The sequence below is a fragment of the Corapipo altera genome, unplaced genomic scaffold (assembly GCF_003945725.1).
Source record: "Corapipo altera isolate COAL_440 unplaced genomic scaffold, ASM394572v1 158, whole genome shotgun sequence".
Lineage (NCBI taxonomy): Eukaryota > Metazoa > Chordata > Aves > Passeriformes > Pipridae > Corapipo > Corapipo altera.
The window spans coordinates 240,466-384,644 of record NW_020884977.1 but is presented as its reverse complement, the minus strand read 5'-3'; the positions used below and the strand labels follow the sequence as shown (position 1 = coordinate 384,644).

The 144,179-nt window shown below is 39.7% G+C and overlaps 3 protein-coding genes across 4 annotated transcripts in view; all 3 read left to right on the top strand.

Annotated features, from left to right (window-relative positions):
- The window catches only part of ZC3H15 (zinc finger CCCH-type containing 15), an 11,662-nt gene extending 782 nt beyond the window's left edge, over positions 1-10,880 (top strand). Inside the window, exons 2-11 of one of the 2 annotated variants that reach the window (XM_027665528.1) lie at positions 1,331-1,432; positions 3,555-3,666; positions 5,277-5,429; positions 5,830-5,921; positions 6,627-6,809; positions 7,504-7,650; positions 7,843-7,947; positions 8,181-8,307; positions 8,614-8,709; positions 8,995-10,880. In XM_027665528.1, the coding sequence (XP_027521329.1) occupies positions 1,331-1,432; positions 3,555-3,666; positions 5,277-5,429; positions 5,830-5,921; positions 6,627-6,809; positions 7,504-7,650; positions 7,843-7,947; positions 8,181-8,307; positions 8,614-8,709; positions 8,995-9,188 (1,311 nt within the window). In that variant the 3' untranslated portion in view covers positions 9,189-10,880. The remainder of the gene's footprint in view (positions 1-1,330; positions 1,433-3,554; positions 3,667-5,276; positions 5,430-5,829; positions 5,922-6,626; positions 6,810-7,503; positions 7,651-7,842; positions 7,948-8,180; positions 8,308-8,613; positions 8,710-8,994) is intronic. The other variant, XM_027665529.1, reaches the window with a different exon arrangement.
- Positions 10,881-22,681: 11,801 nt separating this feature from the next.
- Positions 22,682-67,639, top strand: ITGAV (integrin subunit alpha V). The gene is made up of 30 exons (XM_027665526.1): positions 22,682-22,906; positions 26,354-26,481; positions 38,380-38,471; positions 38,957-39,071; positions 40,295-40,356; positions 41,896-41,941; positions 43,464-43,589; positions 44,275-44,319; positions 44,475-44,518; positions 44,606-44,662; positions 45,068-45,120; positions 45,328-45,530; positions 47,635-47,826; positions 47,948-47,993; positions 48,576-48,677; positions 48,927-48,985; positions 49,937-50,091; positions 51,388-51,525; positions 52,244-52,311; positions 53,447-53,594; positions 54,290-54,382; positions 55,403-55,482; positions 56,588-56,668; positions 57,024-57,129; positions 57,972-58,130; positions 59,050-59,163; positions 60,407-60,520; positions 60,614-60,721; positions 61,726-61,848; positions 62,172-67,639. The coding sequence occupies exons 1-30, from the start codon at positions 22,722-22,724 to the stop codon at positions 62,265-62,267; spliced, it is 3,138 nt and encodes a 1,045-aa protein (XP_027521327.1). The 5' UTR covers positions 22,682-22,721; the 3' UTR covers positions 62,268-67,639.
- A 2,952-nt stretch (positions 67,640-70,591) lies between these two features.
- Positions 70,592-105,374, top strand: FAM171B (family with sequence similarity 171 member B). Its single transcript, XM_027665527.1, has 8 exons — positions 70,592-70,804; positions 90,814-91,047; positions 91,757-91,849; positions 92,144-92,302; positions 94,060-94,227; positions 97,916-98,032; positions 98,572-98,695; positions 98,965-105,374. The coding sequence occupies exons 1-8, from the start codon at positions 70,636-70,638 to the stop codon at positions 100,298-100,300; spliced, it is 2,400 nt and encodes a 799-aa protein (XP_027521328.1). The 5' UTR covers positions 70,592-70,635; the 3' UTR covers positions 100,301-105,374.
- The last annotated feature ends 38,805 nt before the right edge of the window (positions 105,375-144,179 follow it).

Below are 144,179 nucleotides of genomic sequence, written 5' to 3'. Positions count from 1 at the left end.
AGGACAGTAGCTGCTCAGCTGCTGAGGCAGAACATCCGTGTGATGTGAGTGTTCTTTGGCATCTGAGGCTGCAGGATGTTGTTTCTGTGCTCTTTGGAAATATGAGGTTAGAGCAGTTGGTCCTGTGTTCTCCTGGCTTTGGACTTTCTGAGGTTCTTGCTGAATCCAGCTGCACAGGAAAAGTCTGCTTATTGCAAAGACATGCAGCTGAAAGGGGAAAAGCTTGCCTTGATTGTTAACTTACTATATAATTCAAATACAGAGGGATTATATCTTCCATGTGGTGTTTGCAGTGGAAATCAAGCGTGTGAATGATAGATTTTCTTTCCCAAATGATTATTTCAACCTCTCAGATTAGCACAAAGTAACAGAAGACCAGCTGGTGTTGATATGAGGATATGTTGTAAGTGAATCGGAGCTGTTTATTCTGTAATTATTTTATCACAGATTTTTGGATTGTTAGGGCTTCCAAAATTATGTTTGACCTGAAGTGTTACCACTGGATGAACATCTGTTACTTTTTTCTGGAAGGAAAAGAATGTTGTTATCAAATCAAAGGCACAGGTGTTTTTTAATGCAGGTATTTCAGTAACTGCTGCCTCAGGTGCTTGTGTGAAAGTGAGATGTATGGGGGTTTTTTTTGTAAGTTGTTTTTGCTAGGTTTGGTATGGAAACATCTCCTTATCAATAAAATTGAAGATCTAGAGGAAGAATTGGTTCAGGCAGTAAACAGAAACTTCTGGCAGTGGGGTTCAGGAAGTAGAAACACCTGTCAGGACTTCATGTAGGGCAAAGACTTAACTAGAAATTAGTACAGTTAGAAAATGAAAAGCTTAAAAGACTTGAAATTAAGAAGTGGTATGTTACATGTGGTAACAGGCATCTGCATAACATGCATCACATTTATATGTGAATACTTGAAGATAGAAGTAATAAGTGATTTCAGGTAGATAGAAGGAAAAAAGGCAGCATTTATGGCTAATCAGTCTTCATATTTTCCTCACATGTTACTTGGGTAGTGTCCAAAAATATCTTGTCCTGTTGCCTTGAGAATGCTGTGTGTGCACACTGACACTGGGACACAGGAGAGCTGGTCATAAAAACAAGAGCTCACACAAGGCAGCATTTAGGAGGTTCTGTCACAGGTTTATTCTCAAGATATTTTGAGGAATCCACATTTTGTCCATGCTGTTTCTTGGATTGCTTGTGTGGAAATGATCTCTGTTTCACTGAACACTTGAAAGGAGTGGGAAGGGTGGGATTGTTTTGTTTTGGTTTTGTTTGGGTTTGTTTTTTAATTCACTGTGGCTATGTTCATCTCTTGATTTAGGACAAAACATTTGGCCTAAAGAATAAAAAAGGTGCAAAGCAGCAGAAGTTTATCAAGGCTGTGACTCACCAGGTGAAGTTTGGTCAGCAAAATCCCCGTCAGGTAAGCATTTATTGTCCAGTGTTTATTGTAATTTCAAGTGCAAACAAGTCTGAATCTATTTGGTGAACTCTTTGGTCCAAGAAACTGAAATTCTGAGCCACTGCCTGCTACTTTGCTCTTCTGTGTGATGAAATAAAAGGAGATACAATGGGTAGATTATACTTAATCAAAAAATGTGGATTTAATGGAAATATTATAAAGGAAATGATGCAGGTCTCTTATTCTCTCAGTGCTGGGGAGGCTGGTTGTTAATTATTTACAGAGCTTTCTGTTCTATGAATAAGCCTGTAGAATAATTACATTTTGTCAGCTAAATTCATGAGGTCACGTTGCATTCCTTGAGTAACATAAGGATGAACTAACAGATGTCAGGTACAATTTGAAAAGTAAAGCTGATATTCAGGTCATTAGATGTAGGAATTTCTTGTAGTGGAAAAGATTCCTTGATGTCACTTGAAAAACACTGGTGGTGTTCAGACAGTTCCTCTGAAACTTGTCCATGAAATCCCTGGATCTGTGGCATGTATAGGAATACCAGTGTGTAAATGAGCCAGCCTAAAGTCATTTATTTCTTAAATCCTGGTAGCTATTGACTGATGGATGGCAGAAGCAAATTTTTAAACCTGTTTATACCTTTCTTATCTTTTAAAATAGCTGTCAGTTAGGGCTGTCCCTGAGAAAGAAAGCATTTTAAAGCAATTTTCCTCGTGTCCTGAAATGAAAATGAAAATGCTGACAGAGTTTTGGCCTTGGTGTGTTGGTTTTTTTTTTTTGTTGGTTTGTATTTTTAGTTTCTTTGGCTTTTGGGGGTTTTTGTTTGGTTTTGTTGTTTCATTTCCTTTCAAGACAAGCTTCACCTTCATGCCTTTAGAACCCTAGGGTGAAACAAAAGCATTCTGAAGTATTACTTTCTGTAGTTGACATACATGGGTCTGCATGTTATACAGAATAGCATTTGTTAACCTTCAGTATGAAAACTCACCAAGCTGCTAATTCCCTTCTAAAATTTTTTTTGAGAAATTCACAGAAATTCTAAGAACAAAGATCCTTTTTTAACATTACACTGTGTTTCAGAAAAAAGTACCCCACATACTCATACAGTGGTGTCAGTCTCACCAGCTTCCATAAGGATAAGAGTCAAATAATCACAGAATCATTGAGAAGACCTCTGAGACTGAGTGCAGACGTTACCCAGCACTTGTGTTCATCACTAAACCTCATTCCCAAGTGCCATATCCACACATTTTTGAACACTTTCAGAGGTCATGACTCCACCACTTCCCTGGGCAGCCTGTTCCAATGCTTGACCACCCTTTCAGTGAAGGAATTTTTCCCAGTAACCAAGCTAAACATTCTCTGGTGCAACTTGAGCCCGTTTCCTCTTATCCTGTCATTTGTTACTGCCCCCCACCTTGCTACAACCTCTTTTCATATCTAATATAACAATGTTTCTCCCATATCCTCTTCCATCTGGTTTCAACCCACTGTGGCAGGGATACAGGCATTCTCTGGCTTATCCAAAAAGGGTGAGGCAGAGTCAGGTTTTTTTCCTTATACATAAACTTTTTCTTTCTTAGGTGAGCTTGTTTTCCAGTCCTTGGCCCCTGGGGCCTATAGAATGTGCTGCATTATAAACCACTTGAGGCTGTGGAATTGATGTAAATTGCAATGGTGCTTTAAAAGCAGTTCCTAAATTCTGTGGAGAGCTTTCCTGGGACTGCTGCTGGTATACAGGAAGAGAAAGTGCAAAGCAGCGTGGAGGGGGCTAAAAGGAAAAGGCTTTTTGCACAGATCTGGAAGGAGCTGCCTTGAGTAGAGCAGAAGAGCAATGAATCTCTGTCTCTCAGTGACTTCCCCACCTTAAAGGTGGAGTAGAGGTCACTGGGGCACTAAAGGTATCTACCAGCATCCCACTGCTCTGACAGATTTGCAATCCCTCCTGTGTGACAGGTCACTGCCCACAAGGGCAGCAATTCTGAGCCTTCCAGGCATCACAGGTTCTTTCCTTTCTCCCCTCAAAAACTAATTTAGAATGATTGGCTGTTTTAACGTGCAGTTCTTGTGAAGCCAGTCCTGGCACTCTAATTCTACGTTTGTAACTTTGAATTTGGGGTTGTTATAGGCTGCTCAAACAGAAAGTGAGAAGAAATTAAAAAAAGAAGACAAGAAGAAGGAATTACAAGAATTAAATGAGCTCTTCAAGCCTGTGGTTGCTGCACAGAAAATTAGCAAAGGTATGACTGACTGATTTCTCTGCATTTATATTCTCTTATTCATGTAGCTACTTGAGGTAGAATAACCCTTCAGAAACACCAGCTGATATTTTAATGAAGTAAATGTGACTGCTTCCTTCCCCATCTAGTGTACCAAGGAGTTTGTCAGTAATGATTTGACTTTTTTTTGGAAGTTATCTGGGGTCATTAAATCATTAGGATATCAAAAGCTACACTGATATTGACTGGGAAACTGAAGATACTTTGATGTTTCTGGTTCATCAATTGGATGTTTCTGGATGTGTAGCATGATTTTTGTGTGTGTGATGGTATTTAAAGCAGCCTGTCTCCTCAGGGAAGTGTGAACACCCAGGTATTGCAAGGAATATAAGATGGTAACTGTTGTTTTCACAGAAAAGTGCTACTCAAATCAGAACAGTAAAAAATCTCCAGTTCTTTCTGTCTGACCTCACAATTAGCAGTGGTGCTTGGTTTTGGAAGTGTGGTTTGTCTTGAGCTTGGTTATTGAACAAACTTAGTTTTGTGATGAAATCTTAAGTTTTTGTTATAACAGTTCTGTGTTTGACACTTGGAGGAAACTCTACAATTGGCTGCCATGTGTGAGGAAAAAACATAATACCTGTTGGAGTGAACTAAATGTTTTCAACTCTGTTCGTTTTCTGGAACACATGAAATCATGTGCAGTAATTTTTGACAAAAGAAGTGTGATTTCCATGCATGTTTTTAAGGCAAACCTGATATTTGCTCCTTGTGATCAGCAACAGGAGGCAGTTTCCTCTTTGTGATCTGCAGTGATCAGCTTTCTCTAAATAAAGTAGCTTTTGACTTCAAGGGGTATCAGAAGACTAATGTTGCCCAGATTTTTAGATTACATTTTAAACAGGTGTTGCTGTACCTGCTTTTGTCACTGGTGAGTCTCACCAAGAGTGAAAGCAGCAGGGGAAAAACTAAAGCTTAAAATCTTATATGTGTATTTACTGAACATTACAAGTCAAGTATTTCTCATTTGATCATGTCTCATAAATACATTTCTCCCTGCTTTCATTGCTTTTCCTAATGACCTCCTAATGGTCAAATAATTCTTTAGTGCCATGGCTTTTACTTAACCTGTAGTTAGATTGACTGAATTGTTTGTTCTGTTATAAAAGTTGTTTACTTTGGGGACTATGAACCCATCTTATTTCTATTACTGAAGAAAGTGGTCTGAATGGGCACAGGTTAAATTGTTATAATTTTTTCTAGTGATTTCTTGTTCTGTTGGGAAAAGGGTAACATTCAGAAGATGCTTTACTGTGTATTAGAGACAAGAATAGGGAAGAAGTTGCACAGTGATCTCTTATGTCTCATATAAATATATAAATTATATAAATTTGCTCAGGCACACTGCTGTCCATATTGCTTTAAATAGTCAAGTGCCAGCTTTGATACTTAATGCAAATATCATGCAATAAAAGCAAGTATGACATGTTATTTTAAGAAAGCATATATATTAACGTTATTTAAAAAAGGCATTTTCATTCTCTATAAATCCTGGATATTTTTCTCAGAATTTCTAATGTATAGATTTTGCTGAAAAATAATGTTGAAATATAAAAACTTTCTTCACTCAGGTGCTGACCCCAAATCTGTAGTCTGTGCTTTCTTCAAGCAAGGACAGTGCACTAAAGGAGACAAGTGCAAGTTTTCTCATGATTTGTCTTTGGAAAGGAAGTGTGAAAAACGGAGTGTCTACATTGATGCAAGAGATGAAGACCTTGAAAAAGGTAAAATACTTTTGGAAAGTTTGATCCTCAAGTTACATGATCTGACCTTCTGGATGTCACCCTCCAACCTTACCTTTTTTCAGTTGTCATATTTTTATTTTTTTTAATTTCTTTTCCCTTGTTCTTGCTTGAGTACTGTACAGATGGAATGACACATTATTTAGTCTTTGACTGAAACACATTCTATGCATTTCAAAACTCAGGCTTTTCAGGAAATTGTCTTGTGAGTGGCACTGGGGAGTTTGAAAACTTTAAGAGCCTGCATTTATTTTCCATTGTATAAGCTAGCTAAAATAGAAGAATTGCATACTTTATAAAACTGTTACTAGGCAGCAAAGCAACTTGACAGCAGTGTTCAGTACTTGGAATTTTTGTGCGACCATCTGTTTTCTTTTTCCAGATACAATGGACAACTGGGATGAGAAGAAGCTGGAAGAAGTGGTGAACAAGAAGCATGGTGAGGCGGAAAAGAAAAAACCCAAAACCCAAATAGTAGGTGGTCTGTCTTTCTTTTCTTTTTTTTTTTTTTTTTGTTTTTTGTTTTTTGTAATTGAGCTGTAATAGAGGGAATTAAGTGCAAACTGGTATTAGATATGTTAATCTAAAGATTTTGACTGGAATCTCATAACCATGTTATGAGGGCTGGGCTGATAGTTTTTCTAATAATATATGTTTTTAAAAAGGCAAAAAGCCCACAACCCCAAGGCTCTTTTCAGTCATTGTGTGTTCTCATGTAAGTTACAAATGGATAGTAGGTAAAGTGCTTTCAAAATAGAAATGCTAAAGGACTCAGTAATAATCTAAGGCAACCTACTTGGTTAGAAGATTCACATGTTGTAATTAATTAAGTCTATCATCTCATTGCAGTGACTGCCATATATATTGGCTTATTTTTGTGCTGGGTGACATACAAGCATTAGAAGTTTTAAAATTTTCTCCTTTGTGTTGGAATTTGCTGAGTGAGTCATTTGTAATTCCTGGGCTCTAAGTTCAACAGTATTCTTCAGTTTTGCATTAAATGACATAATGTGTTAATCCTTTTCTCGTTCTTCTTTGTTTAGTTTTTAATAGCAATGCATGTCACACGTTCCTTCTGTTTTGAGCACAGCTGACTTTTTGAATTACTCAACTTCTGGGGTCTAAAATGCTGGGGATGAAAAGAGAAAACACAGGTCTAACCACCATTGTTTTATCCAGGTCTGCAAATATTTCCTTGATGCTATTGAAAACAACAAATACGGGTGGTTTTGGGTCTGTCCAGGAGGAGGAGACAACTGTATGTATCGCCATGCTCTGCCTCCAGGCTTTGTATTAAAGAAAGACAAAAAGAAGGAGGAAAAGCAAGATGAAATTTCCTTAGAAGACCTAATAGAAAAAGAGGTAAGGTTGTCAGACAGGTACCTTTTGGTGGTAGTTGTCTTTACTGTCGTTCTGCTCTGAAGAGACAGATGTAAAGAACCTGCTGATTTCTAATTAAAAACTGTAAGATGTTGTTACAGCTGTAAGAGCCAGGGGGAAGATGTGTACTATTGATTCATGGCTTTGTTTAGGAAGCATTACCTAGTGAAGAGAACTAACTATAGCAGCATATGCAGCTGTTGCTTATGCTTTTTTAGGAGCCTTCTATTTCTTACTGCTATTTCTCATTTATCTATTACAACAAAGGCTTCTGGGCCCTTTCTCATCCCCAGCTCAGTCCCCTTAGTTCTGCCATAACTCTCTAATGAGGAAGCAACACCAAGAGGACAAGGCCTTCTGAAGGTGTTGCTGCTCTGCTTCTTTCTGTCCCCATTGCTTGGCAGTGTCATTGTGACAAGAACTGAGCTGTTATTGTTACTTTCTTTCCCCCTTCACTTTCCCCATTAACTTTCAGGTCAACTCATCTCACTAACTGGAAAATCACATGTTGAGTCAAACAGTAAGATGATGGTACAGGTTTGACAGTGCTAAGAGTCAAGAAAGAATTGGAAAAAAATGCTTGCTATTGGTTCCTGGAAAAGTGTAATTAAATTTTAATTTGTTAGAGCCTTTGGAAAGAGTTTCTAGCATTAATCAGCCTCTTTCCTTGTGACAGCGTGCTGCCTTAGGACCAAATGTTACCAAAATTACTCTAGAGTGTTTTATTGCATGGAAGAGAAGAAAAAGACAAGAAAAAATTGATAAGGCTGAGCAAGATATGGAGAGGAGGAAAGCAGATTTTAAAGCTGGCAAAGCATTGGTGGTAAGTTCTACAGTCCATGTCTTAATACAAGAAGAGGGAGTAAATACAGTTTCCTAATAAGGTAGCTGGCCTGGAATTGCTTGGCTTTTTTTGGTGTCCTTTTATTTTCCTTCCTTTTTTGTGGTTTGGGGTATTTTTAAGCAGTATAAATTCCTTGAAGTAATAACTGAAGGTTTCTTCTCCTGTGAACAGATTAGTGGACGTGAAGTATTCGAGTTCCGGCCAGAGCTGGTTGATGCAGACGATGAAGAAGCAGATGACACCCATTATGTCCAAGGAGCAGGAGATGAAGATGAGGTAAAGAACAGGATTAAATCAAGTAACGTTTCAGTGGCGTTCAAATTTGAAAGATTTTGATTTGAGAACTCTTACAGTGCAGTTAATAAGCTTGGTTCTTAATTTAATACTGCCACGGAGTAGATTTGATCAGAACGTTCGTGTCGAAGGTGGGAAAGGTGGTTGCAATTGTGCAGACGTGAGGGCTTTTGTGGAAAAGCAGTTCCTGCAGAGCACCCTGGTGTATTTTTCAGATGGAAGACCCTGTGTGCATAAATGATGTGGATTTGAACCTGTATGTCCCCAAGGCAGTGGAGGAGACTGGTATTACAGTGGCTAGTCCTGAGCGATTCAGCACGTACACTTCAGTAGAAAAAGATGGTAAGTTCTTCACTGAGGTGTCACTAACAGAGCATTGTTAGTTAGGAGATTGCCAAAGGTAACGGCAATTTGACTCCCCCTCCCTTTTTAAACCAATAATTCAGTTCTCTTAGTGGTACATGTAGTTACTAAAGCAAAGGCTTATAGTAAATGCTATGTACTTACTTTATGGCCACTTCTAGTACCTCTCTAAGGGGCTTGTTTTAAGTTCACCTTTTTTTTTTTTTTGATTTTTGTAAACCATAGAATGAACAATATAAGAAAGATCCAAGCTTCTATTTGTTTTATTTTTTTCTTTCTATTTAGCTTGTAACTTCTTAGAGCAAAGTCCTGGTCTTGGTGCACTTGTGGAATGCATGCCCCAATCTTTAAGAGCAAGTGTCTTCCAAGTGCAGACATTGGGTAGGAGCAGCTCATTGTTTGATCCAGTTATGAAAATAGCAGTTTGAGGAGATGGGAGTTGGAGTTATTTGGGGGTTTTTTCCACCTGTTTTCATAATTGGTTATCCAGACCTGCATGTTAATCAGGTATATGCAATTTAACCAATATAAATCTACATGAATTTCAAATAAAGTAACTTCTACGCAGTCTCAAAACTTGAAAGAAGTTGGGTAGGATTGTGAATTCAGATTGGTGATTAGGAGACTTGTGACACTGAAATCCCTAAGAATTATGTTTATTTTCAGATAATAAATTAAGTGAAGCTTCTGGTGGTGATATAAACAGCAGCGAGCAAAATGATTTAGAGGAAGATAATGATGGAGATGGGGAACTGGAAAATGGAGTAATTGATGCTGTTCCAGTTGATGAAAATCTGTTTACTGGAGAGGACTTGGATGAACTAGAAGAAGAACTAAACACTCTTGATTTAGAAGAATGAACTAAAAAGCTCAAGTGAGGAATTAAATCTATGTGACAAAGTGAAAACTGACTACTTTTTTTCTCCTTTTTGAATAGAATTCTTAAACAAGATGTTTTTGGTTATGCAGCTGAATATGATGGGCACGTGGTATCCCAGGAATGTTTTCCTTCAATCTCATCTACTCCAGTCTTGACTATGCTCACAGTAAAACTTTCAGAGTAGGTCAGAATTACTCGACAGCTGAATTTGCAGACAGTGAGATTAGAACTGTCAACTAAAGTAAGAAGTGTAACTGCTTTGCCAGTATGCAAGTGGGCAATTTGACACCAGGTACAGTATAAAAATCCAAGTATTCATTCTTCACAGAAATTGCATTTTTATTAGTGATTGGTGTTGATTTAGAAACTGCCTGAAGTGGTTTTTAGGCAGGACACTCTAATGGAGCTGATGCAGATTACGCTTCTTTAAGTGGTGATTAGCTTTACTTGATCAGCTGGATACTGAAGATTGTCAACTGATAGATCATACAATACAACGTGGTGCCCTCTGTTTAAAACATTTTAAACTTTCTCACCACCTTTTGCCAATAAATCTGTAAATAAAAACTATCAACTTTAAAGTACCTGTGTTGATTTTTCTCTGCTGAGTTAGGATATCAAACCAAACCATTAAGAACTGAATTTTCTAATAGAGTGGTAAATGTTTTTCTCTGCAGTCTTGATACAGAAGTGATGATGTTGGCTTCAGTTAAATTTGGACTACCTGTAATTACAATTTTTTTGCCAACACTTGATGCAGTGTAAAATTCAGCAGCCAGCTTTTCTCCCTTCCTGTTCTTACTCCCTGCCCACCCTTGAACTGATGTCATACCTGCTGTGCATCACTCCCTGCCATTCCAGCCTCCTCCTTTCCCCACTGTCTTTTGCAGACTAGTGAAGACTCCAGGCTCTGCAGAGCAGGGATGTTGAGGTCCAGGCAATGCCTGGCTTGCCTTTGGAGTGCTGGAAATAGCAGGAGGTTGTGCAGGGCTGAGTTACCTGAGGGCAGAGCAGTGCTGTCAGGCTGCCATCCAGTCAGTGTGTCCTTTCCCAAAGGATTGAGGCCTTGCCATAAAGGTTTCTCAGTGGTGGTGCTTTCACAGGCTGTATCTCCTTGCCTAAATACCAGTAATACCTGCAACAATATTACTGTACTAAAGATTTGTATCAATTTTTCTAAAGCTTTTAAAGTACTACTTAAAGACCATTAGAAGTCGAGGTGTTGTTAGTGAGCTCTCCCAAACTGCTTTTGGGTGGGAATATTGGCTTTATAATGGTTATTTCTGGCACTGCTGAATTGACTCTTGTACCCTGAATGCTATTTCTAAATTAGCTGACTTAGACTTTTTTTTTGCCCTTTTTGGGATCTTTGTGGAATTCGTTTTCTCCTGTAGGAACAAGCAGCAGTACTTGGCAGAAAGAGGCCTGCAGAACTTGACTTCTAAATGTAAGTGTTTAAGGAAAAGCTACAATATCAGATGGAAATATTTATTTATGCAGATTTTTTCTCCCCATGGCCATGAATAAACAGTGTTGACAGATTGTTGTATTATACTGGCCAGCAATAAGATGCCTGGCTATCAGGACACTTAAGAATGCAATTCATTTGAATGTATGTTGCATAATTTTTCAAAGTTGTATATTTTAAATGGGAATAAAAATAATTTAATCATTATCAAGGATGAGAATGGCTTTCTATATGTTGTGACTTAAAGGCTGGTTTTTTGCATATAAATACTCATTTCTTTAGTACTGATCTGCTTGACAAGTATAAATAGCTTAAGCCTTTGCCAAAATTGTGTTTGTGTTACTTAAAATGTGCATTTTACAGTGGAGGAATGACAGGATGACTCATACTAATTTCAGCTAATAAAACACAGATGAGCAGAGAGAGAGTGTCCTTTTGGGTCTAAAGGGCTTGGTTGTGGTGCACAACTCCTTTTGTGCAGGTGTTGGTTAGGCATTAGGACAGTCACCTTGCATGGTCCTGAAATACATTGAATATCCATGAGTTAGTTGAAGAAAACCTGATTTTCCTAGGCAGAAGTTGTTGACATATGGCTTCATGTGGGCAGGAAACAATAGTTCTCTGTTCCTGTTTGTTTTTTACCCTCTTTCCTCTTAACTTATTCGGGCTGAGCTTGTTCTGGCTCCTTGGCTTGGTTGCTCTGCCTGGATTTCCACCTGTGAAAGCAGTAATTGCTTTTAGAGAGTTCTTTGTTGGTGCTCATTCAGACAGACTCCTGAAGGTGAGGTGCAATGTGTTGCTACATGTTCCTTCTGCTCACAGATAGGCTTGAATATAACCTGCTAAAGGTCCTGAATTTTCAGAGTTAAAGGAGCCCAAATTTGCAGCTGACAGGGAGTTTCAGACAATAAATGGCAATTAAAAATGAATACCAAGGCCTTGCTTGGGGTAGATGAGCTATTAATGTTTTGGAAAGGAGCACTGTGATAGAAGGGAGTTCACCTGGGTATGACATCAGTAAGTTGTTCCTGTTGATGCAAACTTCACCAAATTAGTCTGATATCGAGTGAATGAGTCACTTCTGGAAAAACGAGATATAATCTGAATCCTAAAATAATAGTGTTTTCATTTCAGTGACTGTCCGGTTATTATGGGTCAAAAATAGAGTATTTCCTTGTTGCAGGAGCAGGAAGGCTCAGCTCAGGACACACACTGGGTTCAGGTCAGGCTGTAAAGCACCATAAGCTGGGTGAGTTTGTAGCCCTTGCAACCTGGGCCCTGTTTGTGTCATCGTGGTGTTCTCCTACCTCAGGTGAGCACTCCAGGAGCAATGTGATGGGGCTGTGGTTTGAGCATCTCCTGAGGACAAGCTGGTGTAGCACTGCCTTCACAGCACCTTTGGCACTGTCCCCCTGTGGGGACAAAAAACAATTTAAAAAAATGCTGCAGTAAAGCCATGCCTTTCCTTCCTGGTGTTTGCTGTTGTGGGGGTGGAGTATTTGTTGGCTTTCAGCTTCAGTGTATGTTAAAATCCCATTTCAGTCACACACACAGACTGCTTGCCCTGCTGTAACTGGCTAGCTTTAAATTCAGTCAAGTTGGGGGGTTTTTTTGAGACCTGTATGATTGAATTTTATGCTTGTCACTGCTTTGTTATTCAGAGCTCCCTGCTTTTTTTTTTTTTTTTTATAATAAACACTGTGCACAAAGGGCTGGAAAAAATTTGGTTAAAAATTAAAGATAAAAACTGACCTTAAATATTACATTATCTATGAGTTGTTTGTAATAGAAATGTTGCTGGTTTTTTAGTGGACAATACTCCCCAGCTGCTTTTTATCAAGGGGAGCTTTCACTATTGATAAACTTTGGACCAAGCAGTGGTACTTTTCTTGGCAATCTGGTATTGTCAAAATAGATAGTGCTTGTTTGGTGTGTTGGTTACAGAAAGAATATACACATACAAACTAGTATGTTTATTCATCTTTCCTTTCATAGTTCTTTAGTCAGATGTGGAATAATAAGTGCCAAAAAACCCCTACATCTCAGACATTCTGAATGCTGAGTTCTAATTCTTTTGCTAATGCTGATGCTGCTTTTTAAAAACTACCTGAATGTAGTAAGTAATGCAGGCTTAAATATTTTGTAAGCTTATTTATCTTGCAGATAGCCTACTTGGAAGTTGTACAAACAGTGTTTGTTATTCCTGTTCCCTGTGCTGCTTTGTAATAACTTACTGAAACTGCAGAGTGATCAAACAACTAAACTAAAAGATTAAGTCTTTGTTTTCCTCACAGTGAAATTATTACAACCCTAAGCTGAGAGGAAGGAATTGCTCTCATATGCAGATATCTCCATATATATTCATTCACCTGAAGTGTCTCAGGAGAAACACCCCCTGAATAACATGAATAAGAATTGGAAATATGAGATCTGGGAAGGCCAGAGGAACTGCCCAAAAAACTTGTGATAGCAGCTGCACTGGATCAGCCCAAGAGCCTGTTTATCAAACTCCAAAAAGCAGAGCCATGGGGAGGGAGGAGGTAAGAAAAGGACAAGCCCCTGCACTGCTCAGGAGTGCTTGTCATATGGAGCTTCCAACAGTTCTTATTCTGTAAGATTGGCTCTTCTAGATGTTGCCCTGTGCTGGCTTTCTCTTGTGAGTGTATTCCCTCTTTATCCCTTGAATCCTTGTACATTTTTATTATCCTTTGGAAACTTGAGGGTTCCACAGCTCTGCTGCATTTTGTTTTGAACGTGACTCCTATTACTGTTAGATCTCAAGGGAAAAACACTTGAGAAAGTCATATCCTATGCCTTTGGCTTGATGCCAGCTAGAGAAAGTGGCTATAGAAAGAGGAGTTAATGGCTTTCAGTTGTGAAGAACACAGTCTCTTGATGTATTTCAGTGCTAGAAACAGGTTTTTTCCAAAATTAAAAGCTTTCTCTCTAAACGTGCTTCATTTTTCTGCTACTAATGGGCAAAATCTTTCATAAAGCAAATGCTTCCTGAATGAAGTATTTGAATGGAATCTTTGCTTCTGGTTGGCTACCAGGGGTGTTTTATGTAGCTGTGATCACCTAAAGTGCTTTTACAGTGATATCTGCAAATCACCCTTCTCTTTTTTTTCTCTCACACTGGTATCAGAGGTTCAGAAGAGATCTTGGCTTAGCCTGTCACACTTAGTTCTTTCCTTTCAATAGATGCTCTGTCTCTTTACAGAGAGCAGCTGTTGCTGGTGTTAGCAATAAGGCCAGGATGTTTTATTCATTTATGATGTTACAGCCCTAATATGTGACCACAATAGGCTCCTTCATAGCACATTATTGAAATGAATGCCAAAAATAATCAGTTCTTTCAATCATAAAACAGCAGCAGCATCTCATTTGTGTTTAGGGAAAGAGACCTCAGAGATAATCTCATTATCCTACATTTTTGGTTTGAAACTGCTTATGGAGTCTTGTAATACATTTGGACATAAATTTGAGCAGGGCTGAATTAATACTGAAGAGATGTTCCTGAAGTTACCCAATCAGACTTTAAAAGCACAGTGGCGTCCTAAATTAAAGGAATATTAAATGGAAAAGAAAGCATCACAGCTTTCCTTTGTTTCCTAAAGGAAAGAAGAGGAAGCAATCCTGAAGGGAAGATAGGAGAGAATGACTATAAAGCTTGCCAAGTCTAAACAATATTCTTTGGACAGTCAGCCATTAGGGAAGTGTGTTCTACAGATGCTGCATCCTTGGACCTGTGCTGGAATGAAACTGTGGGTGTAGCACATCTCTTGTAGCTGTCGAAATTCAGTTTACACCTTACATTTCTCAAGCCTCTAATGCATTTTGACAGGCTTGCTACTCTAGGGGAACTTTTGTCCTCTTCACGTCTCACCTCCATTCCTGTTTTGTTCTTGGTTTACCTTCTTGTGCGCTTAATATGGCAGATAAAGACTGGATTAAAGACATCGCAGGACTTTGGTCTCTGCACAGTAACACAAATCCATTGCAACTCTCATTCACTGTTTTCTACCAATCTTGGTGTCAAGTAGTTCAGTTGTCTGCTTTGGGAGCAGTGGACTACTTCAGAAAGAGATTAATTGACTTCCACTATAAAAACTCCACAGCTACAACTTCAGGCCTCCTTAGAATCAACCAAGTTTCTGGGCAAGAAACCGTTTTAATCTTTGCTCTCCATCACTTTCCTTTGCTGTCTTCTCCCTGTGCCAAGGATAAACACTGCAGAAGGGGGGCTCTTCTGGCTGACCTCTCTAATCCATCCCAGCTCTCCTGGCAGTGGCTGTGTAATCCAGCTGCTGCCTTCCTCCTCTGGGCTCTCTGCACAGAGCAGGGCACAGTCTCACCCAGCACTCCAGGGCTTTGGTTCTCAAAGGGAGAGAAGGAGGATTAGGGAAGTGGGACAGAATGAATAGAGCAAAGCTCTAGTTCCTCAAATGTCTGCCAGACTAAAGTCAAAATAAGAGGGGACTATGAACTGTGAGGGAGCAATAGAAGTTTGACTGCTGTTGTCTCATCTTGGTGAACTGTTTCCTTGAATAAGCTTCCAGGAGGTGTCAGAGCTGCACTTTGTGGTGGTGCCACCAGCCCTACACCACGAGCTCTTCAGTTCTTTTTCTTGTCAACACAAAAAGACTATTCTGTAAGCAGTGGTTCCAAATACTGTGTCCCACACAGTGCCTTCCACACACAAATACCGAGCTGCAGTTCTGCACACTTGTTATACAGGAATAATTGCCCATTCTTCATCTGTTTGGGGGGAGCAGGGAGAGGCAGAATGAGGAATCTTCCCCCAAGACAGCAAGAAGGAGGAAGCTTTTAAATGTACTCTTTATTCAGGGCACGGAAGTGTCTGCAGTTTCCAGTTCTGATAGCTGTTGTCAGCATTAACTGGCAGACTTCAGTCTGATAGCTGCAAAAATAGTTCTTTCACCAGCAGCACCCAACTGGGAATAGATTGGAGTGACCTGCTGGCCATTGCAGGCTGATGGCTTAGAAGCAAATGGTAAAAACTTCGGGAACAAAACAGATCCACACCAAACCCCCTCACCCCCCTGGGCAAAAACCCTCTGTTAGAATGGTTAAAGATCTGATTCTGTACTGGTCAATGTTCTTTAGCTTTATTCCTTGAGAGAAACACTTTTCATTTAACTTGGCAGACACAGTCACCAGTTCTATAGATAAGGACATACCTTGGTTTAGTATTTATGCCAGACAGGACAAAATATAATGGGTGAGTTGGGGTTCTTTGGGGAAAAAAATGGGTATTTTTGCACGGGGAAGAGGGAGGATGTTTGAACTCAGGGGCATTCTGTAAGATGGAAATGTGCCTTCTGAAGGCCAGAGGCTGGAGCTGATGGCTGAGCTGCTCTCAAGGCCTGGGGTGCCTGGGCTGGAACATTTGAAATGTTTCTTGAGAGAGAAGGGGAAGGAAATCTCTCTTTCCATGTCAGTTGGTCTTACTGCCATCTTTTAGTGCTTTTGTACTTGAGTAAAAGAATATTCAGAGTATTGGATAGAAAGGAGCCTGGCCCTAGTTTGCTCCTCCACTGCCTTTCAATCCTACTCACTCTGCATCCTGTTATTATTTTACTGTTCAACTCTTCAACATGTTTTAAGTGTGAGCTTGTTACAAAGTTACTAAGTCTGAAGAATTATTTCTTTCCCAGGGAATTCCTAAGTTTTAAACTTGGTTTTGTTCCAAATCCTTTAGCAGGAACGTGGAAACATTGCAGGAGCACTAGAGGACAGATGCTCCCAGGCAGATGTGGCTTTATGTGCCTGGAATGATAAATTAAAAAGTCAAGATGACTGCTCTGTGAGTCTGACCTTTGTTAGATTGCTTTGAAAATGCGTGATGGAAAAAAACATGGCAAAAAAAATCAGTGAAAAATTCCTCAAAAGTAGAGAGATTAAAAAGTTGTACATAAGAAGCTGTCACTTGTGCTAAATAGAAGATTATTTGCACTAAAGACAGGAGTGGCAATATCTCAGGAATATGACAGGAAGCAGTGGTCTCTGGTGTTTCTGTATAACCACAAGCAGGCAAGAATGTAAGAAAACAAATGTGTTCATTTTCATTGAGATTGTGCAGAGAATATTACAGAACTTGGTTTTTTGTTTGTTTTGGTTTGGGTTTTGGAGTCTTTTTGGTTTTTTTCTCTGATCTGTTTCTCCCTTGTTACATTATTTCCTGTCAATCCTTTATTCTCTAGAGTGAAAAATACTGTTTAAAAATATCTTTTAAAAATATTTAAGTCTTTGGGGGCGTTTACTGAGCGACATCTGGATATGTGTGTTAATCTGCTGAAGTGCTCTGTGATGCAAAAAAAATGAGTCACCCATGTGACTTATAATGACAAACTCATTCTGGATGAAGAAATATGAATCCCTGGGTATGTCAAGCAGTGCTGTCCCTGCACTGGATGCTGTGGAATCCTAGTGTAAAAAAAGGCCTGGTGAGTAAGGAGTATTCTAAAAAAGAAAAAAAGGGGGTGGTGGGCAGACGTTGACTAACACTGGAGTAATACAGATCTCAGCATTGAGCAAAGCAGAGATGAACCCTGGCACGACTCACTTCCTCTGGAACTGGGAGATTCCAGGCTCTGTGCTGGGAGTTGTTCACCAGCAAATCCAGCCATACCTTTGTTGTCCCAAGGGGAAGGTTGCCCTGTGGCCTCAGCTTTTGCTGACAGCTGAAGGAGATGGGGCTGATGTGGTGCATTGCTCATAGGAGCAATAAAGCAAATCAAGCCTGAACATCTCTGCTGGTCTTCTTGTGTTTCCCACCCAGTAATGCTTCCACAGCTTTCACATTTATTGTGGGGTCTTCTTGCCGAGGAAATGAACATTAAAGATAATATTAAACAAAACAGAAATAAAAGGCAGCCACTGAGCACAGCAGAGTGATATGTAAAGTCCATCTTTTTTGGTTAGGTTAGGCTTATTTTCTACTGCCTTGTTAGAAACTGAGTTATTTCTTGAAAGATCTCTTCAGAGCAGCTGAGCCTCCTCATAAATCCAAGCGTCTGAGAGGCAGGAGAGCAAAATATTTACTGAAACTCTCCCATCAGTGGAAGCTTTTTCTGGGAGGGTAACAGTAATATTGATGAACAAAGCAGTGGTGATCCTTCCTGTGCTCCAGATATTCATCCTGCTGGGACTGTAAAGCACTGGATCTGCAAAAAAGCTGAAGCTTATTGCTTACACACAAGACATCTTGCTGAGGCTTTTCAGGTAGGACCACTGTGGTTTGCACATGTGCAATTTTTACTGAATTGTAGCACTTTGTCCCTTTCTTGCTGTTGAGTGTAATGCCATGAGAAGGAGATATAATTGCAAAGGAAAATGTTCTGCAATACCTGATCCATGTTGCACACTCAAAATACATGCTGGACACTCAGGCAAAAAATAGGCAAAAAAATAATACCAAAAGGTGCTTTGCATCTTGCAAAGTTTTATTCAGCTGTGTTAATAACTTATTGTATGAGTTAAAAACTAACAAGATGGATTCCTTGAGTTTGAGTAAAAATTAGCAAGAGTAATAAGTTGTGACATAAACATTAGTTTCATCTGTTGAATAATGGAAAGCAGTTCTTTAGACGCCAAAGAATTCCAAAATAATTGTGTTTAACACTGAATACAGACAAAAATTTGGGTGTCTCAGGAGGAATCCCAGCCCTGCCCACTTCTTAGTGGTTGATTTTCAGCAGTGAGTGTCTTAGCCTGTCAGTCAGAAACACAGGTAACAGGAGAGTAAATATGGAAGCGTGTAATCCATGTGTTTACAGTCTGTGATATGATCTCGGTGGCTGTTGCTTGTCTGTTTGTTAGTCATGCTGAGAGCTGAAACAGCCAGGAAAGAAAAATCCCATCCTCACTAGAGGGGTGTTTCTTGCTCTATATTAACACCTAAGTCTGTTTTTTGGCTCTATCCATGATTGTGTCAGGCAGAGCAGCTCAATGCAGGCCGTGGAATCAATCTCTTGGCCTCTCCTGTAGTAGAAAATACGTTCCCTCGATTTATAGATTGGCTTTAATTGAAAGTGTATCCCAAACCTGGGATATATGGAAAAAGCCTTTTTCCCCTGTTGGGGCTGGGGGGTAAAATTTAATGCCATCCAGGGAGCTGTGGCTCCACTCTAGAGCTGTCTGGACTGCTTGGCTCTGGTTGGGCTCTGAATTAAAACTGAAGTGGTGGGAGCAGCCAGATATGCACCCAACAGCTGTCCAAAGAGGAGGCATCTGGAAGGGAGGAAATGGTGTGAAAAGAGACTTCCCAAGGGCTGAGTAACCCCTGACACTGTGTAAAGTCTGAGTTAAGGCTGAGTTACTCCTCTGGCCCGTCTCAGCAATTTGTTGGCAACAAGCAGTAGGGCTGCACAACCAGTTCCTAGGAAGCCAAAATTTTTCATATGGTTAAAAATTCTGATGCCTTAAAAAAATTCTGATGCCTTAAAAAAATTCTGGTGCCTTAAAAAAATTCTGATGCCTTAAAAAAATTCTGATGCCTCAAAAAAATTCTGATGCCTTAAAAAAATTCTGATGCCTTAAAAAAATTCTGATGCCTTAAAAAAATTCTGATGCCTTAAAAAAATTCTGATGCCTTAAAAAAATTCTGGTGCCTTAAAAAAATTCTGGTGCCTTAAAAAAAACTTCTCCTTTGCTGCTTGTGTAATGCTATGAAGTTATACAATCAAGTAGAGCAAATAAATCCTCCCTTTCCCTAAGCTACTTTCTCAAGGTACTCATAAACCTCTCTTTTCTTTTCTCTTTTATTGCCCTATTTGCTAGAGTTTGGGAACTTATTAACTGATATGCTTCGATCAGGTCTGTAGTACAAAAGCTGTGGGAAAAGTTAGTAAATAAAAGTTAATCTTTGTAATGTTTCTTTTTTTACCAATAAGGAGGCCACAAAGTTATGAAAATTAGTAACAAGTATCAAGTCTAGGTATAGGAACTCTCCCCCATTTCTTGATAATAAATTATTTTTGAGTTGGCTTCCTGAAGGAAGTACAAGTGACTGGAACATAGGATTACCCGGTGGGTTTTGGTGGCTCTGCCATGGATTTACTTGAACAAACCACTTCTCTTCTGTGTGCTGCTGTTTGCCAAGCTGTGACAGACTTTTCTGCAGACAGGGAAGCTGTGGGAGCAAATAAATGAAAATGTTTGGGAGTTCTTCCTTTATAGATCATGAGATTGCTGCTTAAAAACCTACATTTGAAATACACTTTTCTGGAAGTATAAATATATGAAAATATGTATTCATGTATGTATTAAATATGTCTAAAATATTCTTCCAGTGGACAGTGCCCCAGGGTTGTGTGAGAATGAAGGTGACTCATGTCTGTCTAGATGGGTGGAACCAGATCAGACATAAAGCATTTTTAAAGTGGAAAACCCTTAATTCACAACCTCTTTCCAATGAAATCTTCTCTCGCTTTCTATCCTTCTATTTTTCCCCTTGTATTGGTAATTTTTCTGAATGAACTTGTTAAAAATAACCCAGCAGGTGAGTAGCAGCAGGCAAGAATCCACGGTGTACAATCCAGCTTACATATTTTACATCCAGCTTTTCAAAGTTTGCCATGAATGAGTCTCTTAGTCTATTGTGTTTTCTGACAGCTTCAAGACTACTTAATTTAGCTCTCATTGCTAACATAAAATCTGACTGTAATAAAATAGAACAATTAGAGCAACCTGGTGAAAGGTGTCCCTGCCCATCTTTAAAGTCCCTCCTGACACAAACCATTTTATGCTAATATTGAAGTTTTTAAATTAAAGCTATTTTCTCTTTTTCTTTAGTGAGAAACTGAAGAGATCACCCAATATCAGTGTTCAGTGCTTGCACTTGGAACCTTTATCCATGACACATTTTTTTTCTTGTGAGCCTACCTACCATGGCTGGGTGAATGTAGGCTGTAGGTTTTTTCCCCTTTCATAAAGAGGAAAAAATGCAAGCAGACAGCAGTGACTGTAAATTTCCACTCTGAAGGAAAACAGGAACCTGCTTCTGAGATGTCCTTCTTTGTGTTTTCTTTCTGTTAAGTCCCTGGGTTCTTCAAAGGAATAATTAATGAAAAGACAATGTTAATGCACACAGTTGAAAGTTTTAATATACTGCTTTTTTCTACGCTGAATTAACCCAATTCCATCACAACTTTAAGAATACTCAATGATTACTAAATCCTGTCTCTTTGGTAGGTTAACTAGCAGTTCTATAACAAAAATCTTTCTTCTGGCTGTATTGTGGCCTTGCCATTATTCCTGATCATTTTAATTATTTTCTGCCATGATGATTGTTCTCCATTGAAAGCATTCTCAGTAAGTGGCTTCTAATTTTGCTCACTCTGAATCTCGTCGGCTCTGCCTGTGCATCTGATCTTTTTAGAACTGAGCCTGTAAAAGTCCACTTACAGCCAATTTAACAGATTTAAAAGTAAAATGATCTCTTTAGAATCTCAGTCCTAAACTTCACTAGTGGTAGCCATATCCTTATCCAAAGAGTGTGTGGGAGTTAAGTCAGTATTTTAGGAAGTCTTTCTAACTGGTGTAACTTCCATTCTTTACACAAGCCCCTTAGGATAGAGTTTTCACCTTGTTGCAGCTATTGTGCTACAATTAGTCCTCTCTATTAGAGTCCTCAGCACAGACTTTCTACAACCTGATAAGTTTTCTGAGACTTTTTCTTGTATCACTCTGTGTTTTCTTGTGCTTATTCCATAAGTGTTTTTCTTTCAGGACTCCCATAACCCTGAATCTATCCCTTGGTAAATATGTGTGGGATATTTTAAATTTTTATTTAGGGCTCGAAACATCATTATTTATTGTTACTTTTTATCATGCTGCCGTGAAAAAAAAAAAAGCAAACCTAAAAGTTAAGACTTTTTGTGGCAATAGGGGAAAGGTCATTAAACTACAATCCTGTTAGGGTATACAGATTAATATTCTGAATTAATATGAACTGTTTCCACTTTATGGGTGTTCCAGCATGTTTTTTTTACCTGAAACACTGCTGTACTGAGCACATGTTTGACTGTGTTGGCTGATGCTGGGTTTGATAGCAGCCTCCAGCTGCCTGAGCTTTGCTGATATTGCTGGAACATTATTAGTGGCAGATGATCCGAGGGCCACAAACTGGGACTGCAGAGACTGAGGCTGCACCGGATGCTGCTTCCCCAGGTGGGTGGGAACAGGAGCCAAGATCTCCATTAGGGAGGATTTACAGACTCAGCTCTTCCCAGCTCTGCACCTGCTGCTGGGCCTCCCTGTTGCTGAGGAGGAGCTGTGACCCTGGGATTTAAAATTACTTCGTTTAATAGCCTTTGTGTTTGACAATATGTTTTTGGTTTGTTTTTTTTTTCCCTCCAGGGCTGGGTCCACACTGGCCCTTCCTTCACTCTTTGCTTGTTTAACAGCTTTCCTTAAAGACCATCCCCCAGCCTTGTTCAGAAAGGCTTTACCAGACTTAGTGAGACCAGGCACGGATGTGCCCCACTCTTCTTATTTCTAGCGCTGCTTTACAGACTCATAGAATGCTCTGGGTTGGAAGGGAGGACTTTAAAGATGATTTATTTCCACCCCCCCTGCCGTGGGCAGGGACTCCTTCCACTGGGCCAGGTTGCTCAGAGCCCCATCCAACCTGGCCTTGAGCCCTGCCAGGGATGGGGCAGCCACAGCTTCTCTGGGCGGCCCGTGCCAGCGCCTCAGGGAAGAATTTCCCGGGCTTCTCCCACCCGGCAGGACGAGGCCGGGGTGCCCCATCCCGGTGCGGGCAGGGCCGTGCCCCCCCCGGCGGAAGGAGCGGCGGCCCGGGCGCGGATCGGAGCAGGGCCCGCCCCCGGCACCACATGATGCCGCCTCTCCTTCCTGCCGGCCCGTCCCGAGCCGAAAGGGGAAGTGGCTGCGCTCCCTCCCGTCCCCGCCCCGCCGCGGGAAACGCGGCCCCTCCGCCCCCTCGGCCCGGGGCCGGCGCGTCCCGTCCCGTCCCGTCCCGTCCCGGCAGAGCCGCGCCCGGAGCAGCGGGGCCGGGCCATGGCGCGGCGGGAGGCGATGCTGCTCCGGCTGGAGGCGATGCCGGTCCTGCTGGTCCTGCTGGGAGCCGCGCTGCGCCCGGCCGGTGCCTTCAACCTGGACGTGGAGCGCCCGGCCGTCTACTCGGGCCCGGCGGGCAGCTACTTCGGCTTCGCCGTGGACTTCTTCGCCCCCGACCCGTCTTCGTAAGTGCCCGTCCCGCTCCTGCCCCCGCCGAGCCGCTCCGGCGGCGCTGGAGCCTGGCGGAGGATGGGCAGGGCGATGCGGCGGCCGGAGCAGCCCCGGTGCCGCTGGTCCAGCCGGGCCGGGAGCACCGGGATGCTTTGCTCAGCACCCCCCACCCCGGGGCTCGAATGGAGCCGCGCCCGTCCCCGGCCGTGCCCAGCAGGGACCGGTCCGCATCCCTCCCTCCCCGGGGCGGCTCTGGATGCCCAGACCCCCTTCCCAGGCAGCCAGACCCAGTCCCAAGCTTCGGCGCTGCGGGATTCTCTGCGTAGCCTGGTCTCATGCAGATGGTGGTAATGGTAAATACAGTGTAGGAAGGTGAAGGTATGAGATTTTACCTCCTGAGGTGGCATTTCAGCAGTTCTGCCGTTTGACTGCGCTTTGCGGTGGTGCCGAGTTTGGGTTGTGCGGTGTCTGTGCGGGTCACTGACCTGCTGAGGAGGCAGCAAGGGGAAGGAAAAGTTCCATGTAAGCACCTTCCACATCTGCTTCCTCCGTATGTTCCCGTTTCATGTTAAAGATTAGGCAGTGTGTAGTAGCTGGTGCGTTTTAGACCTTTGAATCCTCATGTTGCCAGAATGAATCAGGCTGTGGTTCTCAAGTGCGGGGCTACGGTAACATCCAGATTTTGCCACTTTTCCCCCACACACTCCTTTCCCATCTTATGAAAGTGCTGTAAAACTGGAAAAGTTGCTGGCTCTTGTTGTACTGAGGGGATATTCTCTCTCTCCCTCTTAATCTTTAGCTCATAAACAAATCCTATAAGTATTGAGCAAGTCTTTTTGCAGTACATCATCTAGCCTTGTTTGCATTTCATTAATGCCTACATATATTAGAAGCCATCCTGTCTTAACTTGCACGTGTTGCACCATCTTTTTGTGCTATCTTAACCCTGTAAGTCTTTGTACTAAAAGAAAAAAGGTTCTATTTTTAAGGTTGTATTTTTAAGTCAACATGTGTGGCTGCAGAGTTATCAAGAGACTGCTAAATGCCCGTAATAAACTTTCTTACTTGCTTTCTGATAAGGAATTATGTGACTCAGGTCTCCATGAAATCACTATTTGGAAGCTTTCCATTATTTTTATAAGAACTATTGACCTTAAAATGCACTGCTGTAAAAGAGAACAGTGTGGTTTTCAGGCAGCGTGGCAGACTCCTGCATATTTGTAGGGGAATTTTCTCCTCAGCTTTTTTGTTGTCACTGGAAGTTTTTTTGTGCTTGCTAAGCTGAGCACTTTATTTTACATTTAAGCTCTTAGTTGAAACAAAGTAGCTATGCAACTTTTACGGGAACAGACTCCAGTGGTGTTCAATTTTGAGTTTATTCCCGTGGACACTGATATTTTGCCTTTTGAAGTAGCCAGAAATACTTGTATGCCGTGTCCTCGAGGCATATGGGTTTTGTTGAGCATCATGTGTGTCACTTGGTTGGTTCCTATGCCTTTCTTTTTGCTTCGGTGAATTTTTATCACCTTGTTCTTTACATGAGTACCAGAGATCAAGTCAGTTTAGCCAAGCTAAAGCTTGACTAAAGGATTGACTAGCCTGACAACAAAGGCATGTTATTAGTTCTTGAATGCTCAAGCTGCTGTTTCATAGTCTATTTTGACCTGCTGGATGCCAAACTAAAGCATACTTAGAAGTCCAGGATGGAAGTCCTATTCCAGGAGTGACAACATCTGCTTGTTTGGTCTATGCTGATAGAAACGCCTTTTTTTTTTTTACTTTGGGAAATGAGGTGACTAAAGCTTTGTTGTGTCCCATAATGATTCCTGTGTTTTTAATCTTATTAATAAACTTCATCACAAAGATTATCTTAAGAAAAATTTAAAATGTATTATTAGAATGGTAAAGATTTAAGTCTTTAAACACACATTTCATTTGGGGGACTTCTGAAAAGCTAGTGGTGCAAGAGTAAAGCAGGGGGCAAGCTTGGTAGCTTGTTTAATGGATTGTAATTATAGTAATTGATGTTTTTTCTTTGCTTGGCATTATGACGTTTATTTTTAAGCCCAGAAAGAACGTTTTAAGTTGATTAAAGCGTTTTAAATTCCTGTTCTTGAAATCTAGACAGTCTATGAATGGCAACTAAGGAAAACCAATGGGTTGCCAACGAGCCTGGATTTTCTATCAGGGTCCACACCAGGAAATTTTTGAATGTTCTGAAAATTCACACAGGTTGAAAACTAGTAGCTTGTGTTGGTCTTTGTATGAATTGAGCTTTGAGGTGCTACATGTTTATACCTGGTATTTACATGTTAAGAAACATAAACTCAGCTCTGTACCAAAAACAACTTGGAGCTCTTTCCATCTCCAAGCCTGGGGATGACTGTGAAACCACAGCAAGTTTGATAAGCCTGGATTTGCTTACCTGTAGAGATTTTCTCCAACCAGTCCTACAGCTTGTTCAGCTAAACTAATTTCAAAACTAAAGAACCATAGTGCCTGATAAGACTTGCTCTTGGAAGCTGGATCCTCTCTTAGGCACTCCAAGGGGAAGCAAGGAGCAGACAGATTCTGAGGAAAGGAAGCATTTGATTTTATGTCTTCTATACACTTTTTTATGCTTCAAATTGACTTCCTCAAGTAAGTGCTGATGAGTGAAGTGCATCTCAGACGTCCTGAGGTTCCTGGAAGATTTTGGAAGACACCAAGAACCTCGTTTGATCCATTTCTTGCTTTGCAACTTCTGAATTTTGCCACCTGTGCAGGCGCAGTTCCCGCTCAGGGTGCGCTGAACCCGCCTGTGCAAGCAGAGATGTAGGAAAGCACAGCAGATCCTAATAAGAAAATGATGACTGTGTAATGAATTTCGGTAACGACTCATTAACATACAAATCTGCGGCTGACGGTGGCTTGGGAACTGTTTTTACCAGAGCACTCTCTCACAGGAGGCTGACTCATCACATTCAGGACATGCTGAGCTCAGAGTGCGCTCTTGCTTTGTTTATGCATCGCTTCCATTTTTGACTGACTTCCTCGAACTACCCTTACACACAAAATTAACCAGAAATTATGTCAACTGATGACTTTGGTAAATTACAGAAGTACGTGGTTTCCTGTTCTGCTGTATACACAGGGGTTTTTTTAAAGGAAAAAAAAGAATACAAAAGGTTTTTATTTAATTTTAGATATCATTTTAAGTAGGATCTATCTTCTTTGTCTTCTTCTTCTCTATCTTCTTTGTCTCTTCTTTATGGTAAACGTTTCTGGGGGTTTTTTTGCCTGCTTAAGGACCCAAGACCTAAGATCTCCCATGAATTTCTCTGAAACTCAGAGTAGTCCTAGTCAGATTTATATTTGAGTGGGCAAGGCTTTTGCTGTATTAGCTCTTCAGATGTCATAAAGTGATAACACCTGTGCCTTAGTTGTCTAAACCTTTGTCTTTTTTCTCCTTTTTACTGCAGGACGTACCTTCTGGTGGGAGCTCCGAAGGCAAACACCACCCAGCAGAACATCGTGGAAGGAGGGCAGGTGCTCAAATGTAACTGGAACTCCAACAGGAACTGCCAGCCCATCATATTTGATGACACAGGTAACCTGGGGGTCACTGTGAGGGGAGATGGGCTGTCTTCGCTCTGCTGCTGCTGTGGGGAAGCAGAAGGGACCCAGGTTCATATGATGTTTCTTCATGATCAGTGTAAATGAGGCCATTTTTTGACTGACAACTCATCAAGGCCTGTTTGTTTGTTTTTTTTCTCTACTCTCTTTTTTAGAATTTTGTTGCCCTTGGTGTGTGCTGAAAGCCTGAGTGAGCAAACATTGTTCTTCTTGTGTTTTAATCTATTTATATTTCCCCTCTGTACTTTACAGCAATCCTAAAACATTTGGCAACCTAATTCCCAATAGACCCTGAGGGATTTTTTGCCTGTTAAGAACGTGACATGTGAGAAAAGATACTTTTCAATATCAGCAAAGGTGGTATGGGTAGAAATAGAAGTTTCATCTGAAACCAGGAGCATAAACTAGCAACTGTGGAAAAAATATGGGTTTTTTAAAATTTTTTCCCCCCAGATGTAGCATCATAATATTTGTGGCATCTGTGATAGCGGCACTCAGGTGCCTCAGGTCAGAGGCATTCCTCACCCATTTTCTGAAGCCCAGAAAAGCCAAGCAGCAACAATGTGGACATTAAAGATTTCAGTCACTCTTCATGCTCTGGTGCACCCAGTGATTCCCACAAGCTGTGGCAGGTCATGTGAGAACACACTGCGTGTGCTTTTCTGCTCCAGCCACTCAGGGTTGGATCCTGTTTTCCAGTGGAAAAACCTTCCCGTGTCATGGGAGTGGATTAGCAAGACCCATGTGGTGAAGCAGAGGAGGCACTTGTGCTGTTAAGGTCTGGTTGGTTAAAATTCCTTCTTGCCTCTGCCTTGTTTTGACTTGTCAGTTTAAAGGCTCTTAGCTTGATGCAGCCTTTGTAAATCCTGATGATGCAGAGGAGAAGCTCTTCTTCCCATTCCATTGCCAAGGTGTTCCACAAAAGGTTGTTGGTGTTCAGATTCAACTCTCTTGCAAAAAGAAAGAAAAAGAGGGTGGTATATAATGGTACAGACAAAGCCCAAGTTGTCATCAGTCTCTTTAGTTCACTCTGCAGGAACATTTCTGTCACTTTATTTAAGATCTCTCCTAAGCTGCTAAGTGTGACATTTTGTCTGATCAGTGTCAGGCAGAAAAGTTGCTTTTAATTTGTTGCTTGTTGTTTTGTTTATTTCACTTTGGGCTTATTGTTAAACAACATGTTTGTGTTCTAGGAGGTTGGGTTTTTTTTCTTGAAAGAAAGAATCTAGCTGTCCCTAATTATTAAACATCACTAATATTATAGCAAAAAAAAAAAACTTCTGGTGGGGAAAGATAAACCACTCAGGTAGGCTGTAGATGCATCTTCCAATGGGAATTGCAGTGCATTTGTCTGTTTATACTGTGAATATTTGCTTTTACATGTGCCAGGCAGAGTAGGCAGCCACAGAGGCTGTGCTGCTTTCCTGTGTGTCTGTGTTTAAGGTATTTGCTACTGGGCAAACAAACAGTGTTTTGCTCATCATTTGCCTTTAAGTACCAGGCACATTAATCACTTGAAATTTAACAGTAAAAATAACAGGTCATAACTGGCTTGAGAGGATTTATTTCGGACCTACTTTAACTCATTCCAGCTCTGAGGCAGCGGATGGGGAAATAATGCATTTGTCAATTATTCTCCCGGTGAAAAGGGACATTGTAGTTCAGCACCATAAAATAATAAAGGCCCTGAGACAAAAAAAAATGTCTTTTTTTCTGTGCATAATGACAATGGTCGATTCCCTGCGTTCTGGTTCCAGTGTCACTGCCCACACAGTGTAAACCCCCACTCCTGCCTGTCCCTGCCTCCGGAGGGAACAGGGGCTGGGGAATGCTGGGGATCCACTTTGAGGCAGCAGGAAGTGGAAGATTTGACCACTGACTTGTGGTGCTGATGCAAAGGGGATTTTGGCAGTTGACTAAATGTGACCTCTACAAGAATTCAGGTTCACCCATCACTACTTGAAATGACTGTAATATGATTTGTAACTCCAGAGGTATTGCTTAGCCCTGCAATACAAGGCAGATTTTTTTATCCCCCCTCCCCCGATTGTTTAGCTGCTTTGTTAATGGAAGAAGCTGCACAGGTCTGCATCATTACTTTTATATGTTTCTTCAGAGTTCTTTTCTGATTTTTTACAGCTAGTGGGAAACCTGACCTGTGAAAATAGGTTGTATTCATGACTTTCCCCTGTTTACTTGTTGATGTCAAACCCCATATGTGGAACTGGATGCCCCATAACTACTAGAAGTCATGCCCGTATTCCTTCTCCTGCTCCCCTCTGCCAGGCAGCACAACTGGAGATCCTGGACCAGTCCAAGGCACTGTGTGTTGCTGTCAGTGTGTGAGCACAGGGCAAGGCCGTGGTTCTGTGCTGGGAACATGGGAATGGAGGAGAGAGCAAGGCTTGTTCTGTGTGATGTTATGTTTGTCCCCTTTGTCTTGTGGTTGTATCACAAATAAATACGAGAGTAGGGTTTTAGAGCAGTCCAGCAAGCAAGTTTTTTTCTCTGCATATTGTTATTATTACTAATATTATTACTATTACCTCTTCTTAAACATTCCTTGGTTTTTACTGAAGCTTTTCTCTAGTTTTATGGGTCCTTTTCTCTTCTCCATCTCTACAAAGGCCACACTGAACTCAGCTGCACAGCAGTGACTGCACGGAATTGGGTTTTGTTTTCTAACTCTTGCTTTTGGCTTTAATGTATTTGCACAGCAGAGTGGTCATTTATGGGAGCAAATGCCAAAGCTCTTACGGAGCCCAGGAGGGAAAGTACCAGCTGCTTGATGTTAATCTTTGGAGGAGTTGTTCCAGCCCTTAAGTTGCTTGTTGCTTGCATTTGCCCTCACCCCAGCTCCCCTGGAGGAAAGGGATAAGTCATTAAGCTGATACTTCCTGTAGTATGGAATTTACTACTTTGTTTACTCCTTCCCGTGGGTGACCACTCAGCTCTGCCAGGATGGAGCTGGGCAGGAGGAGTCCATTAGTGGAACTTGTGTAGCTCTTATCCTGAAAATATATGTATTTCCCTCTTTCTCATGCTCTCCCCTCCGCCCCTGTGGTGGTTTGGGCTAGGCCTTCCTTGGTGACCAGTTTGTAACCAAGGAAGGGTCCAGATCTACCCAATATTCCCTATGATTTTTACGTAAGCCAGACTATAAGAAGAAAGGAGGAGAGGCCTTCGCCCTCTTTCCTTCCGGCGGCTTGGAGGTGCAGGTTCCCTGCTGTTGAGTCTGCCGTGTTGGGGAGCGAGGCCTGGTAAGGCCTTGTCAACCTTGGGAGGCGGAGGTTGCCGGCGATCGTCCCGGAGCGACTCTCGGTTGTCCCAAGGAGAGTGGTGGGATATTTCCTTTGCTAACTCTTTAGTTACTAGATCTCGGGCTACTGATTTGGGATATATATATATATATTTTATTTTGGTTTTGTTCCCTTCCCCTTTCCCCTTCCCCTTCCCTTGTAAAAATTGTATATATTTTAAATTGTATATATAAGTGTAAATATATTTATATATATCACTTTAACTGTCTCTCTCGTTTCGGGTTTTTTCTTAGTTGGTTGTTTTTCTCCCTCTTCTCCCTGAGGTTTGGGGGGGGGGGACTTCTGGTGGTAAGGTTTGGAGACTTGGCAGGGAGCCAGCTTCAAACCATATCAGCCCCCCACCTGTGACATAAACAAAACCCCAACATTAGAGCATATATTATAATTCTTAAACCTCTGACTAAAAAAAAAAGACTGTTTTTTCACTGTTCCTACACAGCATATTTTCTCAGTTGAAAAAGCAATATGTTTCATAGAACCATAGAATGGTTTGGGTTGGAAAGGACCATAGAGATCATCTAGTCCCAACCTCCTGCTGCCAGGGACAGGGAAAATTCTCAAAGGGGAAGGGGGATCTCCCAGCACAGCGGTTACACTCACATTAAAAAGTACACTGGAGAATACTCTGGTCTGTGTGTCTGTGTGTGCTGCTGTGCATATTATACTAATTGCTTTTGGCATTCTGGTCTCTTATGGTGGCTTTGGAAGGCAAAATGTTTGTATCACACATTAACACTTCCCAAATGTAAAGATGCTTCGCTGTGGGGCTTCTCAGCATTTGAGCACTGCCATCAGTTGGGTTTGATTTAACGTAGTCGTGATGACTGCGTGGAAATTGCACAGAGGACACGTGTGGTAGAACGTGCCCTCAAATTCAGGGGTACCTAGGGCTGTGCTGCATGTGCTCGTGTCTAGGTGGCCAGAAAGGGAGGATATTTTTTAAAAAAAGGCTTTCAAGTATCATTAGTCATCTCCTTCAGGCTACCTTTTGCTCTTAGAAGCATGTAAAGATTAAGGTTGAAAAAGGACCCAACCACCAGAACCAGCTTCCTCACACGCACACCTTCGTTGGTCCTGGTGCCAAACTGAGCTATGAGGTGGGACTGCTGTTACTGTAACAGGTTATCCTGCAAGCTGAGGTAGAATCTCATTGGCAAACTTTTTTTTTTTTAGTTTGTTTCTGTTTACCTCGTTAATTCAATAGCTGAACGTGGCTCTGTCACAGAACTGAGGTTTCTGCTCTTTGTGTTCTTGTGTATCTTGACCTCTTGCTACAGTTGTCTCAGCATTATCACAATTTCAATTGAATCATTATGTAAAATCCTTGGGATTTTTCCCCGTCTTTCTCAGTTAACTTTCAGAGTTTCAGAATGTGTAGCTGGCTGCATTTTTTCAGGACAAGCACTGAGGGGAAATTTATATATACCCAAGGTGGCATTTTCTTCATAATTGCCATAAGCAGAATCAACAGTAATAAATCCCTTTCTTTGCAAAGATTTAACATTCAAATTACCAAAAATCACAGGTTATAGCTCAAGGTGGGTAAATATTTATCTTCATGCATCCTTATCCGTTCTCCACACCAGATAAATTTGTGACAGAACATTTAGTTTATTTTTTTTGTTTGTTAGTTTTAATCCACAGAAATAGGGAAATGTTCTGAATTCTGTCAAAAAAAAAGTATCTGGGAAAGCAATTGGTGAAAAAACTGCTCTTATTGCTGGCCAAACCCTTGTACTGCTCTTTCTGCAGGGCTGACTGGAGAGGTGGCTCCACTCTTAGAAAGCTGAACAGTTGCTTCATCTGCCAGCTGCTTCACAGCTTTTTCCAGGAAAAACACACTTCTTGTGGGCAAACTGTGACGGGAATTCACTTCATATAGCAGCCCATTTTCTGTTTCTGATCAGTTCTGAGAAAAAGGTCCAAAACCATTTTTAAAGACACGTCAGTCTCGCTTCCCTTGGGTCCTTCCACAGCCTTCATGGACTGCAGGGCACAGTTTTCATAGGTACTACCAAATATTCCCAACAGGTTTTCAGTAATCTTGCTCAGGGAAGAGATTCTTCAAAATTGAAAAGGTTTCCCAGAAGCTTAATTTAATTTGTGTAGCTGTCCATTTTTTGTGTATAAAATTAAACGCGTCTTTTTACGTGCAAGAGGAGGATCAAAAGTTCACTGAGCCAGACAACAAAGCCAGTGAGCAGAGGGGTGGTCAAATGTGCTTTTTAGGAAAAAATCGACAAGTCATCTTTATGATTTTACCAATGTGCTTTACAGTTTGGCATGCAAGGAATGGCAGGGTTGGTGCACTTAGCTGATTGTCTGACATCTAGATAAATACCTCCATTATTTGGCCATGGAATTCTAGAGAGCAGAATCACCCTGAGTTTCCATTCCAACAGACAAACAAAAAAATTCTTCCCAGGCCCATGTAACCAGTTGGAGTTAATCAGGCTGTACACACGTGTAGCAAATTAATGTAAATCAAAAGAGTTTTCTATGTGCTTGTTTTCCAAAAGGAAACAATCTTCCTAATTATTCATATGACTTCACTTTTCATCTTTGGGGTCCTAGCTCTTCATCAGTCAAGAATGGGTTGGTAGAAATAGCATTTCTTAATGCTCCCGTGGCTTTTCATAAAAATATAACAAAGTTATTTTGTTACCTGCTGTTTTTTTAAAAGAAAACTTCAAGTGAGAAATGTACCTGCTGCATCACAGGATGCTTGAAAACACAGCTCTTTGTGTCAGCATCAGAAAGTGCAGTGCTGAGACTGTTTCGAGAGCTGCTGCATTCAGAATGATGAAATGCAGACAGCTCTATGAACTGTTACAGAGGAAAATATGCTCATAAAACAACTTTGAACTTCTATGCTAATGAATTGCAGATTTCTCGAGCAGATTTCGTGTTTAGCCCAGAAAGATTTGCTTGCTCAGACAATGCATTGTCTTGCTCTTCTGAGATGTTTGGTAAACCATGGATACACAGCTGGATGGTCTTCTCTTCTCCTGGGGAAAGCTTTCCCTGCTTCTTTCATTCTCCGTGGCACATCTCAAAATTCAAGACTGGGGAAACTTAACAGGAGCTGTTGAATACTAAAAACTAGGAGCACCTCAAACGTTTTCAACTCTATGCGGTGTGTTTTTACTGCTTTGGAAAAAGAATTCAGTGTGACGTGTGGCTGGAGAAAGTTTTGTCCCTGACAATTGTACTGTCCCTCCCTCATCTTGCCCCTTCCCGTGTGTTTTGACACAGCAGAGTGATTTTAGGGAAATGGCTTGTTCTTCAGTGCTTTTGGATAAAATTTTTTGGAGACTGGTTATTTTGATCTGTGCTGATGGAGGAGAAGGAGGCTTTCAAAAAGGAAAATCTTTATAAAGAACTCTCCTGATTCCTCCTTATGTTTACACATTTGACTTTTTTCTATCCCCAAGTGGGTGATTCTAAACAACAGAAGGCTTTGTTTGGAGGCCTAAACCACCAGTTTGGCATGGCTGGATCTACCTGTGACCTATTTAACTTGAAGTGGGTATTTTAACTGCCTTGGGCAGCCTTGAGCTGTAGGATTGCTCAGCCTAAGACCTGCTGATGTTGAAGTTGTGACTGCAGCGGGTGCCACGACCTTACATTTTCCTCGTGGAGATTTTGACTGTTCCTAACTCCATCATCTCCGCTTATGGAATGAGGAATAGTGGGATGGGTGAAAACAGCTTGCTTTAGCAAAGTACTTTTTATTTTTAGCTGGTAGTTTTATTGGTATCAGTGTGATTTCAATCTCAAAGGCTATCGATTTGGCCAACAACAAAGCGATAAATCTTGTGAAGCCCATTCATTCATCTGTACTGAAGTGGATTGCTTTTTATCTTGCTAAAACCTGCCATTGCCTCAGTCCCATTGAAGTTTGGTTGCTGTCCTTATCGGGAGTGCTGGATAAACGGAGTGTGCTTTGGGATTTGGGAGCTGCTCCGATTGCAAAAGAGGGCGGCAGAACGTATCAAACCTCCTCCTCTCCTTGTCAGAGCTGACAGTGGAGAAATGCTCGTGCTTTTGTGATTAGGTAGACTCCTGCATGAATACTCTTGGCTCTGTCTGTGGGTGGCTGGATCTCAATGGTATGACTAGTTGGAAAAAAAAAAAAAAGTGGCTTACTTATATTAGACTCTGTTCCAGCACCGCCCGGGGAAAAAATGCGGGATTCTTACCTCAGAAGAGGGAAGGGGAGTAGTGGGAAGGTCTGTTTTCTCCCTGAGTCATCACAAAACACTGGCTAAACCCAGGTTGCTAAACCATCAGCTGTCTCGAAGCACGGGGAGTTTCTAGTAAAGATGTATAAAAACGTGCTGGCTCCTGCTGCGTTTACTGAGATTTGGGATGGAAGGTACTTTATATACTGCATAAAGTTCTCATATTGTGAGAGCGGGGCTTTTTTTTTTTTTGACTGGCTATGTAGTTTCCTTTTACCTAGAAGTGGCGACGTCGTTCACTTTGAATTGGCAGTTACAAAGAGCTTTATTTTAACCTGAATTCTGTGAATTAGGTGACTACTTGCGTTTTACAACTTCTTAAGTGTTCTTGGTATGATGACACTGACCCAGGTTTCATCAGTTCAGTGCCTCTCGACTCGTAATTATCTCAGTTAAGTCTTGCACAAAAGATCAGGGGCAAGTGTTTTAGCTGAGTTTGCTCATTACCATAAAAACAGGCGGGCTGCAAGTTACAACTCGATCCACTTACTCAACAGAGGCATTTTGTAGTAACTCCATTGTTTCTGTAACTGATAACATTTACCTTGGGAAAAGAAGGTGCCAACTATCCAAAGCTGATAGCTAAAAGAAACCCAGCACTGAAAAAACTTTTGATCTTTTAATTATATTTAGAAGATGGGTAAGACTATTTTTTTACTTTTTTTTCCTGTAATTTCTACCCAGCATCTCCCCGCATGAATTTTCATTTATAAATTTAAACCCTGCATAGTGCAGTAAAATGAAAATGTTCCACTGGCCCATCAGCAACAACACATCTATTTTTTTGAAGGAAAAAAAAAAATCTATTCCTGCCTTGGCTACCCCATCATCCCACCTGGAAACTACTTTGTGAGACACAGCACTGTTGGCTTGACATGTCAGCCCTTTTTCCCTAATGAAAGAGTCATGTAAAATCATCATGTGATGCCTACTACCATGTGAAGGAGCAAAGGAAAAAACACAGCAGAAACTGCCTTTAAAGATAGGAAATAATACCCTGTGGTCAAATGACATAATCCTGGAATTAATGACCCATCCAGGAGAAGTCCCTGCAGTGGCTGCATTTTAGTCTTGACAAATAGCATTGTATAAAAGCTCTGGACGTTTTCCTGAGTAAATCTAGTCAGAACATAATTTGTCTTGCCTAGATCTATTTGTTTGAATGCCTTTTTAAAGACCTCTTCAAGGCCAGGCTGGATGGAGCTCTGAGCATGTGGCCTAGTGAAAGGTGTCCTACTTTATGGTGTAGCTAAACTACTTTACTTAACTGTGATTTGCTTCAGTGAGGGCTCACATTTAAGTGTTTTTATGTTTATTTTTCCCAGTCATTTCTTGTTTAAATTGGAGGGGATTTTTGACAAAGAGGTGTTTTCCGGATTCCCTCAGAAAATCAGTTTCTCTTCTGGACCTGAGGGAAAAGCTTATAATCTGTTTACACTTTTCTTCCTGGGGAGAATTTTAAATGAGTCTCAGTAAATAAAGGTTGCTTTTCTTCTTTAATGGAGAGTTAACATCAGATCTGGACTGTATTTAAAGTTTGTGAATTTTTTTATCTGAGACATCTGTCAATGTTTCCAATGTCAGTACTTTCTACCTGATCTATTTTTTATGTCCTAATGCACTTTCCGGTGTTACAGCCAATTTCAAGGCCCTCTCCCTAAGACCCCCCCTTCCCCATTTAGCTTTACAAAACCCAAAGAGGCTTTGAAAATAAGATATAGTCAATATAAGGCATCTTAACCTTGGAGCATGTGTTGGTTTGTTAGGTGCTGACATTGGACAATTTGACTGAGATGTTGGCAAAATATTTTTACGATAGTTGTGTGCTATAAATAAATAAAACCCATTTAGCCAAATTGCCCAGTGGAGCTCATTTTACCAGGGGATGTGGAGGGGCTTTGCAAGCATAAGAATTCCTAATTTGTTATTTAGGTATTCAGAAATTATGGTGCTGGCTTCTGAAGCCGTGACACTTGGAACATAAAGTGCATTTGGCACATAATCAGCTTTGTGGTCGTGTTAATTTGCTTTTTGGTTTGGAGATTTTGGGGTTTTTTACCTGCCAGCTTCTGACTGTAGCTCAAAGCCCAGAGGTTTCGAACATTATCCTCCATTTGCAGCTGAATCAGGGATCTTTCAGTGCTGTAGAAAAATATTTTTGTCCCCTAAAGGCTAAGGGAGAGACAGGTTGTTAAAGCTGCTGTCCTGGACACACATCCTTCCCTGCAGCTCAGGAATGCACAGGGAAAAGGCACAGAGGGGATGTTTTGGAAGCAGGTGCTGGTTAATCTGCTGGTTCCCCTCTTCTTCAGAGTACTCAATACAGGTTATGGGCAGGGGGACACCAGTAACAAGTACTCTTGTCTTCTTTCTTTAATTATAATTTCAATTTTTATTTTCATTTTTATTATTGCTTCGTGACGATGTGTTCAGCTCAAACTGGAAGGAACTAATTTCCTGAACATCTGTGATAAAATCACATTGCTGATAATGCCAAATGGCTGCTGCTGCAACACGACCTTTCCTTTTACTTGCTGCCTTTAAATTTAAATGGGAAGTTGGTATCCTAGACACTTTCATAGTGCCTAGGACAGTGGGATTCTGCTTTACACGTGGAACTGTTACACTAGCTTTCATTTTTGTCACAGATAAATAGTGTTGTATAAGCTGTAACAGTAGGAAAAAGTATAAAATGTCTCTCTGTAATTATTCCCAAGTTTTACTTTGTTTAAAGCTTTGTTTGGCGAGTGAAACCGAGAGATCTTTTTTGTATCCAAGAGGAGCTGGAGGAGTAGAGGGCAGAAGCCAAATGTGTCTTTTCAGGGCTATGTAACCTTGGGTGTGGTTACAAGATGAATTAACCATTTTAAAGTCCCTGATGCTGCCGAAAAGGATATGGTTCCCAGTCCCTGGTTCTCCCCAGCAGGTTAGCACTGCTTCCCTCCCCAGGCAGGGTTGGACTCTCCTCCAGTAGAATGTTTTCTTAGGAGGGTTGGAGGAAAAAAAAAAAAAAAAAAGGGTGATAAAACACCGGGATTTGGGTGTCCTGAAGACAATTCCCTTTTTGGAAAGCGTCTTGGTCTGCTTTTGGTTTCCTGTACCTTGAGAAGGTGACTTGCAAGTCTTCAAACCACGTTTTAGTCTGTGCAAGGGTGAGAGTGTAAATGTTCAAGGTGCAGAAATCTGTGCAGATGTGCTAATCCATCAGACCCTCTGTGTCTTTAATACCCGTCCAATAAGAGTGGAGGGAGAGCGACAGAAGTAAGTGGGGTTTTTAATCACCTTTGATGAAATTAGAAAAAAACCCACAATAGTTCTCTGGTTGCAACACCCTTGGCAGTGGTTTCTGCCTGGTTCTAACCTGAGAGCAAAAATAGTCCAGAGATTTGCTTGTTTTGGCTGAGTCGGTGGATTAGAATCTCTTTTGTCTTTCTCATGGGGTTTTCCTAAAGGAAGTAACGCAATCTCCGGAGACAAAACGTTCTTTACAAGGTGTAAAACAAGCAAGGAAATTTGGATTCAAGTGGTCACAGGTCTCTGATTCATAATGGGCTTGGGGCTGGGGATCCCCCTGGCAATCTGGGAGTGACTTATGGCTGTTGATCTCATCGGATCCTGTAGCTTCAGGCTCTGGAAACCAGTGATTTAGGCGACTTTCAAGATATGTTTTTCAGAGTGTTACATCCATTTTCTCATCAGGCTGGCAAAGCTGCCATCAGTTTTCCAATGAAAATACACAAGAAACACTGGATGATTGAAGTTGCTGTGCTCTGTGCACTGCAGTGACATTCAGAGTCGAGATGTTGTCACCAGAATAGGGGAAAAATCTCAGTCCCCGTTCCAGCCAAAGGCAGAGCTCACATGATTCCATGGGGGCAATATTTCTTCTAGAAGTGTTAGTCCTGACTGGGCTTTGGCACTGCTGGAGCAGTGCTGTCATCTACTTGGAAGTCAGATGTTGTCTCAAGTATGAGGTATTTACTGTGTCGCTCTCAAACATGCTTAAAACTTTCTGCTCTTGCTACAAGCCTTGCACTAGTGCTTCACATGTAAAAATGGCTGCATTTGGCCCTAGATGTAAAAAAGAATGATAAATCCTTGATAAAACCTTTTTCCATCACAGGGTGATATCCTCCAATGCTACTGCTTTCTGATTTTCACTGTATGTGTCAAAACCAATGACTTAAAGTTTGGTTGGTTTTTTTTGTTTGTTTGGTTTTGGTTTTGGGGTTTTTTGTTTTGTTTTGTTTTCTATTTTATTGTATGGTTTTCTTTGAACTTATACTCCTTTTTTAATTTTTTTTGTAGGTAACAGAGATTTCGCTCCCGATGATCCGCTGGAATTTAAGTCTCATCAGTGGTTTGGAGCCTCTGTGAGATCCCAAAATGATAAAATTCTGGTGGGTTTTCAGTGCCCTTTCAGTGCCTCAGTACGGAGACACTGTAGTGGAAAAAAAGTGGAAAAAATGTGAAAAGATAACTTAGAATTTAAACAAAATCACACATCATCATGACTTGTGTTTTTTTCAGGATTTCTTAGCTAGGCTTTGCTTAACACTTTATAAACAAAGGCTGTAGCATTTTTGTCTTGTTTTAAGGAAAGTAGTAGAGTTAGTTTGATGAAGTCAGAATGTGTTATAAATTCTCGATGAGCTCTTTACAAAATAATATTTCTGAAATTCCTGATGTAAATTATCTATTTACAAAGTACAAACTGGTGATACTGCTGCCCCAGTGCTGAAGGTGTAAATCTCCTCTAATAACACATGGTACATCTGCCAAATTTTTTTTTTTTTTGTTGCTCTTCTGTAGAAAATTGGAATTCTACACCCCACTGCATCTGGAAAAGGACTTTGTTTCCTCATTGCTTTGTGTTCTTCCCTAGGCCTGTGCCCCACTGTACCACTGGAGAACTGAAACAAAACAAGAGAGAGAGCCTGTAGGAACTTGTTACCTGCTTGCTGGGTCGAAATTTGTGGAATATGCTCCCTGCAGGTCAAGTAAGTCCAGAGCACCTGTGTCACTTTTCTGTTTGGAATTCTTCTTGTGTCGCATTTCGTGTACACTTTTAAGTTTTACAGTTATTACCCTCTTCCACGTGTAGCAACAAAACCTAAGCTAGACTCAGACACCTGAATCCTCCTTCAGTTGGTGTTCAAGGTGCTTTCTTCAAGGGGAACATCCTAAATCCAAGTGTCATTGGAATTGAGGACTTCTGGTTTCCAAGGGACCAGTTCTGTAGTGATCATTCAAGAAAAATCATGCAGCAAGTGCTTTTTCAAAGACTAACCCTAAAATTTTATGAAACTCAAGTATTATATTGTTCTTCAAGTACTTTAAAGTGCAAGCTCATTTTAGAAGACAAGGTTTTGCACAAGTAGTTTCTGAACTGTGTGTACACATACACAGATAGTGATGCATTGTTTTAATTATATTCACTGTTGAACATTTGGAGTCTTATTTTCCAAGTGCTTTGCATTCATGTCTTCTAGTTGGTTTGGTAGATTATTCAGAGGCTTAGAGCCTTTTTTTAAAATACAGAAGTCTAAAAGTTGAATGTTGAAGCTAGGATTGTCTTTTTATTTGCTGAAAGTCATTTTTTACATGCAGGAATAAAATCCAGTGTGGTCCAACATAACAAAAAGTTAAATAAGCATATATTAAACTAAATCATGGTAGTTCAGTAGTCACACTTTCAGATAAGGGGGTCTCAGCATGTCCACTCTGGAGCTGTATAATCCTAAGATTAACTCAGTCATAACAATTCTTGCTGGGATGAGTCTCAGTAGAGAGATATTTTTTTTCAGCCAGGTATGCCTTTTTTGTTTTAAACCAATTCAGATTTTTATTCCACACCAAAAGAAAAGCTTGTTCCCTGTTTTCCGTATACCTTATTTCCTGAATATAAATTGCAAATATTTTTCCCCCTAAATTTTGAAGATGAAATGGAAAAGGAATATGGAGTTGCTGTTCACTTTGACTGTGGCAGGCTGGAACACATGTTAGTGTTACAGGTAGCCAGACCTGAAGTTGTTACAGCATTTGGTTGTGAATTGTTGATAAAGACAAAATACTGATTTAGGAGTAAAGTATTCTAAGGTTCAAGTATAGGAGAGAAAGTGTACTTAGGAAGAAAAGCATTCACAGAATCATCTGATCTAGTACTGTTAATACTTATTATTTTTCTCCTTTTTCTTTTCTATCCTTTTTTTTTTTTTGTCAGCAACTATTGATGCAGATGGGCAGGGATTTTGTCAAGGTGGATTTAGTATTGACTTTACAAAGGTATGTGGTTCTTTCTCAGTTCCTGTGGGTCAGCAGACAAAACACCCCTGATGCAGAGCACTGACAAGCCCAGCTATTATGAAGCCAAATGTAAAAACCCCACAACCAAACAAAATTTGTAAATAGAACAAAAATAACTTCAAACCACTCAAACAGCTGTTCTAAACCTGTTTCTCTCTGTGTTTTCACAGCAGCATACTTTCACCTCCTGCAGGAATCACATTCCGAGCAAATAATCTGCTTTTCCGGCTTCCTTCCATGCAGCTCTGCTGGAGCTGCAGTAGTCAGGATTTTTGAGACATGTGCTTTGAAGGGATTGGTGCACAGTAGTGTTACTTCTTCAGGAATAATAACTTAGGGAAGTTAGGTAAACTGTTCTTGTGGGTCATGTTTGTTTTTCTCATCAACCACCAGAAGAGCACTTAAGTTTCTTCTCCTTTCGTGTTCTCCCTGCCTTTTAGAGTTCTTCTTTTTTATTATTCTTAAATTCATGATTACTTCTTAAATCCAAGCACAATAAAACTGTGCACAGATTTGAGAACTTATTGTAGCTTTCATGTTGTACAGTGAAATTGTTTAGCACAGTCTGGACATGCCAAGACCATGCAAGTCCTACTTGTGATGTGACTATTTTTTGGGTAATTCACATCTTATGGTTAGGTCATGTCCCTTCACTCTTTACCCACGTCCACTCTTGTTTTTCCTCCAGAGGAAACTGTAAAATGCAGGATAGGACTGTAAGTGTTTGAATTATTTTACACACACCCCTCAGGGCTACTGTGCAGACTCCAGCCCCAGTTAAAACCAACCTCGGGCTCTAACCCCAAACCCTCACTGAGTGGGCAAGCCTGGCTCTAAGGTATCTCCAAATCTCTGACCCAGATTTTTCTGAGTGGTGAATATGAGATTTTTAGGATTAAAATCTGAATAAGTGCTTTAATTATTCAGCAAAGCCTGTGGCCTAATCCAATACTTACAGAGCAAGTTCCCAACACTGGGATAGCTAATGTGGTTAAAGTTTCATAAAATGGTTTGTGGATTGCAGTTGTGCCAAGGAATATGGAATGAGGGAATTAGGTCACAGTTATTCTGAGTTAAACTTTTCTAATCATAAGTTAAGAAAAGTGGCAGAAGCAGAAGATGAAACTAGCTTTGGGTGCTGACCTAAAAACATGTTAGGATTGTCATGTAGCAGTCCTAAGTTTTCCTCCTAACTGTATTCCTGTTGCCTTAGATTTATGTAGTAAGAGGGATCTCTCATAACAAAAGCAGAATTCTGCCTAGAATTTTAAATGGATGAAAGAGAGCCACAAGTCACTGAAGGCAGATTGTTTGTTATCTTAACACTTTACAAGATGCATTTGTAATTAATCACTCCTTCAAAAAATAAAATGGGGGGGTTCAGTGAAGCTACAGCGATGTACATGTATGGGATTACTTCCCATAAACAAAGGACATGTTCTCTTGGTTTTAGATGTGCTTAATGTGTTTCTAATTTTTGTTTCTGTCTTTTTGTTTTTTCTCCCCTTCCCCTCCAAGGGAGACAGGGTGCTGCTTGGAGGACCTGGAAGTTTTTACTGGCAAGGTGAGATATATTATTTAAATCACACAGAAGCTGATCTCTGTTTTTTCTTTTTGTTCTCTTAGTCATTTTTATCCACACTCTTCCAATCACTCTCAGGGTCTTTACCAGTAAGAAAACTAACAGAAATACATTCCTTCATCCTTCAGAATATCTCCTGAATAATCAGGGCAACCACAGATTAAATCTGAACTGATAATTGTGTAGATGTCCTTTGTCTTTTAAGTAACTCCACGATAATTTTAAAGGCATTTTTCCATCAACAGGATGAGTTTCCTTTAGGATATTTTGCTTCAAAACCTACATGCTTTGTAATTTCTGGCATACACATACAAAGTGTGCATTTTCAAGGAGAAATGTCCCCTCCAAAGAGAACTGCATTTTTTTCAAGGGGAAATGTCCCCTACAAAGAGAACTGCATTTTTTTCCTCTGACAGCAGAGATGTTTTGTGTTGGTAACAGTTGGTTTGTGCCACGGGGCACGTTCTACCTCTCCCTGCACTTCTTGCACAGAGCATTACCTGTACACTTTGCAAATGTGAACTTGGTCAGTATTTGCAGGATAATTCAGCCTTTAGCTACAGCTCTCCACTCCAAAGAGGGAGCTGCTGCAATCAGGACATGGCTGCCACACTCTGCTGCCTGCTTTTAATGTAAATACCAACATTTATTAATAGACTTTCTGTATCAAGCCAGCCTACGTGTAGATGCAGCAGCACAGGAGGCTTGTTCCAGTCCTGTGCTTTTAAGTTCTGAACAGAATGGAATGACTGAAGCTAAAACTGCAGCTACAATACAATATAGATTATGGTCCTGTATTCGTTTTTGGCTGAAGTGACCCCTCATCTGCCAAAACAACCTTATTCTCTCATGCTGCTTCCAGAAAAGAACAGTCTTGGCTCTGAATAGAAGACAATACTGTAGTCCTAAAAACTAGATTTTTCATCCTAAACTTTTATTCCACGTTCTGAGGTGCTGGAGGAGTAGTTTTCCCTACCCTTCGTTATATGTTTGAATATGTATGTGAAGTAAGTGTTATTCTGAGAATTTTTTTGTGATGATTCAAGTTTTATTTTAAACTCAGAGAAAAGAACGTAATGCAGTCACCACCTAGTGGCTAAGGGAAGTGAGAATGGAGGATGTGGGAATGCACTGTGCTCTCCTCATTTGTGGTCATCTTCTCTGCCTCCTGTCTGCCAAAATAAGCTCTTGTGTTATGGGGTTTGGGAGCAATGACTCAGTTCTGTGATACCATCAACATATGATAACTGAGCATTCCCATTTAAGTCCTGCCTTACATGTAGGAGTAGCTTCTATTTTCAGTGAGAACTTTTCTTTGTCAATATGTGCATACATTTTTTTGAGGTAGGATGCAAAGTTCCTCTTATACCCCTCCTGGTGCTGCTGCAGTATTGTGAAAGAGTTGTTGCTTTAGAAGGCAGCATGCTGTAAATGAGTCCTGTAACTTTACTGGCTGAGGTCACACCTTCTGTTTGTGGTTTTAAGCTGTTTTGTCTCTCTTTAGGCCAGCTTATTTCTGATCGAGTGACGGAGATTGTGGCTAAATACGACTCCAAGGTCTACAGCACCAAGTATGATGACCAGCTGGCAACCAGACCTGCCAGTGCTGCTTTTGATGACAGCTACTTGGGTGGGTAATGGCAAACAGGAACACCCAGGTGCACCTGGAAAACTCCCTGGCACTGTTCATATTTCAGTTTAAATCGCAGCACTGTTAGCTCAGCACTGGGCAGAAAACTGAAGAGCGACATACCTGAAAATGCAGTAATTTATGTATGATGGAACCTTAGTTGTCTTGCCACAGGCTTGACTGAAAAAGCACCTGATGACAAAATAAATGGAAATATTTCCATGTTTTTTCATGCTCTGTGATTCAGGCTGAACACGGGAATGGCCAAGGTGTTATTTTCATGTGAGAAGTTAGTCACATACCTGTTTTTTTGAAAAGCAACTACTTCTAGATAATCTACCAAAACAAAATAAAAATGGAAAATAATTATGTTTGGGAAGAAAAACCATGAAGAGGGTCCCGTAGAGGAGTGGGCCATCATAATTTAGCTTCATAGATGTGTAACCAGGTTCAGAAAAAAACAAGGATAGACCAGGGCAGTTCCCAGGGTGATAATTTTAAAATTTTCATGTTCTGATCTCAAATTCCTGGAGCTGCTCGTAGTCTAAGCTGCTTTGACACAGTATTTATTCCATTGCATTTTAAGAAGAAGAAGAAGGGAGCACTGTGCACAGAGACCTATGAAAAGTATAAAGAGAGATGAAAGGTTGGATGAGGTTTTTAAAGTCTCCTCTTATCTGTTCAGGTTACTCAGTAGCTGTTGGAGACTTCAATGGTGATGGCATAGAAGGTAAGACCACTTGCTTCACTTAAAATCGTATTAATAGGCTGGGCAGATCTTTCAAATAAATGATACAATGCACAGGAAAATGCATCAGGCACTAGGAATGAACTGCTCTGTGCTTTGAGACCTGAATGTTACCTGTGTCTTGCTTTGTGTTCCAGACTTTGTATCAGGAGTCCCAAGAGCAGCGAGAACTCTGGGAATGGTAGGAAATTCGAAACATTCAACTTTAAAATAAGTGCAAAAGGTGAATATTGTTGGTGTGCTCTAATGTGTGTTCCTTCATGTGCAGGTGTCCATTTACAATGGGAAGAACATGTCTTCCATGTACAACTTCACTGGAGAGCAGGTGTGTAGCTTGACTGAGTGTAGTGGGTGACCTGGAGCCCGTTCCTATGTTGAGACAGTATTTAGGGGACTAGATAATATGATACTCTCTGTGTTATTGGCTTAATTACCAAAGCAAAATTTTATATGATCTGTAGGAATTCCAACCTTATTTTTAAATAAAAGAAATGCTGCCTATTTTGAGAGTTAGGAGAGAGGACTGGATCATGAAAGGGGAGAATGGGGAAGGGAACTGATCCGTTTGCTTTCTGAGTAAGAAACAGAAGGAAAATACAAGGAGAAAGGAAACCAAAAAAATGTTGTGGTGTATATTGTCATCTCCCTGAGGTATTTTCTATACAAATTTGTGTGAACTTGTGTTTGTATCACTGCAACTCACAAGTTTGGTTTGAATTTTGTTTTTCAGATGGCTGCCTATTTCGGGTATTCGGTGGCTGCCACAGACATCGACGGGGACGAGTAAGTGCCCTCCTCTCACCACTGCCACCCAACTTGTTTCTGGAAAGAAAGAAAAAAAGATACTTTTATTAAAAAGTCTTTCCCACAATCTAGATTTCTGACAATTAATTCGGATCTTAGTATTGACTTCAGTGCTGAGTTAATCAGATGCTTAAAAAAATGAGTTTTTATGCTGCCACTGAAGAACCTTGTCCTTCTTTGGCCCAGTTTTACAGATCTGTTTATTGGAGCCCCCCTTTTTATGGACCGAGGCTCAGATGGGAAGCTTCAGGAGGTCGGCCAAGTGTCCATTTGCCTCCAGAGATCCACTGGAGGGTTCCAGACCTCCAAGCTGAATGGCTTCGAGATCTTCGCGCGGTTCGGCAGCTCCATCGCCCCTCTGGGGGACCTGGACCAGGACGGCTTCAACGGTAGGACATCCCTGATTGCTCAGGGGATCCCCTTGGTAGGGGGCTCAGAGCCAGCACCCTGACTGTGGATTCTGCACACAAACACTCGGCATTTGTGCCATGGCTGGGTGTTGGACACTGAGGTCTAGACTCCTTTCGATGCTTTTATGCTACTCCCAGGAATGCTAACAGGAGTTCCATGGATGCATCGAGCAGAGACTATGCCATTGCAGCTACAGCATGGAGGACTTGAGCTGTTACACTGGGCAGCTCATTGCTTTCTGAGTGACAACTACAACAGAAACTTTGATGAAATACTCAACTCTCACCTTTTTGACTTGTTAGGACGTCTGCAGTAGAATTTTCCCGTTTCCGTTGCTTAAAGCTGACTTTCTGTCAGTCACAATGGTGACTGAAAGGAAGGTTTTGTTTCAGAGAGCTGGTTAAAAATGTTTTGATGAAAGAGATTTTCCTGGGACAAGTCCATTTCAAAATGGAAGGGTTTGGTGAAAATATTTCATTTCTGTCCCAAGAGTTGAGTGTCTCAACTCTGAGAGTTGAGTGTCTGAGCTGAGTGTCTCGAGCAAGTAATTGGATGAGAAGTCTGAGTCTGGCACAACTGAAGCTGAGGACTCTCAAACTCGTTACCTGTGCTTCTTGTTACTTTAGGAACTTGCTGCTTTCACTTAAAAATTCAGAGCAGTGAAACAGGCAAGAATCATGTAGTTTTGGGATGGAGACTTCCAGGAGTCCCAGGGAGAACACCTTGTTACACACATTGTACTCCAGGGTTGCCTTAAGAGTTGCAGAAATTTGTTTCACCAAAAATGCTCATTCTTTCCATTCTGCTTGCAAGATAAGTATTTTCTGAAAGATCACAAATTACAATAGGCCGATATTTCAAATTCTCACGTGGCTCTTAATTTATTTTCTATGAAATCAGAATGTTATAGGATAGTTTGAGTTGGAAGGGACCTTTTTAGTTGCTAATAATATGCAGAATCAGTGTAAAGACGTGATATCACTGCAACTATTTACAGAACACATTGGAAAGATTACAGCTGATAACCAAAACTCTAGTGCCCTGATGAAGTTATCCCAAAAATGTTTCCATCATACTTCAATCTGGAATAAACTGTAGGCTAGAAAATCATAGCAAAAGCTGCCTCTTTTTAATTACTTTGCAGTTACTTCGTCTGTTTGTTTTGTTTATTGCTCTGCCTCACTTTGGGAGTGTTAATTAAAATACATTCCATCACAGTGTGGTGCAAGATGGGAATTTTTACTGGTGTCATGATGTTTGTAAATATAAGTCAAAAATACAAAACAGTAAATTTTGAGTCCTTACTCTCTTCAACAAACTTTCTCAAATTTAAGTAAAGAGGAAGGAAAAATGAGATTATTCTGTATAGTGTTTCATGTTTGGTCTTTGACTTTTGATTGTTGAATGTACATCATATTTGCACTTCTAAAGCTGTCCTTACAGTCTAATTAACATTTTGTTTATTACTGTTTATTAGTCATGGAAAATGAGTACTCTTAAATTTATTAAGCTTTAAGAGATAGAATAATTGCACTAACTGGGAGTTCTCTATAAAACGTATTGCCAAACCATGATCAGGATAGACTGGAATTTCATATTTACCATTGGTTTAGGATGATTTAAATTTTCCAGAATTATTGAAATGTCACACCCTTTGGAGGAACATGAGCCTGTTAATGAAATGGGAAGATAGCTCCACTTAGTTTTGTGATTTGGCACCAACAATTACTCATTCTGGTTGTTTTAGTAATCTCACAAACATCTCAAATCCATAAGATTTGGCTGCAAGTCAGTCACTGAGGTGCAGAAGCACTTGCAGAACTATTTCTTCCCCTCCTTCCCCTCCCTTCAAGTCTGCGAAGGGTTTTTGTTAAACGTTTATACTTTCTAGAAAAAAACAACATCCAATTAAAAAAACAAATGAACACAGGCTGTTGATGAGGGTTTTAAAGGCTAGTTGCATTTCCTCCCTCCTGACACACCTTGAAACTGTAAAGTCAGAAAGGATTGACTGGTGTGAGCAGAAATATATTCCCCTACTCTGCGCCTGGAGACGTTGATGGTTCCTCTCTTGGTTTTCAGATATTGCAGTGGCTGCACCGTACGGTGGAGAGGACAAGAGAGGACTTGTCTACATCTACAATGGAAGAGCAAGTGGTTTGAATGCAGTGCCATCCCAGATTCTGGAAGGGCAGTGGGCCGCTCGCACGATGCCACCCAGCTTTGGGTACTCGCTGAAAGGAGCCACGGACGTGGACAAAAATGGATATCCAGGTCCTTTGCTCCAAATGCACTTGCAAATCACTCGACCCAAATAGCAGACCCGCCTCTGACAAAGAGCAGATTTTAAAAAAATAAATCCTAATGTGTAATAATGTGTCTCTTTTCTTCCTAGACTTAATTGTTGGAGCCTTTGGTGTTGACACAGCTGTTCTGTACAGGTGAGGATCCTGTGCCTCTACCCGAGTGAAAGCAGAGGCAAAGCTCAGGGGGGTTCTCAAGCTAAAAAAGAAGGCAGGCTCAGTCTGAAATTCTGCTGCCCCACTCCATGCCAAAATGCTGGAGGTGAAAAAAAGGTTATACTGCTGTTTTCACTGAGTATACCCACAGTCTGCTCTCTAGAATTCATCATTATCAATATAGTCAAGAGGAAATATAAATGAGCTGTCTTCAAGGCTTTCTGAGTGACAGCTCCCTAGATTCTTACACATACAGGGTGCTGCTAATTATCACACTGAAATCCCAATGTTCTCATCCAAATTTGCTCATTTTGGGACAATACCTTATTTGTTAGTGCTAGAAAGAGATAGGACTTCCTCTTTACACAGTTGTCCGTGTTCTGACTGATGGGAATGAAAGGGCACAGAAAAGCTTCCCACTTTTCCCTCATCAGCTCAGTGATTATTTCTTTTTCTTGCGGTTTCACTAAATATTGTGTGTTTGTTTATATTTCACAATTCAGTGGGGAGGGTATTGTCTAATGTGGTGTTGAATGCTGTTCCAAGAGGATGTTTTCTTTGCAGGGCTAGACCAGTTATTAGAGTAAATGCTGCTCTGGAAGTCAATCCAACCATTCTAAACCCAGAAAACAAAGCCTGTTCACTGGGAGATGTAAAAGTTTCTTGGTAAGCAGGGTGTCTATGTTTTCCTTTGAGGGGAGGGACTTTCTTGGGTTTTGTTTTTGTAAGCTTCCAGTTTTAAAGGATTCAGCAAGTCCAGTCAGCTAATAAGGAAAAAGACAGACACGGCTTTTTTTGCTGAAAGAACAGACAATATGAAATAAGACCTTTGAACAGAAATAAACAGCGAAGAATTTTAGAAGAAAACGGGAGAAAAAGTGTGTGAAATAAGTATTTTCTTTTTCTCCAAAACAGCTTCAAAGTAAAGTTCTGCTTAAAAGCTGATGGCAAAGGAAAGCTCCCCAGCTCACTCAGTAAGTTCTGCTTGTTTCAAAACTTTAAAGCCTTTGTGTACTGTTAGCAGACATGAGCACAGGTCACTGTTATTTTCATTATTGAAACAATTGGCTGCCCTTTCCAGCACACTCCTTGGTAGGGGTACATCTATGTGACTGTCTTCAGCAGAGTTTTTTGGCTGTGGTTGTGTAGAAGTTGGTGGCATTTGGTCATACTTTAAGCATATGTTCAACCATGTGGTTAACTAGTGTTGGAAAGTCCTTTGTATTTTACAGATTGTAGAGTAACTCTCACTGAGGGGAGTTTTAGACAAGAATATTCAAGTATTGTTAGGCCTGGGAGATACAGACAAGCCACAGAGGACTTCTCCCATCTCTGTTGAAATCGTAACCTTCAGATTGATTTCACTGACTTGTTCTCATCAGATTGTCTGGATCAGAATCAGGAAAAGATTGATTCCAACAGGTTTTTTTAGTGGTCTCCATGGGATTTTGTAGAGTGGCAGGCAGCCTGCTGCAATCAGGTTTTGTCTACTGATTCTAAAAGCTTTTTCTTGTTTTCTTTATGGCATGTTTAGAGGTGCTGTGATCTGAGAAAGCTCATATTTTAAATTTCATTTCCTTTATCAAATATTTGAAGTAATCAGATTAGCAATATAGTTTAAATATACAATTGCTATATGCAAGATTGCTTTAAAGGTTTCTGGGAGGAAAGATTTGAGCTTTGTTGTTGCAGTTCTCTAGCAATTATAAATTATAAATGTGTCAGTGCACTTCCATATTTCTAGATTTTAAGGAAAAAGCAGAGGACAGCAACAGTGCTTGAGAACTAATGTAGTAACAGATTTTTACACTGGAAGAACAGGAAGTTTTAAGCTGAAATCATTGTTCAACTCCATTCCTGATGGGAATCTGCACTGTTTTTAATGGAATGAAACATGCCTAACCCAAATGCTTTGCCTCGGACAGATTTCCAAGTGGAGCTGCTGTTGGATAAACTTAAACAGAAAGGAGCTATAAGGAGAGCTCTCTTTCTCCACAGCAAACAGCCCAGCCACTCCAAGAACATGACTATTACAAAGGGGGGCAAAATGAACTGTGAAGAACTCGATGCCTTCTTGAGGGTAAGTAGCCATTTATGTTTTTTAGGCAAATGGTTTTTGATGCCCTGTCTATTACAAGTTCCTTGTGTCAGTTGTTTAAAAAAATAAATAAATAAAAAAAAAAGCTGGAGAAACTTGATATTACTGGGACTGAGGTCCTGGTCCCTAAATGGATTGGAATTTTAATTCAGAATTATGTTAGCAAACTTCTTGAATGAATCATCTAGGCACCAAATTAATTGTGATTTCCAAGGAATACGAAACTCGATAAACAAAAGTCGTCCATCTACTTTGGAGGTTAAAAAGTAAAGAAAAATATGGATCTGCAAATAAAAAGCCAAGACCAGCAAATAACAGAGGAGACAGAGAAAGTTAAAATATTAAGCTTACTTTTTCTCAGTCTTTCTGTTTTAGTCCCCACAAATGTGAACAGATACTAACACAATTAAAAAGTGTAACCCAATAGAAGAAACACCGTGTGTAGCTATGTAAGTTATATGCAGCTGAGATTTATCTCTGAGTCCCTATAAATCAAACATAAACATTACATACTTTCCTCTCAAAAAAGCCCTAATAACCCAATAAAAATACTAGTAATCATTAAGGATTCATGGAGGACAGGTAAAACCTTTCTTTCACCTGCCTTGTGTGTGGAATGTACACAGAATTAGACCTCTCAGATCTCAGTGTCAGTAGAGCTTTAACACATTTCCACCTGAAATTTTCTTAAAGAAAGTAAAGATACATGACCTACATGAAATTATCTTAAATGGGATGCAAAACCAGTTAAAAACTATATGTTATCAATGGGTTTCTGCCCACAGAAGATGTGTTCTGAAATGAGCTGTTCTACAGTCGGTAATTTCCATTCCAGTCTCAGAAACGAAGCAGAGTTTACACTGATCTAACATAAAGCCAAGAGCTGGTTTGTAGCTAATCTGAAAGGCAGGATCAACATTTGACAAACAGGATGATTTGAAATTATCAAGATGAAAGTCAGCAGCTCCAGAGCCCAAAGCAATGAGTTTAGGATAGAAAAAAAATCATAAGTCCAAAGACGAGGATCTTAGAAGCCAATGGAATTTTGCCTCACAGGAAAGTATGGAATTGTTGTAACCCTTAGTTTCCTTGCTATTAGAGTTCCGTGACTGAATGCTCCTGTATGTTCCAGTTTTCCATTTGTTAAACAGGAATTTTGCTGCAGGTTTCCTGACAGGAGATTTTTCTAGTTTGGAAAGAGCTCAGAAGTTTTCATGTTGTTTTGGCCTCCTCGTTTCTACTATGTTTTAACTGTTCTGTTTAATTGCTTTTCCTCAGGATGAATCTGAATTTAGAGACAAGCTAACTCCCATTACTATTTTTATGGAATATCGTCTGGATTACAGAACAGCTGCAGATGCAACAGGATTGCACCCTATCCTCAACCAGTTCACCCCTGCTAATATGAGCAGACAGGTATATATTTGTCACAGAGCCTGTGATGACAGAACTCAGCCTTCAAAACTCATATTTATCTTAAGACTTCTGAAAATATTAAGATATCTAAATATACATCTAGGCTTTGGTCTTTGGATTACAGAAATATTGATGGTTAATGTAAATTTGATCTGTTCTCTTTGATTTTTGTTTTTGTTTTTTTTTTATCTCTCTCTGTATCAAATTTCTTTTAGCAGTGGACTTCCTTTTCACACATCCTAATTAACAGTTTCCTGGAGAAAAGCAGTTAGAGTAGTACTGAAAGTGTTAATCTTGAAGGCTTGGAGTGTTTCATCCATTGCTCATTCTGTGCTGCTCTATGTACATTCTGTTTATCCCTCTAGTTCTCTTAAGGTGATAAACTTAGTTTTTTCTACTTCTACCCTTTACACAAATTTTTTTCACTTGATTGTAAAGGGGATAGTGGAGGAGCAACTCCAATATGAACAGGTTATTCAAAGTATGGAAAGATGGTTAAGGTGCAGACACTAGTCCTAGAATTGCAGTGGGGCAGGATGAGGCACAGTGCCCTCTTTGTACTCATTTGTTCTCTTCTGAGACTAATGACATGAAAATATCTCATAACCAGCTATTCAGAATTTTTTTTTTCTCATGGTGGTGAAACAATATTATTGGAAATGTATGTTGGAACAGATGCAGGAATTACTACAACAATATGCCTTTGATTTCTGCATAGGCACACATTCTGCTGGATTGTGGAGATGATAATATCTGCAAACCAAAGCTGGAGGTGTCAGTACAAAGGTAAATACGTGAGAAAAATACCACAAGGAAAAGGAATTTTCCTGCTTGAATTCTAAAACTCAAGACCTTGTAATACTTTTGTTCGAAGGATGTGTTGAAATAAGGAGGACTCCTCAATGTATTCTATCTAAGCTCATGCTTATATATTTTAAAGAAAACCCATTTTCTGCTTTGCAGCCTAAACTCTTTAGCATGTAATGCTGGGAGAGCACACCCCTCACTCCCACCTGGCCTCCACTCTGATGTTTATTTGTCCATTTGCTAAGCAGGACATGCATAGCAAGAATGACCCAGTGTTGGCTGCCATTTTACCACTGTTCTGTTGTTTAATACTAGATAAAATCACAAATTCATGTGTCTATCCAGGAAGGGGAGAGCAAGGCTCTCTTGTCACATGTATGAAAAAAAACCCACAATTGCTGGTATTGCTAATATCTTTTCTCAAACCTGGAAAAAAGAAACAAGTTTTAAGTGATAATTGTTTCATGAATCTGAGCATTCTGTGCTTTGCATGCCCTAAAGCAACTCTTAGTGTCTTATCTCTACTCATAACCTGTTTTTTTATGCCCTTAGTGCAGTGCTATAGCATGTGCACATGTAGGATACTTCACCAACAGATTCATTCATGCAAACACTTCAGAAACATTGTAGGTACAGTTGGGTTTCCTTGTAGCTGGTGAAATGACAATACATTGTTTGGACAGACAGTCTGTTTGTATCTGGAACAAACCCACTGCAGAGGTCTTGACTGTATTCTGCAGTTGAGTGTTGTTATAAATATGTGCTTGTACCTCTTCAAAGTGGGCATGTAATTCCAAGTGTGCACAGGGATTTAGCTGCCCACAGTTTGTTCCTCCTTACAGAAAGGTGTCAGTGGTTTACTGTAATTTGTAATTTTGTAGAAAGGATTCTTACAAAACAGCATGTAATATTTGCTCCATTTTGTGATTGTAGATATGGGATTTTTTTTTAAACAATTTAGAGCTTTCCTGATGCTCCTGAAGCATAGATACTGCCTCTAGATTTCTCTGATTTCCTGGCACGATTTCAGAACGTCTCTCGTTTCTGTAGACTCAGCTACTTCAGTAGCCTTTAAAATGTGAGTGCAGAGCTCATTTTTACCCTGTTTTTGCAGTGACCAGAAGCAGATCTACATTGGTGATGACAACCCCTTGACCCTCATTGTCAGTGCTCAGAACCAAGGGGAAGGAGCCTACGAAGCAGAGCTCTTTGTCGTCGTCCCGCCCCAAGCGGATTTCATCGGAGTTGTTCGTAACAACGAGGTACAATTCCAACTGGCTTCTTGGGATTATCTTGTTTTGTCTCCTACAGATCTTGGTCTGAACAGTGCCCTTGTTCATTTAGTTTGTTTTAGACTTAGCCTGTTATGTGCTGGGTAAAGAGCTGGGCAGCTGTGAGGCAAGAAGTGATGTTGGGTATCACTGTCCTCCTTCCACCTAAGTGTGTGGAAAGTCGTGGGTTATCCTGACCTCACAGAACATTAAAATCTTTTTCCTGGCTTTTCTTATCTCTTGGACCCTGCTTTGGTTCAGTTCTCCAGTTTATCTCTGCTACTCATGTTATTTTGCCTTCCAATCTTTGGACTGGAGATTCAGTTGCCTTTCCCATCTTTATTTTCCTAGTGAGAGTTTGACCAACTGCCCAAGTTCTTCACACAGGTTATAAAGAATCATGTGGAGAAATGCTTTATGTCAGAGAAATCATAATTGCTAACCAATATAACAGTACTGGAATTTCTCTTTTTATAACCTTGGAAAGAGATCTATCTTGTGTCAAGACCATTTGGCTCCAGGGAAGCTTTCACACTTAGATTTCGACTTTAGTTCTTTGACTGACTTAGGGCTGAGAAATTACATTTGAATTAATGCTGAATATCTAGAACTTCTCTCCAGATTTCATCCAGGTGTCCAGGTGTAAAGAATGATATCCCTTATCATTTCTTTCTGGTTTGTTGCAGGCTTTAGCCAGACTGTCCTGTGCATTTAAAACAGAGAACGAGACTCGCCTGGTAGTTTGTGACCTGGGAAATCCCATGAAAGCAGGAACTAAGGTGAGGGTTGGTCCCACAGGTGCCTGGTGGCTCAAACAGGAGGGCAGGTGGCATTTCTCTTAATCACAGTATTGTTTGGGCAGGATGTTTGCTCACAGGAAATTAAGATTTGATCTAGCTGACATTTAGCTGCCCACATGTTTGGTTAGTACAGTGGTAGCTGGTTTCAACTTTCCAGATAAATTAAAGGCTGAAAGGAGTGGCCATGAGTTTTATGATGCAACTCAAAGTGAGTAGTTCATTAAATATTGGAATTAATGAATTCTGGCTCCTCATGAGTTTGTCTTTATATTTATCTGATATGTATTTTTCAGTATATAATAGAGTTAGCTCATGGTACACCTTTCTCTTAGTTCATCTCTCTTCTGCTTAATTTTGTGAAGACTGAGAGGGAGTTTTGTCTAGTTGAGGCCTCTACAATTCCACCAAATATAGCTGATATTGTAAGAATTAAAAAACTATCAGTGGGACCTGACAGATTTTATGGTGATATGATGCAATAAGTCATGATTATAAACACTTTGATGATGCTTTCCTTCCAAGGGAGGTTTTGTATAGATGAATATAGATGAACTATTTCCAAAGTTTTTTGAAGTATATCAAGCTGAAGAGTACAGATGTTAAAGCAGCTATCAACCACTGACTTAGTACAAACCTTGGGAATGAATTTGGAATCATTTAAGTGTGTCCTGTTCTTTAAACTGCAGCACTTTTTGCAACACACAGGGAGGCTCAGCTATGTGTAAAAATGGCTGAAGCAAGGAGCATGATGTAACCCTTACTTTTCTATTTTATGGCAGTGATGCCTTGGCTTTGATCTGCAGAGAGGGAGGTGCACGTCCAGCCTCGAGGAACTGGGCGGGTTTTATTTGGCAATTCTACATGTGCTCTCTCACAGCCACGAGTCTGAAGCATAATATTAATAATATTATTTATTGTTGTAATATTAAGAGCATCAAGAAACTGTTTATTGTGTGTTTTGTGGTGCTTCCACTGACCCCTGGTGATGTTTTTCCCCAGCTGTTGGCTGGCCTGCGTTTCAGTGTGCACCAGCAGTCTGAGATGGACACCTCTGTGAAGTTTGACTTGCAAATCCGAAGGTATGGAAATCTCTGTGTACCTCACCTGGTGGAAAACATGCACAGTAAATAGACTGTGAACTACTCAGGTTCACTCTGGACTGATCCCCTGATCTTTGCCTCACATTTCTTTGAAAAATAAACACAGAACTCGTTTGTACCCACGTACCATTGTGCTGCCTGCAGTGCCACAGAATGACTTCGGGTTTATAGCCCTCTTTTAAAACTGGGGTTTGAACTCTGAATTCCTTCTGATGTCAAGCCAGAATTTCACATTTTATAGATTTTGAGAGTGAGAGTCTCTCAGAACTGGCAGTGCAGAAGCAGCATGCAGTGAACCATCACAGCAGACAGCATGAAAGAGTCTGACCATTAAATGGAGCAAAAGAGTTGTGTTTGTGTTAATTATCAGAGAAGCACAGCACTGTCATATTTATATGATATTTATAAACCTGAATTTATACCTTCTGGAGATGATGTTTAAGATTTGGAGGTGTGATCATTAGGAGTATCTTTACCTAACACAGTTTTATGTTGCTTAGTGGACAGCACAAATTCAGCTGTTTTGTTTTTTCCCCACGTTGAACCAGAAGCTTTTTTTCTTTTTTTTTTCCTTTTTAGGGCTTCTTTTTTTTATACCGTAGTGACTAAATTATTCTCATCCACAGATGCATTTTTCACCTACGAGAGTTAAATAAATTTAAACCTGCCATTCTGTTTTAATGGTATAAATAGATCAAAGGCCTTGGCAGCTGTCTTTAAACTCACAAAGCTCCATTTCCAAGGCTGGCACAGTTCCTAGCAGAGCAACTCGAGTCTCTCTAAAAGAGTGAGGTAATTACAGGTCAGGAGGAAAGCCCTGTTGCATGTATGTTTTAATTACAGCAGGAGCAAAGAATAATTAGGGGATTTAAGAAGGCCTTTCTAAAGGCAATTGTTTGATTAGGTAGACAGAATAATCAGATGTGTCATTTAGGTGAGAACTTACTTGACTCTGCTCCTTAGTTTTTAGCAGTTGTGCTCACAAGTCATGTTATGATGTTACATAGAATTATTTTAAGGTGTGGGGGGTTTTTTTATTAAATACTTTGTTTATTTAATAAATTACCTTTTATTTTCTCTGCAGTTCCAACCTGTATGACAATCTAAGCCCAGTAGCATTCTATCAGGCTGACCTTGCCATTTTAGCAGCTGTTGAAATTAGGGGGTAAGCACTGATACTATTTTATTAAACATTGTTAATGAGATTTGCATATTTTCATCTTTATATTCACTGAACTTTCAGGTCTGAATAAATTTTCAGGAAGTCTTAGGGAATTTTTGATCATAAAGGCAACATGGTTCTCTCTAGCCACCCTTTGGATTTTCAGATCTTAAATAATTCTAAATAATTAAAAAATCAATTCCAAAAAAGGAATGTTGTGCCTCCATTACTAGACATTTTTTTAAGGAAAAAAAAACATTCCAAGCATGTTGATTTTTTTATTTTTTTTAGATGCTCTAGAGAGTAATGTTTATGGTTTCATACCTGATAATAACAACTCCTTTGCTCCCCTTTTTAGTGTGTCATCTCCTGATCACATATTCCTTCCTATTGCAAATTGGCAGCCGAAGGAGAACCCAGAAACAGAAGATGATATTGGGCCTCTGGTTCAGCATATTTATGAGGTATGGAATTACTACTAATTTCAATGACACGGTTCTGTGATAAATTAAATCTTCTGCTGTAGTTTTTCTCTGTAGTAAATTATGATTTTTTTTTTTCTCTTTATTGTCATCTTGCATGGAAAGAAAGATGTTTTTTTTTTAATGCTGTCTGCAAGAAGGGGTGGAACAAACAGAAGGGTCTGGTTACTTACATAATAACACATATTTTACTTTCTCATCTTTTAATTCTAGATAAAACATCTGAAGTAACTTTTTCTGCTCAGGAAATGGCTCATGGCTGTAAATTATTCAGTTATCCTCAGTTGTACTGCAGTTGTTCTAAATCATTCTTGTGAAGTCTTTTTGCCTTGAAAAAATTCAAGTATTTAAAATTTCCACGCAAGAATGATCACAGCTTTAATCTAGATTATTTAATTAAACAAAACTTATTGAGAGCTGTGTGAATAGTAATAGCTAAAAGTTGTCCTGGAACTTAAGAGACCATTTATCTGATGAAACTTGCTGCTGTATGTATCTGTGCTCAGAGTATCTTGGCTCAGGTTGTGATTCATTTAATCGACTTAAAAAAAAACAACCCATGTTTTATCAACAAAAAATTACATTATTTCAAGGCAAAAAGCCCTAATGCCATATAGCTTTTCTTCAAGTTACAATTTTGTCAGATTACAGAAGTAATTTGAAGTTTTGCCTGTTGGGGAACTGAAGTTTGGCTGGCACTTTTAGGTGAAGTTGTTGATGCTATTGTTCAAATATCAAATAACAAACTTCGTACATGTTAACAGAGAAAGTAGCATTGTTTGGGGTGGGTTTTTTACATCTGTAAATTTTATTTTCATAATCAGCTGAGAAACAATGGTCCAAGTGCATTCAGCAAGGTGATGATGACCCTGCAGTGGCCTTACAAGTACAAAAACAACACTCTGCTCTACATTGTTCAGTATGAGATCGATGGTCCCATGAACTGCACTTCTGACATGGAAATCAATCCCCTGAAAATTAAGGTAAGCAGGACTTTTCAGGGTTTTTTTGAGTGGAATGAAGTATGTTTGGTTGGTTTGTAAGCCCTCAAAACAGTCAAATCCCTGAGAATATCTGACACTGAGTTAGTTTTTTGTCTCTTACTGATGAATAAGGCAGCACTCTTTGATAGTACATGTCAGTGTATACAGCTGAATTTTAAGAGAGCTTAGAACAAGTAGTAAAAATCAGTATATTAAATTTAAGCAAACAAGGAAACAATTCTATGTATAGAACAACAAAGAATAACACTCCTGTATCTTTGATGATCAGGAAGCATCTTTAGTGAATATATATAAATAAAAATCTTCTGTGCTTCTGCAAGACCATTTGCAATAATATATTTTTTACAACTCTTTTGAGTTTTCTCATAGAGATTTGTTGTGTAGAGCACAAGGAGCATGGCTCTGCCTAGTCCCATGTGTAAATTTGTAATTTTTGCATTGGGAATTTCTAATGGATTAACGAAATAATTAATTAATCTACTGTACACTTCTTCAAGTCCCTGTTAAAAAAGTTTTTGTGTATGTGTGATTATGTGCACACATGTACAGTGCTGTGTGGTACATCAACATCATAACACTGCTGTGTTTTCAGAGTTTAAAACTGAAATGTTGAGGAAAAGTCTTAAAGATTGGAAAACTGAATTATCTGTTGCAGTCTAAGAGCAATTTTTTTTCTATCAATGAAAAAGTTTTGAGTTGAAGAAGAATTAAGATACCTGAGGTTCTGGGTTAGCTTCTGGTATCAATTTGCACCAGTGATCTAGAAAAGACAAGAGTAGCATTTTATTTACAGCTGTTGGAACAACCAGGATAAAAAGAGAGAAACCTGCAGTTGTATGTTTTCTTGAAGTCTGCAAATGTCTAATTTATTATTTGGATTCCCTTGGTTGTACCTCAGATTTCTGCTTCTAAGGATGATGATAAGAATGACACAGTTGCCAGGGAAGATAACCGTGACCATCGTATCAGCCGGAGGGATTTGGCTGCTGCCGAGGGGGACGTGCAAACCTTGGTGAGCTCTTTTAAGCCCTTTAAGCTCAATTTGGGCTCTTCATTCAGGGTCAGTCTTCTGCATGGAGCTATTTGGAAATCAATACTTAAAGGAGCAAGGCTGGTAAAACAGGGCAGCTGGAGGGAGCAGGGGAGTGCTGCAGGCAGCACCTCTGCTCCAAGGCACAGCTGAGTTCACAGCACGTGTTTCCCAGAGGGTCAGTGGACCCTGCAGTCAGCCACGTGGAGGACTTGGCCTTGCTGAACAGTACTGGAAATAATCATAGAATCATAGAATCAGCTGGGTTGGAAGGGACCTCTGAGATCATCAAGTCCAACCCTTGATCCAACCCCACCGTGCTTCCCAGCCCATGGCACTGATGCCACATCCAGTCTCATCTTAAAAACCTCCAGGGATGGAGAATCCACCACTTCCCTGGGCAGCCCATTCCAATGGCTGATCACCCTCTCTGGAAAGAATTTCTTCCTAATATTCAACCTAAACCTCCCCTGGCACAGCTTAAGACCGAGCCCTCTTGTCTTGCTGATGGTTGCCTGGGAAAAGAGACCAACCCCCACCTGGCTCCCCCCTCCTGTCAGGGAGTTGCAGAGAGTGAGGAGGTCTCCCCTGAGCCTCCTCTTCTCCAGGCTGAACAGCCCCAGCTCCCTCAGCCTCTCCTCATAGGACTTGCGCTCCAGTCCCTTCCCCAGCCTCGTTGCTCTTCTCTGGACCTGCTCCAACCCCTCAATGTCCTTCCTGAACTGAGGGGCCCAGAACTGGACACAGCACTCCAGGGGTGGCCTCACCAGCACTGAGTCCAGGGGAAGAATCACTTCCCTGGACCTGTTGGCCACACTGTTCCTGATCCAGGCCAGGATCCATTGGCCTTCTTGGCCACCTGGACACACTGCTGGCTCCTGTTCAGCTTCCTGTCAATCCAAACTCCCAGGTCCCTTCCTGCCTGGCTGCTCTCCAGCCACTCTGTCCCCAGGCTGTAGCGCTGCAGGGGGTTGTTGTGGCCAAATCTGTGGTAGGAAGCAAACATGTTACCATATCACTGTCTTTCTAACTGCAAACTATAAGTAATTATCCGGTGCTGCAGGTTGTGTAATGTATTGGAATAGTTTATGGTCCTTTGCCAGGAAAAGAGGACAATAGGGTATGTGTATGCATGTAAAGTAAATGTGATTAAGTAAATGTCATGCCATTAATGGCTTTTCAGATATTTTCATACTTGGGATATCTGTCCTGTTTTTATGTGCAGGGCTGTGGAACTGCTGACTGTTTGAAGATTGTGTGTCAAGTTGGCCACCTGGAAAGGGGAAAGAGTGCAATATTGTATTTAAAATCACGCCTTTGGACCCAAACTTTCATGAATGTGAGTGACTGTGAATATTCTGTTCTTGTTTCTGAAACATTAAAAGTGACTTTTGTGTCCACAGGCAATACTAATTTTGTTTTTCTCACACAGAAGGAGAATCAGAATCACTCCTACTCCCTCAAATCATCTGCTTCTTTTAGTGTTATCGAGTTCCCTTATAAGAACCTCTCCTTTGAAGACATCCACAACTCCACAGTAGTAAGTCATTTACATCCAGCTTGAGTTACTTAATCACTTAAAAACTAATACAAAGACAACTATTGTTGAGGAGCATTTTTGTGGCTTGCTCTAATTGTAATTTTACCAGCTATCTGATTCATATATTCATTTCAGTTATACACATAAAATTGAGGGTAAAACTAAGACTAGAGTTGACAATATTTGTATCTTTAAAGACTTAATTGAAAATGAAAAGAAACAATGGTGAACAGTCCTAATGTTCTCATTAATGCCATTGTTGTTAGAGAAGTATTTTACCTGAAATTTGTTTTCTGCTATAGTAGCACTTAGAGCTTGAATAATAGACCTTTATTATATTTTATGAAGTATTATGTGAACGAGGAACAAAAAGAGCATCTGTGCCCCAGAGGGTTTCCAAGAGAAAGCAGACAGGGTGCAAAGAGAAAGGAATATATAGACCAGTTGATTGGGCTGCCAAATTAAAAGTTTTTGGTAAGCACTATAGCATTTAAAGGTCTGAAGAAAAAGGTTGAAAAGGACTGTGATGGATTTGTTTTCGAATATGGTTCCTAATGTCTATTATTAACTGGGTTTTTTCTCTCATAAGCCTTGTGAAGTTGATTTTTGCTTTGAAGAATACCACTTTTTAAGAAAAAAAACCCCCAAACAAAAAGCCCTGAATTGCTTTTCTCTAACTCGCAAATATTTCCAGATTCCTACAGTTTTACTGAAAATCATCAAGCATTACAGAAGATACGCTGCCACATTATTACTGATGGCAAAAATGCAAAACCAAACAAACCCCAACCCCCTGTTTTCATTTAATTTTAAAATCCTATTAAACTTGGGTCAGCGAAGGTTTTATGTCACCATTAATCTGTAGCTTTTTACTCACGTCGTAGTGAAAAAGTAATTTATACTGGATTAAGATTATAATGTCTACAGGATCAAGACTTAAACTGCATGAATGAACTCAGTTTGTCATGGGGTGCAGAGTGTGATTTATTGTGTTTTTCTGTCAGGTTACTACAAATATTACCTGGGGCATTCAACCACAGCCTATGCCAGTGCCCGTGTGGGTTATAATTTTGGCTGTCCTGGCAGGATTACTGCTCTTGGCTGTTCTAGTGTTTGTTATGTACAGGGTAAGTACTGTCTTTTTTTTCCCTTCTAGTGATGTGTTATTTCTTAGAGTGCCAGCGGTTTGCAGAAGTGCCTTGGTCCCCTAATCATCTGAACCAGTGAAGTTTTTGGATAACTAAAAGCTTTTCAGCTTTGTCAGGAAGAAGCTGAATAAAAGAGGACGTGTCTGTGATTGTGCCGACTTATTTGGTTTAATTTTTCAACTGATGTTTGCTGCCTTTGGAGGTCAAAAAATGAGGAAAAAAGGAGTAGGAAATAAAAGTAATGTAATCAGTTAAGAAGGAAAGAGAAAGGAAGTGCAATTTCTTTATTCTCTTAATCACAGATGGGCTTTTTCAAACGTGTGAGGCCACCTCAGGAAGAACAAGAAAGAGAACAACTGCAACCACACGAGAATGGGGAAGGAACATCAGAAGCTTAAGCAGAGTTTTATCTGAGAGACATTCTGAAATGTCAAATTGCCTGCATCTTGGTTACAAATATTGGCTTCCCCATCAACCACAACAACAAAAAAAACACAACTGCAGAGCTGCTGGTCTCGGCATCAGCACCTGGAAAATAAGAGCAATATATTTAAATCCTCCTTTTTGTATTAATTCTGTTCATACCTGCAACTAATGCAGCTGCACTGACTAGTGGGTGAGGAAAAACTCACCTGATATGTAGTGCTTTGACTTTGCTTACTGGGTCACAGGACACATCATCTTTTTTGGTTCACGTACCGATTTTCCATGAATTTCTACATGGATTCTGCATTTACTCTTGAAGCCAACAGTTTCTGTAGGTACTTGTTACATTACATGTTTAGTTTCGGTTGATTTTTGTTGGAGTACACTACGTTTCATTTTCTAGCTCTTCAAAGTTAGTTGCACAAAAAAAAAAATGAATGTAGCTTGCTTTACAGAACTGAAGAATGTTCTTTGACCTGTTAGCTCTGATGACAGTTTTTTCTCCTCCTCAAAAAAATATGAAATATTCAGTGGAATCATTCACATCTGATAGCTATTCTTGTTGCCCTGCCTGCTTAGTGATTTGTCTTGTGGTTTCCCTCTAGATTTTACAAATACTGTTCTCCCTGGGTTTCTGACTGTGGGGATTGAGCCTACAAACACAAAATGAGCAATAGGAAGCTGGGGCTGATGTCCTTTCTGTGGGACCTAGGGAAAAGATTCAGGGCGAGATCTGAAGACTCTGCTGTGTGTTTCCACAGAGCAGGATCCAGGTGTTGCACAGAATTCTTGGCAGCACAGACTCATTCCTGTCCTACCAGGGACAAGATGTTGGATTGTGGCTGCCCACAGACATGTCTGAGGAAATCCGTAGCCTGAATGTCCACAAGACAAACCTCCACAGGGTTTGAAATGAAATCTGTGTATTACTTGGATTGAGTTTCGGTTTCTGGCAGTGGAGGGAATACTCTGTGACAGGTTACCTGATGCAGGAGCTGTTGTTCATTCTCACATTTTGTGGTTGCCTGTGCCTGAGTGCAGGATGGAATAACATAGGGAATGTTTGAACCAGGCTACCTGCCAGCCATGTGGATCCTGGCCACACTCACACCTGCCTTGCCTCCTGCCCTGAGAGAACAGCGAGCTTGTCAAATGAGGCAAAGCAGAGCTGGCAACATGAAAGGGTTTGAAAAGAGGAGGTTGATGTGGCTTATTTAATTTCACTCATTCATTGTTTCATTGGCTTGTTTCATTTCACTCATTCATTGGATGTTTCGCTGCACAAAAGACATTTCATTGCACAAGACATTTCATTATGTTCAACACATTTCATTACCAGAAAAGACACTAAATATTTTGTTTCATTGTTGTTTCTTTAAACTTACTGGAAGGTCAGTGGTTGCAAGCCACAGCCTTACATCATTCTTAGCCTATTTCCCTCACCACTGGTGTAGTAAAGTGAAGCTTCTTACACTTCTGAGAGAACACAAGAATATTGTCTGTGCTCTTCAGTAAACAAGTAACTACAAATTAGGAGGTGGTTCAGCTTGTAACCACGGGTAACTGTGTTGTACAGATCTTAGAGTGGACATAAACTGTTACAAAGGTGCCGTCTATGAGAAGTTTATATTGTGCTTTATTCCCCAGAAGGGAATAAATTACGTTATAAACTCTCTGTGTGCAGCCCACATACACAAAGGAAGTCTTCTACTGTATTTACAGCACTGAGATTTCTATGTAGACAAGCTCTTAAAAGGAGAAAAAATCTAGTTGGTTTGGTTTTGGACCTTGGGGTTTTTGTTCAAAGCTGCTTCTCCCCCATAAATACTGCAAATCCTGCTAAACCCAGAATCCTCTGAAATGATCAGTTTGATTCAAGTCTTATTTCTGCATCCTTTCAGAGGTTTAAAATCCACAAATGGATTTTGTTGTTAAGTCCATTCTTACTCTCTGAACCATGGTGGCATCTGAGCCCTTAAGGAAGACAGCACAAAGTCTGTGGGGGCCAGTAGGTACACCAGATGTAGGCTTGCATATTTATCCATTTACATGGGTTTGTTTTAGACAGTTTGTTTAGATATAATTACTTTATATGAAAGGCCATAGGGCGTGATTTTAACTGAATTTTTGAGGTCTTCAGTGTGGCCAAAAATGCTTTATTTTTGCCTTTACTTTTAGTGTTGTTACTAGTTCTGCAGTAAAGCATCAGGAGTGAGGTTTTAATCCTGGCCTCAAAATGTGTCTTTGATAGAACAGCATTTCACTTCCTTGGAGTTCACACACTTTGTCAACTGATTATCTGTGTGCAGGGAGATTGGTTTTACCCAGTCTTAATCTTAGTAGGTTAAGAGGTTTAAGAGACTGGCAGACAGATTATAGCTCTAATTCTTACATGTGTGCTTTCATTACATGTGCACACCACGTTGACTTGAAATTTATGAGACTACTTGCATGTCCAGGCGTTATAAGGAGATTAAAAAACTGTTTTAGAGAAGCACCATCAAGATCTGTCCAGCTCACGTGGAAGGGGTACTGCAGCATTGTTAATGCCAGTGCTAACTGCATCCTCATTTTACTGTGCAAACTGGAAACTCATTTTGCTGACTTTCAGGATAAAAAGGTACATTTTATTGGTACAACTACTGTAGCTACAGAAAGTTTCTTCCATTTTTGAAGTTACATAAAGTAGTACTTATTTAAGTGATTTTTTTTATTTCCTGCATTCTGCTGGAGAGTAAAAGCAAATAGTTGCCTCTCCCACCTCCACTGATTTCCAGTTTGGTTAAAAACCCCACAGGAGGACAGGAGGGTACAGGTTACTTAGTGAACACAGACGTAAAACCTCAAATTCAGGTTAAAGTAACATTTGTGTTTCAGGGAGGTTCCGAACTGGAAGTTTTCCCGAGTGGGGATGCAGGAAACATTTGGCAGCAATAAGATTCCAGACTTTGTACGTCCTCGTGTCAGTATAAATTTCATACTGACTTCCAGGTGTCGATGTATTCTTATAGCAAATATTGTAGAACGATGTTAAATTTTTTAAAGAAACTTTTAGAAAATGTGTTTTGGAATGAAATTAATGTCTTTGAGGGAAAATTGATGTGCATAAGATGCATACTGGAAGCATTTTAAAAAGTACAGAAACAGAGAATTAGCCTTCTTTTGAGAGTTCTGTTTCAGAAGCATATTTTTTATAAATATAAAATCAACAGCTATGTAATTATTTAGACAATAAGAACATTTTAAAAGAGCTATATCTTTTATAATGGAATATAAATTTATATAAGTACTCCAGTTTGCAATTATTGCAGCATCTCATGATCAGTGAAGTGATTTGTAATACAAAATGCATATTATCTATTACTATATCTGACAATATTTTGAAAATGTAAAGCAAGGAACCTAATTTATAGATTTACATCTCTTTTGAGAAACTATGAAATTGTGGAGATAGATTTTTTTTTTTTTTAAACGTGACTGTAAAGTCAAGTATGGGTTATGTTTCTCAATGTAATTTGAAATCTTTGAGGAAATTTTTTGTATCAAGTTCATAATTTTATTTGTCCCATTTTTCTGTTTTAAATTTTGATTTACGTGTTGAACTTCGATTTGCATAGTGTTTGTGGAAACTTTAAGAAAGTTTATTACTTATGCTCTTTCTTTATAAAACATTTATTCCAAGGAAATATTTTAAATATTTAATTGTTTCTAAACTTGTGTTCACACTTAAATAATCTTTAAGGTAGCCTGTCGTGGGTATATTGAAAATATTTTGGCCCTAATCAGCATTCTCTTGGTTTTGAAGGATTCGTGTTGCACTTACATTTTTGCAACATTTGGCTTTGTTGGTGGTTACCCTGATGGTATTTTTTTCCTACACCCTCACAGTCACAGAGCAGTGAAAACTGGGTCAGGTTGTGTCTTTGGTCCAGACTAACGTGATCCTTCACGTTCAACGCTGCTGGCTGTTAACGAGAGGGGGGAAAAAAGGATTTTATAAAAGCAAAATGGAAATCCAAACAAGGCAAAGGCAGTGGCAGACACCCCACATGAGCCTCACAGTAAAAAGGCTGTGGTTTGTCTGTCTGGGAGATGGGAAGAACCCGTTGGTTCTCTGTTGGCAGTGGCCTCCAGGCAGCACCAAATGCCAGTTTGGATCATGGTGATGTGCTGTGCTGGGCTCTGGGTGGGATCAGAACTCTTTGGTACTGAATCTCTCGGTTCTAATTCCCACACGAGCAGCTCCAGTTGGCTGCCGAGTTGTTCATTTTTGTTTGCCTGAGAAGGGATGTAACATTTGTTGGCCTACACTGTCTGGAAGGACAAACAAACCCGGTGTGTCCAGCTGAGGTGAGGAATGAACAGAACAGGATGTTTTCGATCGCCCACATTGGGTGAAACACGATGTATATTCTCAAGTGTATCCATTACTAATTGACTTATTGAGGACTGGTACAATTAAGTCCATTGTGGAAAGTTCAACTAGAGGCTGTACAACAGTGGTTTTGAGTCTGTAATATTACTACTGTTTCATATGTGATTATGGTATTTAGGATTTTGGTGTATTTTTTTTCCCAGCGTGTAGGATTTTAATGTAACACAGGAAATCTAACCTTTCATGCAATGACCTTCTCCAGATATGCTGCATTAAAGTTGAGTAACTTGACCCCTGGCTTTTGCAAAGTGATTGAAGATTTAACGTAGCATTTGAATCTTCAAAAAAAACTTGGACAGGTTTTACTTTTCTAGTCCAGGAAGGAAACCTGTATTTGCTATTATACAAATATGCTGAAAATGTAACATTTTATTTCTTTGTAATGGAATTTTTTTGCCTTTTTTGTTTTTTTTTGTTTGTTTGTTTGTTTTTGCTCGTGCGTTAAATCAGAAGAGCATTGTTTGCACAAGCAGGAACTTAACACACTAACAAGAGTGCTGCATTTTGTGTTTCTTAGTCATGTAGTAAATACTTGTAAAATAAATGGGAATATTTTCAGTTACTCTGAACTTGTTTCCAAGGTCTTCGGTACATTTAAGGAGAGCAATATACATTTGAAGTCACCTTATTTTGTATTAAATTATAAATTTTCGAAAAAAAAAACCACATGTGGGTATTGTGACACAGTAATTTTGTACTGGTATGAAATATATAGCTATTAAGCTATGGTTTTCCTTTCAATCCATTTGTTTCATCCTAATGCAAATCTGATTGTTTTTATTAGGTTGTATTTTTCTAAATGTGTATACAATTTCCAAATATTATGATTGGGTAAATTGCGAAATGTAAGCATTGACTTGATTCTGATATTTAGAATTTTGGAATAAAATACCTCTTAATCAACAGGAATTCTGTCTTTGGTTTTTTTGGGGTTTTTTTGTTTGTTTGTTTGTTTTTTAATCTGAAGTGTATTTTTTTAAATGCATTAATTCACCAGCAAATATTTTGTAGTATATGTTTGTAATATAAAGATATCTGCTCAATACAGGAAGATCACATTTACACAACTTTTACATTCTCAGCTCAAGTGGCACATATTAACCTTGAGTCAAAAAAATTTTGTAATCACAAGCAAGAAAGAGGATCTATTCACAAATTATATTCTACCTTGAGAAAACTTGATTTCTGACAACAATTTTCGATATACTGCAAATTAACATTTCAGATTTTATAGCTGCCATATCACTGTAGAAAATGGTGACAGCTTGTCCTTTGGTTAGGAGAATTCCCAGAGAACTAGAGTTTCTTTTCTTGTTGTATTATTAGTCTAATTTGATCTTAGCATTACATTTTCTTTTTCTGATTTACAGTCATGCCTTTGTGAGTGGGCTGGCAGTAACTATTTTGTGTCACAGTAAAGGCATACATGTTTGTTACGTTGCTAGAACACATATTTAGAAATCAATTTTGATACTTTTGAACCCTTTAGAAAAACTCTGAACTGCTGAGTTCCCTTAATCACTAGTAGAGAATTTGTTAACCTGAAGAAAACTGTCCATGTCTTGAGGTTATTTATGTTTACACAACCCCACTGCCTCCACTGGAGCTGTGCTGCTTTACACTGTCTGGATTTCATCCTTGCATACATGGATGATACTTTATTGCATGATAATTAGTTTGTAAATGAATTACTAATGCATTAATATTTTATGACATATTACTACGTTAATGTTTTTAAATTGCCAGTTGAAGAAATTTTAAGAACACCTGGAAATCCTTTTTTTTTTTTTTTAAGCGTTTGTATGAACTTCTTGTGAATATATTGTCTCTGAATATATTAAGGTCAGTGCTGTCAGCCCATCTGAGTAGCCTTGAAAGACTGCAGGAGTTACTGCTGGACATAATTCCTCAGGGAAATACTCAGGTAGTTGAAATAAATTACTTACTATCAGCTTTCATCTCTTTTTCAAAGAAAATTTGGTTAAGAAAACATAATCTTGATTATATTTTTGCTGGAATGAGTGTTATTGTGTCCTCTAGTTTTTCTTTGTAATTGATCTAAATATAGTACAAACAATTAATTTCCACATGTGCTATTCTCCCTTTTGGAGCCATTTGCAAGAGAGCTTTTATGAAACATTTAACAGATTATTTTCTTTTCTCCCAGACCTTTATAAATGAATAATTGCTCATATTCATGTCATCAACTTTAATTTAAAATGTTCCAGCTGCCAACTTGGTTCAACTCTTCCTCTCAAAATAAAGTTTTATCTTGTTAAAAGCCCAAGCCTGCAAACATTTGGAAATGAACACGTATGTGATCCACCCTTTCTTAATACTACAGATACCCATCAGATAAATTCATAAAGAAAGGAAACAAATTGCTCAAAGCATGAGCAAGTTTTCTGTAGACCCTTTCCTTCTACCTGAGACCACACAATGTTGCAGGGAGTCCAAGATGACTTAAATTGTAACAGTGGCTGTGCAGAAACAGAGGCTTTTTCTTTGCAGTGGCCCAGATAAAAGGTTTATTTGAAGTCATTGTTAATGGCAATGAATTCATTACCTTGGACTTTACAGAATGACATTACATCATAAGAAAAAATACATTAGATTTTTTTTTTTCAGATTTTATAACAGATGTGTTGGAAATATGCATGGTAATCTGACAGTTTTTCCTTTCAGTATGGGAAAATTTATACTCCTCTATAGTTTGTAACTCTATTCCTCTTTTTTTCTCTGCAATGAAGAAATGTTCTGCGATCTGAAAACTACAGAATTTGGCCTAGTATGTTATTGTGCCTAAAATTAAAAATTTTATTTGGCTAGTCTTTGTTTTATTAAAGGGCAAATCAAGCGATCTTATACTTTTCAAAGAAGTTTATATTCACTGCTCAAACATACATTAAAAATTTATTATCACCCAGTTCTGTGACACTAACAGTCATCATAACTGTATTTGTATCTCCTAAAGCTTTGATTCTCCACACAGGCATCTCTTTACCTTGTTTAGATGTTTACTCCCATTAACAGTCCTGATGTCAAACATTACACATATTTTAGGATAACGGGTACACATGGATAAAATTGGAGTGAGGGTATATTCCTGAATGGAAGTCCAGAAAAGGGCAACGAAGCTGGGGAAGGGTCTGGAGCACAAATGTGATGAGGAGCGGCTGAGGGAGCTGGGGGTGTTCACCTGGAGAAGAGGAGGCTCAGGTGGGACCTCAGCGCTCTCTACAACTCCCTGCCAGGAGGGTGCAGCCAGGTGGGCACCGGGCTCTGCTCCCAGGCGACAGGACGAGAGGACATAGTGTAAAGCCGCACCGGGGGAGGTTTAGGTTGGACGTTAGGAGCAATTTCTTCATGGAAAGGGTGATTAGACATTGGAACGGGCCGCCCGGGGAGGCGGAGGAGTCACCGTCGCTGGAGGTGTTTAAGGAAAGACCGGACAAGGTGGTGGTGGGTCACGGTTTGAACTTGATGATCTCGGAGGTCTTTTCCAACCTAACCCACTGTGTGATTCTGTGAGGCGGCGGTTCAGTGACCGCCGGCGCCAGAGCGAAGGCGCTTTCCGAGCTGTCACCAGGCAGCGCCGGGGCCGCCACACGCGCCCCGCCCTCGGCAGCGAGCGCTGGGACCGCCGCGAACGCCGCCGCTCCTCGGGGGCTGAAAGGAACTGAGCACGGCGGGCGATAACCCCGCTACCGCGGCGTGAGGCGGCCCCGCGGCCTCCCCTCCCCTCCCCTCCCAGCGGCCCCGCCCGCCGCGGGCCCCGCCCCGGCACGTCCGTGGGCGGGCGGTGCAGCCGCCGCAGTGCCGGGGCCGCGGCCGCCGGAGCTGCCGGAGCCGCGGGAGCCGCCGGCCCCCCGCAATATGCCTCCGCTGCCCTGGGGCTGCTCGCCATGCCGGGCTCCTGCGGGCGCCTCTCCCCGCTGCTCCCGGCGCTGGCGGCCGCGATGCTGCTGCTGCTGCTGCTGACGGGGCGGCCGCCCCCCTCCGCCGCCGCCGCCGCCCCCCGCCCGCAGCAGCAGCGGGCGGCGCTGCCCGGGGGCGCCCCCGCCGCGGCCTCAGGTACCGACCCCCCTCCTGCCCCCCGTCCCACCCTCCCCGGGGGGATGGCCCCGATCTCCCCGCGGTTCCTGCTCGCCCGCGGAACCGGGCGGGGGTCCCGCACCCCGGCATGGACCGCTCGGGTTGGAGGGAGCGGCATCTCCGTCTCCGTGTGCCGCCGCGGTGCGATGGTGCGGCCGGGGTGGCCGGGAATGGCCCCGGCGACCGGGCAGTGACCTGGATGGGGATGCGCCCTCGGGCGCCGGGAGAGTGGCCTCGAGTGATTGGGGCTCCAGGGATTCCTGTTGGCTCGCAGCAAGGTGTCTGTGTGTACATAAATATATATATATAAAATATTAATATATTTGTTTCTATATATATTTATATCACTGTAAAAATAAAACACCTCGTACGTGTTCAAGCGTCTTGAGCCTGTCAAATGAGTGATGGGGCTGGTGAGCTCATTAGTTTTTGCATCCCTTCTGCAAAACAGAAGAATACATCGTTTATCAAAGAGTGTAAAAATAATGTGCTTACTTCAGTATTAGGATTTAGTAATGTGGTCAAATATGTGAGGTTATCCATTTGCATGACTAAAGCAAGTGATAAAGTGTCTGTTCTGTCAGTTTAAAAAATATGTGTGTATCCTGAAGTTTAGTGGCTCAAATTAGGATAAACCCAGTATTTTTCCTTCACCGAAGAATTTCAAGATGGTTTCAAACATGAATTATTTAAGACCTCTTAAGACCAAGGCTCCGTTTGGGCATATCACTAGAGCATATGTTTCATTTTTAACATATATGCATGCTCCTGTTTCCAGTTGACTTCAAGAAGGTATAAAATGTGCTCAGCTTTAGGCAGATGGTTAATATTTTGCTGAATTGGAGCCAATTTGCAAAGCTGCCAAAGTATGTGTGTTAATTAGGAAATATAAGCAAAGATATTAAATCATGATATTTGCTTGTAATTTCTTAAAGATTTAGAACAAGTAACTAGAATATGAACAGGCTTAATTTTTTTTCCTGATACACTCTTGAAATGCCTTGGTTTGCTTATCAGTTTCTTTCTTGTGTAGGTTTGTTTGGGGGTTTGTTATTTTCTTTCTTTTCCAAACATTTAAACTGTAGAACTTTGAACTTTGAAGAACATCTTGGGTCTTGTTTTTCCTTTAGAACTGTTGATTTCTCATTAGTTTGTTTCTTACCACGCTTTTAGTAGGATATACCATTAATCACCAGCAAACCCCACTTAAAAGGCATTGGCAGCATTTCTAACTTGAGCAGTGAACATTTTGCTCATTAAAAATTGAGAGGCAAGAAAAAAAAAAAAGGACAGTTTTTGTAATGCAATGATCCTCTTTGGTTTCAGGTATTGATTTCTTTTTGAGAAGCTCTGTTCCCTCGCTGCCTTCAGCAGGAGTCTTTGTTGGTATCTGACGTTTTGATGCCTTTGCTATTGGTTTGCTGTTGTTGCTGTTGCAGACCCACGTGCCCCGTTGCTGCTGCTTTCTTTTATTTGCTTATTTTGCTTCATAGGTTTTGAGGTATGAGAGTCCAGAAGTGTCTTATAGCACACTGCTGTCATGATCGGTCTCACTTTATGACTGTCAAAAATTACCACTCGGGTTGGCCGTGTTTGTTTGTTTGTTTGTTTGTTGTGCTTAAATACAGTTAAAGCTTTATTTCACTTGTTGGCTGGATTTCTAAATGATCTTGATGAATTTTTTCCATTATAAAAATCGAAAAAAAAAAAAAAAAGAGCAATCTTTTAAAAAGATTAGCTAATTACTGCTGTTGAAGGTTTTATTATTCTGAAGAAGCTGCTGAGCACCTTCATTTTCTGTGAGGTTTTTTCTTTCAGGAAAGCATGTAATTAGTTTTTGCTTTATTTTTAGAAGAAGAGCCTGACTCCAGGTCTATGTATTTAACAGATACTAATGTCTTTTTAAGTGAAATCATCGCCTGCTGGGTAGGCAGGATAAATGGCTGTTGCCTTTCCAGCAGAAGACTGGCAGCAGAGTAATCCCTGAGGGAAATGCTCTGAAGAGGCCACTCCTGCAGCAGCTGCAGGTCCTGCACTGGGAACTGCCAGGCACGCGGTGGCTTCTGGAAGTGAGGAGGAGTCTGGCTGTTTTTTGGATTTATGCAGCGTGTTTGTGACCCCAGTGTTGCTAAAGCAAAGGAGGCTTATCCTCCTTAACTAGGCAAGGTGCAGAGCTAAGGCTGGAGTTCACAACCTTCTGTCACTTGACGTGTGTCCCCGTATCGATGTCCCTGTTCTGTCGAAGCTCATTATACAGTTTTACAGATCAATTCCCCCCTGGATTAACTGACTCCTGCCAGTGTGATTACTGTGCTGTCTGAGAAGAGCTGCTGAAGTCAGCACAGCTGTGCTCCAGGGTCTGGGGGGTACACTCTGCTCCTGATGTCTCAGTGCAGCACTGAGAAGGTAGTTTGCACATCACCACTGAGAAGGGGTTTTTGTTCTTCTCTTTCTTTTCCCTTAAAAACAGCAGCAAACTTACTACTGCTGAGAGAAATAAATTCTTATGACAAGGCAGAGAACGTGTACAAGAGGGACCCAGCTCATGGAGCTGCTCTGACTCGTGTCCTCTAACAGATACAGACACTCTTCCAAATTTTAAGAAAAAATAATAATAAATTTGGAGATAGAGACAGTCTGGCTAGGGGGATGGTTGCTGAAGTGGAGAACCTGCCTTGATTCTTCCTTCATCGAAGTGAGTTTCTCCATTTTCTGTGTGGCAGTTTAGAAATCTGGACTCTGTGCAGGAGCAGTTGAAGAGAAGTCTCTGGGAGCTTTGAATATTCAGCATTAAGGTCAGCGGGCTTGAGCATGGAATTCAGTAAATTATAGTCCTGGCTTTGATCCAGGCAAATCTGGTTTTGTTTTCCATGTTTCCATTCTCTTTATCTTTATTGAGATGGAGGGCTGTGTTCTTTAATGTTCACGGGATATTCTGATGTGGTGCATTATTATTCTCTTTATAATGCAGATATTGTGCTATAAACAGAGCAGAGACCACTAATTGAATAAATATACTTATCTGCATCAGTTCTGTGGCAGGTCTGACATGTGCTGAATGAACAAGATGCTTCTGCAAAAAAAAAAAAAAAGCAGCTGTGTAAGTGGAAACTGGCACATTACATATAGACAGCACATGGGATGACAGACAGCATCTTAATGTTGGATTGTTTTTTAAAATAAGTGTTGTTTCTTCAAGTTTCTGTCATATACCTTTTGTGATCCCAGCATAAACAAGAAAAGACGTGTCATGCTATTTGTTTTAGACCATTCTCAGTCTGCCTCACATTCCAGAATTCAGGGGGAAATTCAGTTTATTTGTTTGTGGTCTGTTTTTTTTTTTTCTTTTAGGCAGGTGGATTTGCACAGGATGGGAAGATGAGCTTGGTTCTGTAGGGTGAAATTCGAAAGCAGCAGCAGCAGCAGCTAGCAGAGGTGCTGAACAAAGGAGAGGGGAGAACTGGAATTGCTGTGTGTATTTATGGAGTTAGCCCTATCTGTTGAGACAGATGGGATAAATATGTGATTGTTGACAAACTCAGAAGAAAATCAGAGATTACTTTTTTACCTGCAGGAGACAAATCTACTGTGTGGATGCTGCCTGTGGAATTTGATTCTGAGCCCATTTCTCAATACATTCTGCTTACATGTGGTGATGGGTTGCTGTGTAGTGCAAAGCCCTGTTGTAGATTTCTAATTAAGAGTTTTCCTAAACTCTTTTGTAGGTTGTCTTATTCTTCCTGATCATTCCAGAAGGATGAAACTTTCCCATGCAGAAATATTTCCCCCAACACATTGTTGTGTGACTGACTGCTTTTCTGACCTTGGTTTTCCATGGTTTTTGCTGTAGAATATTTTTCCTAATGACTTGTATATTGGTGTGCAGTTGGTACTTAGGTATTTAGAGGAGCATTTGATTATGATGACTTGTTGTACTAGGCTGGGTTTGAATTTGAGCAATAATACATAATAATGCACTTAAAAAACCCCCAAAACATAGTGCAGTGTGACTGGCCTGTTTGTCATCTGATGGAGCAATCTTTATAGTTTACTCTCTCCATAGTCACTGGATTGGGGATTAGCATGGCAGCAATAAATCCAGTTTTGTTTTGGAACTTTTGTTGCACTCAGATACCCCAAGAAAATGAGTGAGGAGTTAAAAGTTGTATGGGAGATTCTTTAGCATTCCAGTAAAGAAGGAAATTCAGTAATTTTCATGGCTGAGTGATTATGTAGGATACAGTTCCTGCTCGAGAAGTCGGGGCTGTCTAACTAGGGACTTCTGGTCAGAACTGGCATTGTTTGATACAACCAGCAACACAACCTTCTTGTCCTGTAGATTTTGGGATATAAGTGGTGTCAGGGAAAAGGTTTCTTTTCAAGTTAAAAGTGTTACATGCACACCCCAGCAAAATGGTTTAGTGCAAGCACTTAACTCCACCTATAGAAATAAGCTCAAAAAATGTCCTTTGGTTTGCTGTTCAGTTTTCTCAGGGTTCTCACCCTCTTCACAATAGTGTTTTTTCAGCTAGATGAGGAAGAGTGCAACACTTACACTTGTCCTGATTTGTTGGAGCTGATATGTCAGCTTTCTGTGCTGATCTAAGACTTAGCAATGCAACAAAATATCAGGAAGGGCATTAGGACAATGAGAGGTGATAAAGCATCTGCAGTTTGAAATAGAAATGAATAATGAAAAAGAAATATTCATGGATTCACATGTTCCATTATTTAGGTCACTTTGTTGCTAATGCAAGAAGAGGAGTTTGGGGTTTTCCACAGTGAAGCACACATACAAAAAATAAGTACTTTTTTATTCTGCCAGAAGAGAATCCATACAAACACAAAGGTGCTGAGAAGTCCTGGAAACTTGGACATCTCTCCTGAGCTGAAAGCTGGCTTTTACTGGAGCCTGAAACACATTATACAGCATCATGCTCTGTGCTTCAGAAAACCTGACTTCGAGAAACCTGCCCTGAGAGTGGCTTTCATTATGAAGAACTGAGACAAGGGCGGGCAGTGCCAATGTCTGAGCATTCACTGAGACAGAACCCACAGTTACCTGGTGAGAAGGGGCAGGGAGGCAGCGAGGGACGATGGCAGGAAGCTCCCTGTTGCAAGGTGCTAGTTTTTGTGCTTTTTATTTGTTTTGCTAAAGTTTCCTGACTTCTCGTCAATCTGTTGGCAGAGAATACATCATCAAAGGCAAATTGCTATGTAAAAACATTCACAGAGTTGGTGTCAGACTGAGAAAAAGGCAGGTTTAGGAGTTGGAATGCAGCTGCTATCTGGGTCACTGGGGATCTGTAGCATGCTGTCTGTGTGAAGTAGCTCAGTAGATGAAGCCTTTGAAGACAGAGGCAAAGATCTGAGAGGGAAGCTTATTCAAAATAAACTTAATTTTTGGCATTTCAAACTTGGAAAAACACTGCAGGTTACTTTGTTGTCTTGAAAGTTGCATAGTTTTATACTGCTATATCCTTTAATGAATGAGGATTCAAGGCACAGAGCAAATGAGCCTCTTTATTACTCCTGTTAGGTTTAATTCCTAATTCATAGATCTGGCATCTGGTGTGTTGTGGGAGCACCCAGGTTCTGTGATCAAAAATTTCCATTGCCCCATAGGAGTTAGTGTACTTTTGAGTAACTCTTTTGTGTTCAGCAGGATGACACTACCAGACCTGGCTCCTCCTACCTAATCCTGGCTTGCCAGAGGTGTTCCAGCACACTCCCTGCATGCTCTTAAACTGTCACCTTCCACACAATGTCCACAAGAAGCTGTATTCAGCAGGTTTGAAAGCAGCTATTACAGTTCTTGCTTTACTTTTCTGGCACTAGTTGTAGAAGAGAAAACACGAGGTTTGAAAGCATTTTTTGTGCAAGCACACATTTGAGGGGAGGGGTAACACGTGGCACCAGCAGTTCTGTCCAGTGAAAACCTGTATCCTGTGCTGTGAACTTCACAGGCAGTTGTCAGTTGTTTGTAGAAGATGTGAAGAAAGTCTCCTTCTCCCGTCTCAGCTGGACCAGCTGCTGTAACATTCCAAATGCTTCTGTGTGCTCTCTGTGTCCTTGTCTGATGTAGCTCCTGGAAGCCATCCCAGCAATCCCAGTGTGAGCTGCTGGGATTGGCAAGAGTGATGTTCTTGCCTGCCTGTGACTGCACAGAGCCCCTTAAGGCTCACTAAGTGAATCCTGATCCTTTCCCCTCGATTTCTTGTCCTTCTTTCTCTTCCCTGAGGTTGTGATTATGCTCCATCATGTGGACTCGAAGAGAGTCTCTTCTGTCTGCAAGATGTCAGACTCCTGGGCACACTTGTCATGATGTGGAAATGAGACAGCTGAAGGAGATGGATTACAGGGTCAGTTCCTCCTGCTGGACTTGCCACATGACCCTTCTCCAGCATTCTGCATGTACTGTTGATAGTGCCAGGGACCTGAGACAGTGCAGTCCTGCCAGTGGAAGAGGCAAGAGGTGGCCTCTCATTGAGATTACACAGAAATAAACTGTGGCTTCTCGTGGGTTAGAGGGCAAACAAAATCCTGGCCCTTTACCTTCTGGTTTTCCTAGTCCCATTTTGAAAACTCTGGTTGTTTTGGTGTGGGTCTTACCTGAGCTACTGGCAGCTCTAAGAGGTGAAGCTGCACGTGGGGCCATAAAGCTGTGCTGGGGAGTGTCAGGGTTTTGTGTGTGTGCTGAACATGATGCAGTGCTTATAGGTGCCAGTGTCAGGCACCTATTGAGCCCTGTGCATTAGGAGGCCATGAAGCAGCAAAATGCAGAGAATTTGGGAGGGAAGAGTTGAATTTAGGTGTTGTTTTTTTGTTCATCTGCCTCGTCTGAAATGTTTTCTTGTATTCAACATACTTTTATTTCTTTATTTATCACGATTCCTTTGCCTGTATTCAATGACTGAGCTTTCCCAGTGCAGTGTGCACATGGCTTTCAGGTCTGAGCAACCCTTTAGTGATTTGACTTTCAGAGTCATCATTATTACTGTTTTCATTGACTGCAGGTGTTATCGAGTAAAGCCATGCTAAATAAAATGTATCTTTTTCATCCCGTTTCCTTAATAAAGCATCGAATATTCCTCGAGTTGTGAGCCTCAAATTATGACAGGATGATGATGTTCTGGTAAAACATCCAGCCAGATTTGCCTAATGTATTAAAACTAGCAGCTGAAACAAACCACAATCAAGTGAAGATGAACTTTGTTGGCTTTTCCCTCTGTGTTTTCTGTGGTTTGAAAGTGCCTGAGGATCTGAAACGTGCTGGGGCAGTTTAGGCTGGAGGGAATATCAGGAGCATCCCAGTCCAACCTGCTCAAAGCGGGGTTGGCACTGAGTTCAGACCTGGGAGCTCTTTCCTGTCAGGCCATGAAAGGCTTCAAGATTGGAGAACCTCTCTGGGCAACCACTCCAGTGGCTTTTTATCCTTAGAGAGAAAAAGAATTTCCCTCTTGTCCAGTCAGATCATTCCCTGTAGATTTTTACTGTTGCCTTTCGTTGCCCTGCCCTGCATTTCAGCAGAGAGCTTGGCTTTCTCTTCTTGGTCAGCTCCTGGGTGGTAGGAGATTGTTTTTTGGGTCCCCCAAAGCCTTTCCTTTGCAAGGTTAAACGAGGCTCGTGTCTTTCATGTACTTTTCCCTGATGCATGTAAATTAGAAGGAAGTGGAATTACATCCTCTGCTGAAGATTTGAGGCTGTTTTTATAAATATGATGCATACAGTTGGCTCAGTCTGTTGGAACAGATACAAGTGTGTAGCATGGTTACGAAATTTGGCAAGACACCAAATTTATTTATTATTAACAACTCTACATGGGCAAGGCTCCCAAATGAAACTGGTTGGAACCTTCTCATGCAAGTTATTTTCTGTGAGGTGGCAAATCTGGTTGATAGTTTGTCTGTGCTAATGTGAGCCTAACTGGAGAAAAGGTCAGTGGTGGCAAGATATTTGAAATTATAGGCCACTTTGCTGGGATGAATAAGGAGGTGCTTGTCCCTTCCAACTGTTGTAGACTCTGATGGAATTATAAAGAGTTTTTTCACGTAACTGTGGAAAATATTTTTGCTCTGATTGGAAGTATATTTCATTAAGGGACTGAAGAGGAGAAATTAATAATTTTACGTTGGGTAAATGCAGGACATCAGCAGAGTGTGTTTTTGAACAATAAAAGCTGTTAATAACATGAATTCAGCCTCGTGATAAATATCAAAGGGACTTACTCCATTTTTTATGTGAGCAGGGGAGAAAACTCACTCTCACTGGGCTGCAATAGAGATTTGCTTTGGATTATGGACCACTGATGTTGAGAAAATCCTCTAATTAAATTGAATGGAATTGAGACCCAGCAGAACATTTGTGAGATCCTGCATAGTTTTGGTGCAGTGCTGGCAAAAGAGTTTGTCGTGGCTGTTTGCCTTTTAATTAGTTGTCAGGTTCCTTTTCCCCCCATCTGTGTTTTTGTTGGTTTTTTTCCTAAGCACAGTATAGAGAACCTGGCCATTCACGAGTCTGTCTGCTGGATTCCTCAGTGTTTCATGGAACAGAATGTCTCAGGAATTCTGAAGTGGATTTGTGTCCCCCCCAGTCCAGCTGGCACAATATCAGAGGTGCTGAATGAATCTCGAGTATTTGTGGGGAAGGAAAAAGTGTTTACTGTCCTGCTTTTAGTCTTGGTGTCAATGAAACCATTTTTCTCATCCTAGAAAGGTTTCCATGGTGCTAAGTTGTTTTCCAATTACTTCCCTGCAGGACTTTGACCACTTGCTGAGAAGGGAGAACTTGTGTGTGTGTGTTGGTGGTGCTCGTGCTGGAGACAACACAGCTGGTGGGCAGCGTGTTCATCCATGACAGCTGTCCTTTGGCTGGATCCTGGAGCCCTTCACCTGGTGCTGAGCTGTGGCCAGGCAATAATGACTCCAAGCAGCAGTGCCTGGATCATGATTGTGTTCAGCATTGACCCTTACCTGGATGGCATCCTTGTAGGCAGAGGACTTCTATTATTGTCTTGGTTCAATTGTTTTGCTTTATGCTGTGATCTGATTTGACACAACTTTTTCTTTTTCACTTTTTTTTTCAGACTCTTTTTATGGCATCCGAAGAATTTTTACTTATTTCAAATTAGCAAGAATCTGCCATCGTTTTTTGAATACCCGGTGTCGCATTTATTGATTTGTGCTTTTTGAGCATTCAATTCAGGAAACCCAACTCCAATGAAAATTCACGTGTGAAAGAGGCTGTGGCTTGTTGGGGGCTCCTTTTGGCCCTGCAATCTGGATTTTCCAACTAGTGCATTAAAAAATTCCCATCCCACGTGTACAGAGCTAAACCTGGGACGTGTTGTCCTGCAAACTTTGATTTCTGTTTTCTCCTTCTGTGTCTCTACAAATGGCCTTCCTTCAAGGGGTTGGGTGATCTTTTCCTATAAATTAAAGAGAGACATTACTGGGATGTTGCAAATACCTTTCTTTAAGCGGGAATGTGAGATTTTTGCAGCTTTGGGGGAGAAAAACATATTTTCAGCCAAGAATAGTGGCCACTGAGTTATTGAAAATGAACTCCTGAGTGCAGCAGGGCTTTTCCTTCCTGATCAGTGAGTAACATTCCCTTATGCTTGAATTACTGCTTGGTGGGTTGTATTAGGCCAGAGAGTTTATGGACATATATCTGTGTTAGAGTTTCACAGCATTAAATGTCATATTTTAACAGAGTATTGTTTTTTTTTTCCTGTGATCTTTTTTGCCTTTTTCTTAAGGGGATGTTTGAAATCGCACAGCTTTTGGTGTTTTTTTTTTTTCAGCTAATTCCTCTCACTAACCACCACTTAGAATTCCACAAGACAAATCCTGTACCTTACCCATTAGGATAAAAAAAAACAAAAAAAAGATGATTCATGGTACAAGGATACTCAAATATTCTTCCTGACCATTAAAGGGATAGTTTGACAAATCATTAGAAATTCTATATAAGAAATGGTCTTGTTTTGTCAAGGAGAATGCTGAATGATTTATTTTTTCCATTTAAATAATGAAGGTTTAATTGTAAAGTTGCCTTAATAAGCACTTGCCCATTTTTCTTGAGGGTGTGTGATATAGTGTGGGTATTTAAAACAGCATATTTAAAAGAGAGTATTATGCAGATTTTAGTTTTCCCCTTCTGTACTTTTTTTCCCAGTATTCTGTAACAAAGTGTGAATTTTTAATGTTCTTTCTTTTTCATGCCCTCGACTCTGATAGAAGGTAAAATGATACTGGTAGTCATTTAACAAAATGAAAGAGCAGCATTACAGGTTTAGCATTAGCTGGTGGAATAAACTGAAATGAAAAAAATAATCTTATAATGGCCTCTGAAATGCCTGGGGAAAGCTGTTCTATTTTCTAGGCCTCAGGAGCTCTTAGTAGTATTTACTTGCTCATTTAAATCTTCCACTTGCAAATTTATCTTAATTTGAAATAAATTTTATATAAGATTTTTTTTGTTGTGTAATACTGATAATTTATCCCACTTATCTAGAATTGCAGAGAACGATATTTAAATAATATTTAAAGAAGTGAAGCAGCATTTCATCTTGTCTGCTGCCTATCTCTCTTGCCCCAGGAAGATGAATTTCAGCTTCAATCTTCCACAGTAACCACAGTGCTGAGAACCAGGCTGGCTGATTCAACAGCACAGCAGCAAATAGAAATGCAAACTTGCTATGGTAATTGTCATTCTCAGAGGTTTATTGTATCCTGTGAGTTCTGTCTGGAGGGAGGGGTGGTGAAACAGTCTGATTTTAACATGTCAGTGGAGTGAAAAAGGCATCTAATGGTGAAAAAGCATCTTGCAGCTACTTACCAAAGGAGTCCCTTCCAGCAGGTACATGTTATGCACTTCAAAATATTCCAGATGATTTTTTTTCATGACACATACATGGCATAGAGGACAAAAAAAAAATCCCATCTAACCTTCACAGCTGCTTGCATGTCTGAATTTCATAGCTCTTGCTTAAAAGTTCCTTTCTGTTTAACACATCTTACTCAGAGCACTTGGAAGTGTCTGGGGGTGTGTTCCCACGGGATGGGTGAGTGAGTCATTAGCAGCTTCATGGATTAGCCTGCTGACATTCTTGGGCAGTTCTTACAAGCATGATCCTTCTGGAAAGGTGTTTATTGATTATGCAGCAGTAATAATGACTGATACAGCCTGTAATGACCTGGTTTATTTTATGGATTTCTCAGGACCTAATTTCATCGATATTTGGTTCCTGTCAGCATTTGTGGTGTGATTATTGTGCTTACTCAGTTTTTTTATGCATCTGGCCTGAGATCCTGGTTAGAAGTGTAACCACTTCTAATGGCAGGACACAGCTGTTGGTCGTGGAAGAGGGTTGGTTTCATTTATTTATTTCAATAACTCATTAAATTAATCCATTCCTGTGTACAACAGGAATACCACACATCTGCAGATTGAAAAAGCTGAAATGTTGATTTGCCTGTGCACTAGTACAGATTTTGAACTCTGAGGCCATCCAGATAATAAAATAATCTAAATCCAGTAAAATAATTAACATTAAAAGTTTGCGGTTTTTTGAAATGTGGTTATTTTTTTTAAAATTTTTTTTTTATTGTGAATTCAAGGTAGTGCTCTGTATCTGTACAAGTGTGTCATGGAATGAGATAGGTGGGATGCAGTGCAGTGTCTGTTGGAAAGTACTGGGAGTGTCTGAAATCTCTGCCTCTGAAGAATTAGCTCACACTGGGCAAATATCACAGGGAAATGTGAAAGCTCAGGTTTGCCAGTGTTGAATGTTGGCCCTGTTTAGTCCTGATTAAATTTAGTCTTTCTTTTAAGTGACTTCTGAATTGGGAGGAACTGATTCCAAAAGTTGTGGGGAGAGCAGTTTATTGATTTACACTGACATAATACTTTGGAAATTATTTCAGTGCCTAAGTACTAATGAGGCATAAGTTAATATTTCTCAACTGAGATTTGAGGACAAGATTTCTATTAAGACTTTTTTTTGTCATTTCCTTTACCTCCCTCTTTGAAAAGTGAACATCCTGGTCCTTTTGTTATTTGCTTAAGATTTGTGTTTATATATGCACACACACACACACACACACACACACACACACACAAAATGTAACCCCCTGAAATATGTTGGTATAAAAGAAAATAATTATTCTGTTTAAGTGAAAGAAAGGAAACAATTCTTCTGCTGCAGTGAAACAAAATTGTTCTAAGCAAAGAAGTTGAGCTAGCAATGTTGTTTAGGTTTTTTTTGTTGTTGTTGGTTTTGTGTTTTTTGTTTGTTTGTTTTGTGGGTTTTTTTGTAAAAGCATCAGCAAAAATTGAGTGTTAATTCTGTGTAAAGAAGTGGTACCAAGTCTATAAATACTTTTGCTGGGAAAAATCCTACAAGGTATGACTGAGAAAAACAGTTTCTTTTGTGTGCTGGGTTTTATTCTGTCTTAATTTATATCTCCTTACTTCCAAAATCCCTTTCAAAAGGGAAAGCAGCCTTGTTCTTATCTGTAAAATAAATTAACACTTGCTGCAGTATGTCAGTCGATGGTCAGCTTCTCCACACTGTCTGATACAGTTTTATTGTAACGTGAAACTGGATTTTGGGTCTGTTTTGAACGAAATCAATAATTAGTCTTTGACCTACTAATTTACTTAAAACCTTGAATTTCCTCTGGATCATGCGCTAATTTGCTAGAGGCAATGCCCTGCAGTATTTCACTCTGCTGGATTAGAAGTGTCCCTTTAAAGTGCTCATCCTGAAGGGTTTGGTTCAACGCATTTAATTTCATGTAATACATTTATCACTCTTTTTAATTGGGAGGCTTGCAAAAAAACAAACCAAAAAAAACAAAACCAAAACAAACCCCTCATCTTTAGCAAAGTATTGATCTTTCTTCATGATCAGTGACAAATATGACAGGGACTCGTCATCCCAGAGATTACTCCAGGATGGGATGAATTTTGGGAGGAAGGAGACTGAGCTGAGCCCTGCCAAGAAAAGGAGACAGTATGAAAAACAAGAAGAAATAGGAAGTGGGAAAGAGAATTTTCAGAGCACAGTGGATGAGCAGAGAGCAGACATTTTTATTTGTGATGGCAGCAGATGTAGTATGTACTTGAGTGCATTGTCAGGAACGAGCTTCTAGGAAATAATTTCCATTTTTTTTCTTACCCACATACAGATGCTTGAGGACTGTGGTCTGTATGTGCCTATCACAGCTTATGGTAGTGAAATAAATTTATATTTGAAGCAAATATAACAAAAAAAAATGTTTGAAAACCTCTCAGTGTTAGAATGTAATTTTTTTTTTCCAGCAGAACTCATCAGAGTAGCCTGATGGGTGACAAATCCCTCATGTGGGTAACAGTGTGTTCAAATTTTGCCTAATTTTAATCTGTTAAAGTTTCTCTTGACTATGAAGTGCCTGCTTGCTGGAGACACCTGGATCTGACTACATTGGGTTAAACTGTCTCCTGTAAAATAACTGTACCAGCCTTTCTCTGTGTAGAAGGCACTGCTTGTCCCCCCAGGACGCAGCCTTAGCTCCTTCATAATTGAGATTTTGTTGATGGCTTCTGTGGAAATTGGACCAGAAATAGGGCAGTTGGGAATACTGTGGTGTCCTACTTTCCCAGACCCTGTTGTGCTGCTTTGTCCCTGGAAATTGCTGATGTGTTCTGCGTCACTGCAAAAAATTTTGGCCAAAGCTCTTCTTTTAAAACATTGTAATGCAAAATCCAACATTAGGATGTATATTTAAGGGAGTGCAGAGCTGCAGAACTGCACTGTGTAGGTTGTGTGGGTTGGCAGTTCATATAGAAATGCAGCAAACGCTGATTATCTCTGGGCTCTGGTTTATTTAATATTTAAATTTTTTTCCAGTACCTTTGCACTGTCTAAAAGCAGTTTTCTGGAAGTCTCTGTAGCCGAACAGTATTGACCAGCCCCCCTGACATGTGGCAGTAAAACATCAATATCTTTTCTCCAAAGTGCATTTCAAGGAGCAGCTTGTACTTGCTTTAAAATCAGAGCAAGGATGCTGCCATTCTGCCCAAAGGTCAGCCTAATCAAGGGCAATTTTTAGCTACTGTTGCCATTGGGTCTGTCCTTACCCGTCACTTCGGGGTTAGAGTTGCTTCCCTGGCTGGAATGTTTTGTCTCCCAGAGTTATTCTGGAGAGGGGTGGTGCAAATTTAACCTTCTGCCGAGTGTGAGAATGAAACTGTGTCAACTAGTTGTCAACTTTGAAGTGTTTTCTTTTTTTCAGCCAGGTGGAATGATTATATTTATATTTATATTATGTTTATGTCCCAAGTGTGTGTTGTTCTTATCTGAATCTACGGTTCTCTTTTCCCGAGAAATTGATTTTTACAGCTGGTTAGATATTTCCTGAATTTCCCCAGACCTTTTGTGAACAGTGTAAGGTTCTTTGTTTCTCAATTCAGTCATGGGTTGTTGAAAATAAAATAGGTAGATTGTACTTAAAACTAACTAGGAAAGATAAAATTTCACAGGGCAAAACATTTGTGGTGTATTTTTTTATTTTAGTTCCTGTGGCACTTAATAGAAGAAAAAATATTTTTCTGCTATTTATTTTATGCTAATATTTTAAATCAGAGGAAGAGCATGTAAATAGCATATAAACATCTTTATAAGAAATCACATAATTATATTTTAAATGAGATATTGTTTTCAGTTTGAGAGAATTGTTTGTGTGGAGTTAGAAAGGTCTTTATACATGTATGCACCCATCTGTATTTTGTGTATAAATGACTGCCTGGAGTATGACAGGGTAAAAGAACAGTGATAGCCAACAAATTACGACTGCATTTGGCTGTGGGGTTATTAATTAGATTTGCAGGTTATTTGATAGCTACGAGAGGCATAATTGAAAACTGGTCAGAGCTCTTACCCTGCTATCTGACAATATCTGTCACAGCACAGCCATAAAATAGTTACTGGAGTTTAGGGGTCACCTATTAGGGCATGTTAATGCACTCTGCAAGGCAGGAAAATCCACCCTGTGTCAGTGCTTTGGGCATTAATAAAGATCAAAGGTAACTGCAGACTGAGGGTGTGCTGTGGGGAGGAGGGCTTGGGCCAGCATTAAATCATCTCCACAACGTCAGAGACGTGGATTTTTTAATGAGCTGTAAAGGTGTAACAGGCTTTTAATTTTTCTAGATACACTTTTGTAGTTTGTCACTGGTGCTGCTGCAGTTTTAAGGGAATTTTAAGTAGTAATGATTGGTTTCTGTGGGCAGGAGGATGGATTGCTTTTACATGGCCTTTTTTTTTACTAAAACCAGATGCATGTTGACTGTGTAGTTTATATGTTTCATTGATTTCCACCCCCCGTGGCAATAGCCATTGCAATGCTGCATCTTTAGTAAAACCCGATATTCTTACAACACGTGATTTCTTCTTTATGGATCAGTGCACAGTTCACACCCCTGATTGTATTAAGCCAAAAAATGTGGTGTTCTATGAATGTAAAAGATGAGAAGAGGATTCCTCAGGAAGCTGAGAGCAAGCAAATTGCACAGCCCACATTTTCTCTGCCTGGTTAGTGGGGAGCCTGGTAGTGCTGTGTAGGCAGTTTCCATGAAATTCATGGAAGTGCTTGCCTTTTCTGGCAGGGGTTTAAACACCTCTAGGCAAGGGTGAGAGGAATCTCCTCTGAAGGAAGGAACTAACGAATAATTTAATTGTATTACTGTTCAATCCATAAGATAATTGCTTAATTGGGTAGCTGTCTGTGTGTTTGAGAAGAGTAACTGCCTCCTTCACGGTGTAGAACCTTTTTGGCTATAGGGAGATAAATAGGAGAAGGGATTTAGGACTGGGTTGCAGGATGTGTAGGAATTGTTCCGGGCATTGCCCTGTGTGTGTGTGTGTGTGTGTTCGCTGCCATGTCTCACAGTTAATGACACGTGAAGTTTGGAATGTATTGGTGCCTGTGTTGGCCTTGGCTGTGTTAATTAAATCTCACATAAATGGTAACCAGACGACACACACACTTATCTGCAAGGGAGAATTAAGAACAAATTACACGGGGTATAATAGAGATTTTTTGTGCTGTTACGTTTGTACCCAGCTTGCAGTTCCAAGCAGTTCTTTGCCTTAATTCTGGGATATGAAGCCAAATTCATATCCAAATTCATATAACACCAGGTATTTCGTGGTGCTGCTCAGAGAAATGAGGTGTCATTTTAATGGCCAGGGTGTTTCTCAAGTACATTCTCTATGTTTCCCTTTGTGTATATAACTGCTGCAGTTGTGTGGATGTTTTCAGCCAAGGCTGTAAATGCTGTAGGAGCTGGAATTTCCAGGGAACCTGCCAGGAGAGGAATCTCCTTCCTCTGAGGCAGCACAAATCAAATTAGCGAAGACTGAGTTCTTTCTTCTAATTGTGGGAGTTCTGTCAAATCTGGTTAATATTGAGATACAGCTGACCCACTTGTGTTTGGCACATGTTAATGACCAGGAAAAAAAGCACAAGTTTCAACTACTGTTGAAGTTTTCAGCTTTGGTTTTGTTAAACAGATAACCTGCAATTTGGTTTTTTTGCAACTGAAATGGTTTTTTTGGGTATATTTTAGTGTGTTTAAAATATCCAATGGCAGCCGCTGTCATATTTGAGACTTAAAAGTGTCCTTAAGGACTTGCAAATTAAGATCTTTGTAAATCAGAAGTCATGAGTGTTAATATGACCTTGTTAATAACTCAGTGCCATTAAATGTGTGATAAATTTGCACGTTAAATGCATACAAAGGTGTGTGAGGGGGTCAGTTTGAGGAGAGAGCTGGTCAAGGGATATCAGGTTTGGAAAGACACAGGTCAGGGCTGTAGGAGCAGCACTGCACACACAGTCTGAGCTCTTAGGACCTTATGTTTGTTTTGCTTTTCCCTGGGCTGCAGCTGCTGGTGGGATACTCTGTGGGATACTCTGGTACACTCCATTTTATACAGAACAATAGTGAGCGTGGCTGTGCCAGTGGGAAGTTGTTGTTATTATTGGATTCTGACTTTTTTTAGCTGGGATTTTTAACCTCTAATTTCCCAAGCATTTGGATGGAGGCATAGTGTGTGCTCGTGTCTTTTGTACTGTTACTGCTGAGGAATGGAAAGATTCAATTAAAAAAAAGGTCTTTCCAAAATTATTGCACACAAACTTTGAGTGACTTGCTGGCAGAGTATATTCTGCTTGATACTAGAAAATCCAAATGATTTGCTCATCTGTGTTACTGGCAGGGAGGACACAACTCCCAGCCATCATCTTCTCAGGAAGGCTCCTGTGTTAGCACAAAAGATAAGGGCAAAAGCACCAAGAGCCAGGGATTGAGTCTCCTTTAATCTGTGTCTGACCATTACTGGGCGTGAAGTGAGTGTTTTGCACTCGAGGAGCTGCTGCCTGCTTGTGACAGTCACCCCCGAGCAGGGACTCCTGCAGAGCCTTCCCTGCAGAGCCGTGTCAGGAACCCCCCGGGACTTCAGTCCTCATTTACAGCCACACATCTGCGGCTTCCCAACAGCCTTCCAGACACGGCATCCCTTCTGGGAAAAGCTGTGGCAATTCCTATACCCACAGGAGAAGGAAGTAATCAAAGTTGAGTGTGGCTAAAACCACCCAGTGATATTTGTCGTTCACTGTTTCATTCGCTAATGAAAATTGTACAGCTTTCAGTAGCTTTACACTCTGGTTTTTTCAACCCAAAGAAAGTGGGGGTTTATATAAGGCTGTAAGCGAAGGAGATGAGAGGAAGAAATATTTGTGCACAAAACACCCCTTGAATTTGCTAACAGCTGGAAGGGAACTGTGGCGATTGGCCCCATCCCTGTTTTCTTCTGTTGGGCTTTTTGTTAGCGGGAAATGGGAAATACACATTAAAAGTAAGAAATGATTGGAGAGAAAATATCTTTCTGAATACATACCAGGTTTTAATTTTTCTGTGTCTTAAGGCAAAACTTTTTTATGATTTATTACCAGGCTCTTTTTCTCCTGACTTGATCCCAGCTGTTAAAATACTAGGCATTTCTGGTATTGGTTCCTACTGGCATGAGCTTGAATTTCTTATTTTTCAAATACCATTCCATGAGATACTCCTGACTTCCAAGTGATTCCTGGATAAAAATATTGTACACAACCTGTTTTCCCTCTTCAGTTGCCTTTTAACTAAGGGCAAAGGACCTGTTTTTCAGGTTTTGGAAACCACTGGAATGATGCAAGTATGTGTGTAATTGGATCGATGCCTGGAAGAGCTGTTTAGAAACCATAATTTGCTGACATGACATAAATTTTTTTTCCAATCATTACGTGATTTGAAACCCCTCTAGCACAGCAATTTAAAGCAATTTTATTCTTGAAATATCAGGTGTAAGGAAAAATAAGTCAGACGACATTGTTCTAAGATTATTGTGCATTTTCTGTCAAATACATTTGAGTACCACTGAGATCTTTTCCCTATTTCTGAAAGCATATATTAATTTGCACAAGGAAATGTAAATTTTTATATAACACTGTGGAAAATCAATCTGGCACAGCTGGTAAGGTTTTGCTGTGTATGTGATAAATAGTAAATTGAGGCCAGTGGAGCTTTTGTTGTCTGCAGGCCATTTTTTGCATTAATATATGGGGTGCATACAATAGACCTAAAGAAATACTTATTTCAGAGAGGCCTAACTTGGGTGTCTTCACTGCACAGTGGGTTTTTTTGATGGATTGTGCTCGGCTTCTCAAGGCCTATCCATTTAAATCAAGGTCAGTGGTAGTAATCTCTTGGTGCAGTGTCAATCTCAATTATAGTGGAGGTAACAGAACGAAAGGGAACTATGATTTTAGGTAGATAAGTTCCAGTAACTTAGCCTGACATTTGACCTAAATAGAAATGCATGTTCGTAATGAAGGTATTTGAAAATATCAGGGTATAAAGCAGTGCAGTGGTATTGAATAGTAGCACATCTGTAACCAAAATAGTGGAAAATTGATGGGTTTTTTCAAATACTTTTAACAGTGGTCCATAGAGATTTTCATTTATAATAATAACTTAATTCCTACCTGGAAATAATGTGGAATTCTGTCCTTTTGCATGTACCTGCTGTGAAAAGGCTCCCTAATAGTTTATTTACAATCAAAGTGAGAGAGAAACAACCTTGACACTGTTGTTTGAGTGGATTTATTGTTGTCAACACACTGCTCAGTCACTGTCATTATGATCTCTGCAGGACACTGACTATTGTATGGAATAACAGATCCCCTAATTAGCAGTACAAAAATGCTGTTTAGAAGGTGCAATACAGGAAGGTGAAAAATAGCCCAGTGTAAGTCTGGTGGGAGAAGGTAGATTAAAACAGTCAGAGTCTGGATGCATTCTGTTACTGTATAATAATTTTACACATGAAAATACAAAAATGTTATCCCACTGCTTGTAAGACATTAGGTTCCTGTTTTTAGAAACTCAAGGTGCCTCTTTAAATGTGTGACCCGAGCCAAGGGTTGGGTAACAAGACCATCTGTGTTATCAGTGTGATATTGCAGAGCACATTAAATCTTACACTGTCACAGGTGCATTGTTCAAGCTTAAACAAAAAGGGGAAGATTTTTTTGTTCTGTTTTGTTTGGTTTGTTTGTTGGTTGGTTTTTTGGGGGTTTTTTGGTTTTTTTTTTGTTGTTGTTGTTTTGTTTTGGGGTTTTTGTTTGTTTGGGATTTTTTTTGTTTAATTGGTTAAGTATTATATTTGCTGAGTTTGATAAACACTTTTTGACACCTTTGTGCCCCATCTTCAGGCTTTTTGCTTCCTTCTTCCCCGTGGTCTAAAATTGCAAGCTTATCCCTGATTTTGGCCAGAGATAGAGATCCACTGTAGAGTGGAGGAACAGCAAAGACATGAACTCTGGGACTTCTTTACAAGTTTAAATCAGATCCTTAATTACGATGTATTATGACCTCCTGTCTTCTCTTTTTGTTAACAGGATCTGTTTTTACCCTAAAAGTCCAAGTCAATGACATCATCAGTCACCAGTACCTGCCACAAGCGGTGGTGGAAGTGTTTGTGAACTACACAAAGACAAACTCTACTCTCACTGGAAACAATGGAGCAGTGTTAATAAAAGTGCCCTACAAACTGGGATTAAGCCTCACCATTGTCTCCTACAAGGATGGCTACATGCTGACACCTCTGCCTTGGAAGACTGCGAGGATGCCAAGTGCGTAAGCACCTTACAGTCCTATTATTAAACTCGATCTGCCTGTAATTAAATTTCTCCACTAAGCTGTCTGGGTAGTTGCTGTCAGCTCAACGTGGAGTGAAGTCAGTCAAGGGAGGCAGAGCATGTCAGTGCACATCTAAGGGTGAAGGATCTGTTAGTCTTGTCAAAATTCTTGTTGATGGAAGACAGAAAATAGCCCTTTTTTAGCTCTGAGTAGGTTATGTGGTGATACAGGGTGAATTCTGAGACATTGTTTGCCTAGAGTTAGCAAAGAACTGGTAGTGTGTTTAGACAAAAATCCTGTTGGCTTGAGTAATTCCTGGAGTGCCAATGCTTTGTGTCCTGTACAACAGGTACAACCTGTTGTTACAACTCCCTTTCAGAAGTGTTTCCTCACAAGTTTTCCTTTTAACTATTGCATGCTCTTAAAAAGGCACATGATTTTTTTTTTTTTTTTTTAAGAAATAGACTTTTGAGAATTCAAGCCTCCATAGAAGGCATAAGACAGCAAACATTCAACAGAATTCTTCCTACCTTAACACTAAAATTCCTGCTCTGGACAGCAGGAGTAATTTATTTATTCAGTCTTCATGTGCTCTCTGTTTTTTTTTTAATTGCTCTGTTCAATATTCCTTCAGAATCAGAGGTCTTAGAGGATTTTTTTGTTTTGGTTGCACACTGTAACAGATATTATCATTTTCCACAGTATACTCGTCCGTGACACTTTCATTATTCCCACAAAACCAAGCTAATATATGGCTGTTTGAAGATACTGTCTTAATTACTGGAAAACTGTCTGGTAAGTTGAGTGTATGAAGACTCTAATTAAACACTTTGTGATAACCATCTGTACACACACCGACAAAAATTAGGCATGTTCGTATTCTCATATAATACCTGTCTACTGTGAGCCAGATTTGCAGTTAATTATGGATTTTTATGTGAGGCTGTGACAAGTGCTAGACTAGAAATGCACAAATCATGGAGAAAATGGGTGAAAACAGGTTGTTATGCTAAATGGATTTTTGAAGGGTAATAAAAACACTGTTGGTGTGTTTTACCGTGGCTAAGATAAAATATTACTCTTTTACAGATGCCAAATCTCAGCCAAGTGTTCAATTTCCCAAATTTTTAATAAAGCTTCCAACAAATCACCATATTACAAACGTTACAGCCTATCTGACAGTGCCAGAGCAATTTCTGAAAGTGGACAGCTTTCTCTATACAACAGGAATTCTTCTAAATAAATCAGGTATGTAAATATGTTGTTTAAGAATTTTGTTTAAAAAAGAAATCTTCAAATTACAATGCACATCAGTGTACAGTGTTTCAAAAAAACATCTGCTTAATTTAAAAGGTCCTGAACCTGCTTCCATTGTATTGTGTCACAAAGCTTTGTTCCCTAGAAGTAGGCTATAAACACAATAAGCAATATCACTCTTTTCTTTTGTTTCATGGAGTACAGAACATTACATACCTTGCTGCACTGAAATACTCCCTCAGAGTCTACTTTTAACATACATGTTCAGGATTTCACGAGGCTGTGGAATTGGTTTAAACACCTTAAAAATCACATTATGGCCAGCGTAAACCAGATGAACATAAAGCAATCAGTGCAACTGCAGCAGTTGGGGTTTTCTGCATTTTCACTGCAGTGTTTGGTTCTAGGAGCTTTACACCCAGCACAAAGACTGTGTGGGATCTCTTGCTTGGCTCACAGTCAGTCAGTCTGTGCAAGCCTCTGTGGGACCAAGTGGCCACTTGCACGATTGTGTCACAGAGCACAACTGGAATAATATTTTCTGTGCATCTGTTTCACTGGAGAAGCACTAAGTGGTTTCATGAGTCATAACACCTTGCTGTTGTACCAACAGATTTTTTAGTGTTTTAGTATTTTTTAGTATTCTATCAGATAGTTTTCCAATGTGCCTAAGCAGTAATCTCTGTTAGGTTGTACTGTGTGCAGTTCCATCTTCCTTTTGTTCTTTCTATTCCCAGCGGATCTGAAGCCATGAGGCTCTTAAATTCATTGCAGTGCATGAGAAGGCCACTACATGGCTTATTTGAACTTGGCCTGCTCTCTTCTTTAATATTAATTGAATTAAATTCATCATATATACTGATATTTTGACGTGCATATTTTAAAATCTCTCATCTATATTTTACCTCTTCAAATGGAAAGCAGAAGGGAAGAAGCACAAGAGAATAAGCAGTATTTCTCCTCTTTGAGTTTTCCTTTCAATCTGTCTGGCATGTGTTTTAAATTATTCATACACTCCTAAAAGAATAGACTTCCTTTTAGGGCAGGTGGAAGCTAATTGATATCTGATGTGCCAGGAGTTCTCTCACAACCAGCTTCGAACAGCTTGCCTGGATTTAACATTATTCTGCTACTTACTAATTCTCTTTCAGCTTCTTTCACCATCTTGTCATATTGTGCATTCTGAAGTATTTGCAAACTGGTGAAAGGCAAACAAAGTTTCAGACTGCATTGTAAAGTTTTGTATATGAAACATTTCCTTTTGAGTGCTTTGACCAGCCTCATGATTCAGTTAATTATAACTGCCACTCTGGAAACTTAATCCTTACAGGAAAGTCTTCAGTTTAATTCAATGTTATGTACATTGCAACTGTACAAAAATTCTTGTCTTATCTATCTTTCACATAAGGTAACTAGTTTAATCTGATTATCTGAGGGGAAAAACCCTTCTTCTGCCCACTACCAAACTGTGTTTTGCTTCATCATTAGTTCTACAGTCAGCATTGAACCTCGATATCACAAGTCTCTTTCTCTTACAGCACTGGGTTTTATTTTAATCATAAGATTTTGAAAGTCCAAAAGAAAAGAAAAGTTGTTTATTTGACCGAGTTGGTGACAGCTGACTGCATAGCTGGATGTGGAGGAGGACTTGAGTTTAGTTACAGTGAGGATAGATTCTTAATCCTAAATATTTTTTTAAAAACAAAGTGTAATTAGAGAATTACAGACAAGCTTTTTCTCACCTTCAGGTTTTAAAAGCATGGAATTAACTCCTCTTGCTGCCATATGTGTAAATGTTCTTTTGACTGGGAAAGAACTGAAAGTAAATGGTCCCATTCAGATTACACTTCCTCTCCCCTCAACTGCTGTAAAACCAGGAGATGCTGTACCTGCATGGACATTTGATATGAAAACTGGTAAGTGGGCTGAGTTATTTGTTATTCTGCCTTCTAGCACATGCCTGTGTTTTTGGGCACATGACACTGTGGGTCAGGGAACAGTGATAGCACTAAGATATGAAGTGGTGGTCAATAAGTTTTATTAGGGGTTCAGTTATTGGGTTTTCTTTAAATAGACTAGCTTGAATTGTTCAGAAGTATTTCCCTGCTTTCACTAGTTAAAAAAACTTTAAAATTCATTAGCATTCCTGTTGCCTAAATTTTTAGTACACTGGGTTTTTATTTGCATGGCAGTCTAAGTATTCACAGAACATACATTTTAGGTGACGTTAAATTTTAAGCCTGGTAATTTTGTGAATGCCTTCTTGAAAGCAAACAAGTCAGAATTGAAGGTTTGGCTGCTTTGTTTCCTAGAGCGTAGCTCTGAAGCTCCTTTGACGTTGCAACTGGAATAGATGTTACTTCAGTTAACAAAAGCAATTGAGAAAGTGAAATGAAGGGGAAATAGGAGTTATCAAAGGGAACAACGTAGTTCTTGCAGTGTGCATGCAAAGAGGAGGCTGGGGATTAGTCATTCTGAACCTTTTGTCATCCCTTCATGTCTAATTTTAGTCAAGAGTGAGTAATGAGCTGTGTACACTTAACCCATTTAGGTGTCCTGTATTAGGTGTGTGTGCATTAGTGTCCTGATTACAGTGCACCTTAAACTTGCCATCACACTTGGTCTTGAAAAGTGCAAGTGAGTGAAGAGGTGTGTCTGCTCCTTATTAAGGCAAAAAGTTTTTGTTCAGCTGTTGGAAGGACTGGAGAGGACACCAAGTGCAACCAAGTGTTGTTTACATGTTCAAGAAAGAAACAGGTCATCCTAATAAAGAACAACTAACCTTTAGTTCTTTGGCTGAATTTGAATTAAGAACATGCTAATAAAAAATTGTCTAGGCTGTCTTGTGGGGAAAGAGTAAATAGGATAAGTTTTGGCATAGAAGGTTAACTCTATCTAAACACTTGGGAGGCTTCAGAGGGGCAACTGATGGTACGAGATGGCATTTTTCATCAAAGAAAGGGTTTTAGTCTGATGTGGTAAAATAGCACAAGGGGTTTTAATTTCTTACTGCCACAGCCACTTTTGCCAGCTCCTGTGCCCATCTGTACCTCTGCAGAGTTGTTTTAACTTACTAAACAAAGCTAAGTCAACAATGTTATTAAAATAAAAAGTTGACAGAACTGGACCAACTTGGCCCAGGGTCGGGTTAGAGTATAAACCAGTGCAAAGTGTGTATGTGGTGTTGAGGGGCCTACTCAGCATCCCTGCTTAGGTATGTTGGCCCTGGGGTAGGGCAAGAGCAGGGAGCATGGTATGCTGACCCATAAAAATAAAACCAGTTGGCTTTTTCCTCCTCTGACAGAGGTTCCATAAAGGCAAACCATTTGTAATGGATGCTCACTGAGGGGTAGTGTTCACATGGAGCCTTCACTGCTGCTTGCTGAGGAGAGCACAAGGAGGACTGTGAAAAAGGAGAGAAACTGCTGGGGCATAACTCTTAACTTCCACGTTTTCTTCCATTTCCTCCTCTCTACAGTGAAAATTTGCAATTGTGTTCACCGTTCTGGAATTTTTATACCTAAATACGTTTATTTAAGTTTTACCTTTTGATTTGACACGTGCAAAATGACAAGTGAAGGTTCTGGAGACTCTGAACAGCTCAGCTCTCCAGCAAGCATTCCAGAGCATCCATAAGTAGTAGTAGGCCCCCCATCTGAGCTGAATGCAGAGCTCCTGCTGCATGGAATAATGAGGCTCTGGCATCCAAGCTGTGGCATGTGGGATGTCCCCAGCAGGACACTGCCACACTTTTAAACCCTGAAGTCCTTGGGTGATGTGTGGGGATGGTAATCAGAGCTCCCATGTCAGTATTGGTAGCGGGAAGGGAACGTGTCTGTGTGTGGTGTGGGCTGATCCATATGCACCAGGAGGAAGACAGAAGCAGTGTTCCCTGGGGTTACTGCAAGTGTAGTAGTGCTGAGACTGTTCCTGGAAAATGAGCTTTGCTAATTATATTCCAGCTGCTGTGAATGCAAAATTTATTGGTGGATGTTGAATGTGGCTTCCTTCTCTCTAAATATTTTGCTGCATTAGTGCTAAAAGTACTTTGTGGGTTTTAATAAAATTACACAAAACCAGAAAGCTTGTATTGCAACATTAAATTGAGAATTATATCCTTCTGTTTGAATGGCAGTAAATCAAGAGAAAATGAGCTTACTCATAAGTCACATTTCAATGTTTTCCTTAATATCTAGTATTTTCTATGCAGTATATTGAGGGAAGATGTAATTTGCTGAAGAAGATAGCAAAGATTGTATAACTACTTATAGGTTTGTTCAATCAAGATAGAACTTCTAGAGACCTAGAAAATATTTTTGCCTTCTGTATGTGGTGTTCTATGCTGGTTTTATCTACCTGTAAGTAGCCCACTGTCTGTATTTGTAAAGCAATAGTTGTGCAGGGTAGTGTCCACTTGCCCTAGAGTAGGCAGGACAGAGAATTTGAGGATCTGTCTGTCTGTTAGAGAGTTAGGGATGGAAGACTTTTCCAGCTGGTCTTTCTCCCAACTCTGAACAGGAGGTTTCTCAGGTAGCTGAGAAACCAGCACTTCTAGGGCTTTGAGTGGTTGCTGCTGCCCTTCCCCTCTGCCAGCAATCACCAGCAGCAGGAGAAGGCTGCATGTTTTACTGCCAGGTGATATTTTCTCTGTGTGTCCCTGTGTGTGTGTTTGGATCTGTGGCAGGTGTCAGTTCTCATCTTTACATCCTGGTTGGCAGATATTTACTTTTCTGCTTTGCTGAAAAGAAGGGTCCTGGAAGAAAATCAAATTGAAATTCATATAAGCTCCAGCTTATAGTTTTGATGCTGTGGTTATTGTTCTTTTAAAAAAGCTGGTGGTTCTCTCTCCCTCTCTGTGTTTGCATGTTGGAAATATAAGATTGTTTATATGAGGTTGTTTCATGTCCTTAGAATTTCACAGATGGCCCACAGTAAATGTATTCAAGTGAGTTAAATATAATTCTGTCTCTTCCAAGGGATGCTTTATTAATTGTAGAAGCTGGCATACCATAATACCTGTCCTTTGAGTGTCCAAACAGATGGTGTGGAATCTGTGTCCTAACAACAGCCCTTCCTTGGGCTAACTGAACTGTTATTGCCTTGGGGCAGGGAGGAGGAGAGAAACATTCAAGACAAACATTTTTTATTCTATTGTAGTTTATCAGATTAAACTGGTTTCCCACTAAATTCTGCTAGCCAGTGTTAAACTTGTGTTCATATGCTTCAGTTGCCTGCTCCTTCATTTTTCAGTCTTGGCCTTCATATATACTTAAGCTCATATTAAGCTCATTTATCAAGTTATCTGTGTGCATATCTATGAAAAACGTTTATTAACAGAAAAAGAATGATATTAAGCTTACCTTTGCTAAGTAATGTTGATACTTTGTTTCAGAGTAAATGGCCACAGAGGGACATTTGCAATGAAATTGTGAGCGCAGAGAGTTTGCACATTTAGATAAAGGTGTGGAATAAATAGTGTCCGGGTCAGAAGTTTCAATTTTTCTTGTGACCTTGTGTATTTTTGGCAATAGCTTCATGGCTGATGGTTTGAGGGAGAAGAGAATTCTGCATGGCACGTGCAATATTTTGTCCTTGTCGTTGCAGGCGCTTGGGTGAACCGCGGGCTGGGAATGGTGAAGGAGGCAGATGGTCAGTTGGTGTGGACATACACTGCTCAGCACTTGGGCTACTGGATAGCAGCTCCACTGCCTGGAACCAGAGGTACTGCCACAACTGCCAGCAAGGGAGCTGTGACCGGGGAAATCTAAAAATGAGCATCCCTTGCTGCTGAGGGTCATGTACGACAGGAGGAGATACAACAAGAACATGAGTCTTGGGTAAAACAGGCCCATTTTATGTAGATCTGTGGCACGTGTTACAAATTAGCATGAAGGGATCTATCAGAGAAATAGTCTGTCTAATTTTAAACATAAGACATCATTAGACATCATTTAAAAAGACCATTTTTCTAAGTCAGTTTGGACAATTAATACAAATGTCATCTGACTGGAACCAAGTAGATGTCATGGTAAGGCTTTAGTACTTAAGATGAATCTTTGAAGGTGCATTATTTTGTAACCACTGTATATTTTCTAGTTTGCTGAAATAGCAAGGTGGAAAGGGAAGGATGAGCATAGAGGCAATGGAACTCAAAATCACTGGAAAAAGACAGTTCAACTTATTAGCTACAGCTCTGCCCATCAAGTGGAATTACTTGGTTTTGAGATCTAATTCTTGTTTGGTTTTGTTTGACAATCTAGAATCCATTATTAGTGCAGTTTCCAAGGACATAACAGCCTATCACACGGTGTTCCTTACGGCCATACTGGGAGGAACTGTTGTCATCATCATCGGATTTTTTGCTGTTCTTCTCTGTTACTGCAGGTAAGCAAAAAGAGAAGCTCCAGTAAGCTCACCAGGAAACGAATTTAAGGTTAATAAAATAGCCTTTTGAAGTGAGACTTGTTTCCTTGGCAATAATGTGTAGCCTAATATTTCCTCAAAAATTCCTATCATTGCAGAACTTCATTTTAAATTTGTGGTGTCACATTACACTGTAACTTTTTAATCAAAATGCAGTCTTCAGCTTTGTTAGTGAACAGTCTCATATTTCCTAGTGTGCTCTGCGGTCACTTTGCATCTCTTTTGCATAGGGATAAATGTCATCGGACACAAAAGAAGGAGAAAAATACGACTAAGCTGGAGGTCATCAAAAGAGACCAGACAACATCAACAACTCACATAAATCACATCAGTGCTGTCAAAAGCTCTTTAAAGTTGGAGGACAACTCCCAGCTGTACACACCGAAGATTTCCTCGTACAGCCCTCCGAGAAGGATGTCCACAGACACAGAAGATGGAAAATCACGGGACAACTTTAAAATCTACCCCGAGGATGCTTCTTACCAGTCATCCTGTCAGACTGGCCAGTCCAGAAGTTCAGCCCATTCACTGGAGCCTAGTGCTGGAGTGAGGCATTTACAGCAGCCAAAGCTCAGTAACAGTGCTATTTCCCAGGCTCCCCGGGACATTCCAGACCCAAACAGGTACCTTTCAGTGAAAGAGGAAATGTATGGGCTTTCCCATATCCCTGAACATCTCATGCATATTTACAATCAACCTATTGCTATTCTTCAGCCCTCTGACCTTTTCCACTCCCCGGAACAACTACATCCTGCTAAATCAGCCACTTTGCCAAGGAAAGGGCAGCTGGTGTATGGCCCCATGATGGAGCCCATGGACCGGGACAGTTACATGCAGACACTGCCGAAAATGCCAGGGCATTCCCACCCCCAGCCTGCTGCCTGCAGGGACGAGAGCAGTGCCCTGGATGGGGAAGAGGGCCTGCCTTCCCAGACCTCCAACTGGGGCCGCTACACCAACAGCTTGCTGGAGTCCGTCTCTGTTCCCGGGACGTTGAATGAAGCAGTTGTAATGACTCCGTTTTCGTCTGAACTCCAAGGCATTTCAGAACAAACGTTGCTGGAACTCTCCAAAGGAAAACCATCTCCGCACCCTCGAGCGTGGTTTGTGTCCTTGGATGGAAAGCCAATAGCTCAAGTGAGGCATTCTTTCATAGATCTGAAAAAAGGCAGAAAAACAGAGAGTAATGATACCAGTCTGGACTCTGGTGTGGACATGAATGAGCATCATCCTAGCAGGAAACTGGAGAGAGAGAAAACTTTCATTAAAAGTATGCCACATTCTAAGATTCTTTACTTGGAAGATCTGGATCTGAGCAGCAGTGAAAGCGGGACCACTGTTTGCACTCCAGAGGACCAGGCTGTGAGGCACATTATGGAAGGAGGGAATGGGCCAGTCTTGGAACAGCATGATGAGGAAGGTCTAAGAAAAAAATCTGTATCAGGAAGTCATGAATCTGGTATCCTTTCTGCTAAAAAAAGGGATAGACCACCTCTCACAAAAAGAGATAGCAAAACCAATATCTGGAAGAAAAGAGAGGAGAGGCCGCTTATCCCTATAAATTAAAACACAGTGTGCTTTGTGGTGTTGCTCTCCCTGCTAGTCGTTGACCTCTTGGCTGCTTCTGTAATTCTGCAGTGTTGGGTTTACAAGGAAAATGTTGTTTTCTAGTATCAAGAAAAGTTTCATTTTTGTAACGTACAGATTGAGTTACTACACTTCAAGCGGGCAATTGATATTCAACGTGAATTGAAAACAGGGAAATGCTACCACTAAAATTTTGCATTTCCTAATTTTACTGGCAGTGTGGAGAAGGCCCACATTTTAATTAGCCCGTCATTCTTGGATACACCCCTGGGAATGCGCAGCGAGAAATGTAGGCACATGCTTTAATTTTTTTGTACTTGTTGCTAATGCATTGGTAGCCTAGTTAAAGCCATTCCTCAGCCTTGTTCCTAATCCACGTGACCATCTGTACAGTATTTTATATGTCAACTTTTCTAGGGATCTGTTACTACTTTGTATAACGTAAAATGTTCCATCCGTTGGTCCCACCACACCAGCAGAGGAGCTCTGCTGGATTTCTCAGCGGAGCTCTGTGGCATTCCTGCCCTCCCTGTGTGCCCATCCATGTGCAAACTCCACGCAGCAGTGGCAGAAGGGGGCAGTGCCCGAGCTCTGTGGCCGCTGCAGTTCCCGGTCCCCGCTGTCTGAGGTGTTGCCCATCTGCTTTGTTATGAACCGTGGAGGTTGAAGACTGAGATCTGCCATGAGGTGCCCACGTCCAGCAGGAAAGGACTGGTTCTGGTAGCATTTGGAGCTGCAGCTGCTGCTGATCCCAGTGTCTTGTTTTGGCTTCTTTGCCAGTTCAAGTCTGCATGCTGTTGGGCCAGCTGTGCCCCACAATCTTGAATCCCTGCTTATTTATAAGAGAAAGGTTGGTCCATGATGGAAAAGTGTGCAAGTTTAGACAAACCAACACCTTTGAAATAGTTTCTTTATCAGGAAAGTTTGGCAGCATTGCTTTTTATTTTACGTTCAGAACAATGGAAGATCACTGAAGGTTTATGTGCCTGCATTTTGCCAAGCCTGAGCTGCTTTTGTCTAGGTTTGCAGAGGAGTTAAACAGGCTTTAAAAGTTGGGGGGGGAGGGTTATGAGCATGAGAGCAGATGGCAAAATTTGGTCTATAATGCAATATAAATACTACTTATGACTCATCTTAGAGTTAAATTTACCAAAAGTCATGAATGCATGAATTGTAACAAAGATATGTATAGAGGAAGGAAAGGCCATCAGAATATTCTTTATTTTTAATGTTCATCTTGTCAAAGTGATCATTTCAGCTTTGGCTAACAGAAAAGTAGATGTATCTCTTAATGTGCTTCACGTAGTATACAGAATGTATTTCTGTGGCTTTGAAGCTGTTTCCCTGATGAAATAAGTTCCAGCATTTTGGCTTTGGCAGTTTGATTATAAATCATCCTGAAGAAAGCTTTATGAATATTTCCCTTATAGCTTGGTTAAAGTTCTGTACCAAGACCCAAACATACAATGCCTTTATGTGAATTGTGGGGTGAGATGTGCTGGGTTGTCTGCCCTGTAGTACACTCAAGAGTTAGGGAGTATCCTATGCAGCTGGGCTTCTGGGAATATTTACTCAGGAAATGTTAATGTGAAATATGTCTGTTATGTTGGGATTGTCAAGTGTTCTGCTGTTGTTTCTAGAAGAATATGGAAGGTAACCAGGATGGTACTAGCAATGCATCAATCCAGCTTCTGATGGGTAGTTGCTCCATGAAAGAAATGTTCCTGTTGAGTTCCAAGTATGAAAATGTGAAATAAGTTTGAATTAGGTGTGCAAACAGTGTGTAATTAAATTGGCCTAAAGAATCTGATTTAATTATACAATTCATCTACTTTAGAGGTGAAGATGGCTTGTCATATCAGCATGCCTTTGGTTCTCTTTTTAGGTAACTGGAATTCAATTGTCCTATACAAAATACATTTTCATAATACTTTTTTTTTATATGCAGTTTCTTTGGACTTTTTGTATGACTCTCTAGCCCCAGATATTGATATTTTCATCCCTTGCTTTGTTGTATACATCAGTAGGAATCAATTTATATATGCACATTTCTTCTGAAAGCTGCTGTGACTTTTGAGGTTCAATATTGCCCTGTTTGCATCGGTTCTGGTGGCTCCCTTTTCAAAAAGAGACTATTATATATTCTGTTGCACATAACAGAAAATCCTTGACAAGCTAATAGTTTTGAGGAGTTAATATTAAATTAATATGTCTTTCCTTGAAATTTCAGATTTTTTTTATGCATTTTTTCATTGTATATACCAAAAAGACTGAATTTCTCAAACTCACTTGTAGCATTAAAAAATGTGGACTACTGTAAATGGCTTTATTTGTGAGTTCAAAGGAAGGAAGTTTGGCACTCCATTGGTCTTGTTCTGCACCAGGATATCTGGTCATCAAAGAAAAAAGATTGGAAATCCAACTCTAAAATTCTTACAATTATGATTTATATTCAGTATTTACAGAATGTTATTTGAGTCTTCATGTTCCAGCTGCATGTTGGAATTTTTGCACTGGAAGAACCTGTGACTAAAATTCTTTTTGGTTTCAGATCATTAAAAAAAAAGGAGTTTGACTCCACTGAGCTCTAAAATTTTTAATTCCACAGATAACCAGACAGTATGTGTAATGTGGAAAAGACAGAATATCACAATGAAATTTGTATTTGTGGTCAAACTAGTGATTTTCTGTATATCTGTGTATGATTCCTACATACAAATTTATAGGAATCACTGAAATGATTTTTTTGAAGAACACAAATATTCGCAAGAATTACGTCTGAGTTCTTCCCAAGGCACTTCTCTGAACTGTCAGCTCTTGCACAAGGAGAGCCACAGCCAGGTAAATACAGTCTTAAGTGCAAGGTGTCAGGTAAACACAGAACACTCAGGACCAAATTCGGTCATATATTCAAGGTGAAAAGCAGTTAATAAACTTCGGGAAAGTTTCCCCACCGTGGTTATGATACATGATGTTGAGGGGGTTCTTGCAGAAGGATATATGGCTTCCAGATCTTACCTGTTTTTAATAAGGTGATTAGTGGAGTTATAGCCAAGACTTGTTTTTGTTAATTAACTCATGTGGCTTAGGCCAGTACTTTGATGTAAGTTAAATCAGGCTGAGCAGTGTGCAGCTGTATGCACAGTAATCTGAGTATGGGACCTAGAATAAGCTAACTGACAGTATTTTTCAGATTGTTAGCAAATGCTAGATATTAGAGAATTAAAAAAAAAGGTAGGGGAATCACTTAAAGATTCTATTTGATTAACAGGAAAAATCCTTATAGTACTGAAAATAGAAAAGTCTGGTATGTCACAAACCTGCCAGCAAAAATTATGTGATGCTGAGGGACATTATTAACCAACACAGAGCTAGAGGTGACACACCAAAAATAATTCAGGATGGAGGAGTGTTTAGTTGTCTGCTTTGTTTTATGCAGTAATTTGTACCAAAGAGGATGAAATGAAGGGGCACCAGTCTGAACTCTTCTGGTTGGTTCAAAAGTGGCACAGGTTCACCACACTGCTGCTCTAACACTGTGCAGATGAAAAGGCAGTACACTACATCCAGTACTGCATATTAAATAAAATCTGAACATTAATTAGCCTGCTGAAGTGCCTTTCTCTTTCATCAGACTTATTTTATCAGTGGGACACCTGACTATCTGAAAAGCACATTTTGCTTTTTTTTTTTTTCTGTTAGCCAAAAAAAAGCCTCGATTCATACGATTATGTAGCTTTTATAATATTTTAAAAGGCAGATCTAGTGCTTTTTTTAATGTTGGAATACTGACTCCTGCATGTTGATGATGATGGTATTGTTGTAAGCCCTAGTTTTTGTATCCTCTGTTTGAAAAGAAATTTAAAAAAAAGATATATCTTTAGCAATCTGAACAGTAGTATCTTTTAAAAAATGCACAGACAGGATTTGATTCAACTTCATACGTCAAGAGTGAGCGTTTTGAAGGCACTGGACTTACAGGTATCAAACTGACTGGGATTTTAACTTCAAAAATGAAATTAATATATGTTTATATATAAAAACTAATATAAAAATTCTTTTTTTCAGCTGCTAACCTTCCTTGCCAGTAGCAGCAGAGAGATTATGGAGATGGGTATTTAAGTCTTATTTTCTAGAACCAATTTTTATCTCAATTTGGGGCCTAATCTGCATTGTTTATATAAGCTGACCTTCTGGTTTATAAGTATTTTTTTTTAAATTCAGTAGAATTATACAAAACACAGTACTATGCCTACAGAGTTAAAATGAGCATTCTTTTGTAGTAGTTGGTACTAATTTGTGCCACAGTTCTAACAGTAGGCAGCTACATTTGTGTTAAAGAATTTATATGAGGGGGGTGTTAATGATTTGAATCTGAGCTTCATATTCTTTTAAAAGCAGCATTCATTGTGTTCTGATTACAAAACAAAAAAAAAACCTTCAGATTTTTTTTTTTTTAAGACTGGCAGGGGAAAACTGTGTCATTATTTTTCTCGTTAGCACTCTAAGCTTGAAAACTGTTTTACCAAATGCATTTTTTTTCCGTCGGTTTAAGACTTACTGAACATTCCTATAATTCCTTCTCCCCGAAATGTCCCGGTACTTTATTTCCCAGTTAACTGATTTAGTTCCTTTTGAAGCACTTGTTGCACTTCAGCCCATGTTAGAACAGTAATATTTTTACATGTTATTGTGTAGAAAGGCAGTTTTTAGTGCTCATTAGAGCATGGAGTTCAGACAAAGCCTGGCTCTGCATGGTGCAAGGCAGGGGAACTGATGGCACTGACTGTGCTCCCCACCTTGCATTTTGGAGCCTTATCTTCATTACCTTGGCAATCATTTTCAAAAACCCCTTAGTATGGATATTGTTTATGTAAAGCATTCTTGATATTGGGCATCCTGGTTTTCAGTATTTCTACCTTTTTATATTTTGTCAGAGGTGTCTTTTCATCTCTGTATTTAATTCAGTATCAGTGTATCTGTTGCTGAAAATGTAACTAAGATTTGTAAAATGTTCTACCTTATGCAATATAATAAAAAATTTGAAAAGTTCTCTGTGCCATAACTTTGATTTGAGTATCTTTGAAGTCATACGTTGTTTAGGAACATACATCTCTCAGCATTTTTTTTTTCTAAATATCAATTAAAAAAATGTGTATTCCTCTCATCACCATAATTGCAATGACAAAAGAGTGTTATCCTTAAGGGTGCCACTTCTAATGCAGTCACATTCTCTGTTCCATTTCTTGTGAAGAAAGACTTCTGTATCCACCATTAAATCTGATTCTTGAGTCCTGATTAATGCAGCTACAATCATTCCTCATGTAAATTGATTTTGTTGCAATTGGAAAGGGGTACACAGAGAAGAATATTACTTCAGGTTTTGTTCTTATGTCTAATCTCTATCTTCTCCATTCTTTCTTTTAGAGACTTTCTGTCACTTAGAGACTCTAAGAACAAGTAAAAGATTATTTCTGTATGTCTGCACAGACAGAGGCGTCAATTCCAGCTACAAATAAGATCAAAGCCCTTAAATCCAGGGTGAAGAACACAACAGTATTGTGATATAGAAGAGCTTAAGCTAAACTTCAGTGTGTAATATCCTATTCTTAATTGTATCTAACACTGATTTTTCTCAAGCTTTTTTCCTTTCTGTGCTTCACAAAAGCCACATTGGGGTGTTTTCACCATCATTCAGAAACCCTGCAAGACTGCAGACAAGCACATTGCAAAGGTTTCCCTGCCGAAGGGGGGGGGGCACTTGCATGTTTTTTTTAACCATTGCAAACCCATTAGGTACTTTAAAATAAGAGTTCCTAAACTACCTGAGGAGAATTAGTTCCCAGGTACATTTAATTTTAACTATGTTCAGGTGAATTGCTGCTTTATTAGTATTCTTGATTACTGTCTACTCTTATTCAAACTCTTCTTATTGCCCTTTCTTGTTGAAGTAAAGAAACTGTTAAAAGAATATTTCATGTTTGTCATAATGGACAGTGTGGAAAAAGGCAAGCATCTTGTTTCTCCTGAAGATACAGTATCTCCAGAATTATTTTCTGAGTTAAAGCTTTTAAATATTCTTCCTTGGGCCAATGATTCTGAAAGTTGTGGAAGACCCTTAGGTTTCTTATTTTTCTTCTGTAACATGACAAATAACTGAGGTAAATTGAACTCAAGATGGAAACAATGAACACTCCTGTAAATTATGAAAAGAGCAGCTGAGAACAATTCAGTGGATGTGTTTCCTAACTCTTTCTGGTGTGGCAAATACAATTAACCACCTTAAGTGAAATCTCTTATTCAGACTTATGCAAAGCCTGGAGCAAAGAACGGCTACTTGAAGTCTTCAGCTGGGACTTGTCTCACGAACAATGAGATTGTTTCCAGCCCTCACACTTGAAATACTGCTATGTCTGGAAATCTAGAGACAACACAGCAGCAAAATTAACTTCTAAAACATAACTATACCTGTAACTGGTGGGTTATGTCTGTGTCTTTCACAAGCAGAGTCCAAAGAACCTCCAAAATATTCCCAGTTAATGTTGGTTACTGTGGCCTCTTTTTTTTTTTTTTTTTTCACCACACTGTCAACTCCAAGGGCTTATCTACATAAAGATATGAGAAAAGTGTAGGTTAAGGTAGGATAAATGTGCACGTGCTGTCTCTATAAGGGTGCCACAGTGCAAGGTATACAGGGAGAGGATGATCAAACTTTCTTATTTTATTGTGCTATTTTTGCTTATCTTTCTGTGGCTACTTAGTTTTTAGCTGAGTAAATTCAGTGTGAGGTCTACATGATTTGCAAATGGGGAATTAAAGTAAATTATTATGTAGAACAGAGTAGGAGACGGAAATGAAAATACGTTTGGTACCTGTCTAAAAACAAAGAAAGGAGGATGGCAAAAGCCAGTGAAAGATTCGTGTCACAGGTGCCAGTCAACACACGTGGTACACCTCAAAGGAAAAACAAAACCATCAGCTGAATAAAGAGCTGGGTTAACAAGCACCTCACACTTCGTGATAAAGTAGTACCTGAATTTTTTATTTGGCAAAGGCCAGTCCAAATATTTACTACAGAATTGTTTGGAGATGTACTGCACTAAAAGCAGGCTTAAAACCCTTTGCTTTATTTACCAGGGACGTTTGTTTGTTTACAAAGCACACATTGTCTGCTCTCTGGGTGAGATCAGGTACTCACAATAAGGCAGAGAAATAAGCAACGAGCTATAAGATATACTCAAAGATGTAGCACTGTCCACATCTTACTTTAAAAATACAAGTTTAGTTTCTAAATTCAATTAAAAGGAGACATAGAGCTGCAAATTTTTCTCTCTCGAGTGGGCACTTCACTGCAGGGTCATTCTCCAGTTCATCTTCATGGTCAGCCCAAATTTTTATACATTTGACCTGAGCGTTATCACAGCTGCATCTACAGAAAAATGTATTCCAATTTCTGTAATCTCTCCAGAGGCAAATAAGAAAAACCACATAGCAACCCTAAGTAGTCTTCCCTTTTCTTTTCCTCCTTTCCCTCCACCCACATTTTAACTTCTGGGATTGCTAAATTTTCCAGATTGCAAAAGGGCTGTGACAACTGTCAGGTATTTTTCCTTGTGTGTTGAAGCTGTTGTGTATTGAAGATCTTGTAATATTTATTCTATAATGAGGAATATGGCAAGACAAAGAATAAATTACATACTTAACCTGCAGTAAGCATTGTCTTTACTAACTCCTCCTGACAAATGGGACAAACATCCTCTTCATCATTTTCTCTCTGTTCAGTGCATCTGTCATTCTCCTGGGGTGATGTTTGTGAGAAGAGCTTCCTCTGCATTTTGTGCTCGTTCTTGGTGCAATCACTGAAGCGCATCCTCAGTTTCTCTTTCCAGGAGACCTAACTTTAAAGCACCTGGCAAAAGTAAACACAAAAATTAAAAGCGTTCCCCATGCGTGAAATTCAGTAGGTACTCTGTCAAATATTTGCAGTGTGTTTCAGCCCAAAAAAGTTGTGAATTGTTTTTTTCTAACTTGCACAGAAACAGTTAACAGCGTTGCATGTGCAAGTTCTTACCTGAAATGGTGTCCTAGACAGTTATTTATCAAAAATGTTTCTGTATATGAAGTTTTCAATAAGGTACATTTTGTTCACTGAATATATTGAGCAAGTCAGCATTTTATCCCAAAAGGCCTTTATAAATATGTTTAAGTCAGAGTAAAAATGGATTTGCTTCTAAATACTGGACATGAACTATGGAGGATTTTCTAGGAAAATATTTCTTCAAAAATTAAACAGCATAGTGCTTTTATCTTCTTTTTTCTTTTGTTTCCTTGTTTTTTCCTTTCTTTTCTTTTTTTTTCTCTTTTTTTTTTTGACATGAGAGAGGGAGAGGAACAAGAAGACTATGATCTGCAAAGAGGGCTTTGCTTCATGAATTTAAAGTTCAGAAGCTCTACATACAAGAAGCTAACACTTAAACTCATGATCTCTTGGTAATTGGTACTTTTTCTGCAACATCCTAGGATTTATAATGAAAATATCTGACATGTAAAAGCATCAGTGAAAAATGTTGTTTGTTTAACTTTACGATTTAAATGGAGCAGCCTTGTATGAATCTTCAGCAGTTTTACAGAGGAAGTATTAATTGTGTGATTAGATGACAGAAACTGAGTAATCTTACTGTAGTAAATTCAGTTTAAATACATTTAAATCGGTTTTAAAAAATTAATTTAAATCAAGGGCTTCGTCTTACTCCTAGCTTATATTCTTCAGTCACCTGGCCCCACTCTTTAAAATAACTAACCTAGCCAAAACTAGTAATTTTCTGTTGATGTGGTGAGTTCTGACTCAGCCTATTGAATCCAGAGGTGAGTAATGTATGCCAGACAGTGAGGAGAGAATGGGATAACTTGATTTCTGTGTGATGCTGTGTGTCTGGGCGGGGGTTCATGGATCCATTTGGGGTGGGTCAGGGAGCTGCGGGGGTTTCTTTTGAAGTGTGAAATGGGTTTTGCCTGACAGTTTTTGACACCAGGGTTGTCTTCGCTCCAACTTAAACACACCTGCTCTCATATATAAACATATATATTTGATATACAAACATCTCCAGTCCAGAGAAGGGTAACGGAGCTGGGGAAGGGTCTGGAGCACGAGTGTGATGAGGAGCGGCTGAGGGAGCTGGGGGTGTTCACCTGGAGAAGAGGAGGCTCAGGTGGGACCGCAGCGCTCTCTACAACTCCCTGCCAGGAGGGTGCAGCCAGGTGGGCGTCGGGCTCTGCTCCCAGGTAACCAGAGTCTAAAGCTGCGGGGCACCGCTGAGATATAGCTGAGAGGACATAGTCTAACGGTGCGCCGGGGGAGGTTTAGGTTGGACATTAGGAAGAATTTCTTCGTGGAAAGGGTGATTAGGCGACGGAACGGGCTGCCCGGGGAGGCGGTGCGGTCCCGGTGCCTGGAGGCATTTAAAGCAAGACCGCGCGTGGCTCTCAGTGCCACGGTCCGGCCGACACGGCGATGTTCGCTCGTAGGCTGGACCCGATGATCCCTTAGATCTTTTCCAGCCGGGCCGGTTCTCCGATTTGCACACACACACTCCTGATTCCCGGGGGGAATGTGCCCCGCACAGCCCGGCCGAGGTGCCGGGCAGTCGCCATGGCAACGGCGCGGCCGCCATTGCGCGGAGGCGGCCCCGCCTCAGGGGCTTCAGAGGGCGAAGAGGTCGCGGCTCTGTTCCCTTCCATCGGCGCTCCTTTTCCGCGTTCGGAACACACGTGTTTTATTTTATTTTTATTTTTCAAAGCAGACCAGCTTTGAGAGCGCTGACCGGGTTTCTCCTCCCTGCGGCAGCCGCCAGAGCGAGCTGTTGCACTCCCCGTAGCCCGTAAAAATGCACTGCTTTTCACTTCGTGCTAAACGTTTGTAACAGTTCTTCAAACGATTGATGGCTACGAGTCTTTTGGCAAAAGAAGAGTCATTTGTTTCGTTTTTACTGGATATATAAAATATACAAAAATAAATATATTGTTATGTATCATAATACGTATATTATGATATATATAATATAATACTATACATAATATCATAAAATATTATATATGTTATATTATATTATATATTATTTAACATATGATATAATTATATAATATTATATTATAAAATACTATATAATATTATAATATTAGTTAATATATAATATTATATAGTGTAATAATATTATATGTAAAATTATATATAATAATATAATATATAATATTAGGGAAACAATATATGATGGGTATAAAATTAGGAAAAAGTTCTTCCCTGTGAGGGTGGTGAGGCCCTGGCACAGATCACCCAGAGAATTTGTGGCTGCCCCATCCCTGGAAGTGTCCAAGGCCAGGTTAGATGGGGCTTGGAGCAACCTGGAATAGTGGAAGGTGTCCCTACCTGTGGCAGCAGGGTTGGAACAAGATGATCTTTAAAGTCCCCTTCCAACCCAGGCCATCCCGTGATTCCATGATAAAGTGTTAATGGAAGTTTAAGCTTGCTCATGTCCTTTTCCTTGTCTTTACTCCTGTGATATCTCTCCTGAATCATGTTTTAGGAAATAAAAAATTATATTTCACTTTTTTCTCCCCATTAGACATGAGATGCCATTCAGTTAAAATCCTTTCAGAAATCTGTAGTACCTGCTCTGAGGGAAGAGGAATTCTAAGAGTAGTTAAGGCCAAACCATGGTTTTGTGATGTATACAATTCTTAATGCTAGGTTTGAGAAAGGTATGTAACAATGCATGTACCTTGTTCAACTTCTGAAGGATAGGATTATGAACACATGTAAAGGACTCAGTTACAGATTTTTTTTAACTTCTCCAGAGAAAGAGCTTCAGAAAAGAACCTGTTGCAGTAATATGTTACGGATTAAGAGCTGCATTGGGCATATTTTGGACACAGTTTTCCGAGGTCATGGTATAGGGAATCATTCTAGTGAGAAAATGTGGAATATTGTTCTACTTGGTTATTATATGTAACCCATCCCATGACAGATTGTTCCCTTTTTGCAGTTAAAAAGACACAAGATGTATCCATTTGCTCCTACAAACTGTTTGCCTTTTGAACTATTCCTGTTCTAGAGCCTGTTCTGATATTTATTGACTTTTCATCTGATCTGGCTTACTGGCCTTGGAGTGCAAATATTCTTAACCCTCATCCCCTTATAACATCACAGAATGCAAAATGACTCTGTTTTATTCCCCATTGGAGCAGATCAGCCTGTACAGATCTTTGCCAACATGCCTAGAGGCTTAAATAACATATTCCATGTATGGTAACCCTTATGCTGTGGGGCAGAACTCAGCTGTATTAATGGTCTGCAGAAATAACTGTGTTTAAAACTAACAGCACTGTGGTTGTTTTCAAATGTTCTTTGAGATGGCACATGCCTCTGGAGTTGTTTTATTGTATTTTAAGGCAAAGAGAGTTTCATTTTTAATGGCAGTGCACTAAAGCTTCTTGAACTTCTAAGGTTTGTTGGCTGTGCAGGAGGTGCAGCTCGGTGGCATCCTCCATCTGCCTTCATCTCTCTAAACTGTCACCATGAAGTGTCCAGCCAACGGTGGATTATTTTGCCCTTTATGGGATGCAGTTTTGAATACTGCTGGAGCCTGGTTCTGAATTTAATTTTGAAATGGAAACCTGAAGAAAATTTCAGTTCCCACCTCTCTGGAAGGTCAAATCTACGTTTTCTGTATATTTGGAAAGTCTCTGATTTCCCAAATTTAAGCTACATGAAATAATATAGTAAAGGGAACTCTGGCTCTTTCTTGTCAAGATTTATTGGGCCAGAGAGCAGGAAGGTGACTTTTTTATCTTACTACTTTATATACTGGGTTGTTTGGTTTTTTTTTTGTTTTGTTTTTGTTTTGTTTGATGATTTTTTTTGTTTGGTTGGTTGTTTTTCGTTTGGTGTTTGGTTTTTTTTAAGGTCTCTATATTAAACATAATTAAACAAAATATGAGTGAGTAGAAAACAGAAATGTAATCCTAAGATTTCTGAAATCTCCTGCAAATAATGAAAATAGAAGATATGACTCCTGTCAGAGATACTAACTCAGTGGTAAAAGCCCCAAATATTTTAAGATTTAAAAAGTAGGATGAGCTTGTGGTAGGGCAGGAATGAGGAAAGCTAACCATCCTGGTTTTTTTATAGGCTTCCTGAATGACCTTGAGCAAAATCACTCAGTGCCTCAGTTTTCTGTCAGGACTGTTTCCTTTCTCCCCTTCCCTGCCTTGCCTGCTTAGATTGATCTCCCTTTTAAGGAGTGGCAGTTCAGGTCTCTCAATAATATATATTGACAGTGACAGAGCTACTTTCTGCTTTATTAATAATCATTAGGGTCACAAGTTTGGGATTTGAATTTGCCCGATGGAACACTGACTTCTGTGAGCTCCTGAAACCAAACAGAAGTTTCTGAGCAAAGCCACGTGGGCACAGATCTCTGGCACACATCAGCCAGCTGCATTCTTTCCATATAATTTCAAAACCTAAAAATATAAGGAAAAAGAAAACCAACAAAGACCTAAAAGCAGAAAACCCAACTTCCCCTCTTCTTCTCTACCAGAAAGATGAAGTTGGGTTCTGACGGGTCCCTGGAGCAGAGCACAGCATTGATAAATTGGGGCAGATCTGCACTGCAACATTGTGTGTTCAGTCCTGCCAATAATCCTGCCTGGGTGTTATCCTAAAATATATTTTAAATCATATGGGAAATAATATTTATTCCTGCTTACGTTCTTATATTGGCACAATCAGAATGATCTCCAGTGTGATTTCATGACTCCTGAAGGATTTAACCATTGTTTCAGAGGAACAGGGTTCTGAGTGTGAAACACAAGATTTTATTATATACTGTGTATTAATGCTGATACAGGGGCAGCAAAACCCCAGCAAATTAATATCTTTTCTGTGAGAAGATTTCGAAGCACTTCAGCTGCTGATGCTTCACCTGATAACTGCAGATTTGGGGTTTTTTCCTTCAGTTACCTAATTTGAGGATGTTGTATTATATTTTTTCTCTCTTTTTCCCCCTTGCAGTCATTCCAGTTTTATGACAACAAATGTTCCCTGTTATGTCAGTGAAGAAACTGAGAAATTGCTTTTTTAACTGGTGTGTAGTGAGCACATCAAAAGGAAAAATTGAGTTCCCTGAATCTCTGCTCACAATCTTTTCAGCCTTGTGTTTATCAGTGCTCTGTTTGGATTTTTTTCCTTCAAAAATCATAAAAAAAAAAAGTTGAAGTGAATTTTTTTTGCATTGATATTGGTACTGTTTAACTGTTTTTGTAACCATATAGTGCAAGGTATATCAGGTAGGTGTTTTATCCATGTCAAACAACATGATTCCTATTAAAAGTTTTACATACTAATGCTGCCTACAATGTCTGGCAGGGCAGTAAGGACTTTTTCCTGACACTGGCTTGCAGAGACACCTTTTGTTAGGTGTGGGGTTTTTGTGGGGGTCAGTCCATGCTCTTATTTTTCTGCAGTTCATCTACAAGGCTTTGCAGGTAATCACACCCCAAAAAGAATTGCTTAGTGGGAAAAGTTGTGTGTAGTGTTTATACAATATGTGACCCTTAGAGGTCTGCTTCAGGAGTGGACCAGAGAAATAATCACTAAGAAAAGTTTATTTTGGCACCACAAAGTGAAGCAGTCTTGGTACCACTGGCTGAGTGATGTGTACTTAAGTTTAATGTGTGGTCTGTAGTTCTTCCTCTCCACTTTTACTTCAGTTCAGTTTGTACAAATGACATTGTCTAGCAGGGACTCAGGTTTGCAGAAGTATGTTTTTAATGACATTTCGAAAAGACCAGTGCTGACAGGTTTTTATATATATTTCCTATGTGGGGCCAACTCTTCCAGCCCGTTTCCTTCAGTGATATCTGGAGAGGATCTGATAAGCTTTATACTGCTTTTCACAGGTCAAAGGGCATTGTCTTCCCCTTCACTCCAGCTGCCAGCAACAAAGTCAGACATATGTTATCACCATCACACAGGAAGCTGTGAGCCTGCTTGTGTCCAGCAAAGTACAAATACAGGAAGAGCGTCAGGACAGTTAAAAGCTGAGGGAGCTCTGTAAGGCAGTATATAATACTATAACCACTAACACCATTCAGTATGCTCAGTGTCTTTCAGTATAAGGTGGTTATCTCTTGTTGATTGGTGTAATATTATTACAACCTGAACACAGGTATCCAGTTAAAGCCTTTTACAGGTGGTATCATCTCCAGAGGCAGGGCTGCATTATGTTAGAAGAGCAATCGTTTATTTGGTAAGGAGCAAAGCTGCAGTGGGATTAAGTGATAAAGTATTGAGCTTGAAGTGGATCAGAACAGACACAATTTCCCGTTGTCAATTAATAAGCAGGTTGTGAGCTGCCTTAAATTTGTGTCAGATTTCCTCCTTTTCACAGGCAGTGTGTGGTACATCTCGATTAAAATGATGTACAGCGGATCAGCGAGCTCGTGCAATGAAATGCTGGGGGTTGTGGCAGCTCAGTGTAGGTTTCCCACTCCTCTGTGATTTTGCAGTGTGGAAGGTGGCTCAACAGAAGCTTTATGTTCTCGGTGTTTTGGAGCCAGGCTCGTTAGTGCTGAGTTGGGATCTATTTGCAGCTCCTCTTCTGCTTCCGGTCCATTGTTTACTGCCTCGGGGAGCTCTTCCCAACACATTACACTAGTTCCTATCCTCTGGCTTTTGCTCAGCACAGAACAAATCAGGTCAGCACACTGAGTTCCAGCTTCTGTCTCCAAGGACCAGCTCAAGCTCTACTACGAGGTACTGCTGCTACCTGGAATTCCTAGGCCACGCCATGAATAACACACACAGATATCCGTGCAAATAGAAGATGCAGAAGTAGATTTAAGCCCACTGCTCATCCATGCCTTCAGGGAAGTGAGGAATGGGGTCTCTGGTCTAATGACCAACGTACAGCACTGCTTTCTCATACCCTAAATAGGTGTCTGAAACATTTCCATTGACAGCAATTGGTGCTGGTGGTTTCCCAATACCCCAGTGGCACACAGCAGCTGAATTTCTCCATTTGTAGAGTCAGTAAGTCAGTGTAGTACAGGCTGGTTCATTGCTGAACTGTTGTTTCTGAGATACAAAATCTGCAAGTGGTTTGGTATATGTATCTACATAGATGCAGATACAGAGATATGTCAGGCCAGGTCAAAAATTAATGGGCATTTTTACACATGTTCCTCCATTCTAAGTCCCTTACACTTCTGCAAATCATATTCATCAAGAATTTATGCTAAAAGTGCTGTGATTAAAGAAATGTGGCTAATGTTATGGCAGTCCTGAAAACTCTGTCCATCATGCACCAAGAAGAGGTTAGACCAAAATTGCTTTTTATATCCATGAGACATTTGGTTTACACGTGAGGATTTCCATGAGTCATTTGGTTTACACGTGAGGATTTCCATGGTGTATGCCATTCCTGATGGCATGAAGCCAGTGGAGGAGGTCGTTTTGTGTCCCCTGTTTGAGATATAGTGGGCTTAAGAGTCCTTATGTGAGAGAGGTGGAAGGAATTCATGCTGACTGGTAAAAAAAAACCCTTCTCATTCTTACCTCGTGCGATTTTATGTGAATGCTACCTTTTTATCTAAGTTGAGGCAGAGAGAGAGAGAATTGTGACTACAGGAAGCAAAATCACTATTGCCCAGAGAACAAGCAGAGACAGAATTCTGTCACTGTACTGTGATGCTTTTCTTCACGTAACATCCATTCTGATGCTGGGAAGAAATCAGCAAAAAGCAGTGCAGTCGACATTGTTTCATTCCAGTCTCCCGATCTTTCCAAAGGAATTTGATTTGGATGGAAACTGCCTCAAACAGCGCGGTATCGCACTGTGAAAATGTGCTTGTCTTCTGATCGTTCGTCACAAGAGGGGGCTGGAGTTCTTTGCAATGTATAAAAGCCGATCTGCTTTAACAAGGAAGGGTGTTTTGGCTGTTTGGTTGGTCCCTTTTTTTTTTTTTGGGTGAGGATAAAGGAAGTCCTGCTCATATGGGCTTACTGTTGGATTGTACTGGTTTTAAGTCTATAAAATTATTGAAAAGCTTAGATCGAAAGAATGGGTAATAAAACAATTGTTCCATTCTGGTTTTTGTTTTGTACCAGTATGGCAAATTTAGAATTGCAAAAGTTATGATGTAAAAGGCACTTTTGGGCATGGTCATTCTGTTAGCTGGTGATATTCGTAGAATAGGAGCTGGGGGGAAATCTCTGTGAGAAACTTTATTTCTTTAGGGAACCACCATGAGGTGAATTCGAGTCAGGAGCTATCCAGGCTAAAGTAAATGAAATAATGATGCTTTGTCCACTTGAGACACTATCCCTGTTTATACTGGTGTTTGTAGGATGCCAGAATCCTTTTTTGCAATGGAGTGACAAATATCACTGCCCTATTTCAGAATCCTAACTGTGAATGGGTTTTGGAAAATGTAACAGTAGAACTCTAGTCCAATTTTATTTAATGGATAATCTCTGCAGAACGTGACAGTTTAGTGGATTCCATAAATCCTTGGCTCATTCATTCACCTCTCAGCATGCTGATCCAGGAGGAGGAGTGCATTTCATAGCACACTGCCACAAAAATGGTTAAACCTCCACTTTTTGTAATGCAACAGGATGATGTGACTGAGGAGATGATGCCTTTCACATTTGATAAGTAAAAGGTTTGGAAAGGTTTATTCTGCAGTGTTAGAGAAGAAAAAAAATCCTGTCTCAAATGACAAATGATGGCAAAGTCTTTGTTTCGATCAGTAGTGACTTATTATGATGCAAGAAAGATAATACAGAAATCCTGTTTCTGCCTGTGGGGAAATCTCAGCTTCCTTGTTCTTTCTAATTCTGGGAAGAACTTAGTAATTTCTCTTTGAAAGATTTGTTTATACATCCTTAATTCTTAGAAAAAACTTTGTCTTTTATACCTACATAAGCCACATTCTGTGTTTCTCTTGTGTTGTATTAACTGCCTACAAGCATCATGAGGGTTGGACCTTCCTCTAGAAAATCTCACCGTGCAGCTAAAAACTGATTCCATATCTTGCCCATATGGCAGCAATTCAAGATTTTTAAAAACATCAACAATGCTCCTGGAAGATCTCTGTACACAGCTGAGCGGCTTTTTGGGGCTCTGTTAGTGGCTTTTTCAGTTTATGCATTTATGTTTTCAGCATCTGGGAATATTTATTATGTGAATTTTCTTAGAACTAAAATAAAACAATACCAAAAAAAAAAGCTATATTTTTAGGAAAGAGATGGTTTTCAAGGTAACAGCACATATACTTTGAGAAATACTACCTTAATGAATGCCAAGTCAGGAAAAATAATTTCTAAACATTGTTAATACAAGTAAAAGTAGATGCATCCCTTATGAGGAACAACATTATGGAGGCCCAGCTTTGGTTCCTGAAAAATGACACAGGTTTTTTTTTTTATCAGCTTTGTTTAGTTCACATTGATATTCTGTTGAAAATCTCGACCAAAGAAAGAAAAATGGGAGAGGAAAAAAAAGAATTAAAAAAAAAAAAAAAAAAGAAAAAAATCTCTTGGACGTTGTGCTGGTAAATATAATAGCTCACACTTTACAGGGGTTTTGTCTTAGAATTACTGAAGAAGGGCATCATAAAAACCTGCCACAATGTGAACCCCAATTTGCTTTATATTAACTCTTGGGAACTTTGAACTAAGGTCAGCACCAGTTTCATTACCCCTCCCATTTGTATTTTCCCACACTTTTCTTTTCCCCACACTTGAACAGATCTATACAGTGCTTCCTTATGTCCATCATGTTGCTTTTGTTTAAAATATGACAACTAATATTCATAACTGGAGTTTTATGAAATACTGTCATTAATCCTGTCATGTTTCTGTCAGTAAAATGAAGACTCCTGTTTTCAAGTCAGAAATGCTTTCTCTTTAATTTGCAACTGATTCTCCTCTGTAGAATTTTTTTAATTCTTTTTTTTCTCTCTTTTTCCAAAGTGTATTTTATTTAGAACACAGCCTGAATATGAACATTTTCTTCGGTGCTGCTTTATTGTGACCAAAAATATGAAATAAGAATGTAGGCACTGGCTGTCCACCATGAATTGTAGACTGCACCCCATTTACCTCCTCCTGGCTTGTTTTGTTCTGACCTTGGTCCCCAGCTGAAAGATGTGAAGAAGGCTAAAAAAACCTTGTTATTTTGACAGGGATTATCACCACTAAGAACAAGATCCATGCAGAAAAAAAAAGGAAAAACATATTTTTAATTTTTTTTTTTTTAATTGCTCTTTGAAGCATCAGGAAGAGACTTCGACTTTACTAAGGAAGAAATTCCTAGTTCTTTGTTATATGTGATAGAGTTTCAAATTTATACAGGTTTAAAAAACAGCTGGTAATAGAGAAGATTCTTGTAGATCACAGACTTCCCATCATAAACTCTTTGCACTGTTCTTCAGCTGTCCAAATAAACATACCTTTGCTTTTTTGTCTGCCTGCTGAGAAATGAGTCCATGATCCCAAAGGAACAGGTGTCCTACTACACTGCCAGGCAGAATGGCATTTTGTTTAGAAGACCTCTCTATTGATGCTGTTAGTTTACTTATTCTCTTTAATATTAAAGGTATCAAGTTTTAAAGAACTCCTACATTTTCTCATACACGGAACATCAGATAAAACACAGCAAGTTTTACTGGATCCTGTTCTGTTAAATAAACTTCTTTCCTCATTTTCAGCACAGCTGAGATGCCATTATAGTAGCTATAATACTTCTCTGAAGTAAAAATACATTCAGAGGGAAGAGTGAAAACAACCTCTGTAATATATTTTAGTTCTGCAATGAATAAAGAAAAATCAGGAAGCAAAGCTCACTATTGTTAGCCTGAATTTTTTTAGATTACTGTTATTCTGACAGCCAAAAGTAATGAAAAAATGGGTTAATCTTCTCTCTGAAAAATGCCATAGAAATTGGGCACTTCAGGCATTTTTTTCTGAAAATGAATCAATCGAGATTTCTCTGCAAAAAAAAAAAAAATCAGTATTAATGGTAACCAAAAATATTGTTTTCTGAAGAAGGGCACTTAATAAAAACTTCTTGACCAGTCTTAGTTTTAATTATTTTATTTGATAGTGCCTGCATTACTGCAAAAGGATTCTCTAGGTAAAGAGCATGACATTCATGACATTTATTTATTAGCTGTGGGAAAGTCACCTTTTCACAATTAGATTTTGCAAATGTAACTCCTGTAGCAAAAAGGCTGTAAGCACTGAGGTTTCTATAATTAAGGTTACCTTCACTTGCTCTTTATTGAATTAGTACTATTTTTCTATTATAAGGCTGTTATCTCCAGTATTCCGTTCCCGTGGGAAGTTTTATTTATCAACCTCATCAGATGCCTCGTTATGAAGATGCATCCCCGACTCTTTGCTAAGTTGGCTGATTAGTTTGTATCAAAAATCACCATCTGCTCTCATTATCTGCCAAAAGCTCAGGCTGGAGGAGCCTCAGCGCCGGTGGGAGTTGAAAGTTCAGATGTGAGATCCACGGGCATCGGCCGTGTCTTCCTTCCTGCCATAGAATTGGAGCGAGAAAAGCATTCGAGGTGCTGCTTCTGGGGCTTGTTCCTGTTTCTTTGGGAAGACACACCCTCAGAAATATGGGAAGCGAGTGTGCTGGGATTATCTGGATTCCCTCTCTAGCCCAGTTTGCTTGCTGCAGATGTTTGCTGCGTGGACACTGAGGGGCACGGGGAGGATGGAGTTAAAATCTGGGAAAGGAGCCTTTGGTGCTGCTGAGATTCACTTTTAGTTGGCAGCTGAGCTTTGCATGGGGCTGTAAATCAGGTAGCCATAAAAAGAAAGGTGGTCACAGAAGGAAGTGGAATATGATAAACTCCTGTTTACAGCCCAAGTGACTTCCTTTCAAGCCCTCCTTCTCCTTTAGGAAACAGAAAAATCACCCTAAGCTCTTTAACTTAGAATTAATGTTTATTGAATATATTCAATACATATTCATTCCTGTTGTGATGGAGCACAGACACTTTAACTGGGGACTCTGGGGCTCATTGTGCTGGGTACTTTCCAAATGCATATTAAAAAGACTGAGCTGGCTCTAAAGGCTTTAGGTTTTAATTACCAGAGAGAGAAAGGAAAAGGGCTTTCTCCTCCCCTCCTACTCCTCCAAATGTAGGGGTTTTTATTCATGCCTGTGATTCTGACTAGATGCTTTTCTTGATGGAGAACCACACAATTACAATATGCTTACTCAGACTGTAAATGGATTTTCAGTAAGAGCAAAGCTGTTAAAACTTGTATGTAGTTGATCTGCTTCATTAAAAACCTAGAACCCAACACAGCTTTTAAATCAAGGCCCGAAGCATTGAAGGTGGGCTGTAATCTTCAGTTTGACACTGTTTTGTCATTCATTCAAAGCTAAATTGATACAGTGTGTTCATCAGTGAGCTATAGCTTAACTGATAACTGTCAGTGGTACTTCATGGTGGTGTTGTAGTGTTTAGGATCTCAGTTCTTGGGCCCTGCATCCATTGTGCCATGCAGGGGAGTGATTGGCCCTGCTTTAATAATTTTAATTTACAGGTAAGAGAAGTAATGACAGAGACAGACAGATGAGGAATTAAATAAATGGTCAAAATGATGGATGAAAAAGTCTTGTAAAAGTCCCTGAATCCTAGAGTGCCTTTTATCCCATTTTCCCAGAAACAGAAAATTGTTAAGCTTCAGCATTTTGGTGAAATAAATAACTTACAATCACTGAATCAGTGATTTAATATCCAATCACTGAAACAGTTTCTCATGGCCAGGCAACAATAAGTTAGATGACTTCATGTGACTTCTTAACAGTTTTGTTCTCTGTGTTTAACTACAGAGCAGAGTCTTTATTGAGTTTGCCATTTAGTCTTCAAATCATAAAGTCAGACTTCTGCCTAATGCTGTGGAAGGATGTGAGAAGTGTTTCAATCATGTACTGTCTACAGAGAATACAGTTTCCCTGTCCATCTGAGCTGCTCTGCCTACCCCTGTAAGTTACAGCATTCTGACTAATACATCACATTTTCCTTTATTAATAGTGCCCTGTCTTAGATGTGATCATAAAATATATGTCTTCATTGTAGTTTGGATTTCGGAAATCCCCATAGACCAATTGAGGAAGTGTAAAGAGACCAACCCGAAATGTCCTGGGAGAATTTCCAAAAAAAGCAAAGCAGCAAGAAATAGAAAAAAATTCTTAGAACACAACTACTGTTTCGCCTCTCTTGCAAAATCACAGTGTTACGATTCTGTTATTTTGCAGCTACTGTAGACTGAGAAATATTTAAGTCACTACTCTGTTCATGCCTTGTCCTCCAACTCCTTAATCCTGAGTGCCTATCTTGAGCTTCCTGGAGAACAGGCCTGACAACTGAGAGAGGAAATCCATGCAGCCAGTTGAGTCTCCATTCTCCTGACTTCCTTTCCTGATTCTGTAGAGGACTGAGACCTGTGCAGACTGGAGTGGATGGGGCTTGGTGGTTTTCTCTCTGTTGCTACCCTAACTTGTGTTCTTGCCTGTTCATGACCTGCTTTGATTTCAAATCAGTTTGTGATGCTGGCCCTACTTACAACAAGACACTGTTCCAAAAATTAAGTTGTAAGAGAATCTAAGATGAAAAAGTATTCCCAAGGGATTGCTCAGAAAGCGTGCTTATACACTTTGGGAGTGGGTTCCTTAATTATTATCCTGGATTTTTAGATAAATCTTCTACAGTTCTGAGACTTCAGAGACATCAAAATCACCCTCACAGATCATGGTAGCTTGAGTTATCCACTGTAATAACCCTAGAGTTGCTTTCTCTACTGGATGGAGTTAATTTGTTTTAACTGATGGAAAGGTGGCTCCATGGTGGAATGTTGCTATGTCAGTGCCAGGATTCTGTAGTCCTCGTGACTTTTTTCCTGATTATTCAAAACATTAAAAAGTTAGGATTTAAATCTGATGTTAAAACTTACCATGATAAGCAAAAGTTCCTAATGCTGCACTTGTTAAAGTAAATAATTTTATTGCACTTAGTGGGACTAGACATGTTATTTACAGCTTGCTGTGCTCTGAAGTGATTTACTGAAGACTAGCCAATGTATTTTATAGCTCATGTAATGCATCTTTGTTATAATGCTGTTGAAGGTGAATATATGTGGATAAAGAATAAGGAATTACAGGTTGCCGTAATGAGTATTTAGAAGATTAACCTTACCAAAATAAATCAGCAACAACACACTTCTTGACAATGATTAATTCTTACCCTTTATTAACCACACAAAGTTGTTGGTTTATAGCACCCACATTAGCCCTGAGCATACAATACTACAGAGCTGATGCTTTCTAATTAAGACTATTGATTAAATCCTTTGTGGTTCTTAGTATCCGAGACCAAGGTGATCACTTCTTTCTTCTCTGATATTCCTTGGCTGTGTGTGATGTTCTTATGCTTTTTCCCAGTCCCAGAAGGAGTGTCACAGTGCTGCTCATCTTGGTTTTGGCTTTGCTGGTCATCCTTTTTGTGTAGTAAAGATATTGTTCTGTTTGTCTTGTCTGACAGTTTGGGTTATTTGAATGCCTGCAACCTGTTATCATGTATTTGTATAAAATGTTTGTACATTGTATGACAGATGAGAGCCATGTAGACAAATTGTTCTTAGATTCAGTTCAATCTCTCTCCTGAACATAAGAATAAAGTATTACAGGATAAGTTCTTTCCAGATTAAACATTCATACAAGCAAGCCCTGCAACCAGTTAGATGAATGTGCTTGAATCTCACACAAAGGCAAATATAAATGTTGCTCCATATCCCCGGGATATATTTTCCTTCCTTCCACATATTATTCTGAAGAAGGACTTTACATCTCACTCTCACACCAGCACCTGCTTCTTTCAGTGGTTGTTTTCTCACCCCAGCAACTGCAGCTGGCAGCAACTGTGTTAGGCTACAGCAGATGCAAGAGGAGGCTTTTGACTTTTGGAAGTGTTTTCATTGCTCAAGCAACTGTTCCTGGTGTTCCATCAGAAATCTTGTTGGAATTCAGTTGGACCACTTGAATTTAGGTGTCTTTCACATAACGTTATTGCATTATAATTTCCAAGAAGTTCAAGGAACTTTTAAAGGTGATTTAAGAACAGGCTATTGATTGTCAATATAAAGTAAATTCTAAAATGCCGGGGTTTTTTTCTTCAATTCTATGTGTGCATCTTTTGTTTTAAATTAATTTTTAGACACAATTGCAAAATATTGTTTGAAACATATTTTGTTCATTCCAACTCAGCATATTCTATGATTCTAAGCCTTTTCTTCATAATACCACTTTTGAATCATAATACTAGAGATAGAAATCTGTGATATGCTCACTGCTAGCAGCTCTTCATTTTAATGTTTTTTTTGCATTAGAGCACTAACAGAAAGAGCAGCCCACAAAGGGAATGCAAGTGGTATAAGAATGCACCAATATCCCTTAGTAAGGAAAAAAATTAAATGCAGGCATCCACTCATTTTTCATTTGAGATGCAGCAGCTTAAAAGCTTCCTCACAGCCAGCCAAGCAGTGGTTCAGCTAATTGATTTGTGATGTGTATGATGGAATTATTTTTCCACTGGCTAGTATGAATTTTCCTCAAATTTTCCTCAAAGCTAAGTAATTCTACAAGACAGGCAAATGATTAAATTATTTCAGATTGGTTTTGTTTTTGTTTTTGTTTTTAACAGGGTAAATAATATAATTCTGTAAATTCAGACTGTTGTATACAATGACTATTAGATCTCACACATAATTAGTTTTTGTAGCTAGCAGGTTATCTACAGTGGGTGCAAGCAAATGTTAAGGGTGGTTGAATAGGTAATATAAGGCTTTTTAATGCACATCTTGCATAGTATCTCTTTGAAAATAATGAGTGGTTTATTTTGGTTGGTGGCTTGAAACTATTGGGAAAAAACCAAAAAAACCCAGCAAAACCACAAAAAAGCTCTACCTAACTTATTAAAATATGGTTTTGCATGAGAGAGGAAGGCAGAGGAAAGAACAGTGTCAGCAGACAGACTTGTGTTGGGTTGCTGTATTTTAAATGTTTTATTTATCAGCAGCAATGGAGATCACCTGCCCTTGAATCACATACATTTTATGTTGGGTGAATGTGTCCCAAAAACAAAATCTGGTAGATTGTTTTCTCTGACAATCTAGCTGCTAAGATTTCTAGTTCTTTACTTAACCAACCATGCCCATAAATTATTATATCAGCTATGTGCAATAATTATACAGTTGTATTGGCTAATTAATTTCAATTTTTCTCTACCAATGTGAAGTTCAAACATTAATATCAATAAGTACCCCAATATATCCTTTTAATTCCCTAATGTGCCCCATAAAATGGATCTCTGTAATACATTAAAGGAGAGTATATCTGTATTTTCTCTTCAGCCTCCTTAGTACCTTCTCTTGAACTAGGGAGAAAATACAAACTTTGAGGCATTTCCAAGAACCTATTGGCAATCTGTGTTAAAATAATACTTAGCATGGGAAGTGGACAAAAAGTAATAACTATAGTTCCCCTGAACCAATACATAGGGAATAATTTATTCCTGTATTCTAGTTCACGAGTTTGATGAGCTTTATGAGTGGAATAAAAATATTGTTCTCATTAGCTGTTGGTGGTTTTTAACAGTATCTGCTAAAGCTTTTGGTTTATTTTTTTAAGGGATCTGAAAATATACACCCATGAGATTCAGGCATGGTTAATTAGACTTTGAAACAATCCAGACCCATGCACTGTTTTTTCTAAGGTTCATTTTTATTGGAATAGTCCGGGATCAAAAAAAGGGCATAGATTTGTTTGACCCTCTTTTCTACCCTGCAGACATATGACCATCTGGAGTGTTTGAAAAAAATCTGTTACAATTTAAAGTTCAGAGATTGTGACTAACATTAATACTGGAAATCTTCATAGTGGTGTTTGGTCTGCAGTTTATTAAGAAACCATATGACATTTGTACCAAACGCAAAATCATTGCTATGGATCACCCTGATACCTTTAGATTCTGTTTCCTGAGGATGTTTGTTTGTTTGTTTGTTTTTCCCTGTTAGAGATTAAAAATGGCACTATTGGTCCTCTGTGGTTTGAAATGATTGTTCAGTAAAATGCAATTTGCCATGTAAGTTAGAACCACAACAGAAGGATTTCCCTTGTCTGTTCCTTCAGAGGATTCTGAGACGGGTGGTGCTTTCAGAGTGCTGTTCTGTAAGCTGTGAATGCCCCCCTTTGAAGTGTTTGACTCTTCCAAATCCCTTGGTAGCCTCTGGGTACATCCCAGGTTCTGTAGGTGCAAGAGTTTTGTGTGCACGGGTGGCTGGGTCAGAATGGGGTTTTTGCTCAGTCCCTTTTCCTGACATCCCTCTTTGGCCAAGGCTCCAAGGGCTTGTTTCTGTGGGAGTGCTGTATGGATGTTCTTGTTGTGCAGGTTTTGTTTCATTTACACCACCAAGGCATTAAGAGGGATCCACAGAGAGCATGTGATTTACTGTTGTGACTGGGATGAGAACATAGGCTTTTCCTGGGAGTGAGGCATTAAGGTCCTTTTGATTTTTGATTTTTCTAATGTTATAAGTTTTAAAAAGTAGTTATGTAGAAAGTATAGGTTTTAGAAACAGCTGTATTATTCCCTCACCCTTACCCAGAGCACAGTAGATACAGAGATACCCAACCCTCTTACCATATTCCATGCACCCCATATCTATTCCCCCCCTGAATTTCATTAGAATATTTAGATTTCTCTTCAAGATAGGCCTCTTCTGTTTAAGAACACTTGTACTGTAGCCTGAACTGCTGGGTACAGTCAAGAACTGGGTAACCATGTGCCCTTTGTGCTCTGAGGAAGATGAAGTGATGAAGTAGGTGGTGTCAAAAAGACCTCAGCCTGAATTCCCAAGAGGTGGATCTGGGGTGGATCCGGGCAAAAGTCAGGGGGTGGAAAAACCTGGGATTGGACAGACAGTGTTATAAATTGTAACACCTAAGACAGAGAAGGCAGGGCGTGTCTTGTAACCTCTGTGCCTGAGAGGCACCATTAAATCCTTTCCTCACCTTACCTCCAAAACTAAGTTTTTTTCTCCCTGAGTTTTCTTTTAGGCATCAGGAGAAAGGAAAACAGTGTAAGCACTCATGAAAGGACTGAGGGGCAGAGACAGAGTACACTGAGAACTGACTCAGAGCTGATCCAAAGAAAATACCTGCAGCTGTACGTGAAACAATTGCAGATAGAAAAGGTTATAGTCCTGCTCAGGTACTGCTCTTTGTTCTATGGCCATTTTTATTTCCGTGGATTTGTGTTGCTCTTTGAAATGGTTTGTTCTGGTAGCACTAAATGCCAGACAGTTTCCCCACATCCTCCTCTGGCTTTTTTTTTTTTTTTTTTTTTGAGGCACATTTCTGTTTTAAAATCAAAGCTATGCATGTAAAGCTATCACCAGGCATATCAGGATTATATATTTAACTCACAACAGCCAGTTTTAAATGTCAGTCATAGAGAATTCTAATATTATTTAGCTGTGTGGGTTTATACTGCTTGTGAAAGCCAGTCAGTGAAGAACTATTTTTGAACTAAATGACAGCAGTCTGTGTTTTACTTTTCCACCAGTGAGCTCTTCACTGGTTTATCTTTATTATTGCACTGAAGGTTATCCCTAGCAGTTAACAGAATCAGAATATTTTAAACTTTTTTTTTTCCCTAATTTTACCTTTATAATTTCTGTAATAACATCCTGCTTTTCTAACATGGTCATCAGTGTATTTCTTTGTGTCAAATATTAGATATCATTAGATGTAATTATTTTAAATGTTATTTTAGACATGTTTTGTCCTGAGGACCTGTCTTGTAGAGCCAGCACATGCCAATTAAAGGCATGCAGTTAGACTGCTCAGCAAAACCTCAGCACTTCCAAGGCAATTTTATGTTAACACATAACACAAAAAATGGGGTGTACTATTTATTTCACAAGGAGATATTAAGCCATACAAACTTGTTCTGATTAAATTTCCTAATTAAATAGTGCAGCTTTACAAAGCACTTGGAACCACAACTGAAGCTGCCTGAGTTCTGCTTTGGTTTGGGTTGTGGTTTTTTTTTTTAATAAAGGTGCAAAATTCAAAAGCAGGTTTCTTGGAATGTGAGAAATTTTTTGAGTAGACCATGGGTAATTAATGATTCTGCACCAAACTACAGCAAAAATCCCTCAACTTTAAAATATGGCAGTATGTTGGTATTATGAAGTTGACTGACTATTCAGAGAATCTCCAGTAAAGTCACCAAAAAACCCAGTCTTGCAGTACATGTTAAATGTACTTGTTTTTCAAAACAGTTGTTTTTCAAAACAGTTTCTTAAATTCAGAGAAGTCTAAACCAGTGAATTAATAGAATCTACCTTCCAACTAACATTAAATTATTTAAAAGGAAATCTGTTAATTATTTATAGGAAAAAGTTATGAAACTGTGGAATGCAGATTTAAGCACACATATTAAAGGCAAAGATTGAGCAAGCACTTAAAAAGACATCTCTGTTATCTACAGGGGTTTTATTAGATTCACAGTTCCACTTTGCACGTTTATTTAAATAAGTGCAAACTCTGTGATCCTCCTGTCAAAATATAGGACTTACAGCAGACATTTGTATGAGTGTCAGCAAAATAAAACTTTCACTGGCTGGCACTTTTAGCAGTCACATGTCCAAGAAAGCTGTAATAGCTTGGAATACATTCCTCTGACGTGCCATAGTGCTGCTCTGAAAGAGAAATGCTCCTTAAAATCAGCCCTATCTGATGCAACCCCACCCAGTGCAGCCCTTGTGAAGATGCTGCAGAGCCATCTCCTGAAAGGATATCTTTAATTAAAGAGATTCCCCGCTTGGCAAAATGATCTCCTCACCCCACAGAACCAGAACAATGACCGACAGGAAAGAAGCAACTCTATTTTGATACGAGGGGTACCATGCAGAGGAAGGAAAAATCTCATCAGGAGAGCTTCCATCTGCTCCAGGATGTAGTGACACCGAAAGGATTGAGTGTGCCAAGGACACAGTTTTACAGGCTTTTAACAGTGCAGTGTGAAGGGATTTCTTTCTCTGTCTTTACCAGGCTTTCTCTAGATCTGTTGGTCTAAGAGATTACTAGAAATTCCATTTTTGAGCAGCTTCTGATTTAATATCCTTACCATCATCCTATAGTGAATTCTGGTCTAAGCCTCTTGTACTTTCTTTGCTGCTGTTGTTCCATTTTGTACCATATCAGCAAATAATCACTGAGTGTGGGTGACAATGACTCAGGACTACCATGGTGGCACTAATACCCCTTTGGAAACAGGCCACTGTGGCTCACTCCCTCACTTACCAGCATAATTTGTGAATGAGCATTGCTTACAAGTGATTCAAAACTAAGCAGTTCTAAAAGGATGAAAATCTTTCCCCTTACTTTGTGCATACGTTTTATTCAAGCCCTGGGTAAGATGCTCAATACACAGTGGATAGATTTATTAATGTAATAGTCTTTGTGGTTTACCTGGAAAACCGAAAGCTAAAATTCATGTAGAGTAACTTACCAGTAGAATCAGAATGACAAGAATTTTGGGAGAGGGAGAATGTTAAATTTTGTAAAAAGAACAATTTGTTTAATCTACTTGATACAAGCCCTTTCTATTTTCAAAGTTGATTTCCTTTTCTATTGCACACTTCAGGCTGGAAATACTGTAACAACCTTGTAATTAAAAACAACCTGAATTGTCATGGAGACCAAAAAACAGAAGTGCTTTCCACAGACCAAGTAATGAATAAGCTGGACTAGGAATGTCAAGATAACATTTCTGGAATTTTTATACGTGTAAACAGAGTTCTGTGTGATTTTAAGTGTCAGACTAATATTCTTTAGTCCTGGCAATGAATGAATATCATCATAAGCTATGTGGTTGGCTGTGGTTTATCTGCGGATTGATTTACAATTTGAAAAATGTTTTCCTTCCTATTATTTTAGGCAGAACACAGAAATTAGGTCGAGGATTATTAGCTCTGAAAACTGTGTTACTGTGCTGGAGGTGCACCTTGAATGAACAGCTGCCTGTTGCCCAGGATCTTTTGCTCAGTTTGCCTTTCTGGGAATCCTTCCTGCCCCAAACCTCTAGGCTGGAGTCATCCAGATGGTCTGGGCCCAGAGGGGAAGTCCAGTGGTGGAACCACATAAAATATTTGGGATGATCAGCATTGCATGTCTCCTGTTGCATGATCTTGTGCAACGTCTTCACCTTGAGTCTCTGGTGTGCACATCCACACATCCACAGCCTGGGCTGGATCAGCAAAAGTGTAACCAGGGATGTGATTATTACACTCTGCACACATGGAATACTGTCCAGTTTAAGTCTCCCCATTTCAGGAGACATCATACAGCTGGGAAAGATCTAGCAGGGAACTACCAGGATGATTAAAAGGTTCTAGAGCTTGAAAAATGAAGAAAGATTGAAGGAAATTGGCTTGTCCAACCTAGAGAAAAGAATGCTCAGGGCAACCTTATTACAGTGCTGCAATACTGGAAGGGATTTACAGACAGGACTGAGGTTCTTTTGTTACTCTTCCTCATAAGAACAACCAGATGCTGGAACAGGATACCCAGAGAACTGGTGGACTGTCTCTCACAGGGAATATTTAAGACCCAACTGCACAGAGCACCTGGGTAACATAATTTAAAGCCCCATTTTCCGAGAGGAGGTTGAACCAGATGATTTCTGGACTTCTTCCCACTCTAGGATTTTCTAGGATTTTCTATGCTCAGGAGAATAGCCCAGTCAATGGCAAAGCAGATGGGATGGTAAAGTCCACTGTGGGTAAAGTGATCAAGCCTCTGAGATATTCTTCACATCTTTTCCCTTCAGTTAATCTGTGTATGTGTGTGCCTTTGCTGTCTGAAGGTATTTCGAGGCCAGTTGTGACCTGGAAAACCTGAAAACTGAACATTTATGGGGTTTTTTTCTTCCTGGATGTCTCAGTAGTTGAGTAAAATACCTTATTTTAGTGTAAGACGATCAATCATATACAGAGTGAGAGAAGAATAATAGGTAGAGGCATGTAATTGCTCTAATATTTACTGCATTTATTGATTCCATTTTTCTGAATGAGAGCAATTGAAGGGCACTACAAATTATGGAGGCTGACTGTGTGAAGGAAATCACCTTTATATTACTCTAAAATATTGCACTTAAAATTTTAATGTACCTAAGAACCACAGACAGCTGAATTCCTTCTGACCTTGGAACACAGGAGACTTACACATCATCAGAAACAGGTTTCTGATCATTTATCCACTATCATTTATCCGGGGGTGCTGTTCTGTGAAGAATGTATTTGTAAAACAGCTGCACAGGAGTCTTATTTTCTTGATTTCTTTGTGATGCATAGAAAGGATTGAAGAAAGACAGGCTGCAAGGATGCTTTTCTGTGTTGTGCCCCGGGTATTAATGGTGTCTCAAGAAAAAATTGGACTATTGTGAAACACAGCAAGTAGGAAGATAGCAATAGAAATCAGGGAAGGTAAGTAAATAAATTGAGGAAAGGAATAATCCTATATAGTATCTTCTGGGAGGGAGCGAATACTATATTCCAAGTGAATTCTTCGCCAAGAGGTCTGGCCAAATCTCATTCTTGCCATCTCACCTGGCTTGTTTTACATTCGAAACAGATTCAAAACAAGTCAGTGTCTTGGGAAAAATAAGAATCAAGTTTTCTTGGTTTGTAAAGTATTGTTTGTTAACTCTGTTGAAATTGTTAATTCGGAGCTCTTTTAACTGAAAAAGGCATAATTTACAAAAGGCTTAATATGGTTCCTTATTAAAAAGGAATTTAATTGCACAAGTATCCTGGAAGCCTGACCACTCCTCTTGTGTGGTGAGACAGACCCACATAAAGTAAGAAAAAGCAGTTTTGTTTCCGAAAACCAAGGGTTTCATTGCGTGACTGTCTAGCTTAAACCCCAGCTTGGGGTCATATTGTTACTGACAACAATCTCACATTTCTGGGATCTCCCATGGATGGCCTGTCATCAGGTCAAATAATTAGTTCCTTATCTCCTTCCTAGTCCTCTCTTCCCCATTATGGGGGAACTGTTTTCCTCTACATTTCTTATCTGTGCAAATGTGGATCTTTTTTTAAGGTTTATCTTTTCCTTCTCACTATTATTATGAAATTCTTGATGGGTCATTGCTTATATGAACACTTGTAATAATTATAATAATTATAATAATTGTAGTAATTGTAATAATTGTAATAATTTCTGAATCTACTCTAAGGTTATGTGATCTGTAACAAACTAGTCCTTTGACTCATTTTTCCTATTTCTGCCCTTTGAAGGTAAGCCTTAATCTTTGGGTGTTTTTTAATAAAACAGTAAAGCTATTCTCAGCCTGTTGACTTCTGCAGAGAAATTAATTCCTTTCTTTATGATACTAACATTAAAAAAAATAACAAATCCCCCACTCGAAATCTCAAGATATAGCCATAAGGAATAGATAGAGTCTCATTCAAGAAGAAATAAAGATAAAGAAGTGAGCTGCCTTCCCACTGGAAAGAAAAATAATTTTAATGCTTACTGACATAAGCCTTCCTACACCTAACAAGTGTGTACACTTCTGTGAAGTCTTTCAAAACAACTGCTGTAGAAGGAAAAGAGCCAGCTTGCAGACAATGCCTTCTGTGACCTCAGCAGCCAAATTCTGCCCAGAAAACAAATGTTTCTTTACTACTCAGATGTTCTCAGCAGAGTCACAGAAATTAGCCAAGAACTTATGCTGAGGGCTAATGTTCTTTTGGGAACAAATCCTGTATTTCAGAAAGCTGAGACATTTTCTGCAGACAAAATTGATGATATTACAAAACATTAGTGTAATTACTCATGCAGAACTCGATTGAGGCAGTATGTTCTGAAAGTTCCCATCATGTTATTCGCAATTATTTTCTTTCGAAGAGCAAGAAGATGTTCTGACTATACAGTTTTCCTTCTGGGAAGAAGTATTTTGTGTTTTGCAACAGTTTTTTGTTAAAAAGAAAATGTTTATGCACTGAACAATAACACAAAAGGATAATTTTGGTTTAGAATTGCTGAAGTCTGTGAGTTGGGATGGGCTGCCTTACTCAGAGCTGTCTGTGCTGCACAGAAACACACCTTGAAGTGCAAGGAGGTTGGGATGTATTTCCATGTATTTACACAGTGTAAGCAACCCCAGCAGAGCTGAATCAATCTGTTCCCAACACCACACTTCTGATATTGCACTATGAAGTCTTAGAAAAGAGAGGTGGGTGTTCTCATCCTAGAGGCACATGGATTCATATGGAACCCCATCCCCTTCTTTCATCCCCTCTTTCACTCATATTTTTTGGGGGTTCATTTGGCTTTAGCAATGGTTAGAGGGAGCCTTGTTTGGTCAGAGTGTTGCATTTTCTAGATGTGCTATTTTCTAGGTTTGCTCAGATTTAGAAACTTTTCTGCATTGTTTTCTTTTTTTTTTTCTTTTTTTTTTGTTTGTTTGCCAAGAGGTAAAACATAAGCCTGGAATGAAAATATCACCTGTTTTTTTCCACAGTCTGAGGCAGAGGTAGGCTAAAGACAGCTTTACCTGTGACCATTCTGTATAGTGCACTAAACCAGCAGTCACTGCCTAACCAAGGGCTATAGTGAGTGATGTTGCCTTTGATATTATAATGTCAGTCTCCCCTCTGTGACAATTTTCTCTCCTTTTGATGAAGGTATTCATAATACTTTTGTGGATAGCCTCTGTCTGCCTTATCTATGGAGCTCCTGTGGATACTGGCATCTAGTTTAGTTTTGACTTGTCAGAACATAACAGAATGGCTACTGTTATCCTGCTCAAAACAACTGTATTTTCTTAATGACTGTATCCCAGTTTTCTCATTCTAGGGTATTTCTCTTCACTCCCAATAATTTAGTAAGAGGGTGTTGCAACATTTTTGGTGAATGTTCATTGCAGTTGCATTTTTGTGAAGTAAAGGGTACTAGTCCTGAGTTAGATGAGAACTAGACTATAAAGGATGTAGTTACATTACACAGTGCAAAACAATCCTGAGACCCCCACATAGTGCTACTGAGTTGTCTTATGGAAAGATGTAGCATAAAGCTGTTAGAAACACTGGCTGAGGTCCTGGAAATGACACCGTTGTGTTGTTGCAGCCCCACAATAGGACTCCTTAGCACTGTTTCTCAAATTAAGGTGTCTATTACAGCTGCAGGTTTGGAACTTGGATGTCTCTGCCCCGTGCTGTCCTGAAAGAATGAGCAGTGGCACTCCTGCTGGCTCTGGTTCCATGAAGGATCAAGGTATAGAGGGTGTGCACTTTGGGATTGATTTGGAGCATGAGGAAGGAAAGTGTATCGACTAAGAGCCCAGAAGCACTCCAAAATAAAAAAAATTAGCATTCTAGGCTCAGTTTGAGTGATTTCCCAAAGTTACCCCAGGAATCCAAGGAATCCAGTTCCCTCTCCTCTGCCTGTGCCCTGAGGACAGACATACTAGAACATTGCTTTTACTCCCTTCTGTTTTCTTCCCTCGCTGTGCAGTGCGAAAAGCACATTACTAATCATTTTGCTGTGTGGTTCTTTGGACTTTTGTGGTTTCCTAGTATTAACAGGATTGTCTGAAAGGGGAAACAATGCCAGGATTTTCAAGAATTCCAGCATGGACACAGGGGAGTCAGATGGAACATTTCCTCTCTAGTATGTCATGGAGTTTAATGGTCAGCTTTGATGCTCTGGTGTCCAGGCTCCACTTCTGCCATTCAGTGTAGTGAAGCAATACTCTGGTTCAGATTCCAACTACAGCATGAAAATTTTAGCATCTTTCCAGAATTATAGGAATGTGGAAAAATAAGGTTGGAAGGGGCCTCAATAAATCATTCAGGCTATCCTCCTGACAAAATCTGTCTGTTCAGTAATCTTTCTGACAGCGTTAGAAATTATTGGGTAAAGCCTGAAACAAAACCAATCATATAAAAAAATCTGATTTTGAAATTTGCCCTTATGCAGAAGCCAGTAGAAAACATACAGTTTTCTCTCTTAAACTTGCATTCAGGCTGACACAATCCTTCATAATCTTTGTGGGTGGGCAGCTTCTGGCCAGGAGGGTTCGATCCAGAAAGGAATGAAGATCTAGCGGGAAAGAGCCCTTCACGTTTTAGCCCACGATGTGGTGTGCTTGAGTTAGGATTTTTCTTCTGAAGGATTAAACTTTCTTTACCTCATAAATCATGTATTTCCACACTGCTGTCAGTATAACGAGTCAAGCTGAGGTTAACACAGGAATGATTAGCCCATAGCTGGCTGTAGGATGGAAACCTGGAATCCAGAGCTGCTCAGGCTCTTGGATTTTAAAGTGGGTATACCAATACTTTAAAGCTTCCTAGTTTCATCTAATAACAGTTTTCTAGAAGAGTTAAGAACATATAATTCCAGAATTTGTATGCTGCAAATGCACTTGAACTGTATTCAGAAAGATTCATTTTTATGCCTACTCGGCTCTGTTTCTTTATTTTAGGGACTATATCTGGGGTTGCAGGTATATTATATTTTTAATAATAATAATTTTTCATTAAAATTTAAAGAGCACTCATAATTTTATAATTAAAAGCTGTGTTAAGGATCCTAGAAGGACAGGAATAGAGAGTTATATGAATAATTATAATATTCACTCCCATGCCTTTGAAAATTCATACCAGCTGAGGATCTACATATTTCCTTCCTCTGAAGAGCATGAGGCAGCAAGTTTGCAAGATCTCTGGTAGCCTTTGTGTACCAGGAACATGAATAGATGGTAGATGTTCTCCTTCACCATGAACATGCATTTACATTTATATCAGAGATAAGGAATAATATTTGGGTGGGAAAGTACAGCAATTGTACTGTTTACTTAAAGTCATACCATGCTTGGAGAACTGAATTTTATAGTAGTGTAAACAGATCCTAACAAGATTTTAAATAATTACATTATATTCTTTGGAGGCAGAAAAGGCATCCTTCCTAAAGATTTGGAAGTCTAAAAAAGAACACTTTTTTTTTTTTTCATAACTCCTTGCTGGGCTCTGTAAACTGGACTTTTAATATAAAACTCATTCTTCATGTAGTACTCACAAATGATGAAATGCAGCTGTCACAATGGAGCAGCTCAGCCATACAACCACCTGCGAGTCTTCAGAACAGTTATGTTGTCACCTCCCCAAATGTATTTATTATTTTAATGTTATAGGTATGATGAGTGGAGGTTTCCCTAAAGGGGTGTCACAGGGAGGATTATGTTTCATTTGAAGTGGATGGAAGGCAGCTGTGGCAAACGGATAAATAAATTTGTGCTGTTATTTCTGTCAAATGTGTGCACAGCACATAAAGCCTCCTTTAATGTGCTTGGAAAAACGCAGGCAAGAGCTTCTCAGTTTCTTTGTGGCACGTGGTTACCTCAAGGGGAAAGGAGCAACTACAATTACTGCAACACCTGTTCCATTTTATAAGCTCAGGAAGGGCTGGAAAGAAAAGCTGTCTAGGGTTTCAAGCAGCGACCTCAGCATAGATTTCTATTAAGAATTACGTATAAATTAGGACTATGCCTGCAAGATGACGAGAAAAAAAGAGTTGCCAATGTGAAATCATTGCCTCTTAGTTGTATAATTCTTCTAAAATAGATTAAGTTGTTCCACACGCTGGATGCTTGGCCCTTTTAAGGCTTGTGTTTTATTATTTGTCAAAGCTACTGCACTGTAGCAAAGGGACTATAGAGTTTCCTGACACTGATCTCTGCTCTCCAGTGTATAAGACCCTGCATACTTTTCCTGTGATATAAAGAGTGGAGCTATAAATACTCAAAAGCCAACATTATGGTGAGGGCTTGTAAGGTATTGGTAGGATTGGTGAATTTAGGCCATTACAAAACAGGTTTAAGAAAATTAGTTTGGTGGGGTTTTTTGGGGTTTTGTTTATTTTGGTTTTTTTTTGGGGGGGGAAATAATAGGGCCAGGTAAAAAATTGGCATTTATTCCTTTCCCTTGCTCTCTTCACTGAATTGAGAGGTTAGACCCAAACTCCCAGTTCAATTGATCTCTGGAACATCAAAGTCACACTCAAAATCCCTCTTTAGGTAAACACACTGTTCCATTTCTGGATTGGTCAGGAACAACCTCCAGAAGTAGAACCTTCCTCTAGAATCCTCAGGGGATCAAAGCAGGAATTTTTTTTGTTGTTTTTTAAATGTAAAATATTGTATTATCTGACCTATAAGTATAGTAGGCTGTTGCTGAAACAGTGGAGTCTGGTGGGGCAATGTGTATGTCAAGGTGTATTTTGGCACTGAAAATCCTGGGAAATGATTGGCAGAAGGGATATGGCTTCCCTGTAATGAAAAGAGCACACAGGCAAGGATTCATTTACAGATTAATTTGTCAAATTTCTGCTGATTAAATATTTCCTCACTAAATCTTTTACCCATCTGTTTCTCTGGAAGTCTAAATACCACCAGTTTCACTTTAAAATATCCAGTAAGCTGGTTTCTCGTCCACATCCTAGTTTCTAGAAGGAAGAGAATATCCTGATCATTTACAAGTGCTAAATCCCATCTGTTTCTCCAAGTCTTCTTACACTGCATAGGCTAAAACCAGGGAAATTCAAGAATATTTTATGTGTAAAACGTTGGTGCAGAGAAATACAGACAACTATCAGAGTAGTAAGAAATTAAATAGTCAGTCACAATATCTGATTTCATTTTTTTTTTTGTTAAGGAAGATAAAAGTACATATGGCATTTTAACATAGAAAGAGACTTAAAATATGATGGAATTTCTTTGATTCTTTTTACTGCACGTGGGCAGTAATATAGATTTCTTGGATTTATATTTAGCTTCAGGGAGTGAAGATCTAACTACTCAAAGTGGAATAAATTGAGTATTTAGAAAGAAAACTGTTCCTGGCATGCTAAGTTTGTAATTAGTGTTGGACTGAGAGTTTTGGTTTCTAGTCATGTTTTATCACTACTTCTTACACTTTTTTTTAATCCTCATCTTTGTAGATCATTTAAACTTATAAAAGACAGTACTGATGTGACAAAAGAATGCAGAAAAATGCTATAATGTGGTATTTATTATATTCATCATTATTTATTATATTCAACATTAAAATTAGACACCTGAGCACTTTAAAGAAATTTAGTTAGACCTTCTTCAGCCTCACAGCTGTGCCTCCTGCTCAGGTGTTTTCCATCTCATGAAAATTATCCCTCCCAGCCAATTACCTGCTGAGAGGAGCACCACTCACTGCTGGAGAAAGGGCAGAAAGAGAAGGAATGTGTCTTTATTTCAGAAGGGATATTACTGCTAAGGAGATTAAAAAATTGAGCTAAATGCTTGGGGTGTGATGCTAAAGCTTCTGTTCAAGTAGTCATGTCTCAACAAAGTAAGATTTTTCTTACGTGCACTGGTATAAATAGAATTATTCTCAAATAACATCATCTGAAAAGCTGATATAATTATTTTACATATTTTTCAAAATTTAGCTTTGAAGACTTTGGTGAGTTCTCCATACATTATCAAAACTGGATAAATTCTTTCCCCTGTGTTCCCTTCCCCTTCAAATTTTGCAGGAGTAAAATTGAGTGAGATGGGTCCTTGGAAAACCTTAAACGTGTGATTTCGCCCACCTTCCATTAGAAAGAAAAGCTTCCTTTTTAAGAAGGAAATGTGAAGTGTCTAAAGGTAAATTCTTAATGCTCAGGCCCAAAATTTTCAGATAAAGGAGCAGCTTTTCTGTCTAGATGACTGTATATGTTTCCATAAGTGTAGTATTATGATTAGGAGGTCATAAAATTCTTGAGGACACAGCAGTGAGGAGTTCAGTTGCATAGTGATGAAAAGATGAGAAAGAGCTCAAAAAACAGTAAATTGATGCTGCTTTTTAGGCAGATAAGCCTTTGAGTATTGAAATTACATTCAAATCCTGCTCTTTGTGTGAAGATAAACTGATCCTGAGAGAGGTGATCAAAAAATGACCATTCTTTAGCATTTTTTTTTTGTTGTTTGGAGAAAAACAGTGTGCAAACCTCTTGTGTAACTCACCCCAATGGCAAGTTTTCATTTCTAGCCAAATTAAGTGTGCTAAAGCTTTGAAGTTTTCTTAACACCTTTATTTCTTCCTATTTTTTTTGTTTGCTTGCATTGTCAGGGAATGCAAGTATGGTTTTTGGTGTAACCTGCACGGACTAGAAAACAGTGAAGATAAAACAAATGGTCATAAAAAAAGCACCCTCTGCAGTGCTTCTCTAGCTCTACGATTCCATAAATTTCTTGTTACCCAGCATTTTTAATCCTGGGGTCCTAAGATGAGGTATAACTGCAAGGAGCTGTGCAGGTGATTTCTCTGTGTGTAGTTGGGAGGATGAGCAGTTCAGGACACATCAAGAACACCTTTTCCAGGCCAGCAGTCTTTGCTTTAGGAGTGGCAAAAAGCAGTTCCTGGAGCTTGTATACCTGGCCCCTACCTGCAAACCATTCCCCTTTGTTGGCTTAAGAGGTGACTATTTATTTCATTTTTTGGCTTTGTCAGAGTTTTCCAGCTTAGTCTTAGTGAGAGACTTAATTTGTCCTAAGCTGAATCCTGTTTGTTACAGCAGAAATTAGATTCACTATGTGATTTATGTGCCTGCTGAACTATGTATGTCTGTGTGTAGCCTGAAATGATTCTACTGCAAGCTCAGAACATTGCAAACAGTTCTATATGAAAAGTGTACTTTATTGCCAAGAATTACATGTTTTCTGAATCACTTGATAGCTTTATGTAAAACTGCAGATTTCACTTGTCAAGCTGCAGATATTTTAATATCCACTTGTGTTAATCAATTTAAATAAGGAATGATAGTCAAGCTGGTCGTGAATCACCCCTAAGTTGTTAAGCTAGTCATTCTTGCAAGTGTTTAGCCATGAAAGTTCTGAGGGCCAAATTGATCACCAGCTATATAAGCTCATCCCAATTCAGTCATACTGCAGGAATTTGTTAGTTTTGTCTGAGTTTATCAGATTAGTTCTCAATTCATTTTTAACATGTGTAACTGAATCAGTCACTATTATTGCTAATAAAAGTCTGGAGCTGAAGGAATCTGAATTCTCTGTAATTAATATTTATGCACACATTTAGCATGTTCCATTTCTTGCTGTCTTTGCTCCATACACTTCTTTTATCTCCCTTACAGTCTTTTCCTGTTGCGTTCTGTTTCCTAGTCACTTTAATATCTGTATCTGTATTTGGTTACTTATGCCACTTCCTGTTTTACTGCAAAACTGAGCATCCTTACAAGAGTTGCACTTCTTTACTGTCATTTACCCCCTGCTCTGGTTTCTCCTGCTGTAACTTGGTATGGATGGTTATGAACATCAGAACCCTGCTAATGTGATAACATGTGCTGACTCTCTGCAAAAGCTCAGGATCAGCTTTCCATAGTCCCAGTTGGTTTTGATGGAAGAGCAAATTACAGCTGTGGCATTGCTTTCCTGTGATTCCTGCTGGGATATGGATCCAGCACCACTGGCTGCCAGTGCAGGTTTATGAGCACAAAGTGCCTTTGTCAGAAAACCAGCACAAGAGCAGTAGTTTAGAACTGTTCTGTTCTAATCCCATATCTCTGCTTACCCCAGTCATTATCAGATCCAGCACATAGCCTGGTCTTAGGGATATGTAATTCCTTCTGGGATGAAGAGAGATCAGCCTTTTCTCAGATTAGGGATATGCATGAAATTATACTTACTGGAAAGGTAATTTCTTACATTTTATAAATATGAGCTTCTTTCATGCTCCCTGACTCCAACAACAGTGGCTGTTTTTGAAAGGTTTGCGTCAGGCCAAGTACTAGGTTGTTGCATTCCTTTGCATTTTGTCTGGTCTTTGGGTAACTCTTAGTTAAAGAGGTTAAATCTTTCCAGCACAAGTAACTGTATTAACAGAAAAGATGATACTGCAACCTGGAGAACTGTGTGAAATGAGCTATGTCCCCAGTGACGAGGAATTTTTAAGAAATGTCATATGTTAAAAACAACTAGACAGCAGAGTAGAGATTCTGTGGAATATAATTCCATTGAAGCTCTTGATTTTTCATTTCTAATTGTTGGAACTGTGTCTGACAGTGTAATGTAAGTGGTCCAATTCTACAGACTTTAAACAAGGACATTGAAACAGTGAGTGCAGGCCAGTCAGTTGACAGAGTCTCTCAGAGAAGAGCTGTGTGACTTGAATAAGATTGAACAACGAGTAGAACTACCAAAACAACAATACATTTCCCCTGAAGGCTGTCCAGATTAGTCTAATACTCACCCCAGAGTTTTAAACCTTCGCAATTATCAAGTTATGTTTATAAAGTTTATAGCTGTTGGAAAAAATCTACTCCCTTTAAGGTTCACTGTTTTGGTTTATATCCTCTTGTTCCATTACAGTGAAGTTTAACCACTCACCTGCTTTGCCAGCCACTTATGTCACTCTCCAGGCACAGTTAAAGTTGTCCTGTTGTGTTTGCAGTCATGGCAGTGATGTCAGATGCCATCTTTTCCATATTCATATTGAGAGCACGTGACCACAAAGTCTAACTTCCATAAGGAATATTTGCCAGCAAAAAATGTCAGATTGACCTAAAGATGTTATATTCTATACTTCCTCTTGTTTTATTGTCTCAAGCTTGCTGGATAAGAGTTTATTTTGTTTGTAATTAGGTCGATATAAATCATGTTCTACTGTTTTATATTCCCTCATGAATGCTTGAGGGAAAACATGAGGTTGGACAGTCATGGAGCAGTGAGGACCAATAGGGCCCATGGGGAGGCATAGGCTGGGCTGCAACACAGCAGGAGGTGCAGCTCAGGTCTGGGGCAAATGGTAGAGGCTCCTCTTTAAAAGCAGCTCCCCCCAGGAAGGGGGTTTGACCCCGGGCTGCGTGGCCAGGGAGGGAGGGAGGGGACAGTCTGCAGCTGCACTGCCTGCCTTGGCCCCCAGCCCAGGCACACGAGCCTCCACGGGGGATACTCTCAGGGCCCTTACAAATGCTTTGCTGTTTTTAAACTTTTAAGAGTTGTTGAACGCTGATATATTTACCTATTCCATTCTTTAGTAAGGTTTCTAAACCCATATTTAGAATCTTGAAATTTTTTTTAAATTTTTTTTTTTTAGACTCCTCGAGGCTGAAGGTCCTTGACAAAATCCAATAGACTGTTATGAATGTTCACGAGAGTTAGACTTTTCTTCTCTGTTTTACCTCTCTTGAGTTAATTGTTATTATTTTCCTATTGCACTGGTACTTGAAGCATTGTCACCTGAGGCATGACCCGTGCCAAATGACAAATGTAAATTATCTTTTGTTTATTCTGTGTTCCATTTTATCGATATTAAGTAGCAGCATCTGTGGGAAATGTCACCAGCTGTGCAGAGGAACAAAGCCACAATGCTGGGCTTGTTTTCTCTCACATGTTCTGTTTAGTTCCATGAGATGCCTTTCTTGTAGCAAAGCTGTCTTAAGTTTTGTGATCACAGTTCCCCTTGCTTCAGCTCTGCCAGAATAATTGTTTTTGTAGAACTTTGAAAACTGAATGCTGGAATTAAGTCAGGGTGAAAGCAACCCATCAAGAAAGAGGACTTTTTTTTTTTTTTGACCCTCTAACATTTTAGGCTTTTGATTATACTAGCTCTTCTGGCATAAATGAGGAGGAGAAAGATAATGGGGTGAATGTGGGAAGGCTGTGAGCATCAAGGAAGGTTCCTAAAGCCAGCAGTTCAACTATCTGCCTGCTGGGTGCATGAGTCCTTAATTTTGAAGCACTCAGTGCTAGTACCAGTTTAGGGTATTCTCTCCATCTCCCAGCTCTGCCCCTGCTGCTTTCTCTGTTATATGACGTGCCAGCACTTCCACCAAAACAAACTGGCTTAAGGGGAGCATGGAGTGTGTGGAGAGCAGGAATAACTTGGGGATAACTTGATTTCCCCACTGTGTCCTGTTTTGAAACCACGTATCTGGAATTCACCAAACCAACCATGGAAGCACTTATTGTATGCTCAGCACAGGAAGACCATATTGTATGCCAGCTATAGATTCTTAATAATATTTCTGATGTGACAAAAATCTCTGTTCAGGAGAAATGTGAAGAATCAATCAGAAAACTTCTAACTCTGCATCTTTTAACTTAGTCTTACTTAAAACTTCTTTACTTAGTTTTAAACGTTACTGGTGTCTCATTGCTTACAAAATTAAACAGTGTAACAGTTAAAACTCACATTTCTCTCCCGAGCTAATTTTAGCCTTTCCCACAGCAGTTGGTATTTGCTTTAACTATAGAACTCATATGTTAAAAGAATTTCAAATCTGCCACCTGTCATTCTTATTTTTTTCCTCCACATTGCATCCATAATTTCTTTTTTTTCCATACAAACACTGTAAATCTTCTGGATGGTATTTCTCCTCGTGTAATGTAAGGTTGGTAACTCTCTGAGTTGTGCAAAATAAGACAGAAGCACGCCCTGTCACAGAACAACAAATGCACCATATTTTACCAGTGGCTCAAATTTCCATGCTGCATGTTAAGAAGCTCCTTTAACAAGCCTTTAGGTTTATTTAATAAAAAAAAAAAAAAAAGGGTGTTGGAAGCTTTCAGTAATTCAGTGCACGGCACTTGGTACAATTGTCAGTCCTTTTATCTGCATAAACAGTTTAATGACTACAAGGGTGAGAAAAACAGGGATTTAGTGCTGCAGCTCCAAGTTCCTTTGCTGTTGTTGGATCCCAGCCAGAGCAGCGTGGAGTAAACATGCAGGGTTTCATCTCCTTATTCCTGGCATTTGATAAAAGTGGCTCCAAAGTGATTTTTTGCAGCCAGCAAGCAATTCGAGGACCCTCTGGAATTCCTAAACTTGTCTGCAGTGACCTATGGCATTCGTGGAGGAACAGCAGCACGGATTTACTCAGCCTCACTGTGTTGGAGAGGGTGATTACTGCCTGTTAATTTTACTCTGACCTTATCTAAACATTTTAAAAGGTCAAAATAAAAAAGAAACAAAACCAAGAGTAGCTCCCTTTATGCTTCTCAGCTTTTGGGGGGGTATTTTTAGAGCCTAAGCATTATACAAAAATGTTAGAGAAAATGAATTTAACGATGAGTTGTGCAGCTTTGTCATGAGTCGATGCCACTGAAGTTTTTGTTTGCTTCATGGTTCAGTCTTGATCACAGGACTGTAATCTCCAAAAGGGCAGACAGAAGTTTCCTTGCCTAGCTGGAGCCCTAACTAAATTTGAAAGCAATGAACTGTCTGTCTGTCTCTCTACATGATAATTATAGAGTACCCAAAGCATGTGAACTTCACAAAAAGTATCCTAAAATATCATTGATGATCTAATATATTATTGTATCAGAGATTTTTGAGACTGTATGATATTCAAAGATAATTTTAATGTATTGTTTTCCAGAATGTACATGCTCCTCTTTTATAGTCGTTAGTTACTGGAATTATGAGGAATTAATATAGGTATTTGAAATGCTTTTCTGTAACCAGTGTTTTGGACTAAGACAGAAACAACTTTGAAAATTAATAGTTGTATGTTTCTTGTCACCTGGAAAACACCTTAACTGAGGTAGGACTGTAAATGTTATATGACAGAATCTAGCAGAATGCCCCCACACTGTCCTCAGAAAGTTAAATGCTACATCCCAAGTATTTTCAGTCTCTAGGGTTAAATTAGTCCTGATT

What these genes read in the sequence shown, in the direction of transcription:
- ITGAV (XM_027665526.1), top strand. Translation starts at nt 22,722, where the DNA reads ATGGCGCGGCGGGAGGCGATGCTGCTCCGGCTGGAGGCGATGCCGGTC. An exon ending in CCATGAAAGCAGGAACTAAG is followed by an intron (nt 54,383 to 55,402) that starts GTGAGGGTTGGT and finishes GTTTTTCCCCAG; the next exon opens with CTGTTGGCTGGCCTGCGTTT. An exon ending in ACATCCACAACTCCACAGTA is followed by an intron (nt 60,722 to 61,725) that starts GTAAGTCATTTA and finishes TTTTTCTGTCAG; the next exon opens with GTTACTACAAATATTACCTG.
- FAM171B (XM_027665527.1), top strand. Translation starts at nt 70,636, where the DNA reads ATGCCGGGCTCCTGCGGGCGCCTCTCCCCGCTGCTCCCGGCGCTGGCG. An exon ending in AATTCTTCTAAATAAATCAG is followed by an intron (nt 92,303 to 94,059) that starts GTATGTAAATAT and finishes TCTCACCTTCAG; the next exon opens with GTTTTAAAAGCATGGAATTA. An exon ending in TCCACTGCCTGGAACCAGAG is followed by an intron (nt 98,033 to 98,571) that starts GTACTGCCACAA and finishes TTGACAATCTAG; the next exon opens with AATCCATTATTAGTGCAGTT.